Raw genomic sequence first — 144,179 nt, forward strand, 5'->3', positions numbered from 1 at the left:
GTCAAAAACATAAATTATCTATTGCCAGTAGTTCTCGAATTTAAGTAAAGAGTAGGGACACCCTTAATAACTCACCTAATTAAGACATTCACAATTCACCAAACTTTAAAATGACCTTTTCTATTATAGCTTCCTATTCCAACCCTATAGATATTAATAATGTCATTTGTATTATATCAGCCTCCACTAACCTGGAAATGCTTTTCTCAAAAAAGTCAAGTGTGTCTGTGACAACAGTGCTCTTATGTTTGCAAGAAGGCCTGGCTCACAATCACCATTCCAATTTATCCCAAAGGTTTTAATGGAGTTAGGGAAGGGCTCGGTGTTGCTGGAAAAAGGACAGGAAAAAGCCTTGCTAAACTGTTGCCACAAAGTCTAAGAGATTTAAATTCTTTTATTTAACTGACTTTATTTGTAGTGCACTATAGGGAAGTATTTCGGGACACAGCCTACAATAAAATAGAGGAACAATGAGAAACGTTTTACCATTGAATTAAGATGAAAAGGGTGAAACCAGTTCAGCAGGTGTTGGTAATTTGCATGAATAAAACTATTCTGTAGGCAATGATGGTTTATCTACTAACTGAAAAAATATTGCTTTATCTGACTTGATAGTTCATTCACATTCTTTCAGTAAATAAAGAACATATTAAGAATTTTAAGCACTGTAGCTGTACTGTAGCTGTAGACTTTTCCAGATCTGTGATTAGTATAATTAGGTCCCTGACTTGTTTTGGATGCTCTAACTTTGTTTTGTAGAGCAAATCATTAAGCAAGTTGCCAGTGATTCCACAGTAATGGAAACCCATATTATGGGTTTGAATCTAGCAAGGAAAAAATTCCTAGCATTGTAGCACGTTGATAAGTTGGAGTGATGACTCAGTGGTGCTAATAGCTCATTTGATTGGATTGATTGGAAGGTCAAATGTTGCAATCATGCCACTGCTAGGCTGCCACCATTGAGCCTTTGAGCAAGGCCTATGTCTGCAAAATGCATGAATGTAAATGTCTCCATTATGTTGACCTCAAACAAAAATATAAGTTTTATATTTGTTAAGTCTCTAAAACAAGCTGATTCACATCTTACACAGTTATTAATTAATGAGATAAAACAAGTCTTCCAATTACTAAGAGGGCAGTCATTATTATTGAGTCTTTTTTTAACCAAACTGATGTCTATTCAATTTCAATTTGACATAAAGAATTTTTTATATAGTAAATGCTAGAGATGTACCGATCAGGGTTTTTGGCACCGATTCCGATCTCCTTTCAGGGACATCGGCCGATAGCCGATTCCGATCGGGGGGGGGGGGGGAGGTTTAGCAGTAAATAAAATAAACTTAAAAAGAGCCTCACAGTGAAGATAAACCGGAGCAGCGCGCGCGTGTGTGTTTGTGCCTTTAGAAGAGATGCTTTGTTCACAGTATCGCTATAAGTGATTCATTGATTCATGAGTTGATTCGTTTTATGTGAAGCGTAAGTTTCTCTTCTCGGTTATCTCTCCGTGTTTACTGTTATTAATTTAATGTCGTGGTTTTAAATAAACACCAGCTACTACAGAACATTCTGTGTGACTCTCTTACATTAAAAAGCTTCATTAAAAAGCTTAATTAAACTGCTATTACCACAGATCTGTAACCGACCGTCAGACTCGTTCCGTCTAAGGAGCTAAAAGTTTTCTGATGATCCTAAAAGTTCAGCAGATGATCCTGAACTAACGAATTTGGTAATGAATAAACTTTTGCCTCGGATTGGCTCTGTAACGTTTTCTGTTCTCATCTACATCACAAGTAAGAACCGCTTACGATTTACCAAAGTGAACCAGGAGTTTATATAACGTGCTGATAGAATCGACTCAGATGTGACCGGGTTGAATTATCTTTTTAAAGTAAATATTACAATCAGCAAAATTACATCGTTTGTATGATGCACAACGTTAATGACAGGGCTCTCGCACATGCGACCTAATTTCTCAATGGTGCGACTAAAAAAAACCTCACCGGTGCGACCAGGCGTCCGAGGGAAAGAAAAAACAACAGACACACATTAGGCCAATATCATTGTCTAAACCAATCAGAGATAGTGAAGGGCGGGACAATATTGTAGCGGTGATATGTGAGCGACATTCAGCTCAGCCAATCAGAATGCAGCACCAGGTTTATACACGTGCGTTCGGACGTTCTGCCGTAAGTTTAGTTTTGTATATGAGACTCGCCGGATGTTCCAGAATGGAAGTTCGGGTTCTGGAGCTCGGCGGTGTAAAGTGTTGTAACGCTCACCGAAGTCCTGACTAAACAGTTAAAGTGACTCGACCCTGTCGTGTGCCTTTATTCCCACACCTCCACCACCGCACAGCAAAAGACCCGCAGCATCCCCACCGGACAGCGGCTAGGTGAGCCGACCCTCTACAGTAGCAAGGGGCTAATGCTAGCGGTAAAGTGCCGCGATAGTGAAAGTAAAAACACGACAATATTTTCGTTAAGTAAAATATAAAAATAACTAAAAGACCAAAATATATTACAATACATGTAGTCAAAATACGCAGTGAGTGGCACCGCAAGCGATAATATAATGCACTGCATTTAAGATTACACTCTAACACACACACAAACATATACATATAATTTTAAATATACACACACATATAAATAGATATACACACATACATACACATTTACTCTATTATTTTTATAATTTTTATAAGTGTGCTATAATTAGTCTGTAATACTATAATTAACTGTAAAGAAGACAGTGGCCGGCAATAGTATATTTGTGACTGGTTCTAATACATTTCGAATTGAAAGGCTGAAAAAGCCCAATGCATCTATAAAACACATTACATGCGGCGATAAATGCACTGCCCAAGTGTCCCCTCTCCCCACTGCCCTTCATTGTCAGGCAGCAGCAAACAGATCATCAGACGAGGCCATGTTGACCAGATTGTTAGTTATTTACAAGTCAATATTGCCTGTATGGACAGTGATTAAAAAAAAAAAAAAAAAAAAGTGAACCTGTAAAACTGCGGTGTTAAATGCGATGCGGTCGAAAATTTGGGTGTATTTTAAGTAAATACTTCTGAAGTGAAATAAAGAAAAATAATTTTATAATTGTGTCTGTTTCTCTATAAACATTTGTAATTCATATTTAAAATGTAATTAACATGAAAACTAAGAAGAAATCAATAGTTTTTTCCATTGAGCTCAAGATAAATAGTAGAATTATTGGGAAAAGCAGTTGGTATAACAAAAAAAAGAAAGTTTAATCAACTTGCCTTTTAGGTGCAATAACTTAATGTTTTAAGTTATGCTAACTCAAGTTTTCATTATACATTACTTAACTTTTTTAAGGCAACCGGTTTCCTCAAATTTTTTAAGTAGATTGAACTTATCCGGGCTTACAGTGTACGATGGTTGATGAATGGTGATGTGATGGTTGGTGCTTCGTAGCTCAAAGTCTGGATCAATCCACTGAGCTGTTAACTTAACCTGGTCTTTATATATCACACGATCGGATCGGCTACTTTTAGGAAATATCGGCCGATCGCCGATAGCATATTTTGATTAAAAATCGGCCGATACCGATTCGTAGCCGATCGATCGTCCCATCTCTAGTAAATGCACTACAATAGGAAAAATCTAATGAGCTCTGTACAGATCTGAAAAAGCAAATTGTAGTTAAGAATTTTACTTGGAGGCAGTTCCCAATATCATTTATACAAATTACAAATACTTATGATAAATATATATTTATTATAAGTACATATACATATAGGCATCCGTCAGTCTCGGGAGACTATGGAGTTGTGCACTGTTCAATTTTTGCAACATCGGTTGTGGCTTGTCAGTACAAGCATTTATCATAAGTTCAAGCTTGCTTGACTGTGGACAGTGTCACTTTTGTTCCACTTGGATTGCTTCCAATTTATGGCAGCCCTGTTTTTGGGTGATCCTTGAAATTTATCTGATCATGTGAGCAGATGAGTAAGAGTGATCACTGATCACTTTTAACACAAAATAGCAGATTGGCTTTTTCTTCGTAACCTTAGCATATAGACCCGTTTTGTGTAACAGGTGCCATGTCATACATGTCTCTTACAAAGAGTATTTATCAACGTTTAACCTTATCTGTAGACTTACAGGTAAAAACGACACAAATACACAAACCGAATGCAAATAGTTTAGGGCTAAATATATTTCCAATAAACACTACATGGACAAAATTGTGTGGACACCTGACCATGAGCTTGTTGGACATCCTGTTCCAAAACCATGTGCAGTAAATTAGAAAGCCTGGCTGCTATTCTGTTTTCAGAGATGGTTTTTCCACAAATTGTGGACTGTGTCTGTAGGGATTTGTGCTGGATTTAGTCAAAATAGTATTTATGAGGTCAGGCACTGATGTTGGGTAAGAACACCTGGCTCATGATTGACCACTCCAGTTTATCTAGAAGGTATTTAATAGGGTTAATACCAGGGCTCTGTACTGGCCACTGGACTCATCAAACCAAACCATGTCTTTATGGAGTTTACTTTATTGTTTGTTTATTAGGATTTTAACGTCATGTTTTACACTTTTGGTTAACGGTAGTTATTCATTACAGAAGGTTCATCAGTTCACAAGGTTATATCAAAACACAGTCTAGGACAATTTTGTATCTCCAATTCACCTCATTTGCATGTTTTTGGACTAAAGGAAACCCACGCGGACACGGGGAGAACATGCAAACTCCACACAGAAAGGACCCGGACCGCCCTAACTGGGGATCGAACCCAGGACCTTCCTATTGTGAGGCGACAGTGCTACCCACTTAGCCACCGTGCCGCCCGGAGTTCACTTTATGCACCATAGCAAAAAGTCATACTGTAAAAGAAAACCCAAACTGTTGCAACAAAGTTGAAATCATGTAATTGATCGTATAAATATCAGCAATGTGTGTGGTTGAAACACCTGAACACAATAATTAGGATTGGTGTCCACATACTTTTGGCCATATAGCGTAGTTAGCCAAAATGCTAACGCTGGCAAAGTTGAGTAGTTGGGAGGTTTGTGTAAAAGTCCACTCACTAAATACACACACAGACACACACACTGAGAGGTACACACTTATACACTTAGCTGTTTGAACTATGATTTGAATTTTTTGAATAACGGTTAATAACGGTTTAGAAATAACGGTCACTTCACTTACTTTGGTCACGAGCCCGCAGACTGCCGATGGTTCACTGTGGAAAAAAAACCTCAAAGAAAAAGCGTTCAGGTCTTCGGTAAACCGTTCGAAAGGACTCCGGGCTAAAGATAACGGGTTTTCGGTGGTCCTTTGACGATAAATTGGCGTTTACGGAAAATTTACGATGAGTTTACGATGAGTGAGCTGACTCGGTCCACCGCCTACCCACATCTCGCCCTACTTTACCGAAAACCAAACTGCGTGTTTCTCTGTCAGAAACCGGTAACATGTACCGAATAGGAAGCCGGTAAAGCGATTAAAACCGGGAAGAGATGAAGGCACGCGGCTCCAATAGCTCCTCGTGCTCAAATAACGGACCTCTCAAACTTTTACCTACTGTGTGGGCTCATTGGGCGAAGTCTGATACTCAGCAATCAGTGAATCCGAGTCGATTCCAAAAAGAGTCGCTTTCTGAATCTTATTGTGGGAATCGAGTCTAGCCTAAGGAATCGGAACTATAAAGAGCAGAGCCCAAAACTTCGGAGTCGATTCCATAGTGAAACCGATTCATATTTTGTATTCATTTGGCAATGCGACTGAGGTGGCGCAGCTGCTAGTATGGGTGCAGCACAGCAACTTGAATTCCGAGAACCTAGGTTTGATTCTCGCATGTGGGCACTGTCTGTGGGGACTTTGGGTGCGTGTTTTACTACTTTCACTTTCACGTGTTTTACTGTATGTGTTTCCTCTAAGCACTCTGGTTTTCTCCCTCATTCCAAAACATGCAGAAGGTGTATTGGGTGCTTTGAGTACATAAATGACTCACTCAGGGGCCCCAGTTGGTAGTGACGCACTGGCAACTTGTTGGTTTTCCATGCTGTTCCCAGGTCCTCTTTGGCTTTCTCTGGAGAATATGGTTTTCCATGCCCCTCTAAAAACATGTAATTGGCTGCTTTAAATGACCCCAAGTGTTTGTTGAAGTAGTAACCTTTCATGTTTTGTTTTATTGCCGTAAAAATAACCCCGAATCGACTCATTTGGTCAACCGATTTCAAATGAATCGAAATTTGACTCGACTCAGTTTTGGATTCGAATGAAGCGCTTGCTCTCCGCGCGAGGATCTCGGAGAGGAGACAGTTACGTCATGGAGGAATCACGAGAGCGCACCGAGAAGCGCGAGCTGGGAGAGGAAGGCACGAGTGGGAGGATCCAAAAATACCCAAGGGATCAATCAAACAGCTTCAAGTGTTGTCCTGCTGGGCTCAGTAGTGCACTTTATGGTACATTGATTGGCGATTTATTTGGGGATTAATCAGTGGCGGCAAATTGTTGCGATGATGGCCAAAAGTGACCCGTTCAATTGGTAAATTAAAGCTTAAATAATTAACATCTTAAGTCATCTGTCAGTTTGCTCTCACAAATAACTTTAAACATGGAGAGAGCAGCTTTATCATTAATCATACAATTAAGTAAAGCCTTCACACTAACAATTTAATTCAGTCTTCATCAGATAGCATTTTATTTTAGGTGCAGCAGATCCAGAATAAAGATCGGCATCGGGGCTGATGTGCAATGAATAAAGAAGTAAAATTAAACAATTGGGGAGATACAATAAGTGCAATCACAATTCACAATTTAAAAATGACATTACTTACTTGTAATTTACTTGTAACTTATATGATTTTCACCCCTTTGTAGATACTTGCTTGATGTTTAAATTTGGTCTGGGTGGCCATAATTCTTTAGTTGCTAATTTATCCTGATTACTACGATGACTGAATGGCATTTCCCTTAATGACACGATGGAGTTGCTCCGAACTGAGGTAATGGTAGTCATGGTGACGAGATCGCGACACCAGGTTACGTGTGACGCAAGCACGTAAGCGCGAGCCCTCCCGGAACCCATTCAGATTGTATTGCAGCGCCTGCAGTTCGAAAAAAGAGCCTTGACATGAGAGTCTATGAGAGCAATCTGGGGCGATTTTCAGTCAGACTGAAATCGCCCCAAAAGGTGCGGTACTGTACGGAACACAACTCGACGCTGATTGGACTACGATATTTAGAGACAAGACAGACTGTCCACAACAGTCACAGCTGTGATAGAAAAATTTCTTCCCTTTCACCCTTTGGTGGTGCGTCGCCCGATCGCCCTAAGGAACGAGCCACCCCGGGATCAGTCCTGGTAGGTCTGATAAATTCCGTCCAAAACATACAGAATTTGTAAGTTTTAAACAGATCTGCCATGAATTAAAAATAATTGAATACACCATATCGTCAAAATTATGTGTGCACCCCACACCAGTTTGGGGAAGGCCCTTTTCTGTTCCAGCATAAATGTGCCAGTGCCCACAAAGTGAGGTGTGGAGGAGTAGCAGTAGCCTACACAGAGCCCTGATCACAACCACACTAAACACCACTGGGATCTTTGGGTCTTTGACTTAATGGTCACAAATTCCTACAGCTTTAGCCAGAAAATAAGGGTACTCCATATTAATGAGTTTGGACCAAGGGGTGCCCAACAAGTATCTACTGTATACAATAGTAATTTGGGACATAACACAATCAAAACCAAGGAAAGAAACAGAATGCTGTATCATCCCAGTTTTATTGATTCTGCAGCACTGCAATGACATTTAGTGCACATTTTTATTTTACAATTTGTTTTCAAACCTTAAAAAGTGTAACATAAAAGTTATTAAAGAAAAAATAAATTATGAACATATTTGTAGATAAATATCTGATATAAAAATTATTTTGGCTTCTAGTTGCTAATATTTGATTATAGCACTATACACAAACAATTATGTACATTAGCATTTACGCGTATACAACTTATATATCCTGTTTTACTTATACACACAAACACAAGCATGTTTTTTTTTTTTTTTTGTTTAAGAAGGATTTAGATTAGACATGTCGGACAACCAACTGAAATGTAAAGGAGAATACAATGAAATGAAAAAAATAAAGGTTTTATTGTGGTTTAAATAAAGCACTATTGACTGAATGGGTACAAATTCCAGAATCACACTCTAAAATCTTGTAGAAACCCTTTCAAGAAAAGTAGAGGCTGTGATATCTGCATGAGGAAGGGGCAATTCCATATTAAATATATAACAAGCCCATGGTCAGGTGTCCAGATGATGTTCCATACTGTGTAGATTTAATCTATAAGTGAGCTATGTTGTATTTATTAAACATTCTCCATTGGCCAGTCCTTACTGTAATGCTAGTTAGCGAATACAAATGTACCATTTTCAGTAATATAAGTAACAATTCTGGGTTGATCAACATGTGCAAACACACACACACAAACAGAATCATATCTCTTCATATAAAATGACATTAAAACACAGATTGTAAATTTTAACATAGAATATTTGTGTACATGCACAGATGCTTAAAAACATTCAAAAAGTATGAAACAGTTACATCACATACAAGAGGATTAAAGTTCTATTATGTGTGTGTGTGTGTGTTAGGCATTAGCGGGAATAGCTAAATTAAAGGCTGATGCTAATAAGGACGGTAATGCTGGTTAGCCGTGTTTGTGGAGACCAGTTATGATGAATAAGTCACCAAAGAATAATTTACCAATTCTTACTTCATAACTACATACACCTATCATTCATTCATTCAGACATGATCAGGGTCGTGGTTCCATCCTGATCAGGGTCGTGGTAAATCCAGTGTCTGCAACCCCCTCGATGCAAGAATACATCAGGGACAGAGGGCAGTCTATTACAGTAATGTTCTCACTCACTTACTCACTCAATCACTTATTTACTCACATCTATACAAGAAAGTGTACTCTGTGTACTCTGTACGGTTTTATTTCCACCTCCAAAATTGTCCATTGGTCTAGTGTGTGGGTTGATCATGCCCTGAGATAAATTGGTGTACTGTACAGGATATTTTCTGCCTTGAGCCCAGTGGTCCTTGTGGCACTGGATGTACCTCGACCCTGATAAAGCAGTTAATGAAAACAAATAAATAATAATAATAATTTTAAGCCGGTGTTAAAACAGTTTTGGATTCACACCCATATACACATCAGGTCTGTTCAAGCTCAGCGCTTTATCCAACAGTGAGTAGAAGAACATGTTACACGGTGTAGATCATTAAATTTACTGTGAACTGCATAATAATGTCTTGTGTTTTTATTACTTAAGGGCACCTTTATCACTCTTACATTAGAGTTTGGTCTTCAGGATGCCCAGTGAACATCAGCCATGGACATTTGGAGGTCTTTAATGGACACAAATATGATGCAAGACAGTTTATATATTCAGATAGTTAAGAATAAAATAAAAGGTGTTTTTTCTCTGACACTTTCTTTAAAAGTGATCTGCAATTCCACATTTTTTTTTTTTTCATTGCAATATTTTCTCCCTTTGAGGTCCCCCCTCTTCTTTTTGCATTGTTCTTATCTGGATATACTTCATCTGTAGTACTATAGTGACCTCTGCCACCTGCTGGCCAAAAGTGGAGTCTCCTCTAAAGGGTATGAAGCTGTTGGGTGCATCTTTACACCAGCAGATTCTTACAGTGCCTAAGCGCATACAGAAGACCACGCTACTCTCGCAGCACCTTTCCACCTCTTGTGCCTTTACCAAACAGTAAAAGTCGCTGTTGCAGTGGCAAAGACCAGGCCAGTAGCACCACTGAGCCTCAAACGTGGGGTAGCGTATTAGACCCCTGTCCCACCCAAGCACCAAGTTTTCTTCCCTTTATACATATGTGGGAGTAGAGTGGGTAACGTAGCCAAAATCTATTGTACTGTTATTTGTAACTTGAAATTACGTTACGGTGTCCACCACACAATAAAACTGAAATGGTTAGAACGATAATGTTACATGGTTGCATGTGGTATATTTGTCTGTGTGTCAAAACTAAACTACAGTATATTCACACATCAGATCTGATGTGCCTTTTAATTACAAGTCCTGGGGTTCAGTTAGTCATTTAGCCATGACTCAGCATTGTAGCTGTGGGGAATGAATGCAAACGCAATGTAAAGTCCTAAAATTAATACTGGGGATAAAATCAGGTGCTACATGTACACACAGTTTTAGACATTGGGTGTTTGCTGGCGTTCAGCCTCACCAGTCCTGGGCCTATGTAAATAATAAAAGGCACAACCATAAAAGCCATTAACAGCTTCTAATAACATAACTCAGCCTCTTGAATATGAAATGTTGCTACACTTTTATCAAATCATTTACAGTCTGAGGATTATATTGTATTAAAAAGTTAGTGCTCGGTCCATTTTGGATCAATTGTATATCAACATAAAGATCTGCAGTTTAGGAGCCAACATAGCAGAGCATTTTTATTTATGGCATTTAGCAGATACTTTTGTTCAAATTGACTCACAGTTTGGCAATTTACAATTCAAGCAATTGAGAGTTAAGGGACTTACTCAGTCAAGGCACTGCCACAGTGGCAGCCTGGCAGTAGTGGGGTTTGCACCAGCAACCTTCTGATTAGTAGTACCTTCACTGCTAAGCCCTCATTGCTTGTTGCAGGTGTGCTGTTTGCACAAATTTTATTTGCACTGGATGTTTGTAATTAAAAATTTTATTAAATAAATGTAATTTTCCATGTGGTCTATAAACAATCTGGTGTGTTCGAGGCTTCATGATCTTTGGTGATATTTATTTTTGGCACCATTAAAGACCATGCTCTGACTGCATAAAAACCAAGCAGCAAAGTATTCATGCTAAAGCAAAAACTGATAGATATTTAGTAGAAGAGACTAAAGTTCTCACGTTGAGAAAGAATCCTTAGTGTGCTGTAGGTGAGCGAGACTAATTGTGACTGACAAGTCCAGGACCAGTGTGGGATCAGAGCACCATAAATGTAAAAGGTTAAAGGTTCTGATCTCAGTTCAGCTCTTACAATCACTTTCTTCTGTTAGACCAGTGGCAATCCTTTATCAATCCATCACCTCCTTTGATGTGACTGGATATTAGAGAAGCCCGGCCATCAGTGTGGCACGGGCATGGTCAGTGTCGCTTGGCTCTCTGGGCGCTCTGAGTGCAGGAGGCACAGCAGGCTGATTTGTAGTAGGAATAAACACAGAGGCGAGCCTGCACCACCATCATACAGTTAGATCGACGGTCCTTACAGCTTTCATCCACTGTACAGAAGGAAACAAGGAAAAAATGCACATACAAATAAAATAAATGAATAAATAAAGGAGAGGGGCTTGTTAACATTTAGGAATGACTAAATTTCATGAAAATCTGATCCTTAAACACAAAACAAAAGATTTCCTACCTGCATTGGGATTGCAGGGGGCGGGGTTACAGGTTTGCTTAAGTGCCGGTCTTTGAGTGGGGTCACAAGCAAAGCTCGGCTCTCTATCAGGTGTGAGACAGCGAACATCCCTCGTTTGTACCCCCTCACCACACGACCTGGAACACTACACACATAAAGACACAAAATTTTCACATCATATAAACTGTCCTGATCAGGGTCACAGTGGGCAAAGCAGCAGTCAATCCATCGGTGTGGAGTGAACATCGAGTCTTCCTCATGCACACTTTTCCTTACTCGCTTATTAATTTACGCCTGGGGAAATTAAGAGCAGCCAATCCACATTGTTCATGTTTTTTGGGGAGGAATACATTTACAGTACCTAAAGGAAACACACAGTAAGAAACTCAGAGATAGTGAGCAGAGGTGAGGATTGAACCCAGGTCCCCAGGACTCATATTGCTCTGCAGCACCCACACTACACATTTAGTGTGCCCTTAACTCATTTTAAAATACACAGATCAGCCATAACATTAAAACCACCTCCCTGTTTCTACACTCACTGTCCATTTTATCAGCTCCACTTACCATATAGGAGCACTTTCTAACTTTGTAGTTCTACAATTACTGACTAGTCCATATATTTCTCTACATACTTTTTTTTAGCCGGCTTTCACCCTGTTCTTCAATGGTCAGAACCCCACAGGACCACCAAAGAACAGGTATTATTTAGGTGATGGATCTTCTCAGCACTGCAGTGACAATGACATGGTGGTGGTATGTGAATGTGTGTTGTGCTGATATGAGTGGATCAGGCACAGCAGCGCTGCTGGAGATTTTAAATACAGTGTCCACTCTATTAGACACTCCTACCTAGTTGGTCCACCTTGTAGATGTAAAGTCAGAGACGATCGTTCAGCCATTGCTGCTGTTTTGAGTTGGTCATCTTCTAGACCTTATTCATGGGCCTCAAGACACTGCCCATGGGCCACTGTTGGCTGGATGTTTTTGGTTGGTGGATTATTCTCAGTCCAGCAGTGACAGTGAGGTGTTTTAAAACTCCATCAGCATTGCTGTGTCTGATCCACTCATACCAACACAACCACCACCATGTCAGTGTCACTGCAGTGCTGAGAATGATCCACCACCTAAATATTACCTGCTCTGTAGTGGTCCTGTGGGGGTCCTGACCATTGAAGAACAGGGTGAAAGGGGGCTAACAAAGCATGCAGAGAAACAGATGGACTACAGTCAGTAATTGTAGAACTACAAAGTGCTTCTATATGGTAAGTGGAGCTGATAAAATGGACAGTGAGTGTAGAAACAAGGAGGTGGTTTTAATGTTATGGCTGATCAGTGTATAATATAAATATAAAACAGAAGAAAGCTCTAACTAACTACTTTTCAGATTTTTCATGTGGCTGTGTTATTTTTGCTTTTTAATGCCGGCGTCTCCCTCCCCGTCTCTCACCGCGCTCCACTCGGTGCTGTACCACTGGGGTTTACATTCTTCCTGCTGACATGTTTGGATGAGGGAAGGTTTTTCCAGGTGCGAGCACTCGCTGGTCGGCATCATGCTAAAATCACTCCCCTTTTTCTGTACACAGATCACATCCCTGCGCTGGATTCCGTTTCCACAATGAGAATTGCACTGTAATAGAAAAGAACAACAACCTGATCCCATTGAGCACTTTCATTGATTCTAGAACTGCAAATCAGAACAACAATTAATAATAGTAATAATAAAAAAATTCACATCATTTTGTTGAAAAACATTTTCACTTGTGAAGCTCATTTAGTTCTATGATTCAATGATCCATGAGATTTGGATATCCTTAATTCCCCTGAGAATTCTGGTGACCACCTCTGCTCTAGCATGCACCTTCCCTGAACGCCTAGACCAGCCAATCGCGGATCCAAACAAAGAATCCGAGCACGTACAGGAACCACACTACTCTCTTTGTATTCTTGACCAGACAGTTGTAGTTGCTTTGCAGCAGCAAGGATGAGCTTCCTCATCTGAGCCTCCTTTCCTCAGACCCTGACCAATTGTGTCTGCTGAGGAAGACTGATGACTGGCATAACAAAATGCTGTGCCACCAGTGCTCTATGTTCTTTTTCTGTGACTGAATGACTCAAACAGGAGCATATTGTTACAAAATATACTTTGATCCAAAATGTATGGACAGCAACAAGAAAGTTTTACAATGTCGTTTAACTTTGCGTCTTGGCCTCCTAATTCCTAATTACTGATTATGACTGACAACAACTACTAACTTCTTTGTGCCTATGTAAATATGGCTGATTTGACCGCAGCTGTTACAAAGTATATGGAACAGTGGTCCCTTAACAAGATAAAAAAACTGTCACTTTATTCTAAGAGTAAATATGATGTAACGTAAATCATAACCTTTAAAACCAATTTGCCATTAATTAGAAGCTGCAGTCATTCAACATGAATGTCCACAGCCAAACATGCTGTATCCCCTAGTTTCTCTAACTTTATTTTTCTATTTCATAATAATTACTATTAATAATATTTTTATAATAATAATGTTTCCTTCCTTTCTCGTTCTTAAGATTTCTTAAGATACCCATAATGTCATTTTAAACTATATGGCTAAAAGAATGTGTACACCTGACCATGTTGAATGAGAAGGCAAGGCTCGCAGTCAACATTTTGATTCATCCTAAAGTTGTTCAGTGGGGTTGGGGTCAGGGCTGTAAAAGCCATGAAATTTTTTACACCAAACTTAACAAACTGTGTCTTTATGGGTCTTCCTTTGTGCAGAATGACACAGTCATTTTGTAACAGGAAAGGACCTTCCCCAAACTGTTGTTACAAAGTCAGAAGTATAATTCCTTTTACATGATTAATTGTAGACACCGGTTAGCAATGGATGTGGCTGAAACAACTGAGATGTACTGTATATACAACTCAGTAATTCTAAAAGGGGTGTCCACATACTTTTGGCCATATAGTGTGTATTGGTCAGAGAATATGGTCCAGTGAAAAAGGTGGTTGTTTGTGTACCTGTCCCCAGGGTCCAGTGAACCAGAGTGTGTCTGGTGTACACGGCCCTGCGTTACACGCCTTCATCTCCGCCGGTTTCTCCTTCACACATTCACCATCAACACCACTCGATACACACACCACCTCCCGCTTCTGTACCCCCGGACCACACGAGGAGGAACACTGATACACACACAAACACACATACATAAACACACATACAAACAGAAACACAAACAAAAACACACACAAACACATACAGAAACACACAAATAAATACACATACACACACACACACAAACACATACAGAAACACACAAACACATACAGAAACACACAAATAAATACACATACACATACACACACAAACATACAGAAACACACAAACACATACAGAAACACACAAACACATACAGAAACACACATGCAGAAACACACACATAGATATACACACACACAGAAACACACACACATACAGTAACACACACACACACATACAGAAACACACACAGATATAGATACACACACACACACACACACATACAGAAACACACAAACACATACAGAAACACACAAATAAATACACATACACATACACACACAAACATACAGAAACACACAAACACATACAGAAACACACAAACACATACAGAAACACACAAACACATACAGAAACACACATGCAGAAACACACACATAGATATACACACACAGAAATACACACACACATACAGTAACACACACACACACACATACAGAAACACACACAGATATAGACACACACACACACACAAACACACACACACACACACATACAGAAACAAACACATTCATAAGTAAACAAGTAATACACACTTGTTTGTGCACAATGTTTGTGCACCCCTGGTTAGATTTTAATGATCTGTTATTACCAAAAGAAAAGGAACATATGGTTGAAGTGAAAAAGTTAATAGATACATGTAGAGAACGTGCATTTTACCTAAAGCTTTAACAGATTTCTATTCCATGTCTATTCTTTGTTATTTGTTATAAATTGATTTTTCTTTTATACTATTGCTGGATGATTCGACTATGTTTTATTGTATTGTGATCATCGTTGTTTGTTTTCAGTGTCTTATGTAAATTTGTATGATTGTTCCTCAAGAGGCTTTGCCTTTTGCCAGGCCGCCATTGTAAATAAGAAGCAGTTCTTAATGACTTGCCTGGTTAAATAAAGGTTAAATAAAATAAAATTTGTAACTTGTTAGTATTATAATAATTGTGATTATTTAAACATATTTTACTGCTGCTCTTACATTTCACCCAGAATGTTAAATTTAGTAAATAAATAATAATTATAGATTAAAATCTAAAGGTTGTTCATTGTACAGGATGTTTTTACTTATTTTTACTTCAAAACTCCAATAAAACATGGGATCTAACAAGGGGTGCTCAAACTTAACAGCACTATATAATTAGATATATATAATTAGAGCTCAAATCTGATTGGTCAGCACTTACAGTGTTTATCCAGTCAGAGAAGTACCAGTTAGAGACGCAGGGCCCCATGTGACAGTCTTCACTTCCTTGTGGGCGAAGCCTGGGGTTGCACTCCCCATCATTCACCACATTACCATGGTCACTGATGCAGCGTACGTTACGTATTCTTTTTCCTATACCGCAGTCTACAGAACACTACACACACACACACACACACACACACACACACACACACACACTTCAGTACTGGATGTCTGAAACTTTCAGATCTAAAAAACACCTCTAATTACTTGCCCTTGTTTTTTTTCAGTTGCTGAGATTAAAACTGAGATCATGGGGCACAAGGCAGGAACACACCCACGACATAGTGCTAATCCATCCCAAAGCAACAAACTAACACAGTTTGTAAGTTTAAGCAGCCAATCCACCTTCTGTATGTTTTTGGAAAGTGAAAGGACACCAGCATGCTCAACGTGAACCCACACAGACAGAGGAAGAAGGTGATGTATCTCCTCTAAATTAAATGAGCAGCTGAGTGTGTGAGTGTGCCTTGAGATGGACCGGTACTCTGACCGTGCTGTATCTCTTTCTGGGTTTCTGGGTGGCATCGTGCCATCCATGACCCTGATCATTGATGTGGTTACTGTAGATGATATAATAAAAAGAAATGAGTTTTAAAATGTGTTTGTGTGTGTGTGTGTGATTATGTGTACTACTTACAGTGCTCCAGTTAGAGGAGACCTGCCAGTGGGAGCAGGTGTGGGTGTGGCACGGTTGGGTGGTATTAGGTTGGGGGAGATTGGCGCAGCGTTGAGGGTGAACCCGGGTGGAGCGGTTGGAGAAACTCTGTCTGCACTGGAGCTGACGGTGCTGCAGACCCCACCCACATGATACACTGCACTCAGACCACGCCCCAGGCTCCCAGCTACACACACAAACACACACACAACAGGTAAACACCTGTATTATACAAATGCATATAATAGAATGTAAGGATAAACAGTACACTGTAAGACCAAAAGTATGTTGACACCTGACAATAAGCTTGTAGGGGATCCAATTTCAAAACCATGGGCATTAATATTTTGTGCAGCTATTATAGATGTGACAAGGTTTTGGAGTGTTTCCATGGGAATTTGTGCCCATTCAGGAAAGATCATTTGTCAGGTCAAGACTGATCTTGGTTAAGAAGCCCTGATTTGAAATCGTCCAAAAGGTGTTTATCAAACCATGGCTTAATTGACCTTGCTTTGTGCACAACAACATCTCTTAGCAATAGTTGTTAGCAATGGCTAAAATAGTCAAAGTCAGTAATCAGAATGCTTGTTCACAGTTATTGCTAACAGGGCAGTATTTCTTTGCTTTTTCTCCCGATTTTTAGCATGTCCAATTTTTTACCCAATTGCGTTATGCTTCCTCTCTACTTGGTGCTGACCCCCGCCCCTGATTGAGGAGAACGAACTGACACACGCCCCCTCCGACACGTGAGCAGTAGCCGACTGCATTTTTTTCACCTGCACGGGGAGAGTTCATATGCGAATCAGCCCTGTGCACGGACAGCCACACCCTGATCAGCATTATTCCTCTACTCTGTGCAGCCAGCAGAGGTCGTAATTGCATCAGTTATGAGGTCCCTATCCGGCTCCCTACCCTGTATGATCAACAGCCAAACATTGTTCATATGGCCGCCCAGCCCAGCTGGATGGCAGAGCTGAGATTCGATACGATGTATTCGAAATCCCAGCTCTGGTGTGCTAGCATATTTTACCGCTGAGCCACCTGAGCGGTCGGTAATTGCCAATTTTTAATTGTTTATGTTATTAAATATGTGCCACATAAAACATTACATTGTTTGCAGGCCGACCACTCCTGGGTAGATTCACTACTACGACTTAAATCATGTTCGAGCATGGCATTGTGTTCCTGTGGAGACTTTAAGACCTTAATGATATACTTTGATAATAAGGTTCAAAATGAGCGAGATTTTGATATAATGTAACTGGCGGATTAATTAATTGGCTAATTAATTAAGTGGTAGGGTAAGCAACCAAGAGGCCAAATACTTCTTTAATGAAATACACAAAAAAGCACAAAATGCAATGATCCATGTGTAGTACTCACTATGGTGGGCATGGGTGAGAGTTGCATGGCACCTCTTCTGGCACAGGCTTAGATCCGGCGTCACACCTCCTCTCATTCACTTCTTCATTAGTGTAACTGTTTACACACACCAGTTCTCTGTGCTGTGAACCTGAACACACACACACACACACACACACACACACACACACATAGTGTTATACATCGAAACTGTAATATGTCATTTTCACCACTAGTGGGCAGATGACGCAGCGACATAAACAAACCTGGGTTAAATCCATGCCTTCAGTAACTGTACAGTTTGGCATGTTCTTTCTGTTTACGTGTTTGCAGAATTATTTTGCAGGTAGACATATATACAGCTTTCTGATAGGTTGTACGGTTTCAATGTGGCAATTGTGCAAAGTCTAATTTTTCTCATAGTATAAACTATGTGTAAAAGTTATTGCACCCTTTTATGTTATCATAAAGAAGAAGTTATATCTGTTATATGTACATGTGTATGCAAACAGTACAATCAAATGATTTTCTTTGCACATCCCAGCTTGTTTGAAAGTGGGAGTCAGAATGCGGGGTCAGCAGGTTAACAGTGCTGTGGACAGACCCAGGATTTTAACCCTTAACCACCTGTTTGATCACCTTGAGTTTTAATCACTGAGCTACGCCTGCCCCTACCCATAACGCTGACATTAGGAGTCTCATGGTCCACTGGCTAAGAACAAACACTGGTAACACCCTTGAAACTACCTGGGATACCGAAACAATCATCTTTAATTACATATGAGCTGCTTTGTAACTTTTTAGCGAGTATTTAAGATACCACAGTGACCATCCAGCATTTTCTAGGAATAACATTTAAACTGCTTAAACACCCCAGCAACCCAGCAACATCTCAGCAGCCGGTTTATGATAAACTGCTTAGCAATGGCCAAGTAACCACATGAGATATCATAGTAAACATCTGATAACATCCTAGCAAGCACCTGGTATAACATAGCAATCACCTTGCACCCACCCAAACAATACAAGGAACATTGAGTAAACTTCACAATTACTGTGGATTTTGTTTTCCAGATATCTCCACCTTATTAATGCAAATTATACCAAATAACATATTGATCACAGCACCTTTAAACATGAATAATAGAAAGAGTTCTGCAAAACACACACAGACGCTGTAATTTCACTGTAATACTTCATTTATTCCACTAGTGGGCAAACAAGACAAGTGAACAGCATTCACAGCTTCACAACATTAATGAGAAACAGACTTTAAACACACACACAAGAAACCACACAATAAAACTGCATAATGACTTGGTAATTGGAACTCCCATATTTGGCACAAAGCTCCTTTACAGAGTGTGCAGAAAGTTTGAGTGTGTGTGTGTGTGTGTGTGTGTGTGTGTGTGTGTTCCTCAATAAAAAGGAAAAGTCCCCAGAACTGAATTGTGCAGAATTTGGCACAAAAACACAAACTGTAGCACAGAACTGCCAAAAGTTTAACACTGAATTCTTGGAATTACAAACTGGGGGAAAATCATAAGTCCAAAATCAATCAGTAACACACATACACACATACACACACACACACACACACACACACACACAAACACACACTCTTTAGTTTAAACAGTGGGAGAGTACACAGTCTCTGAAGTGTTAAGTGTTATAAAAAAGAATAATAAAATTAGTGGCGCGAGAGAGAGAGAGAGAGAGAGAGAGAGTGTGTGTGTGTGTGTGTTGGGGGGGGGGCAGAGATATTCAATCAAATACAGCAAACCAATTCTTTCAATTCCTGTCTGAATGAAACCCATTTAGATTCAGTTCTCAGGAGGGATTAGAAGAGGAACTCTCTCCTTCTGTTGTTTATCCAACTCTTTTATATATCTGATCTTAATCTAACCCTGATCAACTACGTCACAGACGTTCTGACCGACCACTTAATTAGAAACACACACTCATTTATCTATCTCTCCAGCTTTGCTCAGCAGCAATTATGTAAGGCAGTTATTTAAACATGGACAAGAAGTAATTAGGGTAAAGCTTACCTTTACCACAGGACGTAGTACACTCAGTAAATCCGCCAAGCCGCCACACAAAGACACTCTGATTGTCCAATGGTATGTCCGTCCTCGGAGGGATCCGAGCATTGCGATTGGGCCCGCCATTTCGGGGACGGTGTCTCTCGGGTGTCCACCTCTCAGAGGGGGAGGAGATCGGAGGAAAAGCAGAATCTTCCACCACTACAGCACCTGAGACATAAAACAAGGACATGTGCACCATGAGCATTTATTGGCTGTTGTACCACCCTACTGTCTTATATATACAGGTCAATGGCTGCTGAAACATATCCAACACTGCCCACAGTCAAGCAAGCTTCAAAAGAAACCCCTGCATCCAAAACCAGCAACTTAAAGTGAACTGAGGTTTGTTGCTGATCACCTAGATAAAAAAGCAGGGTGGCTAAAGTTTTGCACAGCAGCCTTAAATCCCATGCTGATGTAAAGCTTGCTTGACTGTGGGCAGTGTTACCTGTGTTCCAGCAGATTCTTATTCATTGTAGACTTATTTCTTTTGTAGTTCATGGATGATATTTGACCAAGCAGTCAAATCTTCTCTCAGCATAAGGTGGCTTTGGCTGAGCCCACTGTTCCATGTACTTTTTAATGAGTGCAGCCGAACTAGCCCTATTTATGCAGACAACAAGTCACCTGCTGTACCAGATCATTTTTATTGCTTATATTATACACCGATCAGCCATAACATTAAAACCACCACCTTGTTTCTACACACATTGTCCATTTTATCGGCTCAACTTACCATATAGAAGCACTTTGTAGTTCTACAATTACTGACTGTAGTCCATCTATTTCCCTGCATGCTTTCTTAGCATCTATTCATGCTGTTCTTCAATGGTCAGGACTCTCCCAGGACCACCACAGAGCAGGTATTATTTGGGTGGTGGGTTATTCTCAGCACTGCAGTGACACTGACATGGTGGTGGTGTGTTAGTGTGTGCTTCTATATGGTAAGTGAATCTGATAAAATGGACAGTGAGTGTAGAAACAAGGAGGTGGTTTTAATGTTATGGCTGATCAGTGAATTATGCAATTATAATAGTTAATACATTTAATTTGGGGCAAAAAAAGGATCCGCTCCAATAATTCAATCAGAGAAAAAGAACAGTTGCAGCAATCAAAACCCAAGAGTGCCGAAAATTATGGGTCTGTCCCTTATTTGTAGGTAAACTGGGGATTGGTGTAAATACGAACACTTAGGGAACACTTGCTCGCTCACTAACTCGCTATCTCCTAAGGGTAGTTTAAATCAACCAATCCACTTATTGCATGTTTTGGAATGTTAGAGAAATCTGGAACAACCAGAGAAAACCTGGACATGAGGAAAACATGCCAAACTCCTTACAGACAGTGACCATGATAAGGCGGAAAACAAGACTTACTGGTTTCTCGTAGGGGTGCGTTCCCTCCATCCCACTCTCTCACAGTGTTCTGCTTTACTGGTATGTAGTACTCATAATCTATACCTGGATTCTCCTTATGGAAAATAATCTACAGAATAAAAGGGAGAGAGAGCTCATCATTACTAATTAACTTAAAAACACAAGTCCTTTTTCACTTGAAAAAAATCCAATATTAATTCAAAAAGAGTTGGGACTGTAGGTAAAATGCAAAGAAAAACAGCAAACAGTGATTTGTAAACTGGTTCATTTTAAAAACCAAAAAGAAGAGACATTTGACTTTTACAGATCTTTGTGAATATACACTTTTATGTACATTGTAGGTATAAGAACTCCAGTGAGTTTTCCCCAAATCTTTGTGGGTAAAAGATTTATAGCATAATGGCACCCAGGTGGCACAGCGAGATATTCCGCTAGCACACCAGCGCAGAGTTTCTGAACTCCTCGGTTCGAAACTTGGCGTTGCCACTGGCTGGATGGGCACCATCTGGCAGGCATTATTGGCAGTGGCTGCAGCAGATACTAATTGGCCATCATATCTGCAGGGTGGGTGGACTATGTGTGGGTGGATTCTTCATACGCTGTGTAAGGACCCTTATATAGCATAATAGGTAGATAATAGATATATTATATATAAATAATAGATATATAGCATACGTGTTTGTGTGTATGTGTGTGTACTCACATAGAGCTGCAGCAGGGTGTGTGTGGGTCCAGGGGAGCTGAGTCTTTCACCGTGATTACGTGTGTAGTGAAACTTCGTCCCTCCTGCTTCATATTCACCTGGAGGATCCACCGCCCAGCGTCCATTTACAATGGACTGACCTGTACCACTACGTAATGCTGCACACACACACACTTATAAAATTACTACTATATTAATGTTATAAGTCACTGCATGTGTTCACTGACTCAGTCATTTACAACAGTATGCTTTACTCATAAACCCATGACTGCTGACACCTCAAAGTCTCAATCCCTCAAATTGAAATTTCAGTTGTGTTATCGTCCGGGCATGCACCCACACAGGCACAATTGACTGTGTTTGAAGGTGTAAGGTCAAACGGGTTCCTCATTGCTGCTGCAATTGCGACCTCTGCTGGGTGGTTGAGGCGCTTGCATGAAAGATGGTGAATAATGCAGAGAAGTGCATGACCCTCCATAAACAATTCTGCTCTCTGCGAGACCCCGTCTCTGGCAGATAAAAAGGAAAAAAGGAAAATGCAAAGATAGCTCATGGTTAGGTGTCCACATACCTTTGGTGTGACTAGGCTTTAAGGCTTTTTCTTAGTGTATGTCTGGGGACCTCTATGGGACTTTTGGTCTACAACCCAGTGGTTCAAAACCCTGAAACAACACACACCCAGACATACACACATATATACACACACCAAGATAGTTGGGACTGGCGTGGCGCTCGGTGATGTTGATGCCCGTGGCTCCAGTGGGGATGTCAAGGATTTTGTGGTAGCCGAGTGGTACGCTGCTGTTCTGGAAACTTCCGGAAACTCGAACGCAAGATCCATCACTTCCGCCACACACACCGCACCGATCACGTACCTTCCCAGAATCCACCACCCCATCACAACCCTCACTCTGAGACAGACACAGAAACATATTACATTTATATTTACATTATTCAACAGACACTTCAGCAAAATAACCAACATACTAAGACCAACCTTCAGGTAAAAGCTTCTTAGCCGGAATTTAACCCTTTTTTTGTTTCTTTCTTTTGGCTCCTTGTGTATTTAGTAGTTGCCACAGAGGATCATTCTGGTCCACATACCTGATTTGGTACAGTTTTTAACACAGATGCCCTTCCTGACACAAACCTCTTTATTCTTATTACGTCTGTTGGACACCCGACTGGCCAGATCCCAGCTCTGGTGTTTAGCGTGTGTTTTACCGCTGCCACCTGAGCGGCTGAGCTAGCATATTTTACACTGTGCCATCCAAGTGCCCTAGAAAAGCTCGTAAATTGCTGGTAAAAAGCTGGTAAAAAAATAAAAAAATAAACTTGCATCCCCATTCAGATTGGACTGTTATATCAAAGGACTCAGGGTAATTCCAACTTTGAAATTTAAGAGCTGTAATTTTACATCAATGAGCCAAAACTTTAGGGAAAACCCTCTAACGTCAGAACTGGTAACATGGAATTTAATCTGAGCAGACCACAATCCTTACAAACACAGTCATGTGCAGCCTGTAAAATTGTTATTCAACTGGGTCAAAAACCCTCAAAGAATTTAACTAATCCAATCAGCATAGAATTTGTTTATTTTACTGATCACTGTACTGTCCAGTCAGTGCACTGCAAAAGTAAACACCTCAGTAATAAATGTGTGTGTGTGTGTGTTCTTACCAGACATCGGCCCCCGATGCACATGTCATTGGAAGTGCTGTTGGTACATGGCGTTCCATCTTTTACACGCTCTGAATGGCGAACGTAGAAACGATAACCGACCGGCCGACACAGAAGCTCACACTGCTGATCCAACGAACCTGAGAAACACAAATATTTTTAAGCTACACCATCATATGGGAATGTCCAGCCAGAAACAAGCGCTGGAAAATTTTGGACAAACTGACAATGTCTCTTCATTTATCTAAGCCCAGACTGATACAGGAAGTGAGAAAGATGTGACATAATTAGCTGGACTGATAAACCTACACCAGAAGTGCTGTGTGTCTTAAGGCAAAAGCAGGTGTGTTTGAGTGAGTGTGTATGAGTGATTGTGTTTGAGCGAGTGTGTTTGAGTAATTGTACATGGGCTAGTGTGTTTGAGCGAGCGGGTTTTCCTGTTATTGCTTCTGTCCTCTGGCTGACATTTTTGTGAATACACTAAGTGACATGAGTTTGAGCATTTGGGATGGAGCCGAGCATAAGATAATTATAAGAGCTTGAGAACAGAAGGAGAGAGAGCTGCGTCTCACTGTGTTTCCCGGCCGTTTTGTTGTAGTTATCATTGAGAGATTACAGTACAGACTCTTACAGACTGAGTGCTGTTTCACTCTGTACAGACGCTGGAATTTCGGCTATCTCACTCCATAAACAAACTGTAACTGAGGGAGCATGCCAACATTAGAAGAAACCACAGCACCGTCCGTCCTGAGATCCCAAAATACCAGTGCTATAGAAATACTGCACTGCATCCAAGCACTGATTAGAACATTAGAACATTCATTTATTGAAAATATTGCTAACACTGTTCTTAGAGTTCTTTGCTGTTTATATTGTTTGTATGTTTTTATGTGAAGATTTGTAAGATTAATTCTGCTACACAATTAATAACAGAAAGTTTGTGTCTGAGTTTTTTTAAATAATTTTATGTTTGGGTGGCACAGTGGTAAATTACGCTAGCCCAATACTGCTAGGATCTAGGGTTCGAATCCCCAGTGGTGCTACAGGCCAAGTGGGTGTCTACATACAAAAATGATTGGCTACATCTGAGGGGGGTGGTCAAGGCCCCACAGTGGTGACCTGTCTGTGATATGTTACTGTGGAGAAAGGAGACCAACCGTGACCAGGATACAACTGGTAAAAAATGAAATCAAATAAAAAATTAACTTTAAAAAATGTACATCACAAAAAGTAAGTTAGTAGGTAAGTAGGTAGATAGGTAGGTAGGTAAGTAAGTGAGAAAGAAGGAAAGAAAGAAATTAAGAAGGAAAGAGAAAGAAATTAAGAAAAAAAGAAAGAAAAAAAATTAATAAAGAAAGAAATAAAGAAATAAGGAAAGAAAGAGAAATTAATAAAGAAAGAAATAAATTAATAAAGAAAGAAATAAATTAATAAAGAAAGAGAAATTAAAAAAGAAAGAGAGAAATTAAGAAAGAAATTAATAATAAAAAAGAAATTAATAAATACTGAAAGAGAAATTAAAAAGAAAGAAAGAAAAAAGAAAGAAAAATTAAAAAAGAAAGAAAGAGAAATTAAAAAAGAAAGAAAGAAAGAAAGAGAAAGTAAAAAAGAAAGAAAGAAAGAAAAATTAAAAAAGCACGAAATTAAAAAAGCATTAAATTAAGAAATTAATAAAGAAATTAAGAAAGAAAGAAAGAAAGAAAGAAAGAAAGAAAGAAAGAAAGAAAGAAAGAAAGAAAGAAAGATTTACTTCACTGTGATTTTTGTATTAAACTGTAGGATTAAGAATACAGCTGATCATGTAAGGCCTGCCAAACACACACACACACACACACACACACACACACACACACCTGCACCAGCAAGCAGTGTACAAAATGAAATGCCAAACACAATGAAAAAAATTTGGGACAGTAGGAAAAACTGCTCAGGTGAACTTTTTTTTGTTAGTGTTACTCAGGGGTACTGACCATCCCATTCCAAACCTATGGGCGTTAATATGATGCCCTTTACCTCTATAATAGCCTCAACTCTTCTGTGGAAGTTTTGGTGTCTGTGGGACACTGATCATTACAAAAGTGTCCATATACGATATATGCCATATAAGATATTTATAAGTACAAAGTCTAAGGTTGAATTCTCAGTTATTATTTCTGTGTACGCTTTGTGTATTCTGGGATCTTTGCCACCCCTGTATGTTTACTAAGGGTTTCTGTGAGGTTTCTCGGAAGAACATGCCAGCAGCTGAACTGACTGCTCTGGATTACCCCAAGTGTCAGTGTGTGAGTGAGTAAGTGAATAAGTGAGTGTGTTTTCCCAGCAATGGACTGGTGCCCTGTTCAGGGTGTCAGGGTGTATTCCTGCTGATCAGAGGAAGTGGTTACTTAGGGTTAATGGGGATGAATGTGTGTGTGTGTGTGTGTGTGTGTGTGTGTGTGAGTAGTGTGTGGGAACATCTTTGGATTGTGATGATATCATGCTACAGCTGCAACTCCCTCACACACACACACACACACACACACACACACACACACACACACACACACACACACACACACACACACAACCACACACACACACACCCACACCCACCCACACACACACACATGATACAGTCCACTCCCAAAACTAACTCTGTGTGTTTATCATTGCTGTCTCCATCCAGCTCTAAATCCTCCATAACCCTCTGTTTACAGTTTGGTCATCTCCTCTATATTTCACTTGTTCTTTCCTGAACTTCTGCCCTGCATTCACCAATGTGTCTTCATACCAAACATTTATCTCCTGTCCTCTATCTACAGAGGTTTTAGATCACAGCTGGGTGGAGCAGCTTGGCATCAGATCCAGAAGAAAAACATGTCCATGTCCTGCAGTGCAACACAATGAACTGACCACATTTACTGTACACAGTATAGACTGCGGCCCAATGGCTATAGAGGTGCAGTCACTTTCTTCTGTGCATTTGGTCCAGAGGTGGAAATCCCAGGAGGGAAGAGACAAATTCATTTATTCATTCAATTCATTTAATTAATTCATTCTTTAATTTAATTTAATTCATTCATTTAGTCATTGTGACAGTTGTAGCCTAGCGGTTAAGCTAATACTGAATTGCTTAGATTGTATAATGTAAGTCGCTTTGTAATCGCCGAAATTGTAAATTCATTCGTTGTCTGTTTTACCACTGCTTCATTCTACTGTATTCAGGGTCATGCTGTGTCCAACAAGTTTCTGAAACAAAAGTGATACTTAAGTGGCCATTATGGATTTTACACAGGAGCAACAAAGGCAGGGTAAAGTTTAATGTAGTATTTTGCATCTCATGTAGAATGCATCTCATCACCTACACTTTGACGAGTGCAGTGCAGCTCAGCACTGTGTACGGAGACAGCACTCTTTTCTCATCTCTGTGCAGGCATCATCAATCAGCCAGCAGATGTCGTAATTGCATTATTTATGAGAGAGAGACCCTATCCGGCTTAATCCCACCCATATCTGAACAACAGGCCAATCGTTGATTATGTGGCCGCTCAGGATCAGCCGGCAGGCAAAGCTAAGATTTGATATGATGTATTCAAGATCCCAGCTCTGGTTCCAGCGTGTGTTTTTACTGCTGCGCCACCTGAGCAGCCATCACTTGTTTCTTTAATAATTATTTTACTACTTAATATTGTTTTTTGTTTCTACAATAAAGAAAATTTTAAAGACATAAAGCTTGGCACTGTCTGTGTGAGACACACAATGATTAATAACTGTAAGATACTTTATATTGCTACAACTGATACATTCTAAAGTATTATACATATTTAAGTTTGGTAGCATATCTGTCCATAGTTTGTTTTAAGGACTGCAATGTGTCATCAACAGGCCATTCTTGGTATTACAAATTGAAACCTGTCATTTTGCAATCTACCAAAAGGTTGGCCTCATCATTTTGCGCTTCAGTTGCCTATATTGATATTCAGCATTACTGGGCAAGCAACTGAATCACACTAACCTTATTCTGATGATTTGCTCTGAATGGTGTCAGCCAGGTTTATGTAGTCTGGACAGTAACTGCTGATGCCAAATCTCAAGCAGGCTTCAAAGTGTTCATCAGTAAGCGTGGACTGATATTTAGACTTCCAAAATTGTTCAGCAGAGGCTCTTGACTTCATATGAATGTCAGATTGTAGGGTTAAAATTTCCATATATAACATGAGATCTGAATATTCTCCATTAGCTTCTCCCACGTATAAACAAAACAGCAGTCTTTGCAGTGGTCTTGCCCAAATCAAACCATTTTTGGTTTCTTTGTTCTTGGTTGCGCACTCATCTTCACAAATAGTGTAGGTTACAAAAGAAAAAAAATGCAAAAATGGCGCAAACTGGCTACTGATGAATGAAAACTTTCTAGATTAGCAGTGCTTAAGGCAGGCTGAAGTGTAGCTACAAATTAAGTAAACAGTGGCCACATTTCATGTCAATCACGTTGACCTGTTTGAATGAGGTGCGATCTACCAGATTGCACTGTGTGACGTATTGGAAACCCCTGCTGTACCCTATTTAAAACAACACTACTTTTGGTAGCACCTTTGGCATCCTCCTCAGGAACTGCATATGAAATTGTACTCACAGTCAACATTCCAATACCATACCAAACTAATCAAACCAAAGCAGGTCTTTATAGACTTCACATTAGGCTGAGAGAAACGGTCATGCTAGAACAAGAGTACACCTTCTCCAAACTAATGTATTTGTGAGCATCACTCTCACACACACACACACACACACACACACAGAGACAAGCCACAATAATTCATTCGGCACCTGGAACCAATCAGTATACAGTAACTAACGCATCACGTCTCATAGTCTCTCTGTATCATCTCTCACTTCTCTCACGCCTCTCTGGCTCAACATTGTTTATTTCCTGCATTTCTTGTCCTTCCATGGTTTTGCAGGGAATTTTCAACAAGCTCAGGGTCAGATGTTCTCATACTTTTAGCCATATAGTATATGTTAGGTAAAATACCAAGGTGTCCATAAACTTTTGGTAACTTGTCCTTCTCTTTTCACCTTTAACAGTATACATGTCCCATGACTATCTAATTAGTGTCTGTTTGTCCCCTTGTCCTCTTGTTCCTTAGTCCAAAAGTCTTCAGAGTTTCTCATAACTGCTGGATTTCCAGTAAGCTCAGTGTTTACGACTCAGATAACACTGACTTTCACAGAGTGGGTGTTTTTTAAACCTCTTGGACCAGATGCAGACCAAGGTGCAGTATTTTTAGCAGCAAAAGTGAAAGAATATTGGTGCAAATATAAGAGCGGAGCACACATCTAGTACATAATATTTCATGGCTGTTCGTGATCTGGCAGGTGATCTTGTTCTTTCATTTCTTTATAGATTTCATGCTGTATTTTTTAGTTTGTAGGATCAGGGAGCTTCTGCTTAGTTAAGTTATACAGTATTTGGACATGTATTTTTAAGATGACTACATAAACTTAGTGAATGCTGCATTATATATCTCCTCAGTCTCAGCCTCAGACACAGCAAAAGACAAATCTGTTAGTTCTATGAGAGAAAATTCAGACATGTATAGAGTTATGCGTTAAGAGGAACAGAACTTGCTTATAGGAATTTGAACTTAAGTATGCTGTTTATACAGACAGTACAGGGCTCTGTGTGCTAAACTGTGTGCCTAAAAATGTATTTTTAACATGTGACTTTATATTTTTGGCTGAATTTCTTGGAGCAACATGTTCCTGAAGCTTGTGAGAAGCTTTTGCTCTGTTTTTTGAGAATATTTTTTTGAGCAAGAACTAAACCTTGAACCTTTATGCTTGTACAGGTAAAAGTATTAATGGATCCAGATTTCCCAAGAGGCCTTGAGAGTGTGGTGGATCACAGGGGACGGAGACGCTACATCATGTACCATGGTACAACAATGGAAGCTGCACAGGAAATCAAGCGCAACGGTTTCAGACGCTCGGATGACGGGATGCTCGGCCCCGGTGTCTACGTGAGCAGAAGTGTGGAAAAAGCCAAGGCCTACCCCAAGAATCCCAAATCTGGAGAGAAACTGGCCATCCTGAAGCTAAAAGTACGAGTCGGAAAAGTAAAGAAAATTGACCGGCAAGGTCACACGCTACAGAAAACGTGGCATGAAAAAGGCTACGATACGGCGTGGGTGCCACCCAACTGCGGTATGGTGGAAAGTGGTTTGGAGGAGGACTGTGTCTGGGATCCGGACAGAATCAAAGTGCTGGATATGTGGGAAAATGAAAGAGATGATAGTTTATGTGTGATTTCGTGAAATGTTATGTAAATGAACCCTTGTGATTTTATATTCTACAATCAATGTAAACAAACAGTTTAATACATTTAATAAATGTAAAATGTCTGTGAATAAATGTGAAATAAAGCTGCATTTACATTTTACTTTCTATCTCTACTTTCTTGATTCCACCATTTACAACTGACTGTCTTTCAGAGTTCATCCATGTTAGCCTAGCATCAAGCTAGCTAACTCTACATCATTTTCAAGCACTGAAGCTAGCCAAGTGTTTAGAGTGTCACATTAATACACAATAAGAAAATATAATATAGCAATGTTATTTATTGATGTGACCTGTTTTAGCCTGATTTTAGGGTGACCTGATTGTAACCATTGCGTGCGTTGCGAGTTAAGACAGCCGGAGTGTTATTAGAGAGCAGAAAATGACACGATCAGAATGAGGTTATATTATATATATACTGTATATATATATATATATAATTGTCACATGTTACTAATGTTGCTGACTTTTGTTGTCCACAAGTCATTTTTTTGCCAGTCACGAGTTGAGTCCGAGTCATCTGAAACAAGTCAGAGTCGAGTCTGAAGTCGCTGTGTGTGCAACTTACGTGCAACTCGGATACATCTCAACAGGTCACATCAATAAATAACATTATTATATTATATTTTCTTATTGTGTATTGACGTGACACTCTGATCATTGTTCGTTAGCTAATCTGGCTTACTAGCTTAGCTTAGCTTAGCATCATTGTTTTTCAGTCTCTTCACCCATTTGACTCTCATTCCATTTATACCAGTGCATAAATTCACTGTACATTTAAGCACAATATCTTTTAACTTTGTACTAATACAAATAAACAAAAAGGTATGTACTTATATGCAATGTATACACTGTATGGCCAAAAGTATGTGGACACCCTTAATTATTGAGTTAAAACACTCTTGATTAAAAATAAAATATACGGTCGCTCAGGTGGCACAGTGGTAAAATACACTAGCACACCAGAGGTGGATTTTTGAATACATCGTATCGAAACTCAGCTCTGCCACCCGGCTGGGCTGAGCGGCTTGCATGAACAACGATTGGCTGTTGTTCACAGGGTTAGGGGCAAGCCAGATCATGGGTCCTCATGATTGGTGCAATTACGCCCCCTGCTGGCTGATCATTGGCACCTGCACAGGGCTGATAATTCTGATCAGGGTGTGGCTCTCCATGCACAGTGCTGATAGGTATATATGAACTTGACTCAAGTGAAAAATACAGTGTGTACTGAGCACGTGTCCGGGGGGGGAGGGGTGTCAGTTGAGAAGCGTCCTCAGTCAGCGGTGGAGGGTTGAATCAGTGGAGGATGCAATCAGGGTAATATGACATGACTAGATTAGGGGAGAAGATTGGCGGGAAAGAGTGGGAAAAATAGAAAAAATTAATTAAATTAAAAAAAAATAAAATACACATAAAACTACGTCATCAACTTTCTGGCAGCAGTTTGGGGAAGGCATGACTGAGCTCCTGTCATGGTTTTATATGTTTGGTATAGCGGAACTCCAGTGGCCTGCACAAAGCTCTGGCCACAACCCCACTGAACACCTCTGGGATTAACTGGAATGTTGACTGTGAGCCAGACCCTCTCATCCAACTTCAGTGCCTGAACTCACAAATGCTTCTTTGACTAAATAGTTACAAATCCCCATATACACACTCCAAAGTCTTTTGGAAAGCTTAAATAAATGTAAAGGGGGGCAACTTTAAAATTAATGCTGATGGTTTTGGAAAGGCATGTAAGATAAGCTCATGGTCATGTGTCCACATATTTTGGATCGTTCAGTCTCATCAAGATTCCATATCACAAAAATATTGGTAGGAACTATTGCGTCGTCCTATGAGGTTACAGTCCATAAACAAAGATGTGCCTCATTGGTAGGAGTCCGCAGGCTTATTAGAGGTTATGAGCAAAGTAAATTTGATACAGGTCGCGGATTTCACTGGCAGGGGGCTGAAACAGAGCAGCCGTGCACCAAAGCAATGAAAGTGAAGGTATGTTATAAAAAAAAACTCTGACTTCCTCTCAGGACACTTCATGAGAACTCACGTAAGTTTGTATTTCTCAGATTTTATTGTATTTTTTGAGTTATTTAAGTTTCTGAGCTCAGGAAACTCATGGTGTTGCAGATATATCTAGACATGTATTTTAAAAATACACGTCCATAAACTTGAAATGAACCCTGCTCTATATTTATACTCACTCGAGCACAACACGAAATCTGTGAGTCTAACGCACGTACAGCTTTAAAAGCTCAAACAGAGGAATATTACAGACAAAAATGTTTAATCTTAGATTAAAACAAGACTAAAAATATAAGCTTGTGCAGCTTGTGTGTTGAGGTCAAAATGTAACGTACATGGGTGTACACTATGTAATGTACAGAGCTGTATTTCATAGCTGTTTTGGATTTTATTGATTTCTACATCTGTTTTTATCCGTGACATTGACAGTACTGTGACAGTATATTGTTGAAGCAACTGAGGGTTAAGTGTCTTTCTTTCCCATCTTTTTCTCCGAAACACCCCCCCAAATTTTCTCCCCTAATCTAGTCGTATTCAATTACCCTCGTTGCATAATGCTTCACCTCTACCGATACAACCCTCCACTGCTGACTGAGGAGCTTCGCAACTGACACACGCCCCCTCCTGTATGAGGTGAGTTCATATGGACCAACCTTGTGCACGGAGAGCCACATCCTGATCAGCGGGTGCCATCAATCAGCCAGCAGAGGTCGTAATTGCACCAGTTATGAAGAACCCTGGTCCGGCTTTCCCATCCCTGAACAACAGCCAATCATTGTTCATGTGGCCGCCCAGCCCAGCCGGATGGCAGAGCTGAGATTCGATACGATGTATTCGAAATCCCAGCTCTGGTGTGCTAGCGTGTTTTACCGTGACTGAATACTTTGGACACACTTCTTCATCCAAAAAAACTTTCATACATTGATTAATCTAGTTGTGCTGAAACTTCTATAATGTTATTTAACTTTACATCATGACCTCCTGATTCCTCATTACGGATTATGACTGACTACAGCTAGTGACTTCTCTGTGCCCATATAAATTGGGAGAAAAAGGGGAGCTATATTGATTACACCATTATTAAAAACACATAACAACACTTTTACCAAGATCAGGAAAGAAATTTAAACTGTCCTTATGCTAAAAGTAAACTTGGATGGTCAGATGTAATTCAAGGACCAAAATAAATCTGCCATCAATTAGAGGCTTCTAAAACAAGGGTGTCACTGTCCACAGTCAAGCTAGCTTGACATTGTTTAGGCATACAAGCTGCCACTCAAAGCTCAATTTAAGTTGTTGCAAATAACATACCACAAAAGCACAAGCTTCTTCTTCATGTGGCAGTTTTTTTTCATAGCATTTTCTCCCCACTCAATTTGTCTTCCACTGCTGAGAGATACCAGATTGCATCCGAGGAGAGCACGTCGCTGTGCACGCCTCTTCTCGCCCCTGCATTCTGCACAGGCGTCTCTTCTGTCAATCAGGGTCCTTACACAGCGTATGAAGACCCACCCACCCACACATAGTCCGGAAGTTCAGAATCTCAGCGCTGGTGTGCTAGTGGAATATCTACTTGGGCGCTATGTGGCAGTTTTTAAACCCATGAAAATGCAAAACTCGGTTCACTGTGGGTAGTGACAATCTATCTATCTAAGGTCTAGCAGCTTCTTATTTATAGCAGACCTGATTTTTGGTGGATCTTTGGTGGGTGTTTAAGTCATTTTAGCCTTACCTGTGCTTACTGATCATTTTCTCCTACCTGTGGTTTCCTCCTACTTAACTCACTATTACGTTTAAATACTGGTGCCCCCTATATTGATCCCTATGTGTCTGCATACATCACCTTCACCCTGGACTGTGTATTACAAAACTATTCTACTCTTTTCTATATTTATTTCAGCTGAAAATTGCCTAAGCCATGTCACAAGATTTCGAGACAGGCCTCGAATTTTCAACTGACCACCGAGGACAAAGATTCTACATCATGTACCATGGGGCGACTATGGAAGCGGCGCAAAATATCAAGCGTCATGGATTCAGATGCTCACCTGACGGGATGCTCGGCCCCGGCGTCTACGTGAGCAGAAGTGTAGAGAAAGCTAAACGTTACCCACTATTCCCCCATCCCGATGAGAAACTGGCCATCCTGAAGCTGAGGGTAAGGGTGGGAAAAGTGAAGAGAATCGACAAGCAAGGCCACCCGCTACAGAAAACGTGGCATGAAGACGGGTACAACACGGCATGGGTGCCACCCAACTGTGGCATGGTTCGAAGCGGGTTGGAAGAGGATTGTGTTTGGGACCCTGACAGAATTGAAGTGCTGGAAATTTGGGAGAATGACAGAGATGTTCGTGCTGAAATAGCTGCTGCTGTGATAAAGGCTGTTGCTGGGGCGTGTGTAATTTCTTGAAACTCACTACGTACAATCAACTTGCTGTCGTTTTTTCTGTAAAAAGTCACTCTGTATACAATCAGTGTAAACAAATTAATTAATTAAATCATTAATTAAAATCCAATCTCTAGATGAACATGTGATGAACTGAATGCAAAGTAACAGACTATCGTAACCCCACTTACAGCTGTTAAGATCTTTAATTCTTTTTTTTATTATTATTATTATTATTATTGCTTGAGGTAAATAGATTATGTAAGGATCATATTTTCTTATTTCAGTAATAAGACAAAGTAAAAAATTCAAAATGAAACAAAAACAAAAACCAAACCTCTGCCAAACCTGTTACACACCAAACCATGTTTTTAACTGCATTCATTCATTGTCTCTTTTACCACTGCTTTATCCTGATCAGGGTCGCAGTGGGTCAGATTAATTGGCCAAAAGCTAGAAAACACCCCAGACAGGTCTCCATCCATCATAGTGCAGACACACACACACACACACACACACACACACACACACACACACACACACACACACACACACACACATTCACACAGACATACACTTAGAGCAAGTTTTAGTACAGTTAGTGCTCTATGTACTAACAACTTTTGCCCTGGCATCCAGCATCCAGTTAGCCTATGGCATATACCTGTACTGTACGGTAATAAAGTTTTCTTTCTTTGTGCATTAAATAAAGCTTATAATAAACAAAAATCTGTATTTATACCTTTAAAGAAGTGGCAGTTAAATACGTGAAAAAAAGTTTATATATCCCGCATATTTATATACCCCGCATGTCATACACTTACAAAACATCCTATCACTCTCTTCTGTCAGCTGACGACCCTCCTATTGAAAACATGAACATAAAGCTTTTTCACTGATTTCTGTCAGTTGACCTCACTGTTTACCACTATTGAGCAATCAATAACATTCACACCTCTCTCATATTAATATAAACAGATTTTTTTGTAAATTGGCTCGAAGACAGATTGAAGAAAAGAAAGAGTGAAACAGCTGGAGTACATGGACTGGCTTTGAGTAGCGAGGCAAAACAAGTTACTGACTAGAAAAGACACAAACTAAACCTATGCACTGCTGCCAATTTGAAATTCACGCACACTTTTGAATCTTTGAAACAAAGACAAGGAGACTTTTTAAAAACACATTTTCTGCCTTTTTCTCCCAATTTTTAGCAAGTTCAATTTTTACCCAATTGTGTTATGCTTTCTCTCTACTGGTGCTGACTCCTGCCCCGATTGAGGAGAGCGAACTGACACACGCCCGGTCAGTGGTGCATAAAAGGTTGGAAAACGCTGCCCTAACTGGCTCCCTCTGTAGATGAACAACAGCCAAACAGAGTTCATATAGCCGCCCAGCCCAGCCAGATGGCAGATCTGAGATTCAATATGACGTATTCAAAATCCCAGCTCTGGTGCACTAGCGTATTTTACCGCTTTGCCACCTGAGCGGCCAATGGACAAGGAGATTTACATCTTTAAAGGTTTACGACTTCCTGTAGCTCCAACTTTCTCCATATTTTTTGACTTGTGGGAGAAAATTGGAACAAACCCACATGCAAATTCCACACGAAAAGGATCCTTACTGTCCAGGCAGGGAATCGAACCCAGGGCCTTCTTGCTGTGCTGTGACAGCGCTGCCCATCATTGTGCCGCCCTGTTTATATCTGTAAAGCACTAAAGGCCACTTGTAGTGGAACTACACTTTCAGTAAAAACAGTACTTGAACAATCTTGAGTTTTTTTTGCTTTATCATCTTCTTAAGCTTTAAATAACTGCTGTATAGAAGCCATAGGAAACTGAAGGGTGTGTGCTATCCCGAATAAGAGCATAGCAACTGAGTATCAATGAGACAAAACTGAAGGTGAAGTCACCTATAAAAACTGAAAGTAAAAGAATGGGAGTCTGGTATAAACCTGAAGTTCCATTCTCAAACTAAAACTCTTCCTAGCACTTCATCAGCCGGTACGTTTCTCATCTTTCTCCTTCTACCGTAATTATACTCTACTTTTAACTTTTAGTTTTCTCTTTGGTATACTGGTGTGTTAAAATGTATATATAGAGTTATACACACTGGTTATATGTAAAGTTATGTGTAAAGTTATATTTAGGGTTGCTTACACGTGCTTGGAACCTAGTCTCTATATAAATGATTATATCAAACTGTGACTGTCACGCAGCACCTAATTTAGTCAGACTCTAAGGAGTGATGTGTATGTGTATACTTTTATATTGTTACTCGCTCAAGTTTAAGTTAGGTTGATTTTTAGGCCTAATGATTTTTTCTATTGTTTTTTTTATTTAATGCATTTTTTCCCCTTTGCCTCCCAATCTAGTCGTGTCCATTTCCTCTGTTGTAATTTCCTCCACCACTGCAGATCCCATACCTCTGCTTATTATGACCAAATAACTTCAATTGAACACAAAACTCCTCCAGAAGATGTTTTTTTTTATTCTTTGTTGTGTGAAAACAAACTTCAGTGAAACTATACAGAGCCAGTTTTGGAGTAGGAACTTTCCTGCGAGGCAGCGTTTAAGCTCACGGTTATGTAACGCTTGTTTTGATTGTAGACAGGACATTTGCATTCCCTCCGCTTCAAATTCGTGGAAGATCTGTTTTCTGTGTTTTTGGATTACATTTAACCATTTGATGAATTTTTCTTCAGCATAAGGTGGCTGTTTGGGTTTTCGTCACAACCTTGACAAAGTGGCCACTGTTCCATGTACTATGTATCAACAGAAAATTGTTTGTACAGATCTTGAAACCTGAAGCTAATTGTGCCTTTAGTATTTTTTTATACATTTTCTCCCCATTTCCCTCCCAATTTAGCACACTCGATTTGTCTTCCGCTGCTGAGAGATACCAGATTGCATCCGAGGAGAGCACGTCGCTGTACATGCCTCCTCCGACACGTGCACAACCCTCCTTTTCTCGCCCTGCATTCTGCACAGGCGTCTCTTCTGCCAATCAGGGTCCTTACACAGCGTATGAAGGCCCGCCCACCCACCCACCCACACATAGTCCGGCCCCACCCTGCAGATACGATGGCCAATTAGTATCTGCTGCCGGCACTGCCATTTATGCCTGCTAGATGGCGCCCAGCCGACCGGAGGGAACACAGAGTTTCAAACCGAGGAGTTCAGAATCTCAGCAATGGTATGCTAGCGGAATATCCTGCTGTGGAATATCCCGCTGCGCCACCTGGGAGCTGTGCCTTTAGTATTTCTGATTGTACTGCATATGACTAAACCTAATAAGTCACAATAGCCCTATTTATATTGGCACAGAAAAATAAGCACTGGTGGTCAATCATAATCAGTAAAGGGAAATTATGCCATGCCACAAAATTAATTATTTAAGTCACTGTGAGTATATTTATGACCAGGCAGATATTCAGAAACGCACAGTAGACCCAAGAGAACCATGAAGGATGCGTTATATTCACAGTTGTGGAAAAATCATTAATTTCCATCAACAATTTAAACATAAATGCAAATTTTCACAGCAGTCTGTAACGCTAGCCCACCACCGCTGAGATCTGGATTTAAATATTAGCAGTGCTATCAGCCGACTGAGCGTCTAGACAGACATGATTGGCTATGTCTGAGGGAAGGGGAAGCCCTGAGATGAGTTGCCGCTCTGCCCAAGTTGATAAAATGTAAATTTTTTACCTGAAAACAATTCACATACTAATATAATCAATAAGTACAACACATTAATTAAATATGCCTAATAAACTCTGGACCAATTTGACATCAAATGAAGCACACGAGCAAACATGAGGGGGGACTGAAACCTTCATCTGTCATTTATTTCAGGTGAGTTTTCTGGTAAACATGGATTATGATTTTATCAAAGCCCTCAAGTTTATAATGAGCCCTTGGGGAGAGAAATCTTACATTATGTACCACGGTACGACTATGGAGGCAGCACAGAAGATCAAACGACATGGTTTCGAACGCTCGTCTGGCGGGATGCTTGGCCCTGGCGTGTATGTGAGCAGAAGTGTGGAAAAAGCCAAACGCTACCCCCTTAAACCCAAATCTGGAGAGAAACTGGCCATCCTGAAGCTGAAGGTTCGAGTGGGAAAAGTGAAGAGGATCGACAAGCAAGGCCACCCGTTACAGAAAACGTGGCATGAACACGGCTACGATACTGCGTGGGTACCACCCAACTGTGGTATGGTGCCAAGCGGTTTAGAGGAGGATTGTGTCTGGGATCCGGATAGAATTGAAGTGCTGGATATGTGGGAAAATGAAAGAGAGGGAATGTGTGCAATTTTGTAACTGTAAGTCCAGTTTTAATAAAAAATCAAGTAAATCGTGCTAAACGTAAATGTGATTCTATTGATCTGTCGTGATGTAATTTCATATCACGTTTTTAATACAATTGTAAACAATTTATGATGTCTGTACTGTAATGACAACACTATTTAAAACATTTATTCTCAGGTGAAGTGTTGGCTGGGTTGAGCAGTTTGTATATATAAAAAATTTGTACACTGATCTGTCTTTTCTCAGCATCTTTAATCTGTCACAATAAATATTTACTGCAAACTGATCGTGCAAACTGATTAGTTAAAAAACACAATCTATTGATCACAATCCATGTTTTTGCCTTACCTTTATCACTCAGCTGACCCCTAGTTAAGTAATAGTTACGCTTGTCTTAGCCATTCTCAGATTAGGTATGGTGTCCGCATACTTTTTACAAAGCTGTAATTATCATGCCACTAATAAGGAAAATGAAAGCTTGTCTGCTTTTTCTTATGAATCACGTCTGCATGTGGAAATGAATGTTTATATGATAAACCACCTGATCATTACATCGACACCTCAGTTCAAAGTCCTAAGGTCTGAGTGTAGAAGATAAGAAGTGATGCAGTGCCTGTGTCAAGTCCAATTACTGTCTAACAAAGTTAGAAAAATCCAAAGTCCCAAAAAATTTAACTGTCCAACATCAGTGCCTGTCCTTATGAATGCTCTTTTGGCAGACACACTTTAAGATTTTTGGCTATAGCAGGGAGAAGGTAAAATCTTCCTTTTCAGTGTCTTCTTATTATCATCAATTTTAATGTCAGTGTTTAAATCCAATTTGAAAACTTTACAGGTGCCAGAAAAAACTAGTACACCTGTCTAATACTTGGTAGGTCCCCCACAGAAGCGTAGGACTGGAGAAATATAAGACATGGACTCCACAAGCTTGCGGAAATATTCTATAGACAATGAATACCTATACATACTTCCTGTAAAGCGATTCACAATTTTGTTGTTTTCTGAGGTGTAGGATTTCTGTGTTCCACAGTGTGTTGCATGGCAATGTGTTCGATAACACTGAGATCTGGTTACATAGGTAGGATCGGCAAAACCCAAATTCAGATGAGTGTTCCTCTAACCGGGCACGGTGGCTCGGTGTGTAGCACTGTTGCCTCACAGCAAAAAGGTGCTGGGTTCGATCACCAGGCGGGGCGGTCTGGGTCCTCTCTGTGCGGAGTTCGCATGTTCTCCCGTGTCTGCGTGGGTTTCCTCCGGGAGCTCTGGTTTCCTCCCACAGTCCAAAAACATGCAGTCAAAAAAAAAAAAAATGGAGACACTGTATTGTCCTATAGATGAATGGGTGTGTGTATGTGTGTGTGTGTGTCTGCGATAGACTGGTGCCCCGTCCAGGGTGTTACTGTGTGTGCCTTGCGCTTATTGAAAAGCTGGGATTGGCTCCAGCACCCCATGCAACCCTAATTGGATAAACGGTTAAGAAAGTGAGTGAGTGAATGTTCTTCTAACCAAAGTTTGGAACCCAAATGCTGTTTTTAGGTCACAGTGTTCTTCTGAAGCTATTAAGTGAATGATATTTTACAGATTCAGGTGCACTGTATGGTGCAAACCCTCTTTCTGATGATATTCCCATATATCAGGATAATAAACACATTTATACAGTTTGTTAAAATCATTTTAAAAGTGGATTGATGAGCAAGTGTAAACCTCGTGAATGACAGTGTAAAGCTGCATGTGTGAAAGTAAAAAGCCAGGTCATAACAGGTAAAGCAAAACAAGTGTTAGTTTGTGTGTGTGTTACTGAACAGTAAAGAAGAGAACTTGCACTCTTACCTTCAGTAAAAGGCTCCCAGTCATAAATTCTGCCCATGAACTCTTTGTCATTAAACGCAGTGCACTGCTCAGCTCTAGGGTCCACCGATGGACCCGCACACGCCTGCACACAGAAAAAAATACAATTAATACAGTATTTATTCACAAATAGAACACTTTATAATCCAAATTTGCAGAAGCTTCTTGGACATATTACAAAATCATGGCCATGTGGGAACCATGAGTCTGTGGGAATTTGTGCCCATTGAATAAAAAAACAAGTGTCGGTTTAGGCACTCATGTCAGATGAGGACTGTTTTGGTAATGTCGTTTCAATTAATCCCAAATGTGTTAGGTAGAGTTGAGGTTAGGCCTCTCTGCAGGGCACCTTTTCAGCAAACTTGCTTTGGGCACAGGGTGCACTGTCATGCTGGAACAGAAAAAAAGCCTTCCCCAAACTGTTTCCACTAAGTTTCCACAAAGCAAGTAATTTATTTCATATAATTGTCTTCATACACATGTTATTAATGCAGGTGGCTAGACTTAATAATTAAGAGGGGTGTCCATATATGTTAAGTAGCCACTGTTGGGCCCTTCATCAAGGCCTTCAACACTAACTCGCTTTTGATAAAGATAAAGCATTTGATAAATGCTGTAGATGTAAAACTAAAATGTTTGGCAACCCAAACCTGTACTTGGAGGCTGCTGTGCCACAAAGCCACACTGCTTTCATATAAAGTGTCAGTGTGAGGACCTATACTGCTTTAAAACAACGGACTGAAACAGGATCATATTGGACTGATCAGATTTTCTGATTTCTTTGAGAAAACAGTTTTAGGAAGGCCCTTTCCTGTTCCAGCATGACTGTGCTTTTGGGTTTGATGAGTCCTTGAAACACCCTTCATAATAATCAACATTGTTTTGAAAAAGGTTTCCAAAAAGCTAATGGTCAAGTGTCCACATACTTTTGGATATATGGTGCACATACTCTAATCAGCCATAACATTAAAACCACCTCCTTGTTTCTACACTCACTGTCCATTTTTTCAGCTCCACTTACCATATAGAAGCACTTTGTAGTTCTACAATTACTGACTGTAGTCCATCTGTTTCTCTGCATGCTTTGTAATCCCCCTTTCACCCTGTTCTTCAATGGTCAGGACCCCCACAGGACCACCACAGAGCAGGTATTATTTAGGTGGTGGATCATTCTCAGCACTGCAGTGACACTGACATGGGGGTGGTGTGTTAGTGTGTGTTGTGCTGGTATGAGTGGATAAGACACAGCTGCGCTGCTGGAGTTTTTAAATGCCTCACTGTCACTGCTGGACTGAGAATAGTCCACCAACCAAAAATATATCCAGCCAACAGCGCCCCGTGGGCAGTGACCACTGATGAAGGTCTAGAAGATGACCAACTCAAACAGCAGCAATAGATGAGCGATCGTCTCTGACTTTACATCTACAAGGTGGACCAACTAGGTAGGAGTGTCTAATAGAGTGGAAAGTGTGTGGACACGGCATTTAAAACTCCAGCAGCACTGCTGTGTCTGATCCACTCATACCAGCACAACACACACTAACACACCACCACCATGTCAGTGTCACTGCAGTGCTGAGAATGATCCACCACCTAAATAAGACCTGCTCTATGGTGGTCCTGTGGGGGTCCTGACCATTGAAGAACAGAACTACAAAGTGCTTCTATATGGTAGGTGGAGCTAATAAAATGGACAGCGAGTCAGCGAACAAGGAGATGGTTTTAATGTTATGGCTGATTAGTGTATGTACCATGCTGTTGCCTTTACTAATATACAATGACACCTATTACATTTTAATTATGGTTCTCTGTGAACTGTAACTGGATTTACAGAGCTGTAAAAAGTGTGAAGTGTGAAAATCACTAATAGAAATCTTGGTGTGACAGGTTGTGGTGGGGTAAGGAACCCAGCCAATAAAATTTAAGACAGTCCAAAATTCCCAGTAGTGTCCCTGTAAGACTGTAGACTGATAAAATACAGTAACGGGGTGAAAAGAAGAGACGGGGGAAGAGAGAGTGAGTTATTAAATTTCTGGTATAATTTACAGTGTGTGCTGCATGAGCCGCCATATGGAAACAATAAAACTGAGAGATAAAGATAGAGAGAGAGAGACAGAAAGAGAGGAGAGAGAGAGGAGAGAGGAAACTAGGGACGTAACAGGTGGAAAACAGAGAGAGGGTCGAGTCGAAAGTTCAGAGGAACAGATGAACGGAAGGAATGTGAAAATACAGTAGAGGAACCTTTCAGAGTGGAAAGTCTGACGGTCTGGAGAGTGTCGTTCACAAATACTGACTAAATAAAAAGAAAATATACTGCCCCAAACAGACCCAGAGAGCATACCAAAGAGTAATTGCCCCCTCTTGTAGGTTCACCTCATGAAATATTATGCTTTTTTATTTTTTTTATTTTATATTTTTCCCCTTTTTCTCCCCCTTTAGCGCATCCAATTGTCCAATTTGCATCGTACTTCCTCTCTGTCTATGCCGAACCCTGCCCTGACATCCCCTCCGAAACACTGGCAGCAGCCGGATGCATCTTTGCCACCCACACATTGATGAGTTTGGCGCCACCTAGCGCTGCATGCGGAGAGACACACCCTAAGGGCACCCTCCCTCATCTCCTGTGTAGGCGCCTCTTAATCAGCCGGCAGAGGTCGTAATCGCATTCTGACAGAGAGAGACCCACCCCCTCCGGTCCCCAATCCCGCCCCCCCCCACCTGAACAACAGGCCAATCGTTGTTCATATAGCCGCCCAGCCTTCGACCGGCTGAAGGCAGAGCTGGATTCGAAACGACGCACTTTCAAAATCCAGCTCTGGTTGCAGCGCGTGTTTTTACCGCTGCGCCACCTGAGCGGCTTATGCTTTGTTTAATGACCAAAAACTATTTACTATTTAACTGCTCTAACAGAGGCTGTTAAAAGAAGGGGGCAATTACTTTTTCTCAGTACAATCGTTGCCTTGTTAGCATAACATCCTGCAGCCACGTCCGAAACCACACTAAACAGTGTGTTCAAATAGTATGGTAACCCACAATGGCAGAGGCTGGTTTAACAGAGCCTGTATTTAGTGCAGCAATATGTGGTTTGGGACGCAGCCCAGGAGCTGCAGCATGTTTACAAGAAATCATGAAATTCTGTGTAAAAAAGCCAACAGACATCAAACTATAAGCTTGTTGGGCATCCTGTTCCTGAAAGCATGGGCGTTAATACGAGTCAGGAGAAGGCCTGGCTTACAATCACAGTTCTGATTCATCCCTATGTGCAGGCCACTGGAGTTCCTTCATACCAAGGTCATGCTGGAACTCAATAATCAGGAAGATGTCCGCATACCCATTGCTAGCTAAACTACATGCTGAACAGAAGCTAACACAGGTGGCATTTTAGCCACACACACACACACACACACACACACAGGATTAGATGCTCATTGAGAGTGGTGAGAACTTACATTCATGAACTTTCACCAGAGAACAGCTGCCACACACACACACACACACACACACACACACACACACACACACACACACACACAGACACACACACACAGACACACATTTAGGTATAATCTAGATAGTGAGATCTGACCACAGTGCATAATGGTGCCCTTTGTTTTACAGTTCAGAAGCACATGGACTGGTGTGTATGTGTGTGTATGTGTGTATGTGTGTGTGTGTGTGTGTTTTGGGATTATGGACCTGATCCTAAATTATTTTGCACCTCCCGAGGCCTGTGAGTGTGTATGCGCGCACTCTAAGAATCTAAGCAGCTGGATTATAACTTAACACAGCTGGACAGAGGAATAATGAAAGGGAACGACAGATAGACAGGGGCGTGGCCGAGCCTCTAGTGAGGCCAACAGCGCCCTCGTGAAATGGGATCAGCACCAGGGACAGCGAGACGTCAAATGCATGGAGCATAAATCAAAACACAAACAAATACACGCAGCCTTGAGCTGGAACCAAACAAGCGCTCACGGCTCAATAATTATGACACAACTTTGCCCGGGTGACGGCTCGACAGAGGAAAAATGATGGAGCTTCTTGACATCAGAGAAAGTGAGGAAGATGACCCGAGACCTGGTCAGACACCCGGTTCTGGAGCTGCATTTTTCTTTAGCCCTTAATAGATTCTCAAGACATGGTGCAGAATCAGGTTCCACGATTTAGTTTCAACCGCCCCAGCTGTGGAAGCCGCCCAGACCGAGCAGTGAGAGCTTGCCAAGTCCACTTCTAAAACACCTCGTGGACATTCACATTGTTCTCAGATTGTTCTGTTGTTCCTTAGCTGGTCTACCGCTATAAGTGTTATTCATGTACCTGTCAGACCTGTAGAGAAAGTGAGCTGCATCAGCACAGCATCAGGTTTTAATAATCATTTATACAGCACCCCCTGGAGGCATCAATCAGCAGGCCTCCCAGAAGCTAAAGGAATGAAGAAATGGACGACGTACAAGAAACGCAGTGGATGTTGTCAAGTCTGGTGAAAAGAATTGGGCAGTGGTTAAGGTCCTGGACTACTTATCAGAACTGTGCAAGTTCAAGTCCCAAACCAGCAGTGTTCGGTATTTGAGCAAAATACACAACCAATTCAGTCTGACTATGAGATAAAAGCATTTAATAAATAACTGTTAATAAATAATGACAGAAATGATGACGGATGATGACGCAACATACCTCGATATACTTAAGTGAAAAAGAACTATGAAAACAACGGGACGAGTGCTACTCGTCCGACGGGGATGCTACGGGTCTTTTGCTGCGTGCGGTGGTGGAGGTGTGGGAATAAAGGCACACGGCAAGGTAGAGTCACTTTAACTGTTTAGTCAGGACTTCACAACACTTTAAACTGACTAGCTCCAGCACCTGAACTACCTCTTGGGTTCATTGCTGAGGCCATACAAAGAGTCTCACTCATATACAAAACTAACTAACTGCAGAACGTCCGAACGCACATGTATAAACCGGGTGCTGCATTCTGATTGGCTGAGCTGAATGTCACTCACATATCGCCACTACAATATTGTAATATAATAATAACGATCTAGCCAGTGCAGCCAATGGGGGGGCAGTGCGGTGAGGGGTTGAATTCATGTCCTGGAGGGGCCCCCCCTGCTATGGGCCCCAGTGCACCTGCCCCCCATTAGTAACGACCCTGCTTTGGAAGCTCAACAAAACCTAGAACTTGGGGCTCCTGCGACAGAAGATTTGTTGAGTATGTGACCTACTGGATGAGCTAAAAACCGTTCAAGTCCCAAACCACCAATTTTTGTTTTTTGGGCAAAATACATAACCGATTCAGTCTGACTATGAGATAAAAGAATCTAATAAAAAACTGTTAATTAAAAATGACAGAAATGATGATGGATGATGATGCAACATACCTCGATATACTAAAGTGAAAAAGAACTATTAAAACAAGGTGTCTGGACTCAGATCTTTGTCCTTGTGTGTACTTTGGAAGATCAACAAAATCTAGACCTTGGGGCCCCTGAGACAGAAGATTTGTTGAGTATGTGACCTACTGGATGAGCTAAAAGCCGTTCAAGTCCCAAACCACCAGTGTTTGGTTCTTGGGCAAAATTCATGACCGATTTAGTCTGACTATCAGATAAAAGCATCTAATAAATAATTGTAAATAAATAATGACAGACGATGATGCAACACACAATATACTCAAGTGTAAAAATACGATTAAAACAAGGGGACTGGACTCAGATCCTTGTACTTGTCTGTACTTTGGAAGCTCAACAAAATCTAGAACTTGGGGCCACTGCGACAGAAGATTTGTTGAGTATGTGACCTACTGGATGAGCTAAAAGCTTCTGCAAGGGTGGAGGCTAGAAAGAGTAGAAAGCCATTCCTTTGAGAGTTTCCATGAAAGGCATGGCCTGGGGTCAGCATTAGGAGACCACCACTCTCTAAGCCTGGAGGAAAAAGGGAACATCCGGGCAAGCCAATGCATAGGATCACCAACAGTGAAAGGGCACCTCTGAGCAAAACTGCTGATCCAATGCACATCCTGTGATGAACCCACAGTCAAAGACAGGGCTGGCACACATGGTGGCTGTCAAAGGAATCCACTGATGCACTGACAGATTTTGGCACTGTTTGGCACTGTACCAGGTTCTGTCTTCAAAGGGCCAAGGCAACCTTCTAGCAGATGATTAATATCTTGCTTATGGCTCCACCGTGTATTCCTTCTACCTATTTAGACAATATAGTGTCTGACCAGAGCTAGGTGTTCCCCATTAAAAACCTTAACATGATAAGGAGGGCTGACATCTCCAAGGTGACAATCCATATAAATTTACTTTGGCCTGACCAAAGCACAGGGCCTAGAAACCTGGAATCTTAAGTATTCTGTGGTCTGCTGAAACCTCTGGAGATCTTTAATTGGACAACAGTTTTTGAAGATGTATCATGAACATCTTAATAACCTCCTAAGTCTTCCTTATGTCAAACATAAATAGAAAAATGACCCCTGTTGTCAAGATGGTGACCATCGGCTGTCTGTAGTGCAATCAAGTGTTCATTTTTGCCTAGTCTAAACAAATGGGTGGTTTGAAGCCTCCAGTGACACCTGCTGGGTGGCCGTTGACCCTCTTTACAAAATACTTTCAATACATGGGAAACTCAACAGACACTCCAGGACAGAACACTACAAAAACAATGACCTTCCAGTCTCATTATTTAGGTTCAACTGGCATCTCTGGATGGGGGTATCAGGGCAACCTTACTGGAATGCCAAGAATTTGATCACCTGGTGATCCAAGTATTTATGGTGGATCCGTAACTAACCACTTGTTGCTCACCAAAATTAAAATCGAATTCAAAACCTCTAATAAGCAGCCTTGTGTGACAGTGGCCAGCCAAAACTACCCTGATGTATATAATACTGAAGACACTTTAAGATGACCTAGGACAGAGGGATATGGAATATACTGTAGGGGTAGAGGAGGACACCATGTATATAGAGTCTGCTAGAGTGCCAAAGCACAAATCCTCACAAGAGCATCATCCCCAGCACCTATGCCAAAGATTTACCTTCAGATAGAAGTAAAATCACCTGCAAACTTCAGCTGTCCACTACTGTTCATGTTCTGCTCTGATGATTCATTACAGAAGGACATGCAAACAGATGAAACAATAGAAGACCAAAAGAACAAGGCACACATGGTGAGAAGACATGTCCTGAGGCTACATCTGCATCATCAAAACAATCCCAATCACTGGTACTGGTCAGTGCACCAAACTAACACCCACCATTCCTGCAGGAGGGTATTAAAAAAGCTTCTGGGAACCATCAGAGTCAGCAGAATATCTAAGCAGAGGAAGCACAGGTGATGGCCAGCTGTTCTATCTCAGCTGGACCTTCAAACTTAAACATTATGGATCCTATCCCAAAGCCAGAGTCTATTAAAAGCTCCATCAAGTAATCATTACCGTGGTGCTGCATAATACTAGGGACTTGGAGACCTGGGTTTAAACTCTGGCCTCTGGTCACTGCCTGTGGGAAAGTTTTTCTTTTTTAAGTACTCTGGTCTTTTCAACCTCTCAGATACATTCAGTAGGTGGATTTGCTGCTCTTAATTAAGTCTATCTGTGAGTGAGTAGGTAATTTTCCACTTTCTTACATCTGGCTGTCACACCCACCACACCACTAATCTGAATGAAGAAGTTACAGATGGGGGGGGGGGGGGGGGGGGGGGGGGCACAAGGCACACAGTAACACCCTGGACTGGGCACCAGTCCATCGCAAAGCAGACACATACACACACAGACACATACACACACCCATTCACCTATAGGGCAATACAATGTCTCTAATTAACCTGACTGCATGTTTTTTACTGTGGGAGGAAACCGGAGCTCCCGGAGGAAACCCACGCAGACACGGGGAGAACATGCAAGCTCCACACAGAAAGGACCCGGACCGCCCACCTGGGGATCGAACCCAGGACCTTCTTGCTGTGAGGCGAGGTGCAAAGTGAGAACAGTCCGGACATTCACACTTGAGTGTCCAGTCCAGTCGTCCAGTCAGTTCACCTAATGGTGTGTTTTTGCAGGGTGTAAGAAAATGAGCAACTGGAAGAAAAATGATATAAAGAAGGAATCCGTTAATAAAACAGAGGAGTAAAATTTGGTTCTCAGGGTTGCCAGGTTACTGCTTTTTAAACAGAAAGTTTGTCTTCAGCGTTGTGGTCCAGGTCCTAGTGTGTAGGCCCCAAGTATCACCAAGGGCCCCAAAAGCACTAAGGGGAACCGTATAATGTTTATGGAAAGAAGTCCTTTCAGTAGCTGTTCAGCTCTATTCTCAAAGGCTGAGGGAGTGTAGGCATTACCCATAATGCAGTCCAGTGTGTTTGATCTGTCACGCTTGAACGTTCAATGTGAAAAGTTAGGGTTCCAGACGGCACAGCAAATATTTACCCAGTTACCACAGACTGGTGGAGGGAAATGAATGGGAACTGAGGTCTGGTCCACACAAACAGCCTAAAATGTAGCTGTTTTGTGTTAAGCTGTGCTTAACGTTTTACCTGTTTGATGCTACAGTGTGGAGTAAACAATATTATGACTTTACAAGACTACAGAGGATTCATAAAGTATTCACACCTCTTATTCAATACTTTGTAGAAGCTGCAAGTCTCTACAAGCTTTGCACAGCTGGATTTGGGCTATGTATCCCATTCCTCATAGCAGATCCTCTGAAGCTCCTCCAGACTGGATGGTGAGCGTCCGTGAACCACATCTACAGGTCTCTCTACAGATGTGGAACAGGGTTTAGTGAGTTCTTAAAGTGTTGTTTATCAAGACTTCAAGTGTGAAGTCAAGAGTGGGGTTCATTACAGGATTGTGTTCCCACAGACACCCCGGCTTGACCGAGCAACTCTGTAATGTCATGTCTAACATCAGCTAAGGCTTTGCAGGTGGAGCTGCACCTAAATGCAAAATGAGATGTTTTATTGAGACGTGGTTACTGCTGTTTGATTTTTCTGTGCTACGTATATAAGACACATTCTGGATTCATTAGAGACTGAACATGAGGTATTTTTGGTTTCTGTTATTAATTACCTGATCATGGATCCTGTTTACCGCCGGCGAAACTTAAAACTGATAGTAACATGACAAGTCACACTAATCATTTCCCCTGCCTCGTGATTGGCTCAATATCAAACACAGCATGGTCCACAACCGCTCACTTTTAGTAACCTCAGACCCTCGACTTCATGTGGATTAAAGATCAGTCCTGCAGAATAAACAGGCTTTACATAAAACATACTGAACTGGGGGTCAAACATGTGGATTAGACCATAAATCTATTTCTCACTTCCCCCCATGATCTGTCTTTCTAAAATCATGGTACTGGTTTGTGTGTGTGTGTGTGTGTGTGTGTGTCAGACCAAGTTAGAAACAGAAGGAATGAGTGACGCAGTTAAGTTGTAGTGCAATGAAAGGAGGTACTGTCTTTACACACACACACACACACACACACATGGGAAGCGAATCACACGATCACACACTATTGCCAGAGGTGAATCAAAGACCAACTTCATAACAAACATCGTGTGTGCATAGAAGTCTATGTCTGTGAGTGTGTGTATATGAGTGTGTGTATGTGTGTGTTTGTTTGTCTTGTAATTTTAGCCTTTTTACCGACACCCTCCTAAAAGTGGCGCCACTGACACACACACACACACACACAAACGCACACAATCATACAATGGACAGGCACAAGTAAAGACTTTATGCTCGCAACTTTGTGGTAACAGTACGAGAAAGGTCCTTTTCTCTTCCAGCATGATTCAATAAGGTGTGGAGGTGTGAGGTCTGGAGAAACTCCAGCTGGGCCAGGGCAAAAAGGAGCAAAGATGGGTGAAGGCCTCCCACAAAATGCAACTGTAAATATTTAAAGTTTAAGTTAGTTTAAAAACAACATTCCTCACCAAGCAACTACAAGCATTTACCCTTTACAGTGCATACTATCGTCAAATAATTCAGGAAAAAAAGCAAGGTCGTAAACCACTAGTTAATGTCCGTGACCTTTGGATCTATTAGATGGGACTGGATTAAAAAACATGCAATGGATATGAATGGAAACACATGGATTCAAAAATTACAAAAAAAGTGGGTGTCCCAATACTTCTGTCTTGTGGTGTATATCCATACAGTGTTTGCTCAGTGTGAGTTTTTGTAATCAGCAGGAAAAAATCTGTGAGGTTTTTATGATTCTGGCAGTGCTAACCATGTGAAATCAATATTAAACTCACATTAAAAATCACAAAGATTTACAGAAAAGACCTCCGGAGTCAAAGTGAAAGACAAGAACAAAAACACACAGTGAACTCAAGTACTGTTGCTCCAAAAGTCTGAGTGCACCACCAAAAGCTCAATAATAAACATGTCTCTGGTTTAAATCACACAACCAATAACAAGTGGAAAATGGAAAAGAATCAGAGTTTGGGCCCCGTCTCATTTCTACAGGAGGGGTGAGTTAGTGTAAGTAGGAATCTAGCATGATGATCTGAAAACAAACTGAGAAATGAAAAAGAACAACAGATTAAAAGTATATGGACACCTGACCACGAGCTTGTTGGACATTCCATTACAAAACTATTGGATATAATAGGGTATGAATTTTGAGATGTTGAAGTGTGTCTGTGGGGGTTTGTTCCTAATTAGTTTAAAGAGGCTTCGTAAATCAGGTATGGCTATTGAACAAAAACCTGGCTCATAATCAGCGAGTAAGTGAATGATTAAACAGGCAAGTAAAAAAGTGAGTAAATGAAAGAATGATTGAACAAATGAGTGAGTGTTTCTGGGAGGAGTCAAAGCAACAATACTGACCAGAACAATGTGGTTAGTGAAAATGAATGAATGAATGAAATTCTTGCCTTTCACCCAGTAAGTTGGACCCACTGCAACCCTGACCAGAACTGAGCGGTGGTAAAGCACACAACAATTGAATAAATGAAATAATGCAATTCCTTCTCTTTGTTTCAATGCTGTCCAAATACTGTAGTCCCTGTGTGTGTGTGTGTGTGTGTGTGTGTGTGTGTGTGTGTGTGTGTGTGTGTGTGCGCGCGAGTGTGTGTGGGCACCCTGGCAACATCTCTGAAGCATGAAAGCAGCCTTGTTCCAAAATACTACACCAATCATGAGCGTGAAGCTACTCTGACTTGGCCACCCAGGAGGAACTAACGTTCGCCAGGGTCCAAAAGTCTGAGAGTAGAACCGAGACCAATATCAAAGACAGATATTCATTTTACCCCCACTGTGGTCGGGTTAGTGGTGGAAGGGGCTGATCCCTAGTGACTCACTGTGGGTGGACAGTATTTGAGGGGAAGTTCACACTTTTCTGAGAACAAACGTAGCAGAAGTACGTGAGAAATCTGAGGTTCTTGATCTGTTTATGCAGCATTTTTGAGAACTTGTGGAGCTTTTCTGAGCTCTTCTGCTAACTCGGCTTCACTTCCTCATTCAAGTGCTAATATTACTGACACGCGATCGTATTAACCCTTACAAAGCCTGGAGTCTGGAGAAATTTGTGGAAGGTTTTGGCTTAGAACCTTAAAGTCTGTTCAAACCAGAAATTTGCAGTTCTGATTTGCAAATTGGGTGTGACCAGGCCGAGACTTTAGCCGGAAGTCTCCACCGGTGTGGTTAAGTGGTCAGCACAATCAAAAGTTGTCCCCAAACTGTTGCTTATACAGTAGACCCTTGAGTTACGAATTTAATTGGTTCCAAAGGGCTGTTCTATGGAGCTCAAACGCTGCCATAAGTATCTGAATCTGAATTTTATAAATTTGAAATATTTCAATCTGAATTTTATAAATTTGAAATATTTCAATCTGAATTTTATAAATTTGAAATATTTCAATCTGAATTTTATAAATTTGAAATATTTCAATCTGAATTTTATAAATTTGAAATATTTAATGGCGTAATTTATAAATTTGAATTTTAACAATGCTTTTTTGTGATTTGAACTTGTGAGGTGGTGAAATTTGCTGTTGAAGAATTTTCATTTCAAAATTACAACTTGCAATTTTCAGATTTTAAAAATTCAGATAAAAAAAATTCAGATCTCTCAGATTCAAATCTCAGAAATACGAATTCAAGCTTGAGGTGAAACATCCGGGTTTCCCAGGAAAAGTAAACTTTCCAGAGCGATTCGAACGCAGCATTTAACCAATCACAGCGCTGCCTCACCTGCGTTCATGTCTGTGGAGGAGAAATGAATCCCAATGAGGAAAGTGCATCCAAAGTTCTTCAGATCCACACAGTCAGCTAATTATTTATAGTTCTGGTAAATACTCAACGTGCTTTACGGCAAGTTTTATATTTTGCGTTATGTAACGCTGGTGTTGTGATAACGCGCGGGGTAAGGTTAGTTAGCGTTAGCTAGCTTGTTGGTAGTGGTTAGCTAAGAGTTTTGCTTGGCATGAGCTGGTCTGAGTTTAGGAAGGCATGGATATTCCGTTGCTTGCACATATTAAAACGGGGAGTTCAGAAATGTTGTGAAACTTCTTTCCTGGTGTGCCGTATAGCACTTCAGAGTTCAGTCTTTACCTCATTTACCTAACACACCTGGTTCGACTCATCTGGTCAGTTGAGGTTGACACTTTGGATGCACTTACCTCATTGGGATTCATTTCTCCTCCACAGACATGAACGCAGGTGAGGCAGCGCTGTGATTGGTTAAATGCTGCGTTCGATCGCTCTGGAAAGTTTACTTTTCCTGGGAAACCCGGATGTTTCACCTCAAACTTGAATTCGTATTTCTGAGATTTGAATCTGTGAGATCTGAATTTTTTTTATCTGAATTTTTAAAATCTGAAAATTGCAAGTTGTAATTTTGAAATGAAAATTTTTCAACAGCAAATTTCACCACCTCACAAGTTCAAATCACAAAAAAAGCATTGTTAAAATTCAAATTTATAAATTACGCCATTAAATATTTCAAATTTATAAAATTCAGATTGAAATATTTCAAATGTATAAAATTCAGATTGAAATATTTCAAATTTATAAAATTCAGATTCAAATACTTATGGCAGCGTTTGAGCTCCATACTGTTCAAGTCAAAATGTTCGTTAGTTAAACCTATTTTTCCCATAAGAAATAATGTAAATAGAATTAATTAATTAATTAATTAACCTAACCTTTCTAATGTCTTAAATTGTCTTTTTTGTTATAAATACAAGTATATTTCCCTTAAATCTCAAATAACAGAATAGACATTACTGTAATAAACAATAATAAACAATACACAGTAGTACTGTACATAAAACACACACCACATTTCAGTACAGTACATGTGCTGTACCATACACCATAATACATTTCCTTCTTTTTATATAAAATGTATCTACCAGAAACAACACTAACTCTCATATTTCTCCATTATTTCCTTCTTTATTTCTATAGTGTTGTATTTTGTAGGTGTAATTGCACCAAAGAAAGAATACTTTACTGAGCCAAATTCCTTCTTCTCTCTCACTCACTGTTTCCTCTGTCTGATACACAGTGACAGCTACTGGCAGGAGTAATTATACAACACAACAAATAGTGTTTTTTAAAATTTTATCACCACTGCTCTTCCTCTGCACTAGGGGTGGGCACCGGTATAGTTGTAAACTCAAAATGATTTTTGCCATATCGCGATATTGTTAGCAAACGTGCATCACTCACTCTCAAGCACGTAACAGTGAAATAATGGCGACCAATGCAGAGAGTAGTACCGGAGTTAGCACTGAGGATGAACTAGTCCCTAAAAGCGGAGCTACATCACTAGTGTGGAAGGTTTTCGGATACAGAAGGTCAGACTCCAAACAAACAACTGTAATTTGCAAAACGTACAAAAATACGATGACGACAAACGGTGGCAACATCACATTTATTTCAGCACCTAAAGCAAAAGGTACGAGGAGTGTCGGTCACTGCGCGAGTCCGAGAATGATGTGAGAACAAAAACTGTGTCAGTGAACGAACAGAATACACAGGTTACCACACAGGTTACCATCTGAGAACATTTAAAACACAAACGTGCTAAACGGAACGCTTTCCTTCACATATGAGCATGGAAACTAAATCACTGAGTCAATGAGTCAGAAACGACTCTCTTCACACAACTCCGATTCAGAGATTCAGATGTATGAACCAATCAGAACTTTGAATTTAGCTCTCTCTTCATTGGTTGTTGTGTAATTGACAGACACGCTTTCATTATTAAATGATAGCAAATCATGATCAAATATTAAACGTTTTGGGGATTTTTTATGCTCATTTATTTGAAGTAAAACGGAGCAGAAATGTGATCGTGAGATTCTGCTAGTTTGTTTAATATAAATGTTGTCAATATTAATACAAATACAGCCTTATAATAATACAAAATATAAACACTGTAATTAGTCAGAATTGATCAGAACTACAATGTTTTGTGTTTTTAAGAGGACTTATAAACAATATAAGGTAAAATACGGGCGGTGGCCTGCCATTGTACTTTAAGTTTACATTATATCGTATATCACCACTTCTCAAAAGCATATGGAGATATGAGTTTTTTAGCCATAGCGCACAGCCCTACTGAGTGTCTGCAAAACAAAGGTGTTTTTAAAATAAACTTTTTAAAAAAGTGTTCTTATATATCGCGAGTGAATATCGTTATCGCAAAAATATTCCAAAATATCGTGATATTATTTAAAGGCCATATCGCCCACCCCTACTCTGCACCTTCTTTGGGGACATTCTAATATTGAATTTTACAAAATATAAAAAAAACACCGGGAAAAACACCGTGAAAAACACCGTCCGCTGTCCGAATGTTCGCTCTCTGTATATATATATATATATATATATATATATATATATATACTGTATATATATATATATATATATATATATATATATATATATATATATATATATATATATATATATATACATACAGTGGGGGAAATAAGTATTTGATCCCCTGCTGATTTTGTAAGTTTACCCCCTTACAAAGACTTGAACAGTCTATAATTTTTTATGGAAGGTTTATTTTAACAGAGAGAGACAGAATATCAACAAAAAATCCAGAAAAAAAAAAACATTAAATAAAAGTTATAAATTAATTTGTATTTAATTAAGGGAAATAAGTATTTGATCCCCTACCAACCAGCAAGAATTCTGACCCCCACAGACCGGTTATGTGCCCATGAGGCACACAAATTAGTCCTGTCCCTGTATAAAAGACTCCTGTCACAGAATCAGTTTCTTCCATTCAAATCTCTCGACCACCATGGGCAAGACCAAAGAGCTATCAAAGGACGTCAGGGACAAGATTGTAGACCTGCACAAGGCTGGAATGGGCTACAAGACTATCAGCAAGAAGCTTGGTGAGAAAGAGACCACTGCTGGCACGATAATTCGAAAATGGAAGAAATACAAGATCACAGTCAATCACCCTCTCTGGAGCTCCATGCAAGATCTCACCTCGTGGGGTAAAAATAATTCTGAGAAAGGTGAGGTCAGTCCAGAATTACACGGGAGGAGCTTGTCAATGATCTCAAGGGAGCTGGGAGCAGAGAAATGCTGGATATGACCCCAAGAACACCATCCCCACTGGGCATTTCTTTGCCTCCAAACACGGCGAGTGGAGTTGATGCCAAAGAGCTCAATTTTGGTCTCATCTGACCATATCACATTCTCCCAAGCTTTCTCTGAATCATTCAGGTGTTCATTGGCAAACTTCAGACGGGCCTGTACATGAGCCTTCTTGAGCAAAGGGACTTTGCAGGCACTGCAGGATCTCAATCCATTACGGCGAAGTGTGTTACTAATGGTTTTCTTGGTGACTGTGCTCCCAGCTCCCTTGAGATCATTGACATCATTGACTTTTATTTAATGTTTTTTTTCTGGATTTTTTGTTGATATTCTGTCTCTCTCTGTTAAAATAAACCTTCCATAAAAATTATAGACTGTTCAAGTCTTTGTAAGGGGGTAAACTTACAAAATCAGCAGGGGATCAAATACTTATTTCCCCCACTGTATATATATATATTCGCTCTCTGTGTGTTCGCTCTCTGTATATATACAGTGTATCACAAAAGTGAGTACACCCCTCACATTTCTGCAAATATTTCATTATATCTTTTCATGGGACAACACTATAGACATGAAACTTGGATATAACTTAGAGTAGTCAGTGTACAGCTTGTATAGCAGTGTAGATTTACTGTCTTCTGAAAATAACTCAACACACAGCCATTAATGTCTAAATAGCTGGCAACATAAGTGAGTACACCCCACAGTGAACATGTCCAAATTGTGTCCAAATGTGTCGTTGTCCCTCCCTGGTGTCATGTGTCAAGGTCCCAGGTGTAAATGGGGAGCAGGGCTGTTAAATTTGGTGTTTTGGGTACAATTCTCTCATACTGGCCACTGGATATTCAACATGGCACCTCATGGCAAAGAACTCTCTGAGGATGTGAGAAATAGAATTGTTGCGTCATATCCAGAGGTTGGCTTTAAAAAATAGACACATGAGTGCTGCCAGCATTGCTGCAGAGGTTGAAGACGTGGGAGGTCAGCCTGTCAGTGCTCAGACCATACGCCACACACTGCATCAACTCGGTCTGCATGGTCGTCATCCCAGAAGGAAGCTGACACACAAGAAAGCCCGCAAACAGTTTGCTGAAGACAAGCAGTCCAAGAACATGGATTACTGGAATGCCCTGTGGTCTGACGAGACCAAGATAAACTTGTTTGGCTCAGATGGTGTCCAGCATGTGTGGCGGCGCCCTGGTGAGAAGTACCAAGACAACTGTATCTTGCCTACAGTCAAGCATGGTGGTGGTAGCATCATGGTCTTGGGCTGCATGAGTGTTGCTGGCACTGGGGAGCTGCAGTTCATTGAGGGAAACATGAATTCCAACATGTACTGTGACATTCTGAAACAGAGCATGATCCCCTCCCTTAAAAAAATGGGCCTTATGGCAGTTTTCCAACAGGATAACGACCCCAAACATAACCTCCAAGATGACAACTGCCTTGCTGAGGAAGCTGAAGGTAAAGGTGATGGACTAAACCCAATTGAGCACCTGTGGCGCATCCTCAAGTGGAAGGTGGAGGAGTTCAAGGTGTCTAACATCCACCAGCTCCGTGATGTCATCATGGAGGAGTGGAAGAGGATTCCAGTAGCAACCTGTGCAGCTCTGGTGAATTCCATGCCCAGGAGGGTTAAGGCAGTGCTGGATAATAATGGTGGTCACACAAAATATTGACACTTTGGGCACAATTTGGACATGTTCACTGTGGGGTGTACTCACTTATGTTGCCAGCCATTTAGACATTATTGGCTGTGTGTTGAGTTATTTTCAGAAGACAGAAAATCTACACTGCTATACAAGTTGTACACATACTACTCTAAGTTATATCCAAGTTTTATTTCTATAGTGTTGTCCCATGAAAAGATATAATAAAATATTTGCAGAAATGTGAGGGGTGTACTCACTTTTGTGATACACTGTATATACAGTATATACAGTATATATATATATATACGAACGATCTTTTTCAACTTTATATCAAATATATTTCAACTTAATTTCAAATATATATATATAAGTTGAAAAAGATCGTTCGTAACCCGAAATGTTTGTATGGTAAATCGTTCGTAACTCAAGGGTCTACTGTACACTTGTTAGCAATAGGTTTGGCTAAAACACCTGTTCTCGAAAAAATGGAAGCGGTGTCTATATACTTTTGGTTAAATAGTGTAATCTGAGAAACCCCATTTGAATGTTCTTACCTGCGTGCACTTCCGAAGCTCTCGGTCTCTCCCACTGCACCTGTACTGCTGCACCGGGGCCATGGCAGGTGAAACATAAGAAGGCGGGCCATATTGTGATGAATCTGGAAATGGGTGTGGCTTGTGAAGAGGTGTGGAGAAATGGGCGGGGTCTGAAGGAGGTGCACGACGAGTAATGGATCTCCCTTTGGCTTTGGGTTTTGTGCCTTTGGCTTCTTCTTGTTTTTCCCCGTTCTTTTTTATTTCTTTTTTTACATTCTCTTTAGCATCAGAACCGTGGACCTTGACCTCCGGAGGTTCTGTGGTGGTGCTAATGGTGGTGTTGTGGAAATGGGTGTGTCTTGTGTGCCGGTTTTGGCGGTGCAGGGGAAGAGAGAATGGCAACCTGCCATATCCAAACTGACCAGGACGGATATTTCTGAAAAACAAAGAATAAACAGCTTTATCAGAAAATAGTGAGTAAAAAAAGAAGAAGGGGGTGTGTATACTGTACGTGGTCAAAAGTATGTGGACAACCCGCCTAACACCTCCTAAATGCCACCCTTTTAACAAGTCAGTTCAACAAACCTTAACCTCCACCCTGTTAGATCCACTACACTCAACTGTAGGTCCTGTTATTGTAAATTGGAAACATCTAGGAGCAACAACAGCTCAGCAGTATTGACCTGCAAGCAACATATAAAACTTCCGTCCTTCAGTTCAACACTTGCTACCACGTTCCAAACTGCCTCAGCAAAAGAAACTATTTGACCAGGTTTTAATGGCCGTGCAGCTGCACACAAGCTTAAGACCACCATGCGCAATTCCAAGCAATGGCTAAAGTGGTGCAAAGCACAAAACCAAAGCAGCACTAACTTATATCTCTTAGTTTTGGAATAAGATGGTGGCGTCCACATACTTTTGTTCATAAAAAGAAAAATTAAAAATGTATCTGTATAGCATACTGAGGTTCATTCAAAAGTGAGCGTGTTCAATCCGTCAACCAATCACACTCACCTCCTTACAGAAGCTGGATCCCTGTTGGTTGCAACAGACCTCCTAGTCCCACCCGCTCCCTCTCGTCCTGTTCCCTGATTGGCTGGCCGCCTGGTTTCTCTCCCGTTCGGTGATGAAGACGAGGATGATGAGAACAAGGGTGAACGATAAATGGGAACTGGCTGCTGATTAGTCGGTCCAAAATCTGCCCGATAGATAGGAGGCGTGTGATTGGGCTGATCTGGCACTGCTCCTTCAGGTGTGTCCCGATAAAGTGGCAATCCAGCAGGACTCTGATTGGGTGGATAGAATGACGATCTGTCGTTGCCAGGATAAGGGGAGGGGTAATACGGGCCATGTGGAGGGATTAAAGGGGTGTGGCTTGATACACCTGATGCCACGTAAATCTGCCCATTCCATGTTTGGGGCAGTGCCAAGCACTGTCTTCGCCTCTCTGACAGGCCCACTTCACAGTTCTGAGAACACTCCGTCCACTCACTCCACGGGCCCCATACTCCTTCGAGTGCCGCCGCTTCCACCTGCCGTGGCTGTCGACCAATCACCTGTAATATACAGAAAGAGAGCAGGTTAACACTGTAGGTTAGACTTAAATCTAGTTATCTAGCTATTTATAGTTATGATACATGGCCAAAAGTATTTGGACACCCCTCTAAAATAGTGGCAGCTGTAAAGTATGATGGAGGAGGAAACAAAAAGATCAGTGAAATAACAATCTTAATCTTAATGCTACAGCATAAATGAATTCTGGAGAATTGTGTGCCTCCAAGTTTGCATAAAAAGTTTGGGGAATGCCCTTTTCTCTGTTAGCACAATGGACAAAGTTCAACCCATTTCAACACTGCTAAACTAAACTGGAACACAGATTATAAGTTCGGCCTTAAAAGACGGAATCACTATCCTGGCCATCTTGACTGATGATCTTGTAGGAAATAAATCCCTGCAGTCATGTTCCAAAATCAAATGGAAAGCTTCCCCAAAAAGCCACAATTTTGAAAGTGATTTTTTTGTTGACTGACGTCAACAAACCTTTGGTTTAATGGTGTTTCTTCATTTGAAATCATGACACAATGTGGGTTAAAGGGGCAGAACAGTGGCAGAGGTGCTTACTACAGGAGGGAAAACAACAACTGCATCAAATGTTTGGGGAATGTCCTTTTCTCTGTTAGCACGATGGACAAGGTTTAACCCATTGCAACACAGTTGGACTACACTGGAACACTGATACCAAGTGCGACCTTAAAAATCAGAATCACAGTCCATCTTGACTAATGCTATTGTAACAGAATGTAAGTGAACCCCTGCAGTCATGTTCCAAAATTAAATGGAATGCCTCCCAAAAAAGCTGAAATTCTGGAACTGATTTTTGGGTGACTGACGTCCTCAAACCTTTGGTTTGATGGTGTTTCTGTATTTGAAATCATGACACAATGTGGGTTAATGGAGCAGAACTGTAGCAGTAGTGCTCACTACAGGAGGGAAAACAACCATGTTTGCATCAAAAATTAGGAGAATGCCCTTTTCTCTGTCAGCACACTGGAAGAGGTTAATGGTAAATCTGGTTTTTAAATACCGTGTCCACTCACTGTCCACTCTATTAACCCATTTCAACACAGTTGGACTACATTAGAACACAGATAACAAGTGCGACCTTAAAAATCAGAATCACAGTCCATCTTGACTAATGCTATTGTAACAGAATGTTAGTGAACCCCTCCCGTCATGTTCCAAAATTAAATTGAACGCTTCCCTAAAAGCCACAATTTTAAAAAGTGGTTTTTTTTTTGGTGACTGATGTCCACAAACCTTTGGTTTGATGGTGTCTCTGTATTTAAAATCATGACACAATGTGGGTTAATGGAGCAGAACTGTAGCAGTAGTGCTCACTACAGGAGGGAAAACAACCACAGTGAGTAATGAGGGAGTAATGAGGTGTAGTATGTTGGAACGTGCCCTCAATGTTTCGTAACTACTGTTTGGGTTTTACCTTCCCACACCTCTCTTCTGTTCCGTCGCCCCGGGCGGTAATATATGAGACAAAGCCACTAGAATCACCTGTCTGCTTCAGATTTAGTAATAACAACTACATTCCTCATTGTTTGTCTTACCCTGTAGGTCTCATCAGTCACCTATCCAAAGAATCTATCTTAGCCTCGGGCTACAGCTCCCACCATGTTTTCATTGTTGTGTTCCTGTTGCTAATGCATACACACAACCACAAAAACAATCGGCGATATTAAGAAAAGCCTCCGTGCTGCTGATTTCAGAAGCTGTTTTTCTGAATTTCTGCACACTTTGTTTTCACAACTGAAGCTAAATGTATCAGCAAAGCAGTGACCATAGTAACCACTCATAATGACACAAAAACACCAGGCCTATATACACCAGCCATAACATTAAAACCACATTCTTGTTTCTACACTCACTCTCTATTTTCAGCTCCACTTACCATGTAGAAGCACTTTGAAGTTCTACACTTACTGACTGTAGTCCATCTGTTTCTTTACATACCTTTTTAGCCGGCTTTCACCCTGTTCTTCAATGGTCAGGACCCCCACAGGACCACCACAGAGCAGGTATTATTTAGGTTGTGGATCATTCTCAGCACTGCAGTGGCACTGACATGGTGGTGGTGTGATAGTGTGTTGTGCTGGTATGAGTTGTTCAGACACAGCAGCGCTGCTGGAGTTTTTAAATACCGTGTCCACTCACTGTCCACTCTATTGTACACTCCTACCTAGTTGGTCCACCTTGTAGATGTAAAGTCAGAGATGATCGCTCATCTGTTGCTGCTGTTTGAGTTGGTCATCTTCTAGACCTTCATCAGTGGTCACAGGACGCTGCCCACAGGCCGCTGTTGGCTGGATATATTTTTGGTTGGTGGACTATTTTAAGTCCAGCAGTGACAGTGAGGTGTTTAAAAACTCCATCAGAGCTGCTGTGTCTTATCCGCTCATACCAGCACAACACACACTAACACACCACCACCATGTCAGTGTCACTGCAGTGCTGAGAATGATCCACCACCTAAATAATACCTGCTCTGTAGTGGTCCTGTGGGGGTCCTGACCATTGAAGAACAGGGTGAAAGCAGGCTTAAAATGTATTTAGAGAAACAGATGGACTACAGTCAGTAATTTTAGAACTACAAAGTGCTTCTATATGGTAACTGGAGCTGATAAAATGGACAGTGAGTGTAGAAATAAGGAGGTGGTTTTAATGTTATGGCTGATCAGTGTATAAATATAAATTATAAAAATATATTTTATTATTGTTATACAGGGTCTGTTTTAGCAGTTCCAAGTTAAGCCTCGTTTAAAATGGGTGACTGGCTCACACAGTAGAACAGGAGCTGATGAAACTCTGGCAGTCTAATCTAATCCACATAGACCTCTCAACTTGCAGCCCACACTTTAGTCCAAGAATGTAACCTTAGGAACTTCAGCTCATTCCCCTTGATCCACAAACATACGCCCAATAACTTTGACCCCAAAACAAGCTCTGGAACTTAAGCCAATAAACCCCAGCCTAAAAACTTTAATCCTGAATTTAAGATCAGACATTTAATGCAATGAACTTAAACCCAGAATGTAAGGCAAGAAACTTCAAACCAGAAACCTATTACATGAGTTTAGCTTAGGACTACAGCCAAAGCCTTCTCCATTTCTCTTCCAGAGAAAAAAAACAAGCTTAGAATACTTTAGCAGAAGAATTTTAGCCTATGAACCTCGAGCTGTAACTCCTTCCACATTTCCATTGCTGTTCCTCTGTTGCCAAAATCACACCCATAGAGAGAAAAAAATATGTGATATTTAGAAGGTCTTTAGTGTTCCTGAAGCTTTAGAAGATTTAGATTTGATGTAAATGAGTAAAAGCTAAATAAAATATTATTTGCTAACTTGGTAGAAGTAAAGAAAGGATTAGCATGTGACATCAGTACCCATGCATCATGACAAGTTAACACCAGGACTTGGTGTTTTATGCCTGATGGTTCGAAAGCCTCAGCAGAGTAATCCTGCTCTAAACTGCTGCGGAGAAGAGAATCCGAAGCCCTAAAACCAGTTCAACCACCGGGCTTGGAAGAAAGTGCTGTAATCTGATCCATACAGACCAGTGGAACTCAATTCCATTCTAATGAACAGAAGACCAAGACTTCAGGACCTTTCATTAGGAGTTTAATCCTAAAAGCTTTATTCCGCTGCCCAATGATTCAGGCTTGTGACATACCCACTGCAACCATATATAGGGTAAATCTATTGTTAAAATATAACTTTAAACCAGGACCTTTAACCCTGGAACATAATCTTCAAGGATCTAGGACCAGGAACTTTTGGACCAGAACCTTAGCTCTGGGCTACAGTTCCTGTGAGGGTCCACTGTTGTGGTCCCATTGCTACATCTAATCCAAAACTACAGAAACAATACGAAACGTTTATATGGAACATACAGGACTCAGACTGGTGGCTCGGTGGTAAGGTACTTGGCTTGACCTGAAAATTGAGGGTTTAAGCCCTGTCACTGTCCATCTGCCACTGTTGGGCCCATAAACAAGGCCCTTAACTCTCAGTTTCTTGAATTGTACCATGTTTCAGGTGTAAATGACTTAAACATAAAAACATTTGACAATAAAAACATTTGACAAATTCAACAAAAAGGTAACTAAATTATAAATACACCATATGGGCAAAAGAATGTGGACACTATTTCTAACTGTTGAGTTCAGGTGTCTTAGTTTTGCTAACAGGGGTATAAAATCAATAATATTCTTTCAACTTTGTGTTTCTTGTTCCATTATGACTGTGTTCCTCTGTACAAGTGATGGTCACGGTTTGATTTGATAAGTTTGGTGTGAAGAAGCTCAAATGTCCTGGACAGAAACCTGACCCCAACATCACTAAACACCTTTAGGATGAATTAGACTGGTTGTGAGCCAGGCCTCCTTGTTCAACATTAGTGCCTGACCTCCCAAATGCTTTTTTACTGAATGTGCACACTATTCCAACAAACAGACTGCTGGAACTGACTGTTAAAGCTTCAAAAGAGCGACAGCTCCATATTAATGTCTATGATTTTGGAATAGAATGTCTAATAAGCTCATGATCATCATAATTTATATGCCCCAGGACCCTGACCCACGGCGAGTGCTTTTTCTGTGCCAGGTTCCTGGTTACACCCTGTTTAGGCCAAGCCAGACGGAACCAAGCCAGGAACTGGATCTAATTCTCCAGGTTTGGCCCACAGTGAAAAGAGAGTGTTTGGACCCATGCTGTCTAATCTGGTCTGTATTAGTGCGCCATGGTTCTCCAGTTTGGAGTACAGGGTGTAGAGTAGCACTTGGAGATCGGCCCGGCAAGAATTCCCCTTAGAAGTTCCTACACTCTTTTATTTTTATGGTTCTGCTCTCAGGTGAGCATGAACCTGAACTTTACAACATTAAAGCATGATTTATTAAAGAAAAGGATCCAGACACATTCAACAACATAGGAAAATTATGACTGGTACTGATCTGTGGTGGAGTCAGAATGAGGACAGGGGTCCAGATGATTCAGAGACTGAAGAAAACATTCCATTCAGAAGGAAAATGTGTCAATTTTGGAATCATTAAGCCCTGGTCACACCAGAAACCTGCGGTTTGTCTTGTTTTGCCAAGTGAGAGTGGCTGGGCCACAAATGGGAAATATTTACTAGGAATGGTCCAACATTAGGCTTCTATAAGCAATTTAGTCATGTCTTGGCACATTTGTCATACTTTACTTGTAATTTTTACAAGCTCCATCAATATGTTCTTCATAAATATGTTCTTCATAAATATGTTCTTCATAAATATGTGTACACAAAGTTTTACAAGTTTGGAGTTTGTAGTAAATCTGCACTGCCTGTCCAAATCTTAATTAGAAAGCTAAGCTAGCAGTAAAAACACAACTAGATATTAAAGAATCACAATTGCTACAATGCTAAAAATAGCGCTTCTGCCATTTTGGATCAACTGTGAATTAATATAAAGCTCCAACCTTCAGAAATCAACAGCTACAATCAATTCATGAATCAAAGTTTAATAAATTGAAACTGTACATGGAAGTGAAGTGCTAGGTAATTATATGCTAGGTATCCTAGCTTTAAATTCAAACCTGAGCTGCGTCTGAAATCGCATACTTACAGAGTACGTACTAGATTGGAGTAAGTACGCACCGCTCATCCGGTAAAGAAGTACGCACTTTCAGTACAGTAGTGTGCAGTATGCACGCAACACCCCTACGTACTACGTCCGGCATCTTACCAACGTCAAGTGATGACATGAGGACGTAGTATCACCATAGTTACAGACCGCGTGCTCATTACAAGCCCCACTCGCCAAAATTTTGGATATTTATCTTTTTGCGCTAATCATAACGTTATTTAGGGTTGTACGCAATAATAACATTTTTATTTTGTTTATCTTACTTACACTTGTAAACAGAAGATTCTCCGTTTCCCGCCATTATTCTTGTTTCTTCTTTCGCTTCAAACGCCTACGCAGCTCCAGTTAAATTATGGGATACATTAGCGGACCGAAAGTGTGCATCGTTTACATACTCAAACATGGCTGCCCGAGAAGTAGGTCATCCGGGTACTTCTCGCGTACCTTTTTATGTATACTATGTATTCGGACATACTAACCGCTCTCGCGTACTGCTTTTGCGTACTATTGAGTATGGAAGTATGCGATTTCGGATGCAGCTCTGGTCTCAGTGTGACAACATGAATCCTTTCCTAGATAAGAAACCACATAAATCATATTCATTCTTTTTTTTAAAGGAGGCTAAGATGACCGATGTATAACCCAGCTCCAAAATCTGATGGGACAGGAATTCTACAAGCTTTACACCCGTCTAGGTAATCAGCAGTGAAAAACAGTGATGCAAAACATCTTAAAAATTTCACAGCGGTTTCCTGACCTCAGTTTTTAAACTCCTGCTGTAACTATCCATGATCCCTCCAGAGATTCAAACAGGGCTGCTGTGTTAAAATCAAGCTCTTTATTTTCACTTGCATGCATTTCAGGGAGGCTAATTTGGCTTGTGCTAACAGAGAATTAGCTAGTGTACACTGCTCCGGTCAAGCCTGCATAGCTACAGCTCTGTATAAACAATGTAAATTCTTCATCCAACTATGAAAACAGATTCACAAAAACATTTAAAAAACTCCATCAGTGAGGTCAAAGAGAGGGCAATGACTGAGAAGTCAGGCCAGAAGTATGTAGACACCCGCATAATCAGAGGATTAGTCACTCATATTGCAAACAGGTTTATAAAATCAAAGATACAGTTAACTAATCTCTACAGACAAACTATCCAAAAAGCCAGTCCATAAAATCTGTCTTAGAGCTTCTCTGGTCACCTTCTGTTATTGTTATGTTGAAAGAGCGACAAGAGCTCAGCCATGAAGCCAGACAAGATCATAAAACTCATCTGTTTCCTCAAGTGAAACACAGAGTACCAAACTCCAAACTGCCTCAGAAGCAACATAACACTAGAACTGCTTATCAAGCCTAAGTACCATGCACAACCAGTGTAAAGCAGGGGGTCACTATTCTGTAAAGCTTTAAGTTTGTTCTGCTCGGCTAATCCAGCTCATGGGCTATTTATCAAGTTAATCAGATATGTTGGAGGTAGGAAGCTCATGATGCTGTGCAGGACAGAAGGACTCCAAGAATGACTCAGAGAAATTCTGGTTTGTTTGTTTGTTTGTTTATTAGGATTTTAACATCATGTTTTACACTTTTTGTTACATTCATGCCAGGAACGGTAGTCACTCATTACACAAGGTTAATCACTTCACAAGATTATATTGAACACAGACATGGACAATTCTGTATCTACAATTCACCTCACTTGCATGTCTTTAAACTGTGGGGAGAAACCGGAGCACCCGGAGGAAACCCACGCAGACACGGGGAGAACATGCAAACTCCACACAGAAAGGACCTGGACCGCCCCACCTGGGGATCAAACCCAGGACCTTCTTGCTGTGAGGCGACAGTGCTACCCACTTAGCCACCGTGCCGCCCGAGAAATCCTGGTGTAAAGCACGCCACATTTGGACTCTGTAGCAGTAGAAACTGATCATGGTTTATTATATTTCAGATTAGATCTACTGTAGATTCAGTGGACATATCGTCAGCTGTACAGAAAGAAATAACAGTGTGAGGAATATATTGAGGAAACAGTTTAGGGAATGACATTTTCTGTTAAAACAGAATGTCAGTTACATAACTGTTTATTGAAGTGAAACACAGACACAGTGTCCGGCCTCAGTGCCTGACCTATTGCTCTGTGTGTGTGCGCATGTGTGTATGCATGTGTGTGTGTTACAGCAACAGCTATTACAAAGCTGAGGAAACGGCTGAGTCATTACACACACACATTTACAGACACACACACACACATCTGAACTTTTCCTGACAAATACACAAAATTGACCCTCTTTCTCTGCAAACAAACATGTATGCACATGTTCTATGGGATAAACACACCTACACACACAGCACTAAATACACACATACTACACACACACACACACACATGGGTAAATCCCGTCACTGGCCTAAATGTCACAATGATGGAAAGTGCCTTTCATATTTGTTATTTTAGGGGTGGTCACAATGCTGTATGTGTGTGCGTGTGTGTGTGTGTGTGTGTGTGTGCCGCAGACTTTAAAAAGAATGTACCTTTCACACACCTCATTCATAAAGGCTTCTTAAAACAACCCAAATTAAAAAATTAGACAAAACTAATCAGTGGTAGTGGGAGCTCAGTGGTTAAGATACTGGACTAGTAATTACAAGGTTGCCGGTTCAAGCCTCACCACCACCACGGTTGGGCCCCTGAGCAAGATCCTTAACCCTCAGTTGCTCAAAAACTGTATTCAGTCATAATTGTAAGTCGCTTTGGATAAAAGCGTCTGCTAAATGCTGAAAATGTAAATGTAAGCAGACAGCTTAGACCAATCCCTACATGCTCATACACAAATACATTACATGCCTAAAGGTTTGTGTACACCCCTCAGCTAATTCAGTTCAGCTAAATAACATGAACCAAATGCTTCCATATAGACCTTTCCTGTTTCAGCATGTCTGTACCCCTGTGCACAAAGCGAGGTCCATTAAGAGATGGCTTGGTTCAATGAGATTGGTCTGCCGGAACTCCAGTGACCTGCACAGACCTCTGACCCTGATCCCATTAAACACTTTTGAAATGAACTGAACTGTCGTTTGCTAGTCAGGCCTCTTGGATGAACATCAGTGCCTGACCTTACAAAGGCTCTATTAACTGAATGGTCACAAACTCCACCAGACACAGTGCAAATTCTTGTAAAAAAAAATTCCCAGAGGATTGTGGGCTCCTATAGCTAGAAAAAAGGGGGTGGTCAGGCGTCCACATACTTTTGGCCATAAAATGTACATGCATTAATAATAATCAAAAAGAGTGTTTCATTATTAAGATAAACAGTGTGTCTGCGTGCTTCCTGCCCTCGAGCACAAGGGATCAACGGCAAGCGTCAGTCTGAAGACACTCCAGACTGAGAAAAATATTCACTGAATTACGGAAGTAATGTGACGTGAGACGGACGTCAATTTATCCAAATATTTTTCTCTCTTAATGTGCATCCAAGAGTCAGAGAGATAAGTTCTGTCTTTTAAAAGAACATAAAACTTTGTCATGAAAAATAAATCAAATGTTCATTTATCTTCAGTAGCCGTTTCAGGCTCTTCAGATTTGCTGTGAAGTCAGAGCCAGTTCTAAAACAATTTGGTGAAAGGCTGGACACAATCTGGACAGAACACCAATTCATTGCATAGAACCATTCACTCACTCATTTCTTCACTCAATTACCCACACAAGCAATTTAGAGTAGCCAGGCTACACACACTGATCAGCCATAACATTAAAACCACCTCCTTGTTTCTACACACTGTCCATTTTATCAGCTCCACTTACCATATAGAAGCACTTTGTAGTTCTACAATTACTGACTGTAGTCCATCTGTTTCTCTGCATGCTTTGTTAGCCCCCTTTCATGCTGTTCTTCAATGGTCAGGACCACCACAGAGCAGGTATTATTTAGGTGGTGGATCATTCTCAGCACTGCAGTGACACTGACATGGTGGTGGTGTTTTATTGTGTTGTGCTGGTATGAGTAAATAGGACACAGCAGCGCTGATGGAGTTTTTAAACACCTCACTGTCACTGCTGGACTGAGAATAGTCCACCAACCTAAAGCCCTGTGGGCAGCATCCTGTGACCACTGATGAAGAGCTAGAAGATGACCAACTCAAACAGCAGCAATAGATGAGCAATCGCCTCTGACTTTACATCTACAAGGTGGACCAACCAGGTAGGAGTGTCTAATAGAGTGGACAGTGAGTGGACACGGTATTTAAAAACTCCAGCAGCGCTGCTGTGTCTGATCCACTCGTACCAGCACAACACACACTAACACACCACCACCAGGTCATTGTCACTACAGTGCTGTGAATCATCCACCACCTAAATAATACCTCCTCTGTGGTGGTCCTGTGGGGGTCCATGACCATTGAAGAACAGGGTGAAAGCAAACTTAAAAAGCATGCAGAGAAACAGATGGACTACAGTCAGTAATTGTAGAACTACAAAGTGCTTCTATATGGTAAGTGAAGCTGATAAAATGGACAGTGAGTGTAGAAACAATGAGGTGGTTTTAATGTTATGGCTGATCAGTGTACTACATAATGTTTTACTCAGCAGAAGGAAACCAGATTACTCTGAAAAAAAAACTTAACAAGACACAACAAGAACATGCAAGCTGCACAGACAGTAATCAGAAAGAATCACCAAACCTGGGACCCTGGAGATGTGTGGCACCAACACTACCTGCTGCAACAGTGTACCACCACACAACCAATTTTAATCAGAACTCTTGTATTAATTCCTAATTCTTAGCGTATGAGATCTGGGCCGATATTTTTGATTGAACAAAATGAATCAATTTCAAATTAATCGAATCATGAAATGAATCATAAAGTGAGTCATTCATTAAAAATGCTCAAAAGTGTTACAAATAAAGTGTTTGAGATTATTTTTTATCATGACTTACCGTCTTCTCCTTTTTTTCTGTCTTTTTGCCGGCGCTCACCCACACAGTGCTCAGCACTAAACTCCATAACATGCACCATCTACACAAAAACACACATCACAAATGTACACGTAAACATCGTACATAAGAATAGTAAAGAACAAACACAGAACTACAGACTCTTTTATCCAAAGCGACTTACAATTATGCCTGAACACAATTTTTGAGCAATAGAGAGTTAAAAGCCTTGCTCAGGGGCCCAACAGTGGCAACCTGGTAGTGGTGGGGCTTAAACCGGCAACCTCTAGCCTTAACCACTGAGCTACCACTGGCCCATATATTATGAGTGTTTACATGGTACTTACACCAATGAGCTAATGAAAACATTAGGACCACCTGCCTAAAATGCTGTCGAAATGGCTCTGAGCACAGAGACCTGGACTCCACAGAATATCTGATGGAGTTCTGTGGTATCTAATACCAGGACCAGCTCCTGGAAAGCGTAATGCAATAGTGTACGGTGTGAGGTGATCTTCCCAGACGTCCATATGATAAAACAGGATAAAACCTTCTTCTGTTGCCATGAGGGCAGTGATAGCTCAGTGGTTAAGGTACTGGACTAGTAAACAGAAGGTTGCCGGTTCAAGCCCTGCCACCACCAAGTTGCCACTGTTGGGTCCCTGTGCAAGGCCCTTAACCCTCAATTGGTGTCACAGCCATCTTCTACACAACTGGCATAAATTATCTCATGAAGACTGGGTCATAGAGAGGCAGCTTCAGTTCTGTGGGTATTTTTGGGGTAATTAAGTAAAGAACCACCTGCACCCACTTTTCCACCTTACTGATGGTTTTTGATAATCGTGTTCAATACTTCAAAGACTTCAAGCATCAAATCATTTTCCAGTTTTTGTGACTCAGTCACCTTCAATTCAGACACACACTACTTTGGAACTTTTTTAGTTGCGTCATACTGCTTTGAAAGCTCTTCATGATTAATGCCAATTATTAGTGACTCACCTGTACAGCACTACTTGTTTGTGTGATTTACTCATTTTAAAATCAAGCTGCTGCTTTTGTTGTTTTGTCCATCACCAGTTTTTTGGGGTTCTGTCCTGTAACATGTTTATACATGTTGGTTTTTGAGTACAGACACTACAGTGTGTGTCTGTTTTAATGACATGCAATTACAGCTCAATCAAAGTGTTTACAAGAATTACACAAAACACCCCTGTATTCACCAATCCAGGAAAAATCTTTAAATCTTCCTAATTCCTAAGTAACAAACAGATCAGTGTTACGTGTGTTTGAAGATCCTCTGATGTTGGCAGTTCACACACAATTTGGCTTTCACATGTTTACCTCATGACTGGTGTTTCTTTCTTTCATTTGTTTATTGTCTGTTTTACCACTGCTTTATCCTATTCAGGGTCGCAGTGGGTACAATTCACTGGCCGAAAGATAGAAGACACCCGCCAGTCTATCACAGGGCAAACACACACAAGGCAATTTTAGTAGCTTCAGTTAACCTTACTGCATGTCTTTGGACTGTGGGAGGAAACCAAAACTCCCGGATTAAATACAAACAGACGCGGAGAGAACATGCAAACTACACACTGAAAGGTCCTGGACCGCTCCACCTGGGAATCTAACCCAGGACCTTCTTACTGTAAGGCGACAGTGTTACCCACAGAGCCACAGTGCCCTCCTGATTGGCGTTTCTATAATTTAATACATCTAATGCCCTGTCCACAATAATACGAATGTTTAATTATTACAATTTAGATGAAGTTCTGTAGAGTGACAAACCTGGAACTGTTCTGCCACATGGATCAGCAGTTTATCTGGTGCAAGCAAGGCCAGGCTTATAACCAGAAAAATACGATCCTCGTGGTCAAGCATGGACGTGGGTCAGCGATGATGTGGTGATGTTTTCCTTTCTTTGACTGGCTTCATGGATTCACAGAAATCCCAAGGCATTATGAGGATAAATAAGTCTTCTGTGGTAAAATTAAATCTTGGTGATAAGTCAGCAAGACAAAAATCTCAAACACACCAAGTCAACCAAAGCTTGATTAAGTCAGTGTTAGAATATTCTGGAATGGATCTTCTCAGTCTCCAGAGTAAAATCCCAAAGGAGTCTCTAAGAATGTTCAAGGTCTTGGTAACCCCTATAGCTATTTGTTGCAAGGAAATTATCTTCTTCTCCAGCATTTGTGACAGCTCTTTAGTTTTCACCATGGTTGCAACACATCTTGGACACTTAAACCTTTGGGTGTCGTTTATATAAATCTTTGGTGGGATTTAAAGAAGGTGAAGATTCCACATGCTTGTTAGCACTTGTTAAAATCACTTATTAGAGGTTATCAAGAAAGAAGAATGTTCAACCAAGTACTGAGTCTAGGGGTTGAATCATAGACTGACATTCTCAAAATGATGTGCATGTGTGTGTGGGTGGGTGTGTGTGTGTGTGTGTGTCTTATCACTCTCCTGAGAGTGATTTTAGGACCTTTATCTACACTGGATTTGATAATCACCAATCAAGACAGAAAACAAACACGATTATCCATTTTGTACCATTCCACCCATCACTGCTGCCTGTCTGTCTGTGAGTGTTCGTACTTGATTTGTGAATGTGTAGTGTACAATTCCATTAATAAGTTTGTGAACCTGTCGGATTGAGCTGTATTACCAGATTAATTGTTCATAAAATGTGGTCCGATCTTTGCCTAGTGGTTAAGGTACTGGACTAGTAATCATAAGCTCGCTGCTTCAAGCCCCACCACTGCCAGGTTGCTGTTGTTGGACCCTTAACCCTTAATTTCACAGACTGTATACTGTCACTGTACTACTGTAAGTCCCTTTTGGATAAAGGCAACCGCTAAATGCTGAAAATGTAAATGTAAAATGAGACATGACATGAAAATGTGTTGGGGTCACAACCACCCAGATCCTTAAAATGCGGTCACTGGCAAACCTTTGGGTTATTTTTTCTGTACAATTAAGGTTTTAAATTATTATACGTCAGTATCTACATTAAATGCAATCAACAGCAGACAGTAGTACAACAGTTTACATACTTATTCCAGCCAGGACAGTGACAGCAGTGACCCAGTAGTGCAGGTTCCCCATGCCAATGGTACTAACAAAATCCCATACCATGACAGACACAGGATTTAAGGAACTTTTAGGAAGGTCCATTTCCCTTTTTGTTTAGAAAACATGTGTATTAATTCTAATAACAAAACTGAAAGGCCGACTCATGAAACCACAGTACACGTCTCTACTTTCTGTTAGTATCTTGTCGATGAGCCTCAGCTCACAGAAGTTGGCGGCATTTCTGGATGTTGTTGATATTTGACTTTAGTTCCATAATGCAGTGCCATGTGAGGGATCAAAGATCACTGGAATTCAATGTTGGGTTTCAGCCTGGCTCCTTATGCACAGAATTTCTCTTGTTTATCTTTTAATAGTTATGGACTGTAGATGGTGAAATCCCAAACTTCTGTGTAATCATGTGTGTGTTGAGAAACGTTGTTAAACTGTTGGACTATTTACACACAGTTTTTGTCTGTAAGGTATAAACCTCGATCCATCTGTTGGATGTTGGATCCATGCTTCTTTTATATTATACAGTACTCAATTATGACAGGATCACCTGCCTTATGATCCACAACAGGTGTTTATATCATTCCAACTTTTTTGGAATGTGTGAGGACATGACGTGTATTTACAGAATGTAAACATTCACTTATCCTCTTTATGCTGATTTTAATTGAATGCCTGTAAAAGATTTTATTTGCATTTTACCAGCTGTCCCAACTTTTTGGGTCAGGGTTGTAGTTCAGGCAACATTTTTGCATATAATTTGGAATTAGGTGAAGATCTGAAATCCCTGTTAGGGGATACAAACTTTTTCTTGCACTTGTGTCCATCTGTGGTCGGGTTTTCGGTCACTAATGACATTATAAGTGTGAGGGTTTCATTCCGCGTGCTGCCACAACCCACAGCGCACACAAGCTCGAGCCACTAATTACAGCGGAAACCCACGAGCCCCCTGCGCGCGCCCCGAGTCAACCATCCACCTTCCAAAACACTAACCCCTCTCGTAAAAACTGAGGGGTACAGAGGGGCACCCCTAATGGGACATCGGCGGGGCGCGCGGTTTTCACTGGTGTGGCGGTTTCACCTCCGCGAGCCACGAAGCATCCAGAAGTGAACAGAGCACTGGGGGAGCACGATGCACAGGGGTTTCATCCAAATTAAAGAGTTGTAGATACGGAACATCTAGAACTGACCTTAAGTTAACGAGAAACCCTCACAATCACAAGAACAAGTTAAACCCGCATGAAAAAGAAATCTTGGAACTCACCTGCACGCGGACGTGGTTCTCATTTCTCCCCCGGTCTCGCGCTCTGTTCTTTAACTTTCCCAAATAATAATGTCCAACTGCAGCGCGCGCGTGCACACCAAAGCACCGCGAGCGACTTTTCCTAAGTGCCTCTGCTCTCCTTTCACACACTCTTACTGTCGCAGTCCTCTGTCAACACACACACACACACACATTCACAAGCGTGAGGGGGCCGGGCATGAGAGGGGAGGGGTGCAGGGGAGGGGGAATGGGTGTACCATTATTTTTTGTCCTTGTGGAAAACTGAAGTGACGTGGGACTTCTGGAGGGAGTTGTACTGTGTTTTACTGGTGCATATTACAAGGTGCATAAATACACCAGTCAAATAACAAAGACAGCAAGGACAGAAAACATTTCACATTTCACATTAACACAAGCTGATTTGTTACAAAGAGGGTTCATGTTATAGTGTGTTACACTGTGTTCATGTTATACTGACTTAATGTTATAATGCTATAGTGTGTAACACTGTTCATGTTATAGTGACTTAATGTCATAGTGTGTTAGATAGTGTTAATGTTATAGTGTGTTAATGTCATAGTGAGTTAATGTTATAGTGAGTTAATGTTAAAGTGAGTTAATGTTATAGTGTGTTAGATAGAGTTAATTTTATAGTGTGTTAATGTTATAGTGACTTAATGTTATAGTGTGTTAGTGTTATAGTGTGTTAATGTTATAGTGTGTTAGATAGTGTTAATGTTATAGTGTGTTAATGTCATAGTGAGTTAATGTTATAGTGTGTTAATGTTATAGTGTGTTAATGTTATAGTGACTTAATGTTATAGTGTGTTAGATAGTGTTAATGTTATAGTGTGTTAATGTTATAGTGTGTTAGATAGTGTTAATGTTATAGTGTGTTAATGTTATAGTGAGTTAATGTTATAGTGTGTTAGATAGTGTTAATGTTATAGTGTGTTAATGTTATAGTGAGTTAATGTTATAGTGTGTTAGATAGTGTTAATGTTATAGTAAGTTAATGTTATAGTGAGTTAATGTTATAGTGAGTTAATGTTATAGTGTGTTAGATAGTGTTAATGTTATAGTGAGTTAATGTTATAGTGAGTTAATGTTATAGTGTGTTAGATAGTGTTAATGTTATAGTGTGTTAATGTCATAGTGAGTTAATGTTATAGTGAGTTAATGTTATAGTGTGTTAGATAGTGTTAATGTTATAGTGAGTTAATGTTATAGTGAGTTAATGTTATAGTGTGTTAATGTTATAGTGAGTTAATGTTATAGTGTGTTAGATAGTGTTAATGTTATAGTGAGTTAATGTTATAGTGAGTTAATGTTATAGTGAGTTAATGTTATAGTGTGTTAGATAGTGTTAATGTTATAGTGAGTTAATGTTATAGTGAGTTAATGTTATAGTGTGTTAGATAGTGTTAATGTTATAGTGTGTTAATGTCATAGTGAGTTAATGTTATAGTGAGTTAATGTTATAGTGTGTTAGATAGTGTTAATGTTATAGTGAGTTAATGTTATAGTGAGTTAATGTTATAGTGTGTTAGATAGTGTTAATGTTATAGTGTGTTAATGTCATAGTGAGTTAATGTTATAGTGTGTTAATGTTATAGTGAGTTAATGTTATAGTGTGTTAGATAGTGTTAATGTTATAGTGTGTTAATGTTATAGTGTGTTAATGTTATAGTGTGTTAGATAGTGTTAATGTTATAGTGTGTTAATGTTATAGTGTGTTAGATAGTGTTAATGTTATAGTGTGTTAATGTTATAGTGTGTTAATGTTATAGTGTGTTAGATAGTGTTAATTTTATCATGTGTTAATGTTATAGTGACTTAATGTTATACTGTGTTAGATAGTGTTAATTTTAGAGTATGTGTTATAGTGTGATGTGTTTTCCATTGTGTTATTGTTATATTGCGGTAATAATGGTATAGTGTGTTAATGTTACAGTATGTGTCATAGTGTTATGGAGTTAATGTTATAGTGTATTAAGCTTAATGTGTGTGTTATATTGTGTTATTGTTATAGTGTGAGTTATATTGTGTTATTGTTATAGTGTGAGTTATATTGTGTTATTGTTATAGTGTGAGGTATATTGTGTTATTGTTATAGTGTGAGGTATATTGTGTTATTGTTATAGTGTGAGGTATATTGTGTTATTGTTTTAGTGTGAGGTATATTGTGTTATTGTTATAGTGTGTTATAGAGTGTTGATGTTATAGTGTATTAAGCCTTGTGTGTGTTAAATTGTGTCGTTGTTATAGTGTGTTAATGTTATGGTGTGTTTTACTGTGTTATTGTTATAGTGTGTCATACCGTGTTATTGTGATAGTGTGTGTTAATGGGTCTTTGAGTCTTAGCTGTAGCACCAGCCTGGGCACTCAACATACACAGCTGGAACTGGATACACTGTGACAATGCAAAAATCATAATAATATTAATAAAATAAAATTTATCTGGACACAGATATGCACAAATGTATTAAACTGTAGTACTATGTCACTGTACATGCTTTTATCCACCATGGGGGGAGATGGGATGGGTGATGAGAGGGTCGGAGGGGGGGGGGGGGTCCCCACACCCAGCCATTATTATTGTGGTTAAAGATAAGAAAGCGTTTAAGAGCATCAGTCACTGTGACGGAGTGAAAGGAAGGGCGGTGTAAATTACTACTGTACTTTCATTTATTTATCATTAATCTGATCCTTAGAATGCTTAAGAACACAGAATTCTAGACTCACAAGTGGACAGAATACTTAGTTTTGTACTAAATGATTCCCGGTACAATCCATAAACACTGACTACATTAGGATCTATTTTATATATGTTTTTAAAGGGCACATGCTGTGTAAAACACAATAGTTACAATATTCCTTCCTGCCAGAAGCATTAGTGTGAACCTTTAGCATTAGGCTTGGCTTGTGTGTGTGTGTGTTTGTGGGGTAAGTGGATTAAATGAGCCACTGAACCAACACTATAACCCCCCCCCCCCCTCCCCATAAATGGCTCCCACTGGCCCACCTGAGCCCAGGGGCTTGAGGTGGAGTAGAGACAGGGGCATAATCTTCCATTACATCACGTTACTGCCCATTCCCCCCCCCACACACACACATTAAAGTAATTTCTTGTGTGTGTGTTTGTGTGTGTGTGTGTGTGTGTGTTCTTTTACCTGTGTATTTTAGTGGTACAAATGACTGGCTGGCTGATTTGAATTATGTGTGTGCAGTGTTTAGTGTGTGTTTAGTAGTATGTGCAGTATTTAGTGTGTGTTTAGTACTGAGTGTGTGTTCAGCGGTAAGTGTGTGTTCAGTATTTAGTGTGTATGTTGAGAAGTGAGTGTGTGTGTAGTAATGAGTGTGTGTGTTCGATAGTGAGTGTGCAGTATTTAGTGTGTTCAGTATTTAGTGTGTGTGATTAGCAGTGAGCGTTAGTACAGTCTTTAGTGTGTGTGCAGATTTAGTGCATGTTTAGTAGTGAGCGTTGAGTGTATGTGCAGTATTTAGTGTGTGTGTTTAGCGGTGAGTGTTTGTACAGTCTTTAGTGTGAGTGCAAATTCATGGCATGTCCAGCAGTGAGTGTTGAGTGTGTGTGCAGTATTTAATGTGTGTTTGTGTTCAGTAGTGAGTGTTGAGTGTGGTGCAGTATTTAGTGTGTGTGCGTGTTTAGAAGTGAGTGTGTGTGCAGTATTTAATGTGTGTTCAGTGGTGAGTGTTGAGTGTGTGTGTGTGTTCAGTGGTGAGTGTTGAGTGTGTGTGCAGTACTTAGTGAGTGTGTGTTCAGTAGTCAGCGTTGAGTGTGTGTGTGTAGTATTTAGTGTGCGTGCGTGTTCAGCAGTATTTAGTACGAGTGTTCAGTAGAACGAGAGAAGGACTGAACAGTGTTGGGTGTGGAGGGTTTTAAGAATGGAAAAAGCACAGAGGCCCAAATGGAAGCTGAACAGAATTGGCTGGAGGTGTGAAAAAGGAATTTATTTAAACAGGCATGAAATGGGGAGGCAAATGGGTAAGAGTGCTGTAGTGAAGGGGCAGTACAGGGGTAGCAGAGGAGTGGAAAAGGGCTAAAAAGAAGTAATAGAGGGTGGGGTAGGGGCGAGATGGGAAGTAGAGGGGAAGAGAACAGTGGAACGGGTTAGAAGTAGTGAAGGGACAGAAGGGGATAGTAAAGGAGTAGGGAAGGGGTGAGAGTGGGTAATAGAGGGGTGGGGAAGGGGCGAGAGGGGTAGTAGAGGGAAAGAGAACAGTGGAACAGGTTAGAAGTAGTAAAGGGATAGAAGGGGATAGTAAAGAAATAGGCAAGGGGTGAGAGAGGGGTAATAGAGGGGTGGGGAAGGGGCGAGAGGGGTAGTAGAGGGAAAGAGAACAGTGGAACGGGTTAGAAGTACAGTAGTAAAGGGATAGAAGGGGATTGTAAAGAAATAGGCAAGGGGTGAGAGAGGGGTAATAGAGGGGTGGGGAAGGGGCAAGATGGCTAGTAGAGAGGAAAGAGTGATAGAAAAGGGGGAAAGGGGGCAGTAAAGAGGTAGAGGAGGGTTGGTAGGGGGTTAGTAGAGGAGTGGAAGAAAATATATCATATTGTGGGACAAATATAATCAAATCTAATCAAATTAAATGCATGTATTGTTTTATCCCTATTGAGTCATTATGCAAATAAACTAAAATTATGGACCTTCCCTAATGTGTTTGTTTAAATACTGATACTTGAGCTTTTAATAAAATACCTAAATACCTGAAAACCTCATTAAAATACCTGGACAAAATTCCTGAAATGTCACTGTGATGGACTTTTCTCACTCTGACGTGCTTCTGCCTTGGATCTTTCCTTGTGTTGAAGGTTGTGATAAAGACACCAGACGTCTCCTTGAATACTGAAGACGTGGTTTCATGTCTCGTCGTGTTTGAAGGATCTTTCAGACCTGGATGACGTGATCATTGAGAACCTGATGTTGGACTCTAGGCTGCAGTGTCAGTTTAGTCTAGAAAAGTCTGATAATGGCTCTTACTGTTGTTTGGTGGAGTCCTAGAGCAATAACATGGCTTTGTATCCCCTAACAGATAATACAAATTTATATTTTAATGTGTTCATGTAGTAGCTTCTTGAATTTAAAGTTAACTGCAGAGATGAGTTAGATTTAGAATCAGATTACTGGTAAAACCTGAACTGGTTAATCGAGTAACAAAAGGGACAAATGGTGGAGGGGGGTTGGTGTGATGTGCGTGTTTAATCCATGAAATCGTGTTTTTTTTTTCATCTCTCACTGCAGTGAATCGGTGGGAATATACTTTCCAGTGTTCCAGGCTTACGTGATTAATGTAATTCCATGGATGCTCAAGAATTTTCCCAGCAGCATCGATCAGATTCATTCATCCATCTCACCCTCACTGTATTAACCAGCTGCTTAACAAACAGCTGCACTTCATTATACCATCTGCACTTCATCACTGATCCCAAAGCATCTATCTCTATTCACTGTCATTACTATAATAATATCAGAACTGTTCTCGGATCAGCAAATCCATCATACACAGAACAGCCGGAGCCGTCATCACTGTTCTACAGCGTAACTAACGGAGTTTTATTTCACTAAGCAATGTCAGTACAGTACACTGTAGATCAAAAACACCACTGCACCCACTGCTCCTGAGACCGGCAGAAATGATTTACATCATTTATTAAGCAATGAGCAGTTTCACTCAGTTCATCCTGAAAATAAAATCCCCCATATCCTACATAACAAACTTATATACACAGCATAACTCTCAAAGCGTCATGATTATGTAGCTGTAGATGCTTGACTGGCCGACAGCGGGGATTCGAACCCTGGATCGTAGTGGTAGCTACCTGATCACCTAATTGATACTATTATCATTATAAATTATGATTATTAATTATAACTTTTATTATATAATAACTTTACTTGTCATTATTAATTATTATGAACTGTTTTCTTGATTCTCTAAAGTTTACTTTCTTAGAATCAATACAATACAAATAATCAAATAATCATGTCACAAAGCATGAGGGAGAATTTTTTTTTGTATTTCCCCCCCAATTTTCCTCCCAATCTAGTTGTATCCAATCAGCCTATTGCATTACTCTTCCTCTCTACTGATGTTGATCTCCACCCTGGTTGAGGAGAGCCGTGACTAACACACGCCCTCTCGGACCAGTGTGCAGTAGCCGACCACATCTTTTCACCTGCACGAGGCAAGTTCATATGTGGATCAGCTTTGTGTACGGAAAGCCACACCCTGATCAACGCATTATTCCTCATTGATGCATTGATACAGGTGCCATCAATCAGCCAGCAGAGGTCGTAATTGCATCAGTTATGAGGGCCCCTCTGGCACCCTGTTCTTGAACAACAGCCAATCGTTGTTCATGTAGGCGCCCAGTCTGCGCCCAGCCTGCCGGATGACAGAGCTGAGTTTCGAACTGAATGTTTGAAACATTCTGTTTTACCGCTGCGCCACCTAAGCGTCATGAGTAAGATTTTTAAATATTTCTGAATGATTACAAACAACTTAACGTGATTCTGAATGTGATTAAATGTTGATGTAAGCATCAGTAAGTGAGTGTGTATTCTGAGTGCTGCAGCAGTAAATGGGCCTTCCCCACTGTTACCACAATGTTGAAAACAATCAATTTTTATACACTTGAACTCAATATTTAGAAGTGGTGTTTACACACTTTTGGCCGTATAGTGTATGAATCAGCTTCAGATTATTTGGAGGTTTCCGACTTGAGGGTGTGTGGTAAACCAAGAGATTAAAACACATCAGCCATTCCAAAAGCATTTAGATTGCTTAAATATCCAGGTCCAGCCACAACATCAACACTCACACATGCACCCTGGATGACCTCTGTAGCATGTAACGTGACCTTGGTTTTGAATGAGCATGATTATATAAATACGCCATGTGAATGCTATACTCAGTTCACCCTGACTGATGCTAATGCTTGTGTTAATCTGGAACAGTGTTGTGTGCTGTACACAGAATTTCCAGTGAGTGCATGCAGTGCTAATAAAGCGTGTTTATAAAGTGGAATGTTGGGTGATTATAACATGGGAGGTCTGGAAACCCGAGTAAACACAGGCAAGGAAACAGAACCGCTAAAATGTTCTGGAGGATGAAAGTGGCTTTCTGAGTTACGGGTTACTATCACTGTGGGGTTTTCCACAGACTTGTGCTATAGTGTAAATATATAATGCTTCAACTATCCAAAACCTCCTTAACCTAAACCTCACTAACCTAAACTTTAATAAACTAAACCTCATTAACCTAAACCTCACTAACCTAAACCTCAATCATGTAAAATTCAGCAACCTAAACCTCATTAACCTAAACCTCAATAACCTAAACCTCATTAACCTAAACCTCATTAACCTAAACCACATTAACCTGAACCTCATTAACCTAAACCACATTAACCTGAACCTCATTAACCTAAACCTCAATCATGTAAAATTCAGCAACCTAAACCTCATTAACCTAAATCTCATTAACCTGAACCTCATTAACCTAAACATCAATCATGTGACATTCAGCAACCTAAACCTCAATAACCTAAACCTCACTAACCTATACCTCTATCATGTAAAATTCAGCAACCTAAACCTCATTAACCTAAACCCCATTAACCTGAACCTCATTAACCTAAACCTCAACCATGTAAAACTCAGCAACCTAAACCTCATTAACCTGAATCTCATTAACCTAAACCTCAATCATGTAAAACTCAGCAGCCTAAACCTCATTAACCTGAACCTCATTAACATAAACCTCATTAACCTAAACCTCATTAACCTGAACCTTAATGATCTAAACCTCTAGAGCTTTAATTTTAATAACCTAAACCTCAACAACCTAAACTCAAAGGATCAAAACCTCATTTACCTAAACTTCAATAACTTTACCTCACAATTACCTGAACCTCAGTAACCTAAACCTCAGTAAAGTAAAAATCAGAAGCCTAAACCTCAATGAACTGAACCTTAAAAACCTTCATCTAAATAAAATGCCTGAACCTCTGCAACCCCAACCATAACTCAAACTGATTCATTTAAGCCTGGTGCTTTTCATTATTAAACATTTCCAAGAACTGCCTTACTTTCAATTAAAAAGCCATCAGTCTCTTTAGACTTCTTGGACCTGCTCCCATTTCTGTTTGTCTCCTTTGAACCTCTACCCCTGCTAAGATATTCTTTACATGTTATGTCTTTTTTAGGTGCAAAAAAGAACCAGCAGTGCTCATAAGACATTTGAAGCTGGAAACTCCCGAACTAGTTTGATTTACATTTGTGTTATTAGTTCTGTTTGCAAGCCACAACTAGTGAGTGTAAAAAAATCTAACAGCCTAAAAAGGCAAACTGACCCTCAGTCGTCTGTGTTCTGCTCTTCTGGGTGATACTCCAGAGGCTAAAAACGTCTCACAAATGATCTTCAGCATTTTGATTAAAAGTGGCCTAACAAAGTGAAATCATTTGACTTCAGAGGAGACCCTACCAAGTTCATAAATCCTCCACATGCTACTATAGTCCATTCTGCAGCAAACAGGTGGCACATAAAGCTGAAAACAGTATTGTTAACTTAATTTAGAGTTTTACAGGCAAGGTGGGGCTGCTCAGGGGCTTAGTGGGTAACACTGTCGCCTCACAGCAAGAAGGTCCTGGGTTCGATACCCAGGTTGGGCGGTCCGGGTCCTTTCTGTGTGGAGTTTGCATGTTCTTCCCGTGTCTGCGTGGGTTTCCTCCGGGAGCTCTGGTTTCCTCCCACAGTCCAAAATTGTTCATGACTGCGTTCGAGATAACCTTGTGAACTGATGAACCTTGTGTGAAGATAAACTACCGTTTCCTGTCATGAATGTAACCAAAAGCGCAAAACATGACGTTAAAATCCTAATAAACAAACAAACAGGCAAGGTCTTTTACAAAGCCTTACACAAAAACACTAACAAAACACCATGAGAAGTTAACACCATGAACTTAAAACCAAGTGTGCATGAAGTAACAAGGCTTTTCTTGTTTTAATCTTGTATAGTTACCCTACCGTCTACATGCTGCTCTAGTTCAGGAGGGTGCCAATAAAAGTTGCAAACGCGCCATAAACGTTGTTGAATCATGCGCCAGAGTAAACTGTACTCTCGGAATCAGCTTAGAATAAATATGATGTTTCTAAAATGAGGAAATGAGATGGACTGAGCCACTGAAACACATCCAACACGCCTGTAGAAACATTGAGCTGTAAGAGTTTCAACTCAAGGAACCCAAATCCAAACCAAAATGCCTCATAAATACACACATGCAGCTTACACAACACCACAAACCACCACTTTATGACTATGTGACCAAACATGCTTAAACGTTGGGCTGTGTCCCAGTTCTAGAGAACACACAGGCAATAGAAGGGTCACAGCTCCGCTTTTTGTTTCAGGCGCTTATTTTAGCTTCTTTGTTGGTTTATTTTTACAGACGGGTTAATAAGGGTACAGGAAGGGTGGAACGTGCCCTTTAGAGGACTATATCTGGGCAGTGATTCGGGCAGTGGTACTTTATCACCGTGACCGGTTGTCAGTGGGCATGGAGGCTTCTCATCGCCCTCTACTGGCAAACTCGTGTACAGCGACATGTATGACTGGAGGACTTGTGTCCAGCCTTGAGACATTTTTCTCATGTCTCAGACTTGGTAACTGGTCTCCTAAGATACTGGTTTTGTCTAGATCGAGTCAAGCTGCCATTGTGGCCTAAACTATATAGGCAAAACCATATATTTTCTCTTCTTTCTTCCTCTTTTCCCCATGTAGTCATTTCCAACCCAATATTGAAGTTACTCTGCCACTTGCACCCTCCCTACCCAACCATGAAGAGCAACAGACATTATTTCTATCCTTATTATTTTTCTTCTAATCAGTAAAACATGTAGATCTAATACCTATGACGGCATATTAGGGTCACTTTAAATAATTTTTTTTTTTTAAGTTTTGATTTTGAGAATAAAGTCTTATAAGTTTCGGTTTCGAAATTAAAGTCAAAATATTATGAGAATAAAGTCGAAATATTACGAGATTAAAGTCGAAATAATTACGAGATTAAAGACAAAATAATTACGAGATTAAAGTCGAAATAATTACGAGATTAAAGTCAAAATATTATGGCCATAGCAACCTCCTTGTGTTAAAATGATTTGTTATACTTTCATATCGGTTTCACAAATAAAGAAATCCCCAATCTCCTGCACATCAGCACCAGTTTGTTATTAGTGTAAGGACGCTGAAACAGCTTTGTAATAAACTGGGCTTATTTAGAAGAACGTGAGCCAACGGTGCGCTCAGCGTCTGTGTCGTCAGCAGTACTTCAACCGAGCCTTATGGACTCGTACGATAAACTAAAGCCGTATAGCATCGCTATAAATGGTTGCATTGACGGATTTAGTCATCATGTCATGTGGATGGAAGTGTACAATACAAACAGCCATGCAAAAATAATCGCGGGTTATTGGATAACCACAATAACACTCATTATAAGCTGCCCTTGGCGCTTGCGTGCCGATCCAGGTACTGAGACCTGTGCTTCTCTGAACTGACAAGCCTACGTCGGCTCTTTGGCCATAATATTTCGACTTTATTCTCATATTCATTTCGACTTTATTCTCATATTCATTTCGACTTTATTCTCATATTCATTTCGACTTTATTCTCATAATCATTTCGACTTTATTCTCATATTCATTTCGACTTTATTCTCATATTCATTTCAACTTTATTCTCATATTCATTTCGACTTTATTCTCATAATCATTTCGACTTTATTCTCATATTCATTTCGACTTTATTCTCATAATCATTTCGACTTTATTCTCATATTCATTTCAACTTTATTCTCATATTCATTTCGACTTTATTCTCATATTCATTTCGACTTTATTCTCATAATCATTTCGACTTTATTCTCATATTCATTTCGACTTTATTCTCATATTCATTTCAACTTTATTCTCATATTCATTTCGACTTTATTCTCATATTCATTTCAACTTTATTCTCATATTCATTTCGACTTTATTCTCATAATCATTTTTACTTTATTCTCATAATCATTTCGACTTTATTCTCATATTCATTTCGACTTTATTCTCATATTCATTTCAACTTTATTCTCATATTCATTTCGACTTTATTCTCATAATCATTTTTACTTTATTCTCATAATATTTTGACTTTAATTTCGAAATCTAAACTTATATGACTTTATTCTCGAAATCAAAACTTAAAAATATTTTTTACAGTGGCCATAATACGCCATCATAAATACCTACCAGACAACCAGAAAGCAGAATTTTCTTTAGTCGTGGTAGATTGTCTTTTATGGGTAAATAGCTGCTCTTACTGTAAACATGGTGATCAGGACTGGACATGTGTTAGGCGAGTGTTTTCTTTTTGCTTTATCAACACTTCACTGCACATCTTAAGAGTGTTTTCCTGTCTTACTGTTTAATGCTCATCTTGTTTTTGTGAAGATCCCACATCAACATCTCACTGTCATGGCAACCTATTCACAACTCTGAATTCACCAGTTTGGACACACTGTTGATGTTTCTCTGTTAAGCAAAACAAAACAAAAAAATCAGTAAACTAATAGACTGCGTCTCATATCGTATACTATGCTGCATCAGTCAATGAGCTGGAGAGCTGTGTCTCAAACCACACACATATTCTTCAGTGTAGTGAAAAAGTACTGTCTGTTTAAACACACCGTATCCCATTGCTTTATGAGGGATTTAAACTAAATGAAGTTAATTTGTGTGTGTGTGAAATAGTGCAGCATGTACTGAGTGAGTGTTTCATGGTTAAATGAACTGATTTTATCATCAGAAGAACAAAGATGAAAGGAGTTATGGGGAAGAAATCACCGAAATTTAAAAAGGGGAATTGAGGGTGGTGGTGGTGGGGTGTTAATGAAAACAGGAAACACTGGGAGCGAGTGTTATTCGAATAGAGAAAAACAAGTGGACTGGAAATAGCATGAGTGACCAGCCAGAAAGGGACACACACACGCACACACACACACACACACACACACACACACACACACACACACACACACACACACACACAGGGATGCAAAAACCAGACAGAGCCATACCAGGTGCACAGAAAAGTCTGGAGAAACTGGGACCAGATCAGCAATGTTGATGGAATGACGTCAGATCAGTGTGTACACCAGAGTGTGTGTTATGGGTGCACACTGAACCGGTGTGTGTATGTGTGTGTGTGTGTGTGTGTGTGTGTCAGAGATGGAATGAGAAGAGATGAGGCGACAAAAGTATTCCAAGGTTCAAAGTCCTGGTTGTTCCACCTGATAAATTCGACATGGAGGGTAAATTCAGTGTGCGTGCATGATTACAGATTCGGGCTCAGTTTCTAGAGAGAAATGGGTGCACTTTGACCTTGTCTGATAGTTGTGTCGGAAATGTGTCAGACAGGATCAGTGCTTGTTTAGCCCTGCGGAACCAGACTTTATCTAACCAGATTAAATGTCTGCAGACACTTGTGAGGGATTTTTGTCTTAGGTGGAAGAGAATTTTTAGCTCTGCCTTCAAGAGTCACAAACTGAAGCGACTGTTCAAAACTGCACCTAAATGGTGCTACTTTAGGCAGCAATCTGGAGGGCTGTGTCTCAATCTGCACACAATAACCTATACAATTTGCTCAAAACAGTAGCCTCACCACTGGTCAAAATCAAATGTAGGATGCTGTATAGTGTAGGATGGTATTTGGGACACAGTCTCCTCTGCCCTGTACAGCCTGACACAGCGACTTTTATGCTGAAATGTGAATGCGATGCTCATCAATGCTTCATTATATATATATATATATACATACACTGATCAGCCATAACATTAAAACCACTTCCTTGTTTCTACACACACTGTCTATTTTATCAACTCCACTTACCATATAGTAGTTCTACAATTACTGAATGTAGTCCATCTGTTTCTCTGCATGCTTTGTTAGCCCTCATTCATGCTGTTCTTCAATGGTCAGGACCCCCAGAGGACCACCACAGAGCAGGTATTATTTAGGTGGTGGATCATTCTCAGCACTGCAGTGACACTGACATGGTGGTGGTGTGTGAGTGTGTGTTGTGCTGGTATGAGTGGATCAGACACAGCAGCGCTGCTGGAGTTTTTAAATACCGTGTCCACTCACTGTCCACTTTATTAGACACTCCTACCTAGTTACCCCACACCACAGACAGAAGATCACACTATGTCCTATGTGTTCTTCCAATCCTGGTTGCTGTTGCAACAGTGATAAAGAGACATCTTTTCCCGACCTTCCCTCCCTCAGACACCCCCACTTGTGTCTTTTAAATGCCTGGCTGGACCACTGAAGCTTTACTGATGCTGAGCATCCAGCCAAACCACACTATATACATAAATGGTGAACCATTTTTAGCTAGGCTCAGTCTGACCATGCCCACTTCACAAAGCAATACAAACAGCAAGATTTCTAATTTGAGTGAATCTGGGAGCTGCTTTCCAAGAATCACGACATTAAAAACAGTCAGATGCTACGTAAATATTTTCCTTTTAAATAATTCGTCATTAGCGTTCCTCTTTGTAATAAAATTCTACCCACAGCACCTTTTAAGGCAGAAGAACAAAACCACCACTGAAAACTCAGAAATGATTTCTTCTCCTGCGGCTTCAGAGAAACCGAGCCGGTGTTCAAACTGCTTCACTAAATAGATAAAAATCTCCACACTCGGTCCTACTTCACTAAAAATACTTCCCTCTCCAGAGCTCCAGGTCAGCTAAAGTTCAGCGGCTAGTATTTTTAGCCTGAGGCAAAGCAAAGCAGAGTGGCTAAATTAGAGGTGTTGATTTATGTACAGAGCTAATCTTTATGCTAACAACAAATTAGTGTAGTGTTCAACTCCATGCCTCTTAAAGTTGGTCCAGATTTAGACTGGGGTGCTGCTACAGTATGTCTGTTCATGTCAGCAGTGAGGCAGCTAAGACTGGGGTCTTACATACAATCTCATGCAAAAGTTTAGACACCTTGGTCATATTTTGTTTAGATTCTAAATGAAAATAAGTGAGCACCCTCTACGAAGAAGGAGCTCGGGTGGCGCAGCAGTAAATCACACCAGTCCACTACTGCTGGGATTAGGTAGTGCAGGGGTAAAACATGCAAGCCTATCAGTGCGGAGATCTCGAGCTCTAGAGTTAGAATCTCAGCTCTGCTACTAGCCGACACACGTTTGGAGGGACAATGGCTGAAACAGGTTTCCTTGTAGCTAGGGCAATTACAACCCTGTCGAAGGCACCTGCACAAGGAGCGGCTGATGATGAATGGCAGCGCATGGCTTGCTGCACCTAATACTACGCCATGTGAGACCCCGCCCTAGCAGGTGAAAAAAAGCCATCTGAGGCTACTTGTGTTAAACCAGGCTTACCTTCATTGGGGATGAGGGTGACTAAAGAAAGATAAGCTCCAACTGGACCTGACTGGGGACAAGGGAGGGCGGATTTTACCGTCATGTTTTACACTTTGGTTACATTCATGACAGGACAGGTAGTTACTGGTTACACAAGGTTCATCAGTTCACACAAGGTTATATTGAACACAGTCGTGGACAATTTAATATTTCCAATTCACGTCACTTGCATGTCTTTAGACTGTGGGAGGAAACCGAAGCTCCCAACGGAAACCCACACAAACATGGGGAGAACATGCAAACTCCACACAGAAAGGACCCAGACCACCCCACCTGGGGATCAAACCCAGGACCTTCTTGTTGTGAGGCGACAGTGCTACCCACCGAGCCACCCCCAACAGTGTTTGTTTGTTTATTAGGATTTTAACGTCATGTTTTACACTTTTGGTTACATTCATGACAGGAACGGTAGTTACTCATTACACAAGGTTCATCAGTTCACAAGGTTATATCGAACACAGTCATGGACAATTTAGTGTCTCCAATTTACCTCACTTGCATGTCTTTGGACTGTGGGAGGAAACCGGAGCACCCGGAGGAAACCCACGCAGACACGGGGAGAACGTGCAAACTCCACACAGAAAGGGACCCGGACCGCCCCACCTGGGGATCGAACCCAGGACCTTCTTGCTGTGAGGCGACAGTGCTACCCACTTAAGCTAGGTTTATACTTCACGCATCGCAACTGGCGCGAGGGTGCGCGCGTCAAAAATGACGCAGTCGCGGTGGCTCCGCCCATGCGCGTTGGCCCCGCGCGCTGTCGCGGCGCGAGGTCGTGCACCTCTCGATTTTTGAAACTTTGCGCGTACTGCGCGCGCCGCGCTTCAGCAAAATGAACGATTTTGAAGGAGCTCTGGTGGAACAGGTACGCCTTTACAGGCATTTATATGATACATCTATGAGAGATCATAAAGATACACAGATGCTTCAAAATTCATGGAAGGAGATCGCTACTGTGATGGGGAAAGAAGAGACTGTTTGTAAAAAGGCATGGAAAAACATACGGGATCGGTACGTGAAAGCTAAAAAGAAAAGCCACGGAAGAAGTGGTGACCCAGGTGGAAACAAACATGTTTCACCCATTCTAGTGGAGCTGGGATGGCTCTCCCAGTTTGTGAAACATAGATCGACCGACACCAATCTGGAAAGAGAGGTAAAGCAACACAATTTTGTTATCTAAGCTAAGATCTCCCTGCCAGCTAGCATAGTCTACTAATATCTAGGAAACAGTTTCTCTGATTCAGTACAGCATACATATTTTTAAAGATTTCTTGATTATTTTGTCTGTATGCAATAAAATAAAAATCACATGTAGAAAGTAATTTTATTCACACACACTATAACCTACCTAAAGCTGGCAAATTGTTTCTTTGTTATTGGTGGTAATTATTGTCTCTTTTTTAAGGCTGAGAACACAGAACTGAGCAGCCAAGAACACATCATACAACTGGAGACGGTCTGCCTCCCTACCTCCACCGGTCTGCTTCAACTCACCGATCCAAGCATGCCAACAACATCTGGCACCTTCACTCCATCACCAAATAGTGCATTTTCACCTGCTGTAGCATCACTTCCTGCAGTGTCCACATCAGGAACATTTCGTTGTAGCAGCCCTTCACCGTTGTCCTTTGCTCCATCAACCTCAACACCACTTTCCCTCCCCACTTCACCTAAACCCACCTCCTCACCACTTCCTTTACCCTCATTCTCTCATTCTACCCCTTGTCCTTCATCTAGTCATTCTTCACCACTTACCATCTCTCCATCCCCTATTCCTAGTCCCTTGTCTTCTTCACAATCCTTCAGGCCCATCCCCAATTCACTCAGAGCTTCACCATGCCCTAGCATCTCCCCACGTCCCATAGCTTCATCCACTAATTGTAATTCAGCACGGAAAAAGAAATACACCACTGAAGAAGCTGTTCTCAAAAGATTGGAACAGCTTGACCAGGAAAGAGAGAGAGTCAAGCAGCAAGACAATGAAGATTTTCACTTTGCTGTCATCATTGCAGACATGTTAGGTAAAATACACCCTAACCACAAGTCAGAAGTAAAATTTCAGTTATACCAGGCAATGTTTGAAGCAGAGAAAAAATACCCAAAATAAAATTTACCCACCAGTGTTTGTATTGTACATCTTGCAATTGACTGGTACACTATATTGCCAAAAGTATTCGCTCGCCTGCCTTCACAGGCATATGAACTACAATTATTGACTGTAGTCCATCTGTTTTTCTACATACTTTTTAACCTGCTTTCACCGTGTTCTTCAATGGTCAGGACCACCACAGAGCAGGTATTATTTAGACTATTCTCAGTCCAGCAGTGACAGTGAGCATTGCTGTGTCTTATCCACTCATACCAGCACAACACACACGAACACACCACCACCATGTCAGTGTCACTGCAGTGCTGAGAATCATCCACCACCTAAATAATACCTGCTCTGTGGGGGTCCTGACCATTGAAGAACAGGGTGAAAGCAGGTTAAAAAAGCATGTAGAGAAACAGATGGACTACAGTCAGAAATTGTAGAACTACAAAGTGTTTCTATATGGTAAGTATTCTATATAAAAGTTTTTCAGGATGAACTCAAGTTCACATGTGTGTGAAGGCAGGCAAGTGAATACTTTTGGCAATATATTGTAGTTCTCCACTTAAGAGATGTTTTTGTTCTCTTAATTTTTTTTATAAAAGGAATTTAATGTTCCACACAGCACTATCCTCAGTTTTGTTTTTATTTTAAAAAATCTTTTAGCATTTGTATTGATGTTCTTGCAATATTTTTTACAAAATAAAAAATAGCATTTTCTATAAATCATGTGTCTGTATTTTTCCAGTAGTTTCAAACAAACATGTTAAAAATAAATCACACACAACAGAATGCTGTTAGTTTAAACAACCTCTGTGTATTATTGAGTCCTGCCAAGGTACAAGTCCCTGTGGTGTTAGAAAGAAAGTCTTAAAGTCATTTCGGACTGCAATAGCTGCCCGGGATGCTCTTGTAGTAGACAGTCGTCCTGGATTCAGTAGATTGCTATCTCCTGTCACCTGCCTTCTCCATTCACCGACCAGGACCTCCCCTGTCACTGCTGTCCCATCAGCAAAATTTTGTGGTATGTATTTGGATGCGGGAGAGGCTGCTGCATCTGTATAGGCTAACATATTGTGAAGGGCCACACAGGCCTTCACCACATCCACTGTCTTTTCAGGGTGGAATTCAATGGGCCGTCCGAGAATTCTCCAACGCATCAAGTTTGCATGTAGTGGGAATGCTGCATCTCCCAGGAACACGTGAGGTACTTTTATGCTCGTTCCAGGCAGATGTTCAGGCCCTGGTAGTTCAAGGGTCCCCTGCAGAAGTCTTGAACCAAATTCACTGCTCTGGAAAATTCCCCCATCACTCTCACGACCATATGAGCCAATGTCCACCATGGTAAAGCGATATTTTGCATCACAGACAGCCATAAGGACAATAGAATGAGTTCCTTTATAATTAAAATAGTCACTTCCTGCATTTGGCGGAGCTTTGATCTGCACATGTTTACCATCGATACAGCCTAAGCAGTTTGGAAAGTTCCACACCCTCCAGAATTCGCGAGAGATGTCTGTCCACTCATTGCCTTTGGGCACAGAGACAAAGTCCTTTCTTAGTGCCTTCCAGATAGCCTGGCATACCTCAGCCACGATCAGAGAAACCGTTGTGGACCCTAATTTATAGCTTGCTGCTACACTTTTCTGGCTACTGCCAGACGCTAGGATCCTTAAAGTCACAGCCAATCTTTCAGGTAAACTAACTGGGCTGATGTGGGTCCTTCCATAGTGCATGTATGGTTTGATGCGATGCAACAGGTCATCAAACCGGTGCGGAGACATACGAAAATAGCTAAAGTGCATTTCTTCATCTAAAGCACGCATCGGCTTTACAAGTAGGCTGAATTCACCATCTCTGCATCTCTCTGAATGTAAGGGACGAACATACCATCTTCTCTTTCGTCGTTTTCGCCTGTTTAATAGCCATAAACACAACAGTTCTTCCTCACTATTTATAACCTGTGCACGGATGGAAGCCATATTTGGTATGACGTCATGTAAACTTTCGTTCACCTGTTTTTGCAGGGGTATTTCTTTGCACTGCCACCTGTCGTTTCGGAAAAAACTGCAACGAATGACGCATCAAGTATAAATGCTTCTGCCGTTCTCACAGGTTCGCGCGCAGTGTGCGGAGTCGTGCGCTACGCTCAGATGCGAAAGTATAACTCAGGCTTTAGCCACTGTGCCGCTTCCCCCCCCCCAACAGTGTGTTGGTGGTCGAGGTCCTGTGATGGATTGGCATCCTGTCCTGTGAGTTTTACTGCAGTGCACCAAGTGATTCTTTTTACTCATGTAAACAAGTGTGCATTTTAAATAATGCAGAAATTTGCTGAAGGCATGTTTACATATTATTTTTTTAAATTTTCAAGTAGCCTAAATGTTTTTAAGTACCCTGTAAAGCATCTATAAGCAAGAAGAAAATAGTACAAATAATAAAATGTTCATGGTTTGTGTCAACACAAACATGAATATCCTCATCTAACAGCAGTACAGAATTACTAATGCTCGTTATACTGACAGCACAATGCATTATGGGATAGGTTTTTAACACTGTGTTACTAACAGAAAACACGAGGCAGCGTTTAGAAAAGTCATGATTTTATTATAAATATCAGATTTAAAAGCAAGAACATGGAACAGTGTGTCTTTATCCACTCCACCAATCAGTACAGCTCAGTCCTGCTGCAGCATCATGAAGCGTCTGTTGTGTTTACTGACAAGAAACCCATCAAGTGTGTGTTTATACACCCGATTGTATGTGTGTGATGCTGGTTGTGTAGACATGTATAGGATGTTTATAATGACTGTATATGTAAATGTTTTAGGTTCTCCAGCTGTGGTACGAGAGCTTGTGGTACTTGAAGTTCCCCCAGGTGGTGCAGCAGAAGACCCTGATAAAAAAGGCTGCACACATTAAAATATCTCCAGATTATGGTCAAACATTTGAATTATGTGCAGAACATTTGCGAACTATTCTGGTAAAAGAATGCATTTATTTTTATATATACATATACATGAGTACAGTACAATGCAATTCTTTTTCCACATATTCCAGCTTGTTTGGAAGCTGGGGTCAGAGCGCAGGGTCAGCCAGTGCACAGCACCCCGGAAGCAGGCAGGGTTAAGGGTCTTGCCCACTGGCCCAACAGTGGCTGCATGGAAAAGCCAGGATTCAAACCCACAATCATTCAATTGATAGCCCAAGGCTCTAAGCACTGGGCTACCAACATGCGGGATTACAAGTGCTTATTAGAAGAATTCACCAGGCTCAGTGTATGATAAGCTACGGCTTTAATTAATAGAATGGTAATATCAGATGCAGTGTGAGTGCAGACTGCCTTGTTGCCTTCGTACATCCAGCTGTGTGTGTGTGTAATGTGTGATTAACCTTGGCTGGGTTGTTATGACTAAGTGGGTGTGTGGGTGTGTGTGTGTGTGTGTGTGTGTGTGTGTGTGTGTGTGTGTGGTTCATATCTCATCCTGGTTGCTGCGGCTGTCTTGGAGCTCTGTAAGTGATGTCATCACATCTGCCAATGACCTTTGACCTAGTTGCTTTCCTCCTCTCGTACGTACACTCACCGTCCCGCTCTGTCTCTCCTTCTCTCCAACCACTGAGAAATAAAGAACATCCAACAACCCATCACATGTCAGCAGTGACAACTGACAGCCGTTAACTACACATCAGCAACAAAACTAGACAAGTGATTACATCTTAGAAACAAAAACCGCCAATAAATAACAGCACAGTGAAAAAGCTTGACAACCAGAGCTCAGCAATAAAGCCTGAGAGCCAATCACAGCTCAGCAACGAAACTTGGCAACAAATAACCATTCAACCAGCTGCCAAACCCGCTCCACTAGCCAATCAACTCTAGCAACAAACTCCAGCAACCAACTGCAGCACAGGACAGAAGTCTGACAAACACACCCCAGCAACACCACAATTACAATTAAACAACATTCAAACACCAATAAGAGCTTTTTAAATGAAATACAATAACCAATCACACACCAGAAAAACAATCTAACAACAAATAACTAACAAATAATTAATCAGATTAATTAATTCAGCGACCAATCAGACCTCAGTTATGAAATTGTCTTTGTGTGTGTGTGTGTTTGTTTATTAGGTTTAACATCATGTTTTACACTTTGGTTACATTGATGACAGGAACGGTAGTTACTCATTACACAAGATTCATCAGTTCACGAGGTTATATCGAACACAGTCATGGACAATTTAGTATCTCCAATTTACCTCACTTGCCGCCCTGTGTGTGCGTGTGTGTGAGAGAGAGAGAGAATCTTACCAAATATGTAGTTGTACTGGGAAAGCTGTGCTGAGCGAATCTTCTTATTTAAAGTGGAACCATGGTCACCATCAATGTCAGCCATAAAGCCTGCCTCTTTTAATTTCTGGACCACCTTAAATTTATTACAGAGGATTTAAACATGTTTTTAGTAGTTTGTTAAAAAATGCTGTATATTTTTTATTTTGTCCTAATACAATGAAGTGAAGTGAATGACTAAATATCAACTAATTAAATTAATTGCTTACTTAAATACAGTGGGTACGGAAAGTATTCAGACCCCTTTAAATTTTTCACTCTTTTGTTTCATTTTTTTGCTCATTAATGTACACTCTGCACCCCATCTTGACAGAAAAAAAACAGAAATGTAGAAAGTTTTGCTAATTTATTAAACAAGAAAAACTGAAATATCACATGGTCATAAGTATTCAGACCATTTGCTCAGTATTGAGTAGAGGCACCCTTTTGAGCTAGTACAGCCATGAGTCTTCTTGGGAATGATGCAACAAGTTTTTCACACCTGGATTTGGGGATCCTCTGCCATTCTTCCTTGCAGTTCCTCTCCAGTTCCCTCAGGTTGGATGGTGAACGTTGGTGGACAGCCATTTTCAAGTCTCTCCAGAGATGCTCAATTGGGTTTAGGTCAGGGCTCTGGCTGGGCCAGTCAAGAATGGTCACAGAGTTGTTCTGAAACCACTGCTTTGTTATTTTAGCTGTGTGCTTAGGGTCATTGTCTTGTTGGAAGGTGAACCTTCGGCCCAGTCTGAGGTCCAGAGCACTCTGGAAGAGATTTTCCTCCAGGATATCTCTGTACTTGGCCGCATTCATCTTTCCTTCAATTGCAACCAGTCGTCCTGTCCCTGCAGCTGAAAAACACCCCCATAGCATGATGCTGCCACCACCATGTTTCACTGTTGGGATTGTATTTGGCAGGTGATGAGCAGTGCCTGGTTTTCTCCACACATACCGCTTAGAATTAACACCAAAAAGTTCAATCTTCGTCTCATCAGACCATAGAATCTTCTTTCTCATAGTCTGGGAGTCCTTCATGTGTTTTTTTGCAAACTGTACGCGGGCTTTCATATGTCTTGCACTGAGGAGAGGCTTCCGTAGGCACACTCTGCCATAAAGCCCCGACTGGTGGAGGGCTGCAGCGATAGTTGACTTTGTGGAACTTTCTCCCATCTCCCTACTGCATCTCTGGAGCTCAGCCACAGTGATCTTGGGGTTCTTCTTTACCTCTCTCACCAAGGCTCTTCTCTCCCACGATTGCTTAGTTTGGCTGGACGGCCAGGTCGAGGAAGAGTTGTGGTCGTCCCAAACTTCTTCCATTTAAGGATTATGGAGGCCACTGTGCTCTTAGGAACCTTGAGTGCTGCAGAAATTCTTTTGTAACCTTGGCCAGATCTGTGCCTTGCCACAATTCTGTCTCTGAGCTCCTTGGGCAGTTCCTTAGACCTCATGATTCTCATGTGCTCTGACATGCACTGTGAGCTGTGTGGTCTTATATAGACAGGTGTGTGCCTTTCCTAATCAAGTCCAATCAGTTTAATTAAACACAGCTGGACTCCAATGAAGGAGTAGAACTATCTCAAGGAGGATCAGAAGGAAATGGACAGCATGTGAGTTAAATATGAGTGTCACAGCAAAGGGTCTGAATACTTATGACCATGTGATATTTCAGTTTTTCTTGTTTAATAAATTAGCAAAAATATCTACATTTCTGTTTTTTTGGCTGCAATGAAACAAAGAGTGAAAAATTTAAAGGGGTCTGAATACTTTCCGTACCCACTGTATATAATTTAAAAAGTCTTTTGCAAATGTTGCAAGTCACCCCAGTAAAAATTCCATGTTTTGGTGATTTTCTAAGCAAAAACAAGCTCATCCTCTACAGAAGAAATTTTCAAACTGTGGTACTTGAAGCTCCCCATAATTACTTCAAAAATTTTGCTGCTTTAAAAAGTTTGGACGTTTTTAAGATTGTAAAGCTCCACGATGATAGAAAAACCACAACCATGATCCCAAACATACCTAGCATGCATATATGCTTTGTGCAGGTGTGTGTTCTTGTATGATGATTTATAGGTGGCACTTGAAAGTTTGGCTTGACTGGGAGTGGTACTAGCTCCAAAAATTCCACAGGGCACAAACTTAAACATAGTATTTCTCTGCAAGCTGGTACACGATCTCTATCTGTGAACTATATATATATATATATATATATATATATATATATATATATATATATATATATACATATATACACACACACATTATATATATATATATATATATATATATATATATATATATATATATATATATATATATATATATATATATATATATATATATATATATATATATATAATGTGTGTGTGTGTGTGTATATATGTATATGTATATATATATATATATATATATATATATATATATATATATATATATATATATATATATATGTGTGTATATATGTATATATATATATATATATATATATATATATATATATATATATATATATATATATATATATATATATATATACATATATACACATACATATATATATATATATATACACACACATATTTGTCATTTTTGCACATGCCACATTATATATTTTCTTTCTTCTTTAATATGATAAATTCAGTAAATAAAAGTTTGTTTACTGTAGAGGATGGGTTCCCTCCCCTGCAAATAAGTTTATAAATAAATAATAAATTAATGGGCACTTACATTTCGGCTGTATGGTTCACATTCAATTCCTACTGGCAAAACCATGAGCTGTGCCGGTGAGAGCCAGAACGGCCTGAAAAAAAAAAAAGCGTCACAATGCTGTAAGCTTATAGGTCAAAAGTTTACATACAGTTGATAAATGATTTCAGCAACTGTTCTTTTTTCCGTTCACTGACATCACTGGTCTGGTCTTTTCTAAAGATTGGGTTCAATTGTTTCTGCCACTCTGCAACTCAAGCGGTGATGCACCACTCAGGATGCTCTCCATGGTGCAGCAGCAGACATTACTGAGAATATTAGGAACTAGACCAAAGCCCTTCCTAAGGCTTCTTCATTTCTCTTGACTTGTAGACATTGAGACAGGTTCTTGTCATAGCACCACTCTGATGGCACCCTCTCTGTATGATGTATATGATTTTTAGCATAACTGTGTTTCAGAGGACTAATCACTTGCTGTGTGCTAACCGTTACATTTTCGACCCTGCATATGACTCACTAAATTAAAAACACAATTTGTATTTGGTTGATTTCATTTCTCACCATTTTCCACCAAAGTTCTCAGCCAGAATTGCAATCATCCTCTCCAGAGAGCCCAACACCGCTCTGTGTACCATCACCGGCCTGTACCTTCGCCCATCAGCCCTAAAAAATAAAGATACAGTGTTCATATAGAAGTTAGCTTCATACATCATCAAAGACATGCGTTAGGCACATGTGCTGCTATAAATTGCCCCAGCTGTGGAGGAATGGTAACAGATTTAGACGGAGACATCCTGCGTACGTACTTACCCCACATACTCCAGGTTAAATCTGATCGGCAGCTGGAAGTCCAGCTGGATTGTGGCGCACTGGTGCTGTCGACCGATGGCATCTCTGATCTGGATGTCAATCTAAACACACAGAGGAGAAAAAGGATCATGCGACGTCTCCAAAACTACAGACATGTCAATTTTTTTTATGTTATCCCCAATTTTTTTTTTTTTAACTGGGCCGGACGAGTGCCAGCGCTGATTCTTGAGTCTTGGGAGGTGACTGGGTATAAAGACACAATTGACCATGTCTGAGATCAGGGTGGATGGGATATGATTGCCTTTCTGCTCCAACAGCAACTTCTGCTATTGCTTGTACGTGCTGGAACTCTCTGTAAGAATCCGCCGGGTGTGGTTTAGTGCACATGGAAATTATTTATTTATTTGAGTTTACACCACTTCATATACATGATCGGTGTTGTGTTTAGTTCTTTTAACTATTTCTTAATTTTATTGCCAATTAATATTTTTAATGTTATTTCTGATAGTCACAGGGGAATTAAGTAGATCCAAAATTGGCCAATCCAAAAAGAATGGGAAAAAAACAATGGCAGTTGCAACTGTTGTTGCTAAACAAATATATAGTTTTAAATAACTAATCAAAACATTGAGGGATTAACATTTGTTGACGGCATTCAGATATTACAATGATGAACTGCAACGTCCATACAATATTCATATTTAAATTCCTTTTGTTTGTAATGTCCTCTACTTATCTCTGAATTTAGTCATTTCTGATGCCCAATTTAAATCAACCCCCTTATCTTGAATCCGAATGAGCAGATATTAGCAGACACCAAGACATTTACAAAAATCATCTTAGAACACCACACCCTTCATCAGTGTGAAAAGCTGTTTGTGTTTACAATAGGGTAGTGCTGCCACCTTCAGGCAAACACAGGCAAACTTATTCCAACAGAGAAGCCACAAATCAAATAAAATGTGCAAACAGGCTGCATTTGGACCCTGGTCAGGATTACAGATGTGCCGGCTCTGTGTTCTGTTTGTGTTACCTTTGGACCATAAAATGCTCCATCACCAGGGTTCAGCTCCCAGGCTTCTCCAAACAGATCCAGACTCTTTTTCAACTGCTGCTTAAACACACATTAATCATTCTGATTAATAAATAAAATAATGTTTTATTTTAACGGTCACTATTTAAAATAGTCAAACTAATTCAGGAATAAAAAACAAACAAACAGCAATTAAGTGCTGATAAGGTACGACTGCTGTGATTGACAGGTGTTACCTGCTCTGCTGTGTCCCAGAGGGCAGAGTCTCCCAGAAACTGAGCGGGGCGAGTGGAGAGCAAGCAGTGGAACGTGAAACCGAAAACACGATAGACGCTCCTCACGAAATCCAAACAGGCCGTGATCTCTTCTTCTAACTACAGAAAGATAGACAGAGATCATTACAAGACACTATGTCAGGGTTTTTCAAACTCTGGACCCACCAAAAAAATGGGTCGCAGAGAAAAAATAATAATAATGAAATAAACGTGTATTTGAAAGCCACCTTGTGGAGGCTTTATGTTCCATCTTGTACTGAAAGAGTAAAATGCATTGTGTTGCCTGGGTTGTGTAAAAAAACATGGACAAAATGTGGGTCACTTAGAAAAAGGTTAAAATACCCTGCACTATGTGTTCAAAAGTATGTGGACACTTGGATGTGAAATAGAGCGGGTTCCTGAATCACCCGGGTTAATGATTCGAATCTTCATACTGAATCAGGAATCACGAGTCCGGAGTCTCCGGATCCCGGATCCTACGAGTCCTCGGATTGGCTGCTGCTAAGTACACAAGGCGAGTGAGCAGACTCACTAGAAACACTGCGGACTGTGATTTGGCTGAACCGACTAACAAGCGGTTAAACACACTGGTGTTCGTTATGTGGCTGATTTTATGCACATTATTATTATTATTACTATATAATTATTATGATTATTATTATTATTATTATCAGTAGTAGTAGTATAGATTAGTAATAGTAATGCAGCATATTTTCTGGTAAGCAAAACAACAACAAAATATAGTTATATTATTATTAAAATGCAAATGCTTACAGGCTACTTTAGGACTGTACCACTTAAGGTGTATCATAGCCCTTTCCCATGGTAATTTATTGACTATTTTGGTGCCACTGTGGCTGCCTGACTGGGTCAAGTTACCATGACAATTTGTTGACCATCCCCCATGAACCCTTGATCCATTAATATACCCATCTGATTGGTGAGTCCACCACCCTCTCCTCTCTCCATGTCCTTTCCCCCATGATCAAGATTCCACTTAGAAAAAAGTGTCAACTTGTCACTGATAAGAGAAGTATGAGGTGCCAAGAGAACTGAGAGAGAAGGATTTATTTACAGCAGATGAGTGCACGGAAGACAAGTGATATTTGGATGCATTTTCATGCAGTAAATCAATCGCAATCAAGATGTCAGTACAAGTGACTTAAGTGAACCAGATCACATTACTGAGTGACTCAGATTAACCCGAATCCATAAAATGAACCGAATTTACCACCACTAAGAACTTGCAGGACATCACCTTCCAAAACTATGGACTTTAAGGTAAGGTAGGAAGACTTTACACTAGCTGTCAGAGTGTCTCTGAGAATTTATGTACATTTAGGCAAGACTACTTCAGAGGTTGGAAGAGAAGGCCTGGCTTGCAAGTGATGTTCTAATTAATCTCTAAAGTGTTCAGGGGTTGAAATTAGGGTGTAGGCCAATTCTTCAAACTCTTGCCACAAAGTTGGAAGCAGCCATGTGTGCGTGTGCTTTTCCAAACCTGTTCAGGTGCGCAGAAGATATGTGCATCATCCTGGCAGAAGCGTCGTACCCTGGTTAAGCCCCCCAGTGCCCCCGAGTGCTCATTGCGGTGCAGTGCACCAAAATCAGCCCAGCGAATCGGCAATTCACGCCACGAACGCACTCTCTGCTCAAACATCACACTGCAGAGAAGGACCAGAGAAAATCCAAACATTTATTTTGTCAGGGGAATATAGAGCTTTATAAAGTGTATTAGTTTAAGGTCACGAACCAGAATTCAACTTGATTTAAGTAAAGTGCATGTTGCTCACCAGTGGGCGGGGCAGTTCATGGGCTTGAGGGCGAAGGTGTGAGGCTCGCACGTCACCGTAAACATGTTCTCACTGTAGTGCTCCCAGTGACCTGAACGTTGCCATAGCGATGTGCTGTATAAGGTTGGGGTCACAACCTCACAGAATCCTCGCCTCCTGTACTCGCTCTGATGGAAAGAGGAAGAGAGAAGTGCTGTTGTTCGATACGATGCTACCCAGGAACCAAAAAAAACAAAAACAAAAACAAAAAAACAAGTCTGCATACATTAGAGGCATGCTGGAACATGCTGGAACTTGAGTAACACTGGCCAAAGTCAAGCAAGCTTTAGATCAGCATGGGATTACAGGCCAACTGCTGCTTTTAACTGCTGCTTGCTTTGCTTGACTAGGTACAGTGACACCATATTGTTTCTAACTCATAACATCTGCTTTCGGTAGTTCTCGGATTTCATTTGAGAATCCAAGACAAGTATCCTCTCAGCACAAGGCAACAGTTTGAGTTTCCCCTTCCCAAAATAAGAAGAATACATTTAATTTTCTATGCTGAATTTTTGTTTGTTTATTTGGTTTTTATAACGCCTTGTTTACTCTGTTGAGTTATTTTCAAGGCAGGACTGGTTATTCGGGGCAGTAATTTCTATGCTGAATAAAATAAAATAGTATTGTAGAAAATAATTACATAACTCATTAAAACTTTGATTAAAATTCTACAGAAAAGAATAAACATATTACCTTTATAAAATCAGTCAGGGTGTTGTAAATGTGAGCTCCTTTAGGCAGGAAGAAGCAGCTACCTGGACTCACATCATTAAAGAAGAACAGCTCTTGATCCTAATATATATATAAACACAACATTTACCATCTTTCTCTCACACATGGGTTCATATTTAATATAGACTATATGGCCAAAAGTATGCAGACACACCAAATGCTAAAAAAGCGAGGTCCACAAATAACACCAGTGTCCTGCACTGTGCCTGGAGTGCATCCATTTGGGATGAAAAGAATCAGCATCAGTGCCTGATTTCTGAAATGCACTTTTTACGGTGCTTACCACTGTGGACCATAGGAACTCAGGCTGGGGGGGGGCTGTTATAGCTAAAGGAAGAGCATCTACTGTATATTAATGTCTAAAGTTCAAAACGGAATGTCCTTCTGGCTTACGATTAGAAGTTCATTTACTTTTGGCCATACAGTGCGGAAATGGAAGTGATCAAACCTTGCCGATGCGTCTGTGGTCTCGTTTTCTTGCCTCCTCTTGTTCATGCTCCCATCGTTCTTTTTCTTTTTCTCCTGGAAATGAAACTCCCATAATCCTCAGCACTCCAGCTGCTTCAGGATTGGATGATAGAGTTACAGGAGAAACCTAAAAAAAAGAAAGAGAGGAATCACTGCCTAACAGAGAAGCTCTATTTTAGCTGCAGGTATGTAACAGAGCAATGACACAATGTAAAAGCCAGTCAGCTATGGATTATCACAGAGGTAATGAAGACAGAGAAAGACGGAGAGACATGCTATGCCCTATTTGTTCCTGCACTTCAACCAAGGCAGCAGGAAGCACAATGAGAAAAAATTCTATCCAATCCTTTCTCCATCAATCACAACCAGTCATCCTGGCTGGTAGCAACGCTGGGACTGGAACTTGAGATCTTGAATGGAACTTGCAAATCTGTGACTCTAGCCTGACTTTTATCTACAAAAGCGTGCAGTTATGATTTATTGGAACTCGGCGTCTCACCTGCAACATTTTGAAGGAGCGCAGGAACCCAGTGTGAGGGAGAAGAGGACCAGAACACACCCCTATATACCCTCCGCACCTATACACAACAAAAACCACATCACACATGTTAAACGCTGGTGCATAATGTGCAGCATACATGAATATTTAGGGACAAGACTTTTCACATCATTGAAACTCAGTGTCACCGAGTAGTAAAAATGAAAGGTGTAATAATGCACTCGGCTCACGGTTCGATTTTCTCATGATCTCATCAGGCCAGCAATTAATTTTCTCAGGGACACCAACAACTTATTGTGCAATGTCTTTTAGGAACACCTCTTTTGCAAAAAAAGAAAAAAAAAAAAACTAGCCTTCCCTAAACTGTTGCATCACGGCTCGAAACATGCTTTATTTTGATCTAAATAATATAATACATGTAACATTTACATGTTGCATTTAGCAGAAGCTTTTATCAAAAGCATCTTACTACTGTGGCTGTATTCATATCAAGCAATTGAGAACTAGGGGCCTTGATCAGGGGCCCAACAGTGGCTCAAACGTTAGAAAGATTGTCTACACACTTTTGGCAATACAGTGTGCAGTGATGTGCCGATGTTGTGTGTGTGTGTGTGTGTGTGTGTGTGTGTGTGTGTACACCAATACACACCTGAACACACCAAGTGAATCCCCCAGCATCATCTCCTCAACACACTGCAACCTCACATCATCATCCTACAATAAAACACATCACAACATCATTCTACACCATACACCCCGAGAAGGTCCTGGGTTCGATCCCCAGGTGGGGAGGTCCAGGTCCTTTATGTGTGGAGTTTGCATGTTCTCCCCGTGGGTTTCCTCCGGGTGCTCCAATTTCCTCCCACAGTCCAAAGACATGCAAGTGAGGTTAATTGGAGATTAAATTGTCCATGACTGTGTTTGATGTAACCTTGTAAACTGATGAACCTTATGTAATGAGTCACCACCGTTCCTGTCATGAATGTAACCAAAGTGTAAAACATGATGTTAAAATCCTAATAAAACAAACAAACCATACACCCCACCCACTGTGATCCTGGTGTCTGATTGGTTAGCAATTAATTTTTTTCCCCACTCCTTCCACTTTGCTCCCAATTTTTCAACAGGCTTTGTTATGTATGCGCTCTGACGAGCTCTGCTACCTGAATGACGTCCATTTTAGAGTTAGAGTGGATATTAATTATTACATTCATATATCATGACAGCTGTGTGTAGATTTTGACAAAAACAAAAGCTTTTTGTACACTAGGGGGCTACAGCACTGCCTTATACGTAGGTCTTCCATACAGAAAGGAAATTATAAACTTCTTATTTTTTCCAAAAGCATAGTTTATTTCTACCAAAAATAAAATGTGTTGTGTTTTTAAAAGAATAATGTTTTTTATTAACAAAGAAAAAAATGTAATTGCCTCAGGGCGACTGGTCACACAGCCCAGAGTAGGCAAGCCTTTCTGCATCCTGAGCAAATAGAAATACAGTTAAAGATTCACATCAGCCAATCAGCAGAGTGCAGAATGTTCATGCTACTACAAGCTTCTTTAAATGTCATTGTTACTCTGGTCAGAGTGAATCCATAATAGACCATAATAAGTTAAAATTTGGTGAAGGAACCAGGATTCACTTCACACTGTGGTGAATTCATTTTGTACCACTGATTTATCCTGGTCAGGTTAGCAGCGGGTCTGACTTTACTGGGCGCAATGCAGCAACACATGACGGACAGCCTCGGCCAGCCTCCCCACTCAGACACAGCCAATCACGTCTGTATGTAGATGCCTGACCAGCTGACCCGGGATCCCAGATGTGTGACGAGCATCACTCACCTGGAAGAGTTGTTGGAGTTGGTTTAGGTTGAGTTTTGAGGTGCTGATGGGGAGTTTTAATGCTGAAACTTCTACACACTTCCTCTCAACTTCATCTAGACACAAAGAGCTGTGAGAGTGTGAGAGAGAGAGAGCGAGAGAGAGTGAGAGAGATATAGAAATATAAATGTGGACATCACTTATTCCTCAACAGTTTTGGGATGAATTGAAACGCCAGTTGTGAGCCAGGTTGTTTTGATTTAACATCAGCACCTCAAAATGCAAATTTTACATTACAGACACAAATTCTCATAGACAAACCACGGCTGTCTGTAATACCCCTTTGTTGGGGGTAAGGTTTTGGTTCCTAAGGTTTTGGTTCATCGTGTGTGTGTGAGTACCTGTTATCGAGTCTGTAATCACAGTACAGTCCGGTATCTGAAGCTCCCTCTCTACACACCTGAGCACCAAAATGTGTTTCCATTACACTTGCTAATACACATGCTCCTGTACGCCATACCACCTGCGGACACACACACACACAATTACATACAGAGATGTAAAAAAATAATGCTCCATTTCCTAATCACATATGACATAAACTCTATAGAATCTCAATGGTCTTCACCCCTCCCACCAATTATCTTTCCACCTTAAGTTAATCAGCCAGCTAAAAGTTTCTACAGGAAGACTATGCCAAAATGTAAAAAAAACAGAAGATGCCACCAAAGGGATTTTAAATTTGAAATGTCCAACAATCTCATAGTAAGGTGTCTACATACTTTTGGCCATACGATTTCAAGTGCACTTTATTATTCAGTCACAGTTTTTACCTGTTTTCCCTCTGCAGAATCGAAGGTAAGCAGGTGCAGTTCACAGTCGGCCTCTAGGGGACGAGATAATTCCCATAATTCCCCGCTCACTCTGCTCACTACTGCTCCTTTAATTCTGTGGTTCAGATAAAAAGAGAGAATTAGTATAGAGAGCGAATCACATTTACAAAAGTCATGGCAGGCCCTCAAAGTTGCAAACTGACCAAGTGTAAGCAGGCTAATGTTGTTGCAGTAATGTATTTGGCTCAATAGCAAATGCTAAAATTGTGGCAGAATCAGGCTCACCTTGAATCTTTAGCAATCTGTAACGGCGTTGTAAACCCTGCCAATCCCTTCACTGTTCTACCATCGGCCAATCGGACGCTCAGCTCTCGCCCAGGCTCCACCCCTTTATCGGATCTTTCAGAGAAAGCCTCGAAGAGCCGCAGTCGCTGGGTTTGGCCAGCAGAGGGCTGAACCTGCAAGACACAAAAACATACGTAACAGTTATCAGCAAGCTGCTGTATTTGTATAGAAGTCCAAAAAATAATGAATTCAGATTCATAGTTTCTTGCATGGGCATGGACATGCGCACACACACACGCACACAGACACGCACACACAGAGTATATTGTGTAAATAGTCTGGAGTAAAATCCAACTCCGGTACATTGGAAAAGACAGTTATGCATGGAAGAGTTGTAGGTAAAAGAGGAAGAGGACAGCCAGCAACAAGATTGATACAATTTCATACAATTAGAAAAATGACGAACAAGACATGAAGAAACCTAAAGATGCAGTAAAGAAACAATACTCAAATGGTCACCAGGAGTCGGAATCTAATCTGAGCATTAGTGCATAGCACAAGCCAATAAATAACAAGGTTCAAGTCAAGAGAGGGGACCAAGTGCTGAACATCTTTTGTGTGCCTGTTTTTTAGATTCCCCAAAGTCCCAGTGTCTCCAGGGTCAGCCTCAAGAACTATGCTTTTATTCCCCTCCCAATTTTAGCCGTATCCATTTACCCTGATTGTATTATGCTTCCTCTCTACTGCTGCTGACCTTTGCTCCTGACCGAGGAGAGCCGTGACTAACACACGTGTGCAGTAGCCGACTACATCTTCTCATCTGCACGAGGCAAGTTCACATGTGAATCAGATTGGCGCGCTGAGAGCCGCACACTGATCCCCATTATCCCTCGTCCCTGTGCCGGCACAACACAGACTGAGATGCCACAAATCCTTTCTTTTGGAGCTCTCAGGTAGCACATCTGTAAAACATGCTAGCTCTCGACTTCGAATCTCAGCTCTGCTATCAGCCGGTCGGGCGCCTACACAGACACACGATTGACCGTGTCTGTAAGAGGAAAGACAACGGCTGAACAGGATTTTCTCATAACTGCTGTAATCGCGGCCTCTGCTGGTTGATTGAAGGCACCTGCACAATGAGAGGGGGATAATGGAGTCATGGGTGTAGCTGAAACACCTGGTTAATTATCTGAGGAGTGTGCTCACAGCTGCTGTACAAAAAACAATTTGTGCAAGTGTACAGAAGCATTCAACATTAACAGTAAATGTGAGGCAATGTGTGAGTTTCTCAATCCCCTAATTTACTGTTTCCTGCTCAAACACACCCATTGTGAATCATCAGCTCTGTAGAATCTCTCAGGAGGACAAACTGATGTGTCAGGGCATAAAAAAGGAAGCTCAGATCAGTGCTAAAAAACAGGTGCTGATTTCAGATGCTGATAAAATGAACATGCACATGTTTCTGTCAACCTCCATTTCTCAGCTGTAAAGCCTCCACTCTTCTGGGAAGTTTTCCACTAGAGTTGGGCAACCAGTGTAAGAGTGGTGCAAGCAACTGAGGAATTTATACGGGGAATTAAAACTGACTAAACTGGGTAAAAAAGGAAGGAAAATGTTAAAAAATAGAGATGCTATTTTTGCTTTTCTGGAAATGAAGAACCAAGTCCATGTCAGTTTGTTTTTCAAACATGTCTTTAGAATTACAAAGAAAATAATTTTTCTTCACATTTTTAGGGTTCAAAGTTGAAAGTCATGATGTGTGTAAACGTGCAGTGAAAACTGATGTGTCTCTTGCATATTATTCATCTAACATTTCACTGTCTCTCCTGTTTTAACAGACCAATGAGGTCCTTTACCATGTACACTTCAACTTAGAGTTTACATACACTACTAAGGTGGTGCAGTAATGCATTAGAACCCCACTGCTGAGATCAGAGGTTAAATCTCAGTAGTGCCACCGACCTGCCCTGGCAGCCAACACACACACAATTGCCAGGGCTTTTTCTCTCTGCCACTGCAACTCTTTGTGTGAGGTCTCACCACTGGCCAGAAATAAAGAAGCAGTCAGCTACTATTGCATGGGAGTCAAAGGGAGTGTGTGACGATCTGTATCCATAATGGGATGGTGCAAGAAGCAGAGGATTGCTGTACGCAATAGTGAACAGAAAATTACTTAACTAAGATACAGAGGAAACAACAAAACAAAAAAGTATAGTTGTATTTCAAATATTTCAGGTTGGGTGTTCTGCGCCTATATAAGTAGGAGTAGTTTGACTGCACACATTACAAAGTACATAAACCAGTTTTCTTCTGCGAAGCTTTGAGAAAAGAACCTAACAATCATCTTATGCTGTAAGAAAATGTCCAGATAGCCAGAACCACCCCGAAAAATTGTCCATTAATTAGAAGCAAGTTGGACCTAGAGGTTGACATGCTGGTACAAAGCTGATTTCTGCTTGCATGGACACAGAAGAATCCTGAAGAGGGATAAAGCCCTTAAACCCATGACAAAGTAAACCTTACTTGACTGTGGACAGTGTCACCCTGACAATTAGATCTGACCATTTGGGGAAAGATCCACATAATACAATGTGACATTTGACTTTTCTTTCCACTCTTCCATGTACTTGGTAATGGGTGCAGTCAAACTAGCACAGTGAATATGGACACAAAGAAGAATTCAGTTGTAGTCAATCATAATCAGTACATTTACATTTTTAGCATTTAGCAGACACTCTTATCCAGAGCGACTTACAGAAGTGCTTCCATAGTAAACATTATCTTACTCTAGTTTAAGTAGACACCAGTTCAAGAACACAAATCTGCTGAAACCCTGTTAGAACCAAAGTTTTTTTTTTTTTTGCAGGAAATGAATGTGTTAGTAAGTACGTCAGTAGGAATTAAAAGGTCATAATACACAGTTAAACACTCTATTTACAACCCAGCAGACAAAAAACTCACAACAAAAACTTAAAGAACTTAAAATTGATTAAAATGTCTTGAATAAAGACATGAATGTAAATTATTCATTCACAGAAAGTAATATTAAGTAGAAATACAATCTCAAGCCTAGGATAACACTTGTTCCTCACAAGTGTATGTAAACTTTAGGCCTCATCTGCATTTGCATGAACATTATTAATTATTATTAATGTCCAAGAAAAACCTTTAATTATGTTAAAGTAAAGGTTTAAGAAAAGTGTTTACTCTGCACAACAACGTGTGTTCGAGAAGAAAGCATCTTAATCTGTGCAAACAGAGAATAAAATGATATAAAATAAAAACCCTGCTGTTCTGAACACTCAGACCTCTACAGTCATTGTGTAAACAGACATTTAAATGTTTATAACCTTGCTGTATCTTCTGCGAGTCCGTAACGCCTCTCTGAGCGTCTGTTGGCACAGGGAGCGCCGCAAAAACCACCCAACTACCATCTTCTCCTAATACTCACAACCTCACAACCTCAAACACACATCATTACTCTGTTATTCACTCAGACAACGTCGCTTATTCCTGCTCCCTGCGCGCCGCCATGACAGCAAGGAGAAGAACGAAAGCAGCCAGGCGATTGGAGGGCAGCTTTCCACAAGCTGGCCAATGAGAGGCTAGGAAATGGATCGCGTCAGGCAAGCAAGCTCAGCGAGCATACATAAGCACTGATGCGAACACTGAGGTAAAACTGTGGCGAAAAGTAAATGTTCAGTGTCGTTTCAAAACAAAGAAAAGTTCGGTTTAAATTTAATGAATCATTAATGTAAAACATTTCTGAATAAATGTGACCTTGTGTTGGACATGTAGACGATTTAAGTTTACATTTCAATTAATTATTAAACTTTTTGTGACAATGATTGGAGCACAATTAATTTCACAGACAAGAAAGGTCTACAATGTCATGTAGCTTTGTGGCATGTGCTCCTAATTCCTTATTTACATTTTCAGCATTTAGCAGACGCTTTTATCCAAAGCGACTTACAGTACTGACAGTATACTAAGCAACTGAGGGTTAAGGACCTTGCTCAAGGGCCCAACGGTGGCAACCTAGCAATGGTGGGGTTTGAACCAGCAACTCTGATTACTAGGAGGGTACCTTAACCACTAGGCTACAACTGCCCCCTCATTACCCATTCTTTGACCACAGTTGGTGAATTCTTTGTGCCCATATAAACAGGGCTAGTTCGCATAAAAAGCTCTGGATAGAAATCCACATTCAGACCACACAGACCCAAGGTAATCTGTACAAACAGTAGTCTGTAAATAAAAAGTACATGGACGTTCCTACTCTCAAAATTGTCATCATATTGTCACTAGAAAGACATAATGCTTGTAGGCAGAGGCTGTGTAATTAACATGGCGTGTGTGGCCACAACAATATTTAAATGTGGTGATTAATTGTAGTTATGTCGTAATAAAACATTTTCTTCTACCTTACATCCAACAAAATTATGCCCAAATAGACTGGAGCTGAATCACCCAGAGCCATAAGGGAAGAGATTCAAGTTAATGTCACTCCATGCCACACTATAGGTTTGTTGGATTCACTGGATCACTGGGTCAAATATTCTTTTTTTTTTTTTTTTTTTTAAATAAGAGATTGCTTAAGAAACTGGCATCAAGTGACATTGCTGACTTCCTAAAAAAATATATGCTATGAGAAAAAAAAAAAAATCACCAGCTGTAATCAGTAATAAGGAATCTGGTACTGCTATGTATATATAAGGCAAGTTGGGATTTGGCTCTATGGTCCCTTCATGTTTATGCTTTCAGCACATGCTTGAATAATTTTAAGCTCTAATCCAAAATGATTCACAACTGAAAAAGAATAAACCCGATCCTGTGGTTCCTAACCTTTAGGTCTTATTACAAATGAGCCAAAATAACATCATTTTGTTCAATATCAGGAATCTCAATCTTGCATAAAATGCAGGTGGTGACTAATTTCACACAGTGTGGGGAAAAAAACAGTTCTGCATAAACAATGAACAATTTTAATTCTGCTGTGGTTAAGAGAGATTAGGCCTACTAGACTGTGTCAGTGTCAGCCATACCTGATTTTGGGCTGTCTAGTGATAACCCACAGGACACCCAGGATTGGTTACAATTAACTATATGGCCAAAAGTATGTGAACACTATTCCTTACTAGGAAAGGTTTTTTTTTTCCCCCAGCAATGTAACCCTGTGCATGAAGTGAGGTCCATAAAGATATGGTTTTATGATTTGACAAGTTTGTGTGTGAAAAAATGCTGTGGACTAAACATAGTTATAACCTTGACACTCCTGATCATTGGGAAAAACTGGAATGTCAATTGCAAGTCGGGCCTCATATAATATTTAAATGCTCTTTTGAATAAATGGACAAATTTACAGAGGCACATTCTAAATTATTGTAATAAAAGTGAGGGCTGTCATTAACACAAAAGAGTGGCAACATTAAATTAGTGCCAACAGGTTTGGACTAAGAGGTTCAACAAGCTTATGGTCAGATGTCCACATACTTTGACACAGAACCCTAAAATGTCCACGATTATAGTAGTGAAACTTGTGTGTTTGGGACAGAGACACTTTGTGTGTTCATGCAGAAATCTTCATGTGAGGAGAATACGCATCAAGTTTACACCTTTATATCAATAGCAAATATTTACAATAGTCAAATATTAATGAGTTTAAAGTGAAATAGATACCAGTTGGTGTTTAGTTGAGGTCAAAAGTTAACATACACTGGACATGTATTTCAATCATGAGTTTTCTGAATAAATTGTTAAATATTACTTACAGTAGTATATGTAAACTTTTGACCGGTACTGAAAAAAATCTCAGATACAGTTGTCTACAAAAGATTTTACACTCCTAGTGAAATGTCACAATTTGTTGATCTTTTTTTGCCAGTGGAAATAAGTGAACACATCCTCTAGAAAAAGTAAACATTTGCACAATCATGGTTTGCTTACTACATTTGACATAAACTGAAATGTGACAGATACACAAGTCATGACATATTTTAGCAAAAGTCTATTTACAGCTGCCCCGCTTATCCAAAGAAAAATAAGTTTCAAGACCCCAATGAATGCCTGAAACCAAACTATTTTTTCCCTGTACATACAAACTATCATAAAGTTTCATTTATAAATTAGGCATAATAAGCAATTTACAAAAATTAGCAACCACAGCATATGATTTTTTTTTTTCTTTTTGAATCAAGTTGACAATTTTAATGTTTTCACCTAATGGCTTCTCTTTAATTCAGCCGAATTGTGTATGTCGCAACTTTTTTAGACATATGAAGGAAAATTAAAGTTATTTGAACACTATTGCGATAACTCAACAGCTGATCTGAACACTGTGGCACATTTTGATTAACATGCCACTCAAAACAAAATGCAATTTAAAGGTAACAAATAGTTTGAATCTTGAATTAACCATTGTTAATTGTGGGTTTTTATATTCAGCTGCCATAATGGTAGTTCTCTTCCCTTTAGAGGATGTGTTCATGTTTTTTTAATCATAGAAAATCAACTAATTTGGGATTTGAACAGGGGTGTGAAACCTTTGCATAGCACTGTAGGTATTAACTGATTGTTAATGTATACAAGACAAAAGACGACACCATATACCACCACCATGTTCCTTAAATGTTCAACATTTCAGCCATTCAGTGTTACGAACACACCCAAAGAGGAAAGATGACATGAGTTCTTGTACATGTAGTATTATATCACATGGTTCTTTCCATTATTCTATTGTGTAACTATGAACTCTGAATGGTATAGTTACACACTATGTGGGGTTTGGGCTACAGCCATAAATTCAGTTCTAGTAAACAAGTGTTGAAATCTCTGTACAGGACATAAAATTTAATTAACGATGTGTGGAGACACCTCGGAGAGAACTGAATCAAATGGTAAGTTCATTTCCTAAACATTCCTATTTAAGAAGATGATGTTTTGCGTGTATTGTGAATTAAATCTTTTCTTTTGGGGCGGGGTTTTAGAAGAAAAAAAACGATGGACGTGGCTTAGTTTTAGTGCTGTTCACAGCCAACTTTTATAATGACTTTTTCCAAATTCTAAACCTACACTAAATTAAGAGAATGGCAACTCACAAAACTTTACAATCACTTATTTTAAAGATATTCATAATAGTAATTGGGTCAGAAATGGTGTTTTGTCCACATATGAAGAATTCAGAGCCTGTCAGGGGTGGAACCTAATTGGGCGTGTCTGATTAGAGAGATGTTGTGTTATTATAGGTATAGTGGTGCAAAAACAAGGTGCTTCACCCAAGCAACAAAAACTCATGAGGGAAGAAAACAAGCAACTGCGGGCTTGGGTGGGTGAAAGGGATTGTGGCTCTTTGAGTAAACATCCCAAAGCTCACACTATATGGCCAAAAGTATGTCAACACCCCTCCTAATAATTGATTTCAAAAGTTTGTCACACCCATTGCTAGCAGCTTATAAAAAAATAACAACTTTACAGCAACAAAGGAAGGCAAAGTCCTTAAAGACATGGTTTGATAAGTTTGCTGTAAAGAAACTTCACTGGCCCTCAATCTTTGGGCATACATTGGAACATAAATTATGAGCCAGGGCTTATCGTTCAACAATCAATGCCTGTCCATACAAATTATTTTTGGAGTTGACTCCAGAATTTGATGAGAAGCCCTTTGAAAAGAGTGGAGGTTCCATATTAATACATTTGGCTTTAGGATGGGATGTTCAACAAGCTTTGGCCATATAGTGTTTTACAGCATTAAATCCAACATGTGCCTGTACAGATCTGAAATAAATACACAAAATCATAATTTGATATTATTTACACGCTTTGATTTCACACTTTCTTCAGAAAGGAGAACAAGCCACACCAGAACAAACCAAACGTGATGTTTAGAAGTGGAAAGAAACGTAAGCCCTCCATCAATGTGGTTTCTCAGCACAGGGCTTTTATTAGCAACAGTACACCCGAGAACTGGAAAAAAATCAGAAGATCCAAGACAGAAAGAAGAAAGCATTTTAGAGACGAGCTGTTGGTTTTCTTCTCAGCTAGTTTGTTCTATTTGCTCAAAACCTAATGTATTTACCTATCAGTCACAAGTTTACATACACCTGTAAGCAACATGCATTTAATCTCGGTCATAGCTTGAGTGCTTAGTGGGACCAGTGTTCCAGCAGTTTCCTATTCATGGCAGACTAGTTTATGGATTATACCTGACCATTGGACAAATTTTCTCTCAGTGTAAGATGTTCCCAACCTTGGAGGAGAGACCACTTTTCCATGTAGTTGGTATATACAGTAAACTGTTGAACAGATTATTCTAGGAATGGAAAGTGCTTGGAAATGGTTCCAAGACTTACAATTAGAAGTAAAGGAAGACCGTTTAGGAAGGCTCAGGCAACTTTCTGATACACAGCCACCACTTCCTCTCAGTATAAGATGTCATTTTCGATTTGCTTCCCAAACTTAGCAAAGAGAGACCCACTGTTCCACATAATTTGTTTGTATAGACCATCTTTGGACCTGAAGTTGCTAAAAAGCAGGTCTTCAGACATCCCTGACTTCTATAAAGCATTTACTGGGATCTGTACTAAGCACCCTAGACTTTCCCATAGAAATCCATGTCTAATAGATGCATAAATCTAGCTATATGTATACGTTAACTCAAACGGGTGAATTTCTTTGCTTTTTTTGTCATTTAGTCATAGAAAAAAAACTGTTGCAGAAATGAATGGAATCCCAAATCTGGCATGATGTACATGCGCCTTAGAGGTGTATGTAAACATGTGACCTGCACTGTGGATCCACGGTAGAAGATCAGAAGCAGAAGTGAAAGTGAGATTCATTTACAGAGAGATGGAGAGTTGGAAAGCAGAAGCCACACACAGAAAAGAAAGCGCTAAAGCTAAAGTTTCTATTTACATGTAGAATCAGAGACTCTGGTAGTGCAGAATTATCTTTTTTTTAACGTTCACACACTCCCTCTCACACGCACACACACTTTCGTACGAAAGGAAGTGGAAACGATCGGAATAACCACCTTTTCCATTACTGTTCATCTTTCGCCGTTTACTAGTTCATCACTCTGATTTTGTTTCACTTTCTGTTAACAAGTGAACGTAGGTAGCTTTCAGAAGCCTGGGTAAATGGGCGAGGTTTAAGAAGGCATGTGTTTAGACTGGAATAACTCAACATCACCCTAGCAACAAAAGGGCAGGGCCTTATCGAGTGTGTGCGTCTGATTAGACATGTTTTCTACAATATTATGAGCTGCTGACATTAATAACGAGGCGGCATGTAGGGTCGTTTAGGGGTGTGCAACAACCCGCCTTGGTAGGCGGAGCCGGGTCGCTTTGCTCCTGGCAACAAGGGCTCTCGGGGACATGAAAGGGGCAATGGAAGATGCTGTGTTGGAGAAGGCAAATTCAAAAGGGCTCTGGTTGGGGAGGGCAAAAGCCCCCGGGGCTCTCTGGACGTCGGGGTCATGGGTGCGTTTGGGGTGGCTGGAGAGGATGGAATTGGATGCTGCCCCAATAGGGGGCGATGGAGAGGGCGCAGCAACGTAGGAGCAATAGCCCCATTTCCACGACTGGACCCTCCCCCCTGACCTGCCATGTCTGGCTGTGCATTGGCATGTTGAAGGGCCAAAGCTCGGTCAAGGGGCACCAAGATGCCACCCATCATCACAGTAGGGGAGGGAGGGAAGTCCCTAGGTGGAGGAGGGGGAGGGGGTGGGACAAGAAGAGGGGGCGCAACAAGAGGGTGTGCTACGGGTGATGGGGGCAGGGGTTGAGAAGAGAAGAATGGGGAAGGCGGTGGTGGGTACTGGGGCAGTAAATGAACAGGGGGTGTGGCCAGGTCTCCAGAACTCTCAGAAGCATGGTTTCCGTGATGAGGTGGGGGAGTGGCTTCCATAAACTCCGCCTCTTCATACCACGAAGCGTCGCTTAACCTCCTGGGACCTCGACCAACAGAACGGATGCCCTCCACCGTCTGGATGCGATTGCTGTAGCCGAGCGTTTCTACGGCCGTTGCATTATCGCTGGTCACCTTGGTAACCACGGTTTCAATGCGACGGTAGCGTTCGTTGTCTCCGGCCACGGCTTGCTCCTTCCTCTTCCCTGGTTTCTCCTCCTTAATTTTTCCTACGTTTGAAGGTCCAACGCTCGTTCTTCTGACTTCCAACTTAGATTTCGTGTTCAGTTCCTGTCCAGAAGAGGAAGTAGAAGAGGTTGAGGCACGACTAGGTGACGCCTCAATCCTCCTTTTCGCTGCTTCCAGCTCTTTGCTTTTAAGTGGTGGGGTTCGATAGTCCTTGTCCTTCCGGTCTTCAGTGTCCCATGGTGAAGTGCTAGTTTTGTGGGAGTGACCAGTGAGGCTGTCAATCATCTCATCTTGAGTTGGAGTTGCCCCCCTTTCGTCCCGCACTGGTGTGGCATCTCCGCCCACAATCAGTGGGCTGTTACTTTCGGTCTGGAAGACGCTGGCGAATGCTGGATTGCCCTGAAGGAAACTGTTGATTTTGGACTCCAAACTTGGTGTCCTTATGTTCTCTTTCTTTCGCTCTTTCACTTTGTCTCTCTCACAGTCCGTTACTTTCTTATGCTCCGAATTGCAGGTTAAGCTGTTGCTTCCTGAAACCTTCGGGGTCTTTGGGGTGCTTGGCGTTGTTGGGGTCACAGTGCTGGTGGTGGTGGTTGTTGCTGTGGTGACAGTGGATGATGAGGGAGCAGGGTTTGAGGAGGTGAGAGAACCAGCACGGGCAGAGGTGAGCAGAGAAGAAAGACCTGAGCAAGAGAAAAAACAAGTAAGGTCAAAAGTTTCCACAACTTTTCTGTTTCTTTGACTGAATGACTGGAACACTTGCCGGGTCAAATATATAGACAACACATCTTAGACTTGGTTTTACATCTCTTTACATCAATTGCTTTACATCCATCAGAAATCTTACGCTACAACTCTGGATCCACACTGCTTAGCAGAATTGTCAGATGCAAAGATTCTAAGTCAGGACTTTGTAAAGGCCATTTCAACAGATTTGTTCCCAGAGCTGCAATTTCATCCAAAATGAAAGAATTTAGAGGCATCCGTCTTTTTTTTTTTTTTTTTAGAATTCCATTCACTTTCTGCAAAGCACCAGTTCCACTGTCAAAAAAAAAAAAACATCATGTGGGGTGGCACCGTGGCTAAGTGTTCTACAGTGTACATTCACAGTGAAGGGGAAACCATGTGGACTCACCAGACACCTCAACTGAATAACCAAATATTTGGTTTCCCGTGAACCCCCACTCCACACACACTGTACCTGCATGCTTGTTTGTCTTGGTGAGGACGTTCAGGATTCCCTCAGGTGAAATATCCACCTTGGACAGGATGCTGGCTAGTGGGTTGGGTGCTGCACCTCCAGTAATGGGTGGGGCTTTTGTTGTTGGGGTGTGGCTTGGAGTAGTGGGAGTTCCAGGAGAGGGACGGGACACTGGACTAGGACTCACACCTGTGAGACAAAAATAACACAATGGAAAATATCAATAATAACGGTTTATTGTAAGAAAAACGCTATCTAATGTCTAATGTATTAGACAAAGCCAATTTCCTATAGCAATTGTGACCACATGCATGTACCCACACAAGACAACAGGCAAGCACATCTTCTCAAACACACGTGAAACACTTGGGCGCTTCTTTACCCCACAGTTTACTGCTGCTATAAGTAAGGTGACAAGGGAAGGTTTGTATTAAGCATTTGATTTGTGTTTGATGTGGCCTGCTGTATCTTACCTGAATTCTTCATGGCGTTGGTGAGGCTGCTCAGAATCGAGCTGATCTTCCCCAGATCCACGTTGGCCAGATTCAGAGGAGCGGCTCTCACAGGACTGGTGACTGTGGATGCCGACGATGAGGAGGTCGTCTGATTGGCTGCGGGTTCGGTCGCTGTCTTTGCCGGAGGTGCTACATTAGGGGACTTTGTTATTGTTGCATTGGAGGCCTTGGAAACCACAGTAGGAAGCATTTTTTCTTTTTTTTCTTCAACTGAGGGAAAATAGAAAAATAAACAACAGAATATTTAGTTAACATTTCAAAGCTTCTAAATACTGAAGACAATAAATACTAATTTTGTTGTCTGGTTAAGAAAGCGGTGTTGTGGCTGCTCATTGCATTACTAACCTGCTTATACAACTTACTAACTATGAGATTTGGGATGCACCGCATGGCGGCTTGTAAGAGAAACTCACCAACGGCACTCGTTTTTGTAGTGTCTTCCTTATCAGACACATCCATGTTCTCCACACCCTCCATGTCTTGACTATTCTTTCCATCCCTCGTTCGTTGAGGATGCCCCAGTCCTTGGAGGGATGATTCGGAGGCAGAGGATGAGGGCGAGGGTGCGTCCTCTAAGGGTGAGGGGACAGGAGGTTCCTCAGAGTCTGGCAGTGTCGCCTTTAGTGCATCGAGTTTACGTTTAAGATTGGAGACTCGGTTAGCGAATGTCTGATATGCCTGAACAGAGATAGAGAGACGTATAAATTGACATAAACGACAGAATTAAAAAGCACTGAAAATATAGTGACTGTGCGAATTACACAGTTATAGAACACCTCACCATGAGCCGTTTCATTTCATAAGTATAAAAACATAGTTGTCTTTCAACCCTGACCGCTAACACACTGAGCATGCACAGTTACAGTTTCACCCTTTCGCTTGTGATGGTGCCAGATGGAACTGTGTGATCTTTTGGGATTTCTGCTACAACAGTGTCTACTATTCACACAGCATAGTGCAACAAAAAACATCCAGTAAGTGGCAGTTCTACGAGTGCAAATGCCAGTCTTAATAGAGAGGCTACCTTTTACAACCATGAAGAGCTAAAGAGCATCTGGGAACTCAACGCTTCAGATCTTAAGGTGGATGGGCTACGACAGCACACAATGACGAATTCCAAGCCAAAAACAAGAATCTGAAGCTACACTGGACTCAAAATCAATGAATTTGGAATGTCACTGAATGTGTACGTGATAAGAAGTGTGTCAATTGCATTGTATGACGTCCAATACCCAGTTCTGGCTGGTTTAGACCAGTTCCTATGTTCTAATGATGGAATTAACACTGTCCTACAAGGTCACTGAAGAGAGTATATAAGGGTGATTTTTTTTTGGATTGCATTTACAGAGTCTCTGTGTGCTCCTTCTTTGCCGACAAGATTAAAACTCTTTTCTATTCACAATCTCTGAGGTATTTCATTAAGGGTTTTTCCACCACATTACAAATGACCATAATAATACAGACTTCCAGCAAGATAGTGCGCCATGTCAAAAGCACAGGTCATCTCAAACTGCTATAATAAACTATATAAATTATAATTGTGTTCAGTGTACTTAAATGGCCTTCCCAGTCACCAGATCTAAATCTACATCATCTACATCATGAACCTGCAGTTCTCAAAGGAACTGATGTTCTAAGAGCAAAGATGGTTCTACATTCTGCACAGCAACAAACGTAATGTTTAAATGGGTTAAACAGAAATGACTCACATTAGCAACGATTTTGACCTCTTTGTACTGCATCTGGTAGAAAACTTCTGCGTTCCCCAGAACCTCATGCAGCGCCGGTCCTGTCTGCATCTGTCCTTGCAAAAACTTCACAAACTCCTGCAGCTTGGTGCTGCCTTCCTCAAATTCCTTTGCAAATACATTTCCTCCTGCTTTATCTACACACAGACAGAATTCAGACATTTATGATCCTATTATTCAACTAAAATGTGAAAATGATTCAGTTAGACTGATAAACGCCAGAATTCCTGAACAAACCTTTAAGTAGTTTGAGAGCCTCAGAGCTGCAAACGTCGACTCTGAGAGACGATAGTTGGTTCTCCCTCAGATCGCTCTCATCTAGCGAGCGTTTATACGCAACCAAGCGCTCCAGAAATGCCTGCGGCTAAAAGAGAAAAAAACAATACAAGTTAAAAAATTTGTTGCGAAAGTTGTCATGGGATTTAATACAGGATGCACACTTACTGCGAACTCTGCCACAATCTTGGCCTTCAGAGCAGCTTTGGAGGTAACGGGAACTGTAAGAAGGACAGATAAACATAATTTACAAAAATTACAAACACTCACTCACTTTCTAAGCTGCTTATCCTAATCAGGGTCGCAGGGGGTGCTGGAACCTATCCCAGCTCTTAATGGGCGTAAGGCACACAGAAACACCCTGAACAGGGCACCAGTCCATCGCACAAAATTGCAAACATTTTCTCCTTACTTAGTCGTTTCAAATTTTTTACTAAATCCTCCTGGGCGGCATGGTGGCTAAGTGGGTAGCACTGTTGCCGCACAACAGGAAGGTCCTGGGTTCGATCCCCAGATGGGGCGGTCCGGGTCCTTTCTGTGTGGAGTTTGCATGTTCTCCCCATGTCTGCGTGGGTTTCCTCCAGGTGCTTCAGTTTCCTCCCACAGTCCAAAGACATGCAAGGAATGTGAATTGGAGATACTAAATTGTCCATGACTGTGTTCAATATAAACTTGTGAATTGATTAATCTTATGTAATGTGTAACTAACGTGTCTGTCATGAACGTAACCAAAGTGTTAAACATGATATTAAAATCCTAATAAACAAACAAACAATCCTTCTGCCACCTGCACCACCACCACACTGGCAGAGAACAGCCACATACTAGCACCACTGATGCAACAGGAATGAGGAGAAACTTTATCTGACCTTCCCTTCCTCAGACATGACATGTGTCTGTCGAGAGCCCAGCCAGGTCAGTAGCACTGCTGAAACTCAAACTTAGAAGTTCAGACAATTCAAGTACGGTGTTTACCTTTAGGTGGTGCTGGCGGTGGAGGCGGCGTCTCTTTTTTTTGAAGATTTGCCTTCAGCTCTGTGATCAGCTCTTCTGGATAAACGTTCCGCTCCTTCCAAATGTTGAAGATCCTTTCTACTGATTTACGTACTTTACCTTCCCTAATCATATACACACATATACACACACACACACAATATTAATTGCAATAAATCTATCTTACTTAATTAATATGGAAAAAAAAAGTGAGTATTTTGGATAAACACACCTGACCAGCAGGGCGGCATCAGGCAGCACTTCAGCGAAGGTGCTACGGTACACGATGGCATTCCTTCTCTTGCAGTTCTGTATGATGTCATTAGCAAGGTAGAACAGATTCAACCTGTGATTCACTTCCGCTGCAGAGAAAAGAAGTAATGAATAAATGTCAGGGCATCTGTTTACAGATGAGAAAATTTAAATCATTTATGGCACCATCGTTAAGAAGCCAACCGGTTGCAATGGTAAAAGTGAACGCACTTCATTAATGTAAAAAAATTGCTTACAATTACAACCTAAAAATGTCTCTGAATTAGCACAATCAAGGCACATCAGAAGCTACCACGACACATCAATAAAAAACCCTAAAGAACAGTAACAATCAACTGTCAAAAACAACTGTCAGCTGGGGCCAGTGATAGCTCAGTGGTTAAGGTACTGGACTAATAAACAGAGGTTGCCGGTTCAAGCCCCGCCACCACCAAAGTTGCCACTGTTGAGTCTTAACCCTCAATTGCTCATCGTGTTCCGCTCATTGTGTGTAAGTCGCTTTGGATAAAAGCGTCTGCTAAATGCTGAAAACGTAAACTGTCAATGGCCGCTCAGGTGGCGCATCAGTAAAAACACATGCTAGCGCACCAGAGCTGGGATTTTGAATATACCGTATCGAGTCTCAGCTCTGCCTGCCGGCTGGGCTGAGCAGCCACATGAACAATGATTGGCCTTTTGTTCATAGAGGTGGGTTATTAAGCCGGACAGGGACTCCTCGTAACTGATGCACTACGCCCTCTGCTGGATGATTGATGGCGCCTGAACAGAGGTGGGGAAAGAGTGCGTTGATCAGGGTGTGTCTCTCCATACACAAGGCTGATTCGCATATATGCACGTGCCTAGTGTGGGTGATAAAATGCATACGTGTCGGAGGGGGGCGTGGGTTAGCTTTGCTCTCCTCAAATCAGGAAGCGTGATGCAATTAGGCAATTGGATGCGCTAAAAAGTCGGGAGAAAAAGGGGACAAAAATACATAAAAAAAAAAAAAAAAAAAAAAAAAAAAATATATATATATATATACAGTATATAAAAAAAAACAACAACTGTCGATTTATTAATTTATTTGATTTTTTACACCACTTTTTACACTTGATTGAAAAACTGTCAATAAAAAAGTTTTGAAAAAGTAAATAGAAAAGCCTGCAACAAAATGTATTTATTTATTTATGTATTTATTTGGGTAGAAGAAAGGGTAGATTATTCTCATGTCAGTCTATCATCCTTGTCAAGGGTTGATCTGATATGCTTTAAACACTCTCTTTTATACCAATTGTTTTCAAGAAGTCAAGGATTGTTTTCATATTGGTTTGGTTACAGATTTTTGTCTTTGGTATTGTTAGAGATCGTTGTTCCTGTGAGTATTTAAACATTCAGTCTGTATGTGTTTAATGGATAGAAGTATTCTGCAGATATCACAGAGTGGGGGAAGCGTTAATCGTGAGTATCAATGCAACGCCATGTTTAAGATGTGTCATTTAAAAGCAGGACATACATTAAGTTTCTGTCTGCCTATGTTTATTTTATCTTGTCTTTATATTTTGGGGCATTTTATATTTCATTTTTATGGCTGCGAGGTAGGTTAACACCGTTCTTGTGTTGTCTTGTGTAAGAATTTCTTATATGGTTTCAGGCATGTGTACTTGTTGTAGCCTGCACCAAAAACACCATCGAGCAATAATCAGAAATCTTTATCAGAAACTTCAAACAACAAGCAATTGTCAAAGACCAGCATTAACACACCACCATTAAAAACCAAACTGACAAAGCAGCATCACAATGTAAGGTGGGAGATTGTTAGTTTGTTTTTGTAACACCATGTTTTCACACTTGTGATAGTCACGGCATGAATCAGTGTTCTGTGCTTGTTTTAGTGGATTGTTTCTGTATTATCTTGGGTAAGGGTTTCTCTTGCTGTTTCTTGGTGGTGGTGGTTGCTGTTCTGGACATGTGTAGCCTTTGTCTTAATTGTTATACTTTTGGCATTCATTCAGGATGTTTTATGGTGATGGGTCCAAGATGGGAGAAAAACAATACCATAAAATTAAAACCAGCACCAAAGAACAATCGTTAACGATCACAAAACCTCGAGCCACCACCAAAAACGGCCCAAACGAGCCAGTCCACAATCTGCAGTGACAAAAAACATTCCATTCAACAAGACATCTTCAAAGTCCTAATTAAATAAATACCATCCAACACTGTCAAAAACCACAACTACCCAAAAACCCTAGAAACCTGCATGACAAGTCAGCCAGAACCAAAAATCACCACCTCAAAAAAAATACTATCAACAAGCTACAGTCATAAACTTACAAAAACCAGCACGTCACTGCGCCAATAATCATAAACCTGTACGAATCAAAACCCTGAGCCATAGCCATAATCAAAGCCACTTCATATTCATCATAAACTCTTTCAACTTATGATGCTGCTCCACAAACAAGCATAAACCTGACAGTCCAAATCACACACAAGCAACCACAAAAAACCTATATCATAAACAGCACCAAAACAATTTAACAAAAACCTGAAGCAAAACACAGGGCATCAAAATGTTAAATCCAAACCTGCTCTTACGCCGGCCGACCATCGTGGTACAACCTGCGTCTGTGCCAACAGGCCATTGTCATAAACCTGCACCGAGCGGCCGTCATCATAAACCTGCACCGACCGGCCGTCACCATAAACCTGCACCGACCGGCCGTCACCATAAACCTGCACCGACCGGCCGTCACCATAAACCTGCACCGACCGGCCGTCATCATAAACCTGCACCGACCGGCCGTCACCATAAACCTGCACCGACCGGCCGTCACCATAAACCTGCACCGACCGGCCGTCACCATAAACCTGCACCGACCGGCCGCCGAACGTTCATTGACATAAAATCTGTGCTTACGCCAACCAACCAACATGGTACAACCTGTGCCATCGTCATTAACCAGTTATTTTTAATTGGCTAGTTTATATTCTGTCATTTTCATAACAATTCATGAATTGAATTTGTGTGACAATCACAACTCCTACTGTGTCAAAAGCCAACAAGTCACAGTTACGAGCATCAACAAGTCATAGTTCAAAAACCACAGCCCAAAGACACTGCCGTCATAAACCTGCACCAACAAAGTCGCTGTACAAATTGTAAACTAACACCCAGCCACAGATCACTCGAGTGGTTCCAATTCCGATATGCTAAATCACCATCAAAGTTAGCTTGAGTGAAAGTTGGATGGGGTTTCTCTTTGTTGTGGCTATTAAGTGTATGACACTGTAAGCAAGACGACTCCACCGCTGGCTCAATCAAAACAAGTGGTTGGTGACTACACAAGTCAAAGACAAGCAACCAACCATCGAAAAGCCAGCACTGTCAAGCAACCAACCATTAAAAAGCTAGCACTGACAAGCAACCAGTCACTGATAAACTGGCCATGACAAGCAATCAACCAGCAGAAAAAACCAAACCAACAAGCAACCAGTCATTGAAAAGCCAGCAGTCAATTGTTACACTTTTGGCATTCATTCAGGATGTTTTATGGTGATGGGTCCAAGATGGGAGAAAAACAATACCATAAAATTTAAACCAGCACCAAAGAACAATCGTTAACGATCACAAAACCTCGAGCCACCACCAAAAACGGCCCAAACGAGCCAGTCCACAATCTGCAGTGACAAAAAACATTCCACTCAACAAGACATTGTTACAAACCTGCAGCAAGACATCTTCAAAGTCCTAACTAAATAAATACCATCCAACACATAAACCCTAGAAACCTGCATGACAAGACAACCAGAACCAAAAATCACCACCTTAAAAAAAAAACACTAACAAGCTAGTCATAAACTTACAAAAACCAATTGACCAACCATCGAAAAGCCAGCATTGTCAAGCAACCAACCATTAAAACGCTAGCACTGACAAGCAACCAGTCACTGATAAACTGGCCATGACAAGCAATCAACCAGCAGAAAAAACCAAACCAACAAGCAACCAGTCATTGAAAAGCCAACCTCGACAAGCAACCAACCATTTAAAAGCCAGCCTTGACAAGCAACCAACCATTTAAAAGCCAGCCTTGACAAGCAACCAACCATTTAAAAGCCAGCCTTGACAAGCAACCAACCATTTAAAAGCCAGCCTTGACAAGCAACCAACCATTTAAAAGCCAGCCTTGACAAGCAACCAACCATTTAAAAGCCAGCCTTGACAAGCAACCAGTCATTGAAAAGCCAGCATTTACAAGCAACCAATATATAGAAAGCCAGCACTGACAAGCAAGCATCAAAAGCCAACACCAATAAGCAACCATCCAAAGCCAACACCAATAAGCAACCATCCAAAGCCAACACCAACAAGCAACCATCCAAAGCAACCATCAAGCAACCAACAAGCAACCATCAAGCAACCAACAAGCAACCATCCAAAGCCAGCAACAATAAGCAACCATCCAAAGCCAGCAACAATAAGCAACCATCCAAAGCAACCATCAAGCAACCATCAAGCAACCAACAAGCAACCAACAAGCAACCATCCAAAGCCAGCAACAATAAGCAACCATCCAAAGCAACCATCAAGCAACCAACAAGCAACCATCCAAAGCCAACACCAACAAGCAACCATCCAAAGCCAGCAACAATAAGCAACCATCCAAAGCAACCATCAAGCAACCAACAAGCAACCATCCAAAGCCAACATCCAAAGCAACCATCAAGCAACCAACAAGCAACCAACAAGCAACCAACAAGCAACCATCCAAAGCCAGCAACAATAAGCAACCATCTAAAGCCAACACCAATAAGCAACCATCCAAAGCCAACACCAATAAGCAACCATCCAAAGCCAACACCAATAAGCAACCATCCAAAGCCAGCAACAATAAGCAACCATCCAAAGCAAACATCCAAAGCAACCATCAAGCAACCAACAAGCAACCAACAAGCAACCAACAAGCAACCATCCAAAGCCAGCAACAATAAGCAACCATCCAAAGCCAACACCAATAAGCAACCATCCAAAGCCAACACCAATAAGCAACCATCCAAAGCCAACACCAATAAGCAACCATCCAAAGCCAACACCAATAAGCAACCATCCAAAGCCAACACCAATAAGCAACCATCCAAAGCCAGCAACAATAAGCAACCATCCAAAGCAAACATCCAAAGCAACCATCAAGCAACCAACAAGCAACCAACAAGCAACCAACAAGCAACCATCCAAAGCCAGCAACAATAAGCAACCATCCAAAGCCAACACCAATAAGCAACCATCCAAAGCCAACACCAATAAGCAACCATCCAAAGCCAACACCAATAAGCAACCATCCAAAGCCAACACCAATAAGCAACCATCCAAAGCCAACACCAATAAGCAACCATCCAAAGCCAACACCAATAAGCAACCATCCAAAGCCAACACCAATAAGCAACCATCCAAAGCCAACACCAATAAGCAAGCAATAAGCACTTTTGCACAACGCGTTCACGCTGTGGGCAGGTGACGCGAAGAAGCCGAGGGCTGCGTCCGAAATCTCACACTTAACAGGACTTAATCCGGGTACTTTTCACGTACAGTTCAATGAATACTACGTTTTTTGGACACGCTCGCCGCTCCTGCGTACTGTTCAGTATAGAAGTGCGATTTAGGACGCAGTCGAGATTTGATAGCGCAGACTTGCAGAATGGAGAGAGAGAGAAAAAAGCGAGGGGCGAACAGACGAAACTGAACAGAGAAAACCACAGAAAGTTTGAGATCATTTTAAGCTGGAATTTTTTTTTTTTTAAACTATTAAAGCTTTATGTTCTGTGTGATTTTAGCTGAAACCTTTAGTTCTAAAAATTGCTAATATTAGAGGCGATGTCTATGTATTATTGTTTATTATTATTTATGCCTTAGTTTTAGGTTGCCTGTTTACATTTTAAAAGTATTTGATTTATTTTTGAAGTATTTGTTTTTGCATATCAAAATGTTCTCTTTGAACTGTCCTGTACACAAGGAATAAAAAATGTACAGTTTGTTTTGAGAGACATGTCTTATTTAATCTTATACATATTTATTTTTGCTCTTTATTAAAGCAAAAGTATTTCTTATCCGATTACTCGATTAAAGCTGGAATAATCGACAGAATACTAGACTACACAACTAATCGATAGTTGCAGCCCTACTTTGTGGTATCCATTTGACAGAAAACTGAGGATGTTTCTTTGAGAAAATGAGCATGACCATGCATCTGAACATGACAAAAAGTTCAGTGATCTTCAATTGCCTTCCCAGTCACCAAATCTGAATCAAATTGAGCTCTTTGGGGGTGGAGGCAGAACAAGAGGTTCACAGCATTAATGTGAAGTTTCTCCAACATTTTGTGGCATCCATTTGGCCAAAAACTGATGAAGTTTCTCTAATAAAATAAAGTCCTGCCCAGAATGTGTGTGGCCTTCCCAATAATTTTGGAACAACATAAGCAAAATCAACACAAGCAGCTGAAGAATTCGTTCTTGTTGACCAAACATGTACATGCACTCATCTTAGAATCATTGACTGACCATTTCTAGTCCTATTTTTCATCATTTACAACCAAACATGAGTAGAAATGAGTAGAAATCAGACAAACTTGCAGAAATTAAGGCAACATTGAGAAGCTTTATGAACAAATTGCACATAAATCAGTGTGCAAGTCCAGGTACAGTCTCGAAATGAAATGTGCGTCGTATTACAGGTCAATAAACTTCATAAGAAGGCTTATAAGGACTTCTGGAGTGAATGTGCATGCAAATGAGATGATTGGGGATCTATACAGAGTGGGTTTTTCATGCATTAGATGCCATGTGGCCTACAAAAACAGCAGCAATAGCATGTAGCAGCTACAGCAGCTCTTACTGCTGATAAACACTTCATTATTATTATTATTATTATTATTATTAATGCACAAAATAAAAACTTTGCGCACACAAATAAAGCAAAACTCACATTTAATATGAATTATGTGTAAAAACAGTCTGTAGAGCACTGTGTGTGTGTGTGTGTGTATGCTGGTGCTGCAGCAGTAACTCACACTTTCTGATCCACTTCATCCAGTAACGCACTATCACAGCGTTATGTTTCTTATTCTCGATACACCAGGTCGATAAGTTCTGAATTGACTCCATGGTGTTACTAACTCCCTGTAACCGACGGTCCAGAGAAGCTTCCAGAGCCGCAGAGGAGCCGCTGCTGCGTCCTCCGCTACTGACCGCGTCAGCTCCGGCCGCCATCTTTCCTTCTCCATGCACGGCCACAGCGGCTATTTACAGACGCACCGCTAGAGGACGCAGCGAGAAGTCACCGCTAGATGGCGCCAGATATTTTTTTTTGTTCATTCTGACCAGGGTCGCGTTTTCCATGCACCCTGAAAAGGGCATTACATCCTTTTAACTTATCGTTCACTCTTCATGCCTAGAAGCGGATTTTGAACAGAATCAACATCCTGCATGTTTTTTAGAAGTCATTATTTACTTCCTTGATTGAATGATTGAACTAATGAAGTGTTTACATTTCTGCAGTGACTTATTGTGCACTCCGGAGTCCAGCTCATTCAGCCACCTTCTGTTATTTGGCCTACACTGATCCTGGTAAGATGTTTACAAAAGCTGCATTAATGAACATATACAGTTTGAAAGACATTTTCATGATTGATTAGGGATACTGTAAAATGTTACCATCAAAAAAGCACATTATCATGTCTAAAGCACATATTTACAAGTCTTATAAGTTTGTGCTTATGTTCTTCAGCCTACTAAAGGCACTGTTTCTTCTGCTCTAGCACTGTTCTGTATAATGCTTGTAGTGATGCCACTCCTGCTGCCAGAGTGAACCAATGAACCATTATTAACCAGGCAAACATATTTAAAGTAAGTCTTATTCAACATTTCTTTCCCATCATAACTGGTGCAGCAGATATTTTAACTGGAACTGAAAATTTTGAACAAGACGAATAAGATCTACATTGATCTGTGAAAAATAGCATCAAATTCTGTTTTTGTTTTCATTCCAGAATAACAGACCAGTGTCAGGAGACAGAAGGCAGGAGATCGGCAGTCAATTATGGCAAGACAAAACATTATTTTTTGGCAAACTTATAATAAATAAAAATACTTGAAAAAAATATTTTAAAAATTGTTTTGGTGTACATTTGTTTTTTTCTGTTACTGTTTTAATTGTACTCTCTCTCTCTCTCTCTCTCTCTCTCTCTCTCTCTCTCTATATATATATATATATATATATATATATATATACAGTATATATATATATATATATATATTTTTTTTTTACTTTTAATTATAATAAAGTATATATATTTTACAGAGTATTTTCATATGTAATATCTCAGAATGCTTACAAGAGATGTACAAACACTGAGTGCTTAATGTGTGTACATTTTTGTTACTATTATTCTTATTATTCTTACTCTTCATCTTCGTCTTCTTATTAATACATTATTATTAGTAGTTAATTAATAAGGAGCAATTGTACTAGTGTAGCAAGAACACTTGTAGTAGCGAGAACTGGGCCATATTCAGCCCGATAATGTTGTTCTGGCTAGCAGGTGGTTAAGTGCTGGCTTATTGCTGGCAGTCATGGCTGGGATCCGGGCAGCCGTATATGGGCCAGAATCTAACCGTCATTCATTTTGACACCGGGCCAGATCTGACTGCTGGATGTGGGCCGACACAAAAAGTTCCGGCATGCCGGATATGGCCCAGAACTGTGAGCATTTGTGCTGTTGTTACAGATGTTCGTTTTTATGTAAAAAGCATCGATCAGCTGTTGGTGATAAGAAGACGTAGACGTGTTTGTCGCAGTTGTTGTTTTCTTTAGTTCATTGACTTGAGAAGCGTTTTGCGCTTCGCTTTCACCGCGACTCTCGGCGTAAATAGCCGATTTGCTCAGCGCTCAGGCTTGAGCGATAAAACATCATTAAAGTTCCACGACACGAACAAACATTAGTGTAAAATAACCATCAAATCCAGTATGAAAGCTCCACATGTGTCTGTGTTTAAATGGATTTACTTCACGTGTGGTGGTTCTGCAGCTCGGGGTTCTGAATCCGCAAAAAGCTTCACCTAAATAAAGTGTAATGTGGCTGAATGTACTAAAAGTACTACACAGAAACACTCAATTTCTCTCTGTTATTACTTGTTATAAGAGCTCTGTACTGCCCAAATTCATCGGTCATTGTTTTAGTACAACAAGCCACGTTAAGCTTTATTTTTTACGTTAAGCGGTGTTTGTACTGTCCGGGTCGCTTTTCCCACGTCATATCAAACAGTTCATCACTTTAAAAAGATCAGCGAATATCAGTGGCAAACTCAAAATGTAATCAGTTGAACTATAAAAGATGAAAGTGGTTTAAATTCTATATAATGTTATAATGTCTCATGTGAAAACGTCCACTTCAACCCTCTACACTGTGACACGCCCACAAATGGACGAAAAGCAAGTATTCTGTGGTGCCAGATTAGAACGCAAGTTCACTGTCTGGAACCTCTTTTTTTCAGTGGAAACACGCGAAACCGGTGCAAAATCAAGTTCGGGAACCAGAACGGAACCGGAACCGAGTCGGTGGAAAAAGGGTATGTGAGAGCGCTCGGTGAGCCGCTCGGATCGAGTCGTTGAACAGTTCACACATCGCGATCGAGAATCGAGTTTCGATCCCCGAGTGAACGCTGAGTAGATTCGGAGCTGCCACATCTAGTGGCGACCAGTCGGCGAGCGAAAATCAGGGCAAAAATCGTGTAGTGTGAACTAGGCGCAGGTAGTGTGTGCAGGCGCCAAGACTGGCCCTGGAAAGCAACAGCCAGAAGAGACGTATTTGGCCTTCCCCTTTTTAAACATGCCCAATTGTGTTAACACCCAGCCAGGTCGGTAGCTCTGCCGAGATTCAAATTAGTGAGTTCCAACACTCTGCAGTCGTGTATTAGCATGTTAGACTGCTGTGCCACCCAAGCGCCTTTTTCATTGACTTTGTACCTGTTAGCAGTGGGTGTGGCTGAAACACTTGAACTCAAATATAGTGTGTGTGTGTGATTATATAGTGTTTGTGTGTATGCTTATATAGTGTGTGTGTGTTTATTTGGTTATATAGTGTGTGTGTGCGTGTGTTTATATGGTCATATGTGTGTGTGATTATATGGTTATATTCTGTATATGCTGATATAGTGTGTGTGTTTATATGGTGATGTAATGTGTGTGTGTGTGATTATGTGGTGAAACAATGTGTGTGTTTATATGGTGATATAGTGTGTGTGTGTGTGTGTTTATATGGTGATATAGTATGTATGTTTATATGGTTACATAGTGTGTGTGTGTTTATATGGTGATGTAATGTGTGTGTGTGTGTGTGATTATATGGTGAAACAATGTGTGTGTTTATATGGTGATATAGTATGTATGTTTATATGGTTATATAGTGTGTGTGTGTGTTTATATGGTGATATACTGTAGTATGTGTGTTTATATGGTTATATAGTGTGTGTGTGTGTTTATATGGTGATATAGTATGTGTGTTTATATGGTTATATAGTGTGTGTGTGTGTTTATATGGTGATATAGTATGTATGTTTATATGGTTACATAGTGTGTGTGTGTTTATATGGTGATGTAATGTGTGTGTGTGTGATTATATGGTGAAACAATGTGTGTGTTTATATGGTGATATAGTATGTATGTTTATATGGTTATATAGTGTGTGTGTGTGTGTTTATATGGTGATATAGTTTGTATGTTTATATGGTTACATAGTGTGTGTGTGTGTGTTTATATGGTGATGTAATATGTGTGTGTGTGATTATATGGTGAAACAATGTGTGTGTTTATATGGTGATACAGTATGTGTATGTTTATATGGTTATATAGTGTGTGTGTGTGTTTATATGGTGATATAGTATGTATGTTTATATGGTTATATAGTGTGTGTGTGTGTTTATATGGTGATATAGTATGTATGTTTATATGGTTATATAGTGTGTGTGTTTACATAGTGATGTAATGTTTGTGTGTGTGTGATTATGTGGTGAAACAATGTGTGTGTGTTTATATGGTTATATAGTGTGTGTGTGTGTGTTTATATGGTTACATAGTGTGTGTGTGTTTATATGGTGATGTAATGTGTGTGTGTGTGATTATATGGTGAAACAATGTGTGTGTTTATATGGTGATATAGTATGTATGTTTATATGGTTATATAGTGTGTGTGTGTGTGTTTATATGGTGATATAGTTTGTATGTTTATATGGTTACATAGTGTGTGTGTGTGTGTGTTTATATGGTGATGTAATGTGTGTGTGTGTGTGTGTGATTATATGGTGAAACAATGTGTGTGTTTATATGGTGATACAGTATGTGTATGTTTATATGGTTATATAGTGTGTGTGTGTGTTTATATGGTGATATAGTATGTATGTTTATATGGTTATATAGTGTGTGTGTGTGTGTTTATATGGTGATATAGTATGTATGTTTATATGGTTATATAGTGTGTGTGTTTACATAGTGATGTAATGTTTGTGTGATTATGTGGTGAAACAATGTGTGTGTGTTTATATGGTGATATAGTGTTTGTGTGTATGGTTATATACTGTGTGTGTGTGATTATATGGTGAAACAATGTGTGTGTGTTTATATGGTGATATAGTGTGTGTGTGATTATATGGTTATATAGTATGTCTGTGTTTATATGGTTATAAAGTGTGTGTGTGTGTATATATATATATATAGCACAGAACATAAATGGACAATAATGGTAATAGTTGTATTTTTATTGTTTTTATTATAAACAGTATCAATTATGACACTTAGTCCACGGTGATAATCTTTCCAGACTTCACAGGTTCTCATATTCATGTTCTAGTTTTCATATTTTCCCCATGTGTTCATATCTCACAACCATTCAACTCAGGCTCAGGATTGGTGCATGTCCAAAAACTTCTCACTGCACCCTTCTTCTGACGGAGTATACACAACATCTGATCAGTTTCTCCTTCATGTCAGCCTCCACGGCGTCTTCAGCTGGAATCTGATCTCGGTTTCTCAGTCTGATGTGACACACAAACCTCAGTCTGTGGGTCTGTTCTCTGAACTCCAGCACGCTAACATGCTAATCCAGGATCAGAAGTTGGATTGTGAGCAGGACTGACAGCACTGAGTTCTGTACAGGTTGTGGTTACACACTCCATGCTGGAGAACCAGGTGACACCAGCTATATGAGTCTTTACACACACCGTCTGGAAAGGAGAACACACACACACACCCACACACACACACCCACACACACACACACACACATACACACACACACAATGTATGCTATACAGTATGGTTAGATGTGGACAACCAAAAATTGGTAATCTTATATTGTGTTTTCAATGTTTATGTGTGTGTGAGGGTGGTACCTTGGTGGTGCCGAGGACAGAAGTTGGTGTTGCAGATTTGAGACATGGCCGGTTTCAGACTAAAGGCACACGTTGATGATGGCCGACCATACAGCAGACACTGTACAGATCGAACCTGGACACCACCACCACATGATACTGTACACTAAACACACACATACACAAACACACACAGTCATGCAGGAGGGCCTTCCCTAAAGTCTTGCCACTTATGTGACTGATGCTCGTAGTTTGGGTTTCTTGTACTTGACCTTATTTGGACTGTTAGTCTCACATCAGACTAAAACTATGAACTGATCCCACACAGATGTATGAAGTTTGGTGTGTGTGAACCCACCTGAGACCAGGATGATGTGTACCAGCGTGGTGTGTAGTATGGTGCGAGTGTGTTGATGCAGTCGGGTTGAACACACACTCTCTGCAGCTCGGTTGAAGGTTTGGGCAGGTGAGAGCATTTTTTAGCTGCTAGTTCTTTTTGTTTCCCCTCCATGTTCTTCTCTACACACTGCAGGGTTCGAACCTGCACACCTCTACCACACGTCACTGAGCACTGCACACGCACACACACACACACACACACACACACACACACACACACACACACACACACACACACAATGGATATGAGGACATCACAGCAGCTTACAAGCTTTCCATCTTCATTTATTCATATGTTCATCCACCTGTGACCACAAGTAGTGTAGACAGTTTTATAATGCCTTTTATTTTCCTGGCATGGTCTCCTAATTCCTCATTACTGATTATGATCGACTACACCTGCTGACTTCTCTGTGCCCATATACAGGGCTAGTATGACTGCACTTAATTAATAAGTTGATGGAACAATGGTTTCTCCTCCAAGATCAAGAGAAAAACAAAAAACTTACACATTATGCTAAGAGGAAATTTGTCTGAAATGTGTTACCTGTCCATCCATCCATTTATTCACTTATAATTCCATCCATCCATCCATCCATCTATCCATTCATCAGTTCACCTGTCCATTCATCCATCCATCCATCCATCCATTCACTTATAATTCCATCCATCCATTCATCAGTTCACCTGTCCATTCATCCATCCATTCATTCAGTCACTTATACTTTCATCCATCCATCCATCCATTTATTCACTTATAATTCCATCCATCCATCCATCAGTTCACCTGTCCATCCATCCATCAGTTCACCTGTCCATCCATCCATCCATCAGTTCACCTGTCCATCCATCCATCCATTTAATCACTTATAATTCCATCCATCCACCCCCATCCATTCATCAGTTCACCTGTCCATCCATCCATCCATTCATTTATTCACTTATACTTTCATCCATCCATCCATCCATCCATCCATCCATCAGTTCACCTGTCCATCCAGCCATCCATTCATTTATTCACTTATACTTTCATCCATCTATCCATCCATCCATCCATCCATCCATCCATCAGTTCACCTGTCCATCCATCCATCCATCCATCCATTTATTCACTTATAATTCCATCCATCCATTCATCAGTTCACCTGTCCATCCATCCAACCATCCATCCATTTATTCACTTATCCATCCATCCATCCATCCATTTAATTACTTATCCATCCATCCATCCATCCATTTATTCACTTATCTTTATATCCATCTATCCATCCATCCATTTATTCACTTATCTTTATATCCATCTATCCATCCATCCATTTATTCACTTATCTTTATATCCATCTATCCATCCATCCATTTATTCACTTATCTTTATATCCATCTATCCATCCATCCATCTATTCACTTATCTTTCCATTCATCCATTAATGCATCCATCAATTCACCATTTATTTATCTATCATGTTTACCTGTGTCCACGTGGAGATGAGCCACTGTGCTATAGGTGGTTTTGGGCAGGGTTTCAATATACAGTTCTCCTGGTTGGGTGGTTTGGGCAGGAACACACACTCATTATCAGGTAAAACACGATCCTGAAATCCTGAAGTTCTGCTCAAACACACTACCGTCCGTGTTCTCACACCTCTTCCACACTTTCGGGAACACTGGTACACACAAAAACATACATCCCTGTGTTCAGGTCTGCAAAATCCTTAAAGACATGGAATCATGAGTTGGTGTGGAGCAACTCCAGTGACCTTCAAGTGTGTGCCAGACTGCACAAATGGTCTTCTGACTAAAATGGCACAAATTCCAATAGACACAAAATCCAAAATCTTACACAAAGCCACCATGAAGAGCAGTTCAGCCCAAACTTCAATATGTTTGGCCACAGATTCTAGCTTGTTCTGGGAGAACCCCAGATGTTCCCAGACCAGATGTGAGATATAATCCCCTCCAGTGGGTTGTGGTTCTGCCCTCTGGTCCCCTGGGATGTGCTCAAAACTGCTCAATCTGAGACATCCTGTCTAACATTCTTGTAAGATGTCCAAACCACTTCAAGTGACCTTCATTAAAGGTCAGAACTGTTTGTTTGTTTGTTTGTTTATTAGGATTTTAACGTCATGTTTTACACTCTTTGGTTACACTCATGACAGAAATGGTAGCTACTCATTACACAAGATTTGTCAGTCATGGACAATTTAATATCTCAAATTCACCTCACTTGCATGTCTTTGGACTGTGGGAGGAAATCGGAGCACCTGGAGGAAACCCACGCAGACACCGGGGGAACATGCAAACTCCACACAGAAAGGACCCGGACCGCCCCACCTAGGGATCAAACCCAGGACCATCTTGCTGTGAGGGGACAGTACTACCCACTTAGCCACTGTGCCGCCCAAAGGTCAGAACTGAAGTGTTCCACACTTTTAAGCTCCTCATCACCAACCTCATTAAACCACGTCTTTATGGACCTCACTTCCAGCTGTATAAGGTGTGTGTGTGTTCTCACCTGAGTCCAGGCGCCGGTGCTCCACATGGGTGGGCAGGTGTGTGTGTTACAGGTGTTTGTACGAACAGGAGGAGGCTCCACACACTGCTCATCACTCACTTCCTTTACCTGAGTGGGAGTCAGTCTCTGTACACACTGCACCTGCCGCACCTGCTCACCTGATCCACAGGTACGACTACACACACTCCAGTTTCCCATGATCCAGCTGTGTGAACACACACACAGTTAGATCAGTATGAGATCAATAGTGCAGATAAAGCAATAATATCATGTCCCCCTACTTTTGCAGCTGTAACAGCCTCCACTCCTCTGGGAAAGAATTTGGAGGGTGTGAGTGGAAATAAGAAGGCCTAGCTCACAATTAGCATTCCAATTCATCCCAAGTTTAGCTGAGGTCGGGGCTCTGTGCAGGCCTTTGGAGTTCACACTGAATGCTTTAGTTCTGGAAATTTTTTATGTGTCTGTCTGTAGGATATGGCCAAAATTATGTGGACACCCCTCTTAAATAGTGTGTTCAGGTGTTTTACCCACACTTATTGCTAACTGGTGTACAAAACCACTCACTGTATTAACCGTTTATCCAATCAGGGTAACACCCTGGACGGGGCGCCAGTCCATCGCAATGCAGACACACACACACACACACACACACACACATTCACCTATAGGGCAATTCAGTGTCTCCAATTAACCTGACTGCATGTTTCTGGACTGTGGGTGGAAACCGGAGCTCCCAGAGGAAACCCACGCAGACACAGGGAGAACATGCAAACTCCACACAGAAAGGACCCGGACCGCCCCACCTGGGGATTGAACCCAGGACCTTCTTGCTGTGAGCCACTGTGCCGCCCTGTACAAAATCTACTACATAAAATAAATTATATGCTTTTAACTTTGTGTCAACAGTTTGGGGAAGGCTCTGTTGGAGTTTGGTGTGGAGGAATTTCAGTAGCCTGCACAGAACCCTGAACCTAGCCCTACTCAACACCTTTGGAATGAACTGGAGCAGTGCCTGTCCTTGCAAATGCTCTTTTTACTGAAAGGGTACAAACACTTGGTGTTCACATACTTTTGGCTGTACTGTATAGTGTATCTACTGTATAGTTTATATTTGTTTTCATTTCTCTTCAGCATGTCCCAATTTGGCGAGACTGACCTGATCACACCCTACTGAGGGTACTGAACAGGGTGGTAGTGCCTACAGTGTGTCTCATAAAGCAGCGCTGATGACCCTCGATTTAGTACAGGGTGGGTGTTCTGGCTTTACACCTCACACACACACACACACACACACACATAGACAGTCATCTAAACAAGGATGTGATCTGATCCGATCTGATCTACTGACCCGTGTAACTAAACTCAGACATGATGTCACTTCTTAAATCTGATCCTGTTCTTATTTACGTGATGTGCAAAAATATTGAGATGTACTCAGACCCTGTTTGAAGGAATACATGCTGTGTGTGCTTCTGCTCTGGTGTGTCCAAAAATATACTGCACATAAACTGCTGCACATTCTGGTTCAGGTATTTAGCCACACCCATTTGTGGCAACAGTTTTTTGATGTTGAGGAACCCGCTTACAGTGGCCTGTACAGAGCCCTGACCATACTCCATTTTGCACAATTGGGACGAATTGGAACATCGGTTGCAAGCCAGGCCCTTAGCACCTGACTTTACAATTGTTATTTTAAATTAATGAGGGCAAATTCCCACAGAAACAATTTCTACAAATTCTATTGAAAAAGTAAAGCTAATCAGACTCACAAGCATGAATTCAGTAGCTGAAGCAGGCTGCGTCCCAAATCGCTCTTTAGTGTAGCAAATAGTTTACCTAATAAAAGTTCTGTGAATGGTATAGTTTCACACTATATAGCACTCACAGTGTGATTTGAGATGCAGCCAGGAATCTTTTTTTTGTAAACAATGTGTGATTGAGTAAGAATTAGCAGACTGGGCCCAGGAGAATCAAATCAAATGGTAGGTCTATTTATCAAACATTTACTTGATTTGATATTTTAAGTGTGAGATGGTTTACATGTGTTGTTGTTCAAACAGGTTTAAACAAACTGTGGGTGTGGTTGTGCTCAATTTTTAGCAATGTTTATTACTACATTTTCCAGTGAGAATGACGACTGGAATTGCGAGACCATTCTGACTAAAGCTCCAGATCTGAATGGTCAGTCTTACCTGGCAGGGCAGGGTTGGGTGTTACAGGAAATGCCGCTAGTTCTTGGTCGAGATTTTGAATTACAATAAGACGTGTTCACCTGAACTCTGCGATCTTTATAACACACCGCCTTCGACCTCATCTCACCTGAAACATCAGCACAGAGAGAGAACACGTCAGCACTATCGTCGCCATCACCACTAACATCACCACCATCACCCCTGCCATCACCACCGCCATCACTGCCATCACTGCCATCACCACCATACACCCAAGTCATGCCATTTCATTCAGTCATTATTTACTAATGAAAATCCAAAGTGGTTATTAGTATTTATATATACTATGTGGTCACAAGTATGTGGACACCTGACTATGAGCTTGTTGGAATTCTACCAAAGCCACAAGCATTGTTATAGAGTTGACCTGCAGCAAATACATCCTCCACTTACCTGATTCTTGCAATTGAGGTTCAAATACATTCCAAAGCTATATATTTGGGTTTGAGATTTCACTTAAAGGTCACTTGAGACACCCAATATGTGTCCCAATGTTTTTTAGAAATAATGTATGAGGTGAAGGTTCATACCTCCTGCACAGGTAGCAGAGCACTGAGAGTCAACGACGGCCCAAGTGTATCTATGTTTAGGTTTTGTTCTTTTCTCCGAGCTGGTTTTAGGAAGTGTGTATTCCCAGTGAACCCCCGGGTTCAAACCCTGCAGCAGGATCTGAAAACAGGAAATACAATCAAAATTATAATTTGAGGAAAGTGCAGGAGTGAGTGTGTAAGTGAGTTACTTAAAAGTCAGATTAATGTCAAAAACAAGTAACTTGTCATTGTTGTAACTTGCCATATTTTTGATGTATTAAACTAGCCGTACCTCTACTACCAGGGTTTCATTACTGGGCCCAGCAGAGATTAAACTCTCATGACCATTGTAGGGTCTTTTGTAGTCAAAAACAGATCCAGCGATGGAGTAGCTCCCAGGCCAGTCCAGTTTCCAATGGCCGTTCAGATAGTACTTTCTGTGTGTGTTCCTCAGGGACAGATAGGATCTAGAGATGTTTATCTCCTCTACCCGAATGCTGAAGGCTCCTCGTGGGATTGTCACCACATTGTAGTAGTCTAACATACAGTGTATCACAAAAGTGAGTACACCCCTCACATTTCTGCAAATATTTCATTATATCTTTTCATGGGACAACACTATAGACATGAAACTTGGATATAACTTAGAGTAGTCAGTGTACAACTTGTATAGCAGTGTAGATTTACTGTCTTCTGAAAATAACTCAACACACAGCCATTAATGTCTAAATAGCTGGCAACATAAGTGAGTACACCCCACAGTGAACATGTCCAAATTGTGCCCAAATGTGTCGTTGTCCCTCCCTGGTGTCATGTGTCAAGGTCCCAGGTGTGAATGGGGAGCAGGGCTGTTAAATTTGGTGTTTTGGGTACAATTCTCTCATACTGGCCACTGGATATTCAACATGGCACCTCATGGCAAAGAACTCTCTGAGGATGTGAGAAATAGAATTGTTGCTCTCCACAAAGATGGCCTGGGCTATAAGAAGATTGCTAACACCCTGAAACTGAGCTACAGCATGGTGGCCAAGGTCATACAGCGGTTTTCCAGGACAGGTTCCACTCGGAACAGGCTTCGCCAGGGTCGACCAAAGAAGTTGAGTCCATGTGTTCGGCGTTATATCCAGAGGTTGGCTTTAAAAAATAGACACATGAGTGCTGCCAGCATTGCTGCAGAGGTTGAAGACGTGGGAGGTCAGCCTGTCAGTGCTCAGACCATACGCCGCTCACTGCATCAACTCGGTCTGCATGGTCGTCATCCCAGAAGGAAGCTGACGCACAAGAAAGCCCGCAAACAGTTTGCTGAAGACAAGCAGTCCAAGAACATGGATTACTGGAATGCCCTGTGGTCTGACGAGACCAACATAAACTTGTTTGGCTCAGATGGTGTCCAGCATGTGTGGCGGCGCCCTGGTGAGAAGTACCAAGACAACTGTATCTTGCCTACAGTCAAGCATGGTGGTGGTAGCATCATGGTCTTGGGCTGCATGAGTGTTGCTGGCACTGGGGAGCTGCGGTTCATTGAGGGAAACATGAATTCCAACATGTACTGTGACATTCTGAAACAGAGCATGATCCCCTCCCTTCGAAAACTGGGCCTCATGGCAGTTTTCCAACAGGATAACGACCCCAAACACAACCTCCAAGATGACAACTGCCTTGCTGAGGAAGCTGAAGGTAAAGGTGATGGACTAAACCCAATTGAGCACCTGTGGCGCATCCTCAAGTGGAAGGTGGAGGAGTTCAAGGTGTCTAACATCCACCAGCTCCGTGATGTCATCATGGAGGAGTGGAAGAGGATTCCAGTAGCAACCTGTGCAGCTCTGGTGAATTCCATGCCCAGGAGGGTTAAGGCAGTGCTGGATAATAATGGTGGTCACACAAAATATTGACACTTTGGGCACAATTTGGACATGTTCACTGTGGGGTGTACTCACTTATGTTGCCAGCTATTTAGACATTAATGGCTGTGTGTTGAGTTATTTTCAGAAGACAGTAAATCTACACTGCTATACAAGTTGTACACTGACTACTCTAAGTTATATCCAAGTTTCATGTCTATAGTGTTGTCCCATGAAAAGATATAATAAAATATTTGCAGAAATGTGAGGGGTGTACTCACTTTTGTGATACACTGTACATAAGGTGAGAAAAAACATCTTTATAAACTACAGATCTCATGATTTAAACTTCTAGATTTTTGTGTTTTGGCTTTACGGTTGAAGAAATGGTGTTTTGAGGTATTAATGTTATGATGAGAGTAATGCTTGTTTGGTGTGTTGGTGTTATGTTTGGTGTAATGCTGTTTGGTGTTTTGGCATTATGATGAGAGTAACACTGTGGTGTATTGCCATTATGTTTGATGTAATGGTGTTTGGTGTATTGGTGTTATGTTTGGTGTAATGCTGTTTGGTGTATTGGTGTTATGTTTGGTGTAATGATGTGTGGTGTGCTGGCTTTACTGTTGGTGTAATGCTGTTTGGTGTATTGGTGTTATGTTTGACGTAATGCTGTTTTGTGTTGGCTTTACTGTTGGAGTAATGCTGTTTGGTGTGTTGGCGTTAAGTTTGGTGTAATGCTGTTTGGTGTATTGGTGTTGTTTGGTGTAATGCTGTTTGGTGTGTTGGCTTTACTGTTGGAGTAATGCTGTGTGGTGTGTTGGCGTTAAGTTTGGTGTAATGCTGTTTGGTGTATTGGTGTTATGTTTGATGTAATGCTGTTTTGTGTTGGCTTTACTGTTGAAGTAATGCTGTTTGGTGTGTTGGCGTTAAGATGGTGTAATGCTGTTTGGTGTGCTGGCTTTACTGTTAGAGTAATGCTGTTTGGTGTATTGGTGTTATGTTTGGTGTAATGATGTTTGGTGTATTGGTGTTATGTTTGACGTAATGCTGTTTTGTGTTGGCTTTACTGTTGGAGTAATGCTGTTTGGTGTGTTGGCGTTAAGTTTGGTGTAATGCTGTTTGGTGTATTGGTGTTGTTTGGTGTAATGCTGTTTGGTGTGTTGGCTTTACTGTTGGAGTAATGCTGTGTGGTGTGTTGGCGTTAAGTTTGGTGTAATGCTGTTTGGTGTATTGGTGTTATGTTTGATGTAATGCTGTTTTGTGTTGGCTTTACTGTTGAAGTAATGCTGTTTGGTGTGTTGGCGTTAAGATGGTGTAATGCTGTTTGGTGTGCTGGCTTTACTGTTAGAGTAATGCTGTTTGGTGTATTGGTGTTATGTTTGGTGTAATGATGTTTGGTGTATTGGTGTTATGTTTAATGTAATTGTGTTTGGTGTATTGGTGTTATGTTTAATGTAATTGTGTTTGGTGTATTGGTGTTATGTTTAATGTAATTGTGTTTGGTGTATTGGTGTTATGTTTAATGTAATTGTGTTTGGTGTATTGGTGTTATGTTTGATGTAATTGTGTTTGGTGTATTGGTGTTATGTTTGATGTAATTGTGTTTGGTGTATTGGTGTTATGTTTAAGGTAATTGTGTTTGGTGTATTGGTGTTATGTTTAATGTAATTGTGTTTGGTGTATTGGTGTTATGTTTAATGTAATTGTGTTTGGTGTATTGGTGTTATGTTTGATGTAATTGTGTTTGGTGTATTGGTGTTATGTTTAATGTAATTGTGTTTGGTGTATTGGTGTTATGTTTAAGGTAATTGTGTTTGGTGTATTGGTGTTATGTTTAATGTAATTGTGTTTGGTGTATTGGTGTTATGTTTAATGTAATTGTGTTTGGTGTATTGGTGTTATGTTTGATGTAATTGTGTTTGGTGTATTGGTGTTATGTTTAATGTAATTGTG

General features: G+C 40.7%; 7 protein-coding genes across 8 annotated transcripts in view; 2 read left to right on the forward strand and 5 right to left on the reverse strand.

Annotated features, from left to right (window-relative positions):
- Nucleotides 1–5,564, reverse strand: part of cers2b (ceramide synthase 2b) — a 19,490-nt gene extending 13,926 nt beyond the window's left edge. The window contains exon 1 of the mRNA XM_062992608.1: nucleotides 5,189–5,564. The gene's annotated coding sequence lies outside the window, so the exon portion shown is untranslated. The remainder of the gene's footprint in view (nucleotides 1–5,188) is intronic.
- A 2,559-nt stretch (nucleotides 5,565–8,123) lies between these two features.
- Nucleotides 8,124–75,094, reverse strand: adamtsl4 (ADAMTS-like 4). The gene is made up of 17 exons (XM_062992613.1): nucleotides 74,998–75,094; nucleotides 70,650–70,728; nucleotides 59,541–60,082; nucleotides 58,545–58,962; nucleotides 40,733–40,835; nucleotides 23,867–24,006; nucleotides 22,893–23,097; nucleotides 22,187–22,344; nucleotides 21,484–21,592; nucleotides 20,072–20,275; nucleotides 18,042–18,171; nucleotides 16,641–16,845; nucleotides 15,942–16,115; nucleotides 14,463–14,624; nucleotides 12,900–13,079; nucleotides 11,450–11,594; nucleotides 8,124–11,309 (listed from the first exon to the last, which is right to left on the reverse strand). Exons 1-17 carry the CDS (start codon nucleotides 75,018–75,020, stop codon nucleotides 11,176–11,178), a joined length of 3,111 nt encoding a protein of 1,036 aa, XP_062848683.1. The 5' UTR covers nucleotides 75,021–75,094; the 3' UTR covers nucleotides 8,124–11,175.
- On the forward strand, nucleotides 32,124–66,363 carry LOC134310887 (uncharacterized). The gene is made up of 5 exons (XM_062992614.1): nucleotides 32,124–32,231; nucleotides 34,107–34,531; nucleotides 36,273–36,286; nucleotides 38,487–38,916; nucleotides 66,333–66,363. The coding sequence occupies exons 2-4, from the start codon at nucleotides 34,125–34,127 to the stop codon at nucleotides 38,912–38,914; spliced, it is 849 nt and encodes a 282-aa protein (XP_062848684.1). The 5' UTR covers nucleotides 32,124–32,231; nucleotides 34,107–34,124; the 3' UTR covers nucleotides 38,915–38,916; nucleotides 66,333–66,363.
- A 15,365-nt stretch (nucleotides 75,095–90,459) lies between the features above and the next one.
- LOC134310067 (uncharacterized) lies at nucleotides 90,460–92,168 on the forward strand. Its single transcript, XM_062991583.1, has 2 exons — nucleotides 90,460–90,654; nucleotides 90,907–92,168. The coding sequence occupies exons 1-2, from the start codon at nucleotides 90,460–90,462 to the stop codon at nucleotides 91,606–91,608; spliced, it is 897 nt and encodes a 298-aa protein (XP_062847653.1). The 3' UTR covers nucleotides 91,609–92,168.
- Nucleotides 92,169–94,176: 2,008 nt separating this feature from the next.
- tars2 (threonyl-tRNA synthetase 2, mitochondrial) lies at nucleotides 94,177–116,461 on the reverse strand. 2 transcript variants are annotated; one of them, XM_062992611.1, is made up of 18 exons: nucleotides 116,242–116,461; nucleotides 107,214–107,386; nucleotides 106,929–107,043; nucleotides 106,497–106,618; nucleotides 106,117–106,225; nucleotides 104,922–104,986; nucleotides 104,273–104,351; nucleotides 103,754–103,900; nucleotides 103,267–103,365; nucleotides 102,535–102,701; nucleotides 102,243–102,405; nucleotides 100,703–100,840; nucleotides 100,467–100,544; nucleotides 99,434–99,534; nucleotides 99,185–99,286; nucleotides 98,645–98,717; nucleotides 95,906–96,020; nucleotides 94,177–95,206 (listed from the first exon to the last, which is right to left on the reverse strand). In XM_062992611.1, the coding sequence occupies exons 1-18, from the start codon at nucleotides 116,248–116,250 to the stop codon at nucleotides 95,064–95,066; spliced, it is 1,998 nt and encodes a 665-aa protein (XP_062848681.1). In that variant the 5' UTR covers nucleotides 116,251–116,461; the 3' UTR covers nucleotides 94,177–95,063. The 2 variants fall into 2 exon arrangements, with proteins under 2 accessions (XP_062848681.1, XP_062848680.1); XM_062992610.1 differs by lacking the exon at nucleotides 116,242–116,461 and adding an exon at nucleotides 110,564–110,647.
- rprd2b (regulation of nuclear pre-mRNA domain containing 2b) lies at nucleotides 115,128–129,559 on the reverse strand. Its single transcript, XM_062992609.1, has 10 exons — nucleotides 129,361–129,559; nucleotides 122,271–122,400; nucleotides 122,021–122,163; nucleotides 121,214–121,266; nucleotides 121,007–121,133; nucleotides 120,731–120,906; nucleotides 119,435–119,699; nucleotides 118,980–119,231; nucleotides 118,507–118,695; nucleotides 115,128–117,988 (listed from the first exon to the last, which is right to left on the reverse strand). The coding sequence occupies exons 1-10, from the start codon at nucleotides 129,557–129,559 to the stop codon at nucleotides 116,481–116,483; spliced, it is 3,042 nt and encodes a 1,013-aa protein (XP_062848679.1). The 3' UTR covers nucleotides 115,128–116,480.
- A 4,533-nt stretch (nucleotides 129,560–134,092) lies between these two features.
- Nucleotides 134,093–144,179, reverse strand: part of LOC134310888 (A disintegrin and metalloproteinase with thrombospondin motifs 16) — a 31,225-nt gene continuing 21,138 nt past the window's right edge. Inside the window, exons 16-23 of the mRNA XM_062992615.1 lie at nucleotides 140,678–140,922; nucleotides 140,386–140,524; nucleotides 139,817–139,943; nucleotides 137,625–137,829; nucleotides 136,582–136,776; nucleotides 135,072–135,284; nucleotides 134,735–134,879; nucleotides 134,093–134,566 (exon numbers count right to left, since the gene is read on the reverse strand). Of these exons, the coding sequence (XP_062848685.1) occupies nucleotides 134,451–134,566; nucleotides 134,735–134,879; nucleotides 135,072–135,284; nucleotides 136,582–136,776; nucleotides 137,625–137,829; nucleotides 139,817–139,943; nucleotides 140,386–140,524; nucleotides 140,678–140,922 (1,385 nt within the window). The 3' untranslated portion in view covers nucleotides 134,093–134,450. The remainder of the gene's footprint in view (nucleotides 134,567–134,734; nucleotides 134,880–135,071; nucleotides 135,285–136,581; nucleotides 136,777–137,624; nucleotides 137,830–139,816; nucleotides 139,944–140,385; nucleotides 140,525–140,677; nucleotides 140,923–144,179) is intronic.

The sequence above is a fragment of the Trichomycterus rosablanca genome, chromosome 3 (genome assembly GCF_030014385.1).
Source record: "Trichomycterus rosablanca isolate fTriRos1 chromosome 3, fTriRos1.hap1, whole genome shotgun sequence".
Taxonomy (NCBI): Eukaryota; Metazoa; Chordata; class Actinopteri; order Siluriformes; family Trichomycteridae; genus Trichomycterus; species Trichomycterus rosablanca.

What these genes read in the sequence shown, in the direction of transcription:
- LOC134310067 (XM_062991583.1), top strand. Translation starts at nt 90,460, where the DNA reads ATGGGGAAAGAAGAGACTGTTTGTAAAAAGGCATGGAAAAACATACGG. An exon ending in ACACCAATCTGGAAAGAGAG is followed by an intron (nt 90,655 to 90,906) that starts GTAAAGCAACAC and finishes CTCTTTTTTAAG; the next exon opens with GCTGAGAACACAGAACTGAG.
- LOC134310887 (XM_062992614.1), top strand. Translation starts at nt 34,125, where the DNA reads ATGTCACAAGATTTCGAGACAGGCCTCGAATTTTCAACTGACCACCGA.
- tars2 (XM_062992610.1), bottom strand. Translation starts at nt 110,647, where the DNA reads ATGGTAGTTGGGTGGTTTTTGCGGCGCTCCCTGTGCCAACAGACGCTC. An exon ending in ATGAACTGCCCCGCCCACTG is followed by an intron (nt 102,406 to 102,534) that starts GTGAGCAACATG and finishes CCTTCTCTGCAG; the next exon opens with TGTGATGTTTGAGCAGAGAG. An exon ending in GAGCATTTTATGGTCCAAAG is followed by an intron (nt 99,535 to 100,466) that starts GTAACACAAACA and finishes CTGTGTGTTTAG; the next exon opens with ATTGACATCCAGATCAGAGA.
- rprd2b (XM_062992609.1), bottom strand. Translation starts at nt 129,559, where the DNA reads ATGGCGGCCGGAGCTGACGCGGTCAGTAGCGGAGGACGCAGCAGCGGC. An exon ending in GATGCCGCCCTGCTGGTCAG is followed by an intron (nt 122,164 to 122,270) that starts GTGTGTTTATCC and finishes GTATATGATTAG; the next exon opens with GGAAGGTAAAGTACGTAAAT. An exon ending in GGCTCTCAAACTACTTAAAG is followed by an intron (nt 120,907 to 121,006) that starts GTTTGTTCAGGA and finishes GTCTGTGTGTAG; the next exon opens with ATAAAGCAGGAGGAAATGTA.
- adamtsl4 (XM_062992613.1), bottom strand. Translation starts at nt 75,020, where the DNA reads ATGAGAACCACGTCCGCGTGCAG. An exon ending in CAGAAAAAAAGGAGAAGACG is followed by an intron (nt 60,083 to 70,649) that starts GTAAGTCATGAT and finishes TGTATATTACAG; the next exon opens with GTGATTGGTCGACAGCCACG. An exon ending in ACACCCTGCTGCAGCTCTAT is followed by an intron (nt 21,593 to 22,186) that starts GTGAGTACACAC and finishes TTTATTCTGTAG; the next exon opens with ATTATTTTCCATAAGGAGAA.